Here is a 144,179-nt window from a genome sequence, read left to right as displayed (position 1 = left end):
GCAGACGAACTAGCAACACGAAGCTCGCGCGCCGGCGAGCGCGTTGGCGGACGCACGTCATGGTTTTGTGCGGTCACGTGTCCAGCTGTGTTTACTTTTATTCTTTGGCCCATCTCATTGCTCTCTCAAACCGAAACTTGGACTGGTCGCTACAAACAAGGCTGAAAATAATTACCTGTCACGCTCTAAAGCCAAGGATGTTTCGTGCCGTAATTAGTGAGTCATTTGCTACTTATTACAGGAGAAAAAAAAACAAGATCGAAAATTTTTGCGTCTGTATTCCTTTAACTAATAGTGCGCTGAGGGACCGAGGCTCAATGCAGCCATCTCGCATGTAGTTCAATCGAGTTAAAGTGTTAGCTATTCGGCAGCATGGCAACAGCATCCAGCAGCGGCCAGCTGCCACGGTCAGGTCTGGCAAAAAAATAAAATAAAAGCTTCGTTTTATTAATGCTTATTTTCAGTATAGTTGGATTTAGGATCTCGTCTTTCTTACCGATTTTTGTTGTAATGTTGGCGTCTGCTTCGCTTGCCAGAGTTATCCCACCTTAAGCTGCGCTTTATAATTGACGATTATATCATATAGTGCAGATAACAACTTGCGAGTCGGCGACTTTGCAAGCTTGCGCTGTCTTTTTTTCTAGGCTTTAGCCCTAGTAGGGTTAAATTAAAACGAAGCTTCAGCTCAGGCCCAACTCCGACGCAAATACCTGTAAAACGCAAAAACGCTTTTCTGAGATAAGCGCAGGACTGATTTTAATGAAATGTGTTGCATTTGAGAAATGAAGGTAAATTCTAGTGACTGTTAAAAAGCGCATTTTCGATTTAGGGCCTCAATTTTGCAAAAAGAATTTTCAAAAATTTGAAAGTTCGAAAAAGATAGAAGCACAAAGTTTACAAATTCATAGCTCTGCATCAAGAACGGATATCACGCTTCTGTAAATGGCATCTATTATATCATTAAGGGAGGATGACTTCAATATGTCAGTTTATATCTGACTTTGTTGCGTTGTGTACCAGGGTTCTGCAGAAGCTGCATTTCCATATTACTGACTTTAAAAAAAATTATGTCTAACATATAAATTTTGTCCGCTTTAGATGTGCTATCAGATGCAATCAACAAAATTGTGACATCATTTTTCCTTGCTGATTTACGAAGTTGTAAACTTGATAGTTTCGTATTCTTAAATTTTTTATATTTGCCAAGCTTTAATAAACAAATTACGACCTAAATAAAATAAAGTAAATGAACAGTGATTAGATTTTAAGCTTTTCTTTCAAATGCAACAAACCGCGTCGAATTTGGTGGAGTGGTTGCCGAGCAAAATGAATTTTCTTTTTACATGCATTTAGATAGGAGCACCCGAGCTAAGGTTTCCTGTTAAAGAGACGCTGATTTCCATCTACACTCGCACAAAACAGCTGCTGTCTGGACCTCATAAATTTCGACACTGCTTTAAACGCACGGATTCATCTACCAGATAACGGCGATTCTTATGCGTGAGCACCATCCCAAATTGCGAAATGTGAAAACCGCTGCAGTTAATAGCTATTTACCATGCATAGATAACGCGCAATTGTAAACGAGCCCTTCGAGGCAACTTAAAAGCAGGCACGTTGCAAACAATTTCTCCCGTGGGGATACGCAATGACCACGACCAGTCGATTTGTACATTGCATATTTATAGTGAACGTACGCAGATAGAAAAAGTAATTCCGGGAGTCACAACTCAAGTTGAGCGCGACCCTACGCGAAGCGTTGTGGCTTGATTATAAGAAGGGTTTTCACGCATCGTACTGACTTACAGTAGCGAAACGGTGACCAAAGATGTAACTTGTATGCTATTAAATGGTGCAATGCAAATTACGCAGTGGTTGTTGGAGATGAATTATATTGTTACATTCAAGTATACTCCGTTTGGGAAGCGTAGCGTTCACGTTGGGCGATCCGTTTTCGTTCCAGTTTATATCCTTCGTGAATATTTTGCGTTGTGTACCAGGGTTGTACGTAGGACAGCGCGGGACTCGGGCGCTGAGCCGCATAACGAGGACGAGCGTCCTCAGCGCGCTTACACTTACACTCTTTGAACTCGCGTAGGGTGAGAAGTATCTCGGGTCAAGGCATTTTGGCAGGAAACGGTCCTGCAGAGTGACGAGGAGACTGCCCAGAGCCCAGGGCACACTGAAGCATGGAAGGAGCAAGCCTTTGTTGTATAGAGAGACTTGACATCACTAAGCCGCGTCTAGGGTGCCCAGTGTCACTCGCCATTTAGGTTTCTAGACGTCTCAAAGAAAGTAGATAGGTTAACTAGATTAGCGTCTGACGCTACACTTGTGGAAAGGGAGAATAAAAAGGGAAAAGAGGGAGAAACTGAACGCTTTCTCCGACATGCACGTCAACAGAAATGTAATTATTGATAGATAATGGCTCTTTTTCTTTGACGGCAACACTTACCAACAAAACAAACACACAAACAAGAAACTAACCGAATGAACGGTTGACTGAACGAACGAACGAACGAACGAACGAGCGAAGAAACAAAGAAAGAAAGAAAGAAACATACATACAACAAATAAACAACCAAACAAACAAACCGTTTCTGGCAGTTTGTGGTGGTTGAAACCATCACCAGGTGCCAGTGCGGCAGAGAGAGAGAGAGAGAGAGAGAGAGAATCAACTTTTATTGAGCCTTTAGTAAAGGTTGGTGCGCGCTGGCACCAGACGGGGTGGAACCTTCTTCTCAGGTCCCATATGCGTCCAGCAGTTCCTGGCCCCTAGCCGCCAGCGCGAGCTGGGTCGGTAGGTCTGCAGGGCTGGACAACAAGGTCTCGTGTCGCTCGGGGGGGGGGGGGGGGTTGGGGCCGGGGAGGGGGGGGATGATGGGGGGTTCTTGAGCTTAGTGCACTCTGCAAGGATGTGTGCTAGAGTGCCTTTTGATCGTCTGCAAAATGGGCATGAAGTGTCATGCTCTGTTGGGAACATCTTGTGCAAGAGCACAGGATGCGCCAGCGACCCCGCTTGCGTGCGTCGCACCATCGTTTGCTGCATTCGGCTGAGTTGCGGATGCGGGCAGGGAAGCCTACATCTGCCGCTTCTGTGCATTTCGGTCATTTCTTTGTAACTTGTCGCGGGGTGCGGTAGCTCTGGCTTGTCTTCGGCCTGGATTGAAAGTTCTCGGGCATAGTGGTCGGCGATTGCGTTGCCTTCCACATGCGAGTGAGCCGGGATCCACAGCCCGCCCCGGTGATTTGCATTTGGTGAGGATCGCTAGTGACGCGGGAGAGATGTTCCCCTTGCGGTAGCTTGCGTAGGCGGTCTTGGAGTCTGTGATCACGGTCCTCACTATCGGTTGTGCGAGTGTGAGGGCCACGGCCATTTCTTCTGCTTCGGCTGTATTCGTCGTCCGTATCGACGCGCCTGTGACCTGTTTATCGATGGTGGTGCTCTGGTGCCATGCTTGGGAAGCGAGGCGTCCGCGTAGAGAACCTCGGGTTCCTCGTCCAGCTGTCGAGCCAGTGCTGCCCGCCCAGAGCGTCTCTCGTCGTTCCTCCCCGGCTGCATGTTCCGGGGGAAGGGGCTTGGTCCTAATAATGTCTCTCCACGTTGTGGGAAGCGGCTCCGTTTTCGGTTGCTGTTCAGTTTGCCATCTTATCTTGCGTAGGACGGCCCGACCGTGCTTTCTCCGGCTCAGCCTTGCTCTCTCGTGGGATAGGTGTGCTTCCACCAGCCTTTCCACCATGTTGTGGGCACCCATTTCCAGCAGCTCCTGCGCTGACGAGTAGCCTGGGATGCCCATGGCGAGTTTGACTGCTCTCCTTATCGTCGTGTTCAGCGTCTCGCGGTTCACCTTCGCAACGGGGAGGTACGGGGCGGAGTACGTTACGCGTGACACGACGAATGCCTGCACCAGGCGCAGTGCGTCTTCTTCTTTGATCCCTCTGTTCCAGTTCGTGACTTTCCGGATCATGCTCAGGACTTGCTCTGATGTGGTCTTGATTTTGTTGATGGCTGCGTGCGCCTTGCCACCGCTGCGCAACAGCAGGCTCAGTATCCGGATCGGCTGCGTTGGCTTGATCTCTGTGCCGTCGATGGTGATAATTATGTTCGGCAGCGGCTCTTTCTTTGTTCTTCCGGGCTGTACCATGAGCAGCTCCCATTTTTGTGGAGCGCAGCTCAGGCCGCAGGTCGTGGCATAGTCGTGGACGGTCATTGCCGCTCTCTGCAGGGCTTCCTCCGCCCAGGCATCGCGCGGTTTGTCCACGCCGTTATATCGTCGGCATAGAACGCGTGGTTGACGCCTTCGATCTGATTTAGTAGTTCGGGCAGGGGCAGGAGGGCCAGGTTGAAAAGCAGAGGCGACAGGACCGACCCCTGTGGGGTACCCCTGTCTCTGAGCTCCAAAGGCTCTGACCGTTCCTTTTCTATCCGGATAGTTGCCGTTCCGTTGGTTAGGAAATCTTTAATAAAGCCGTAGGTCTTGCGGCCACAGCGCAGAGAACTGAACGCGCGATCATGTGCTCAACAGAGAAATTACGCAGCCACTCGGCCACTGCGGCGGTAGAACCGCCAAGCAGCCGAGCAATGGGGTCTCAAGACGCAGACGTCAACAAAATGTTCACTGTGCAGTATGACGATTTATTATCAGGCACTAACTTCTCACATAATCAAGGTCGCACCGATAGTACACGAACGCTGATCGTGCTCACAGCCACAGACGCAAGAACGTTTTCTACGCCCTCTTCTTCACTACAACTGTATTGTGGTAGTCACTGTTGTAGTATATTGTGGTGTATTGTGGCACGTTGACGTCAACGTTGGTTCTCCTTGTTTGAATAACGTTCGGCTTGATTTTAACCATGCTATAGCATTAATCGAAAACGCGTTACACGAGCCACCACAACACCAATGTTTCCTCAGTGGTGCCCTGAAATAGGGGCGTCGACCCTGAGCAGATGGGGAATAAGACCGTGAGGACGGCTGACCGCTTCTGCCACCGCTAATTTCTAATCAATTAGAGCAAATAAAGTTTTTCCTCCTCCTCCTCCTCCTCCTCCGGATTTCACCCGCGTAAGAACGCAGTCCCCATGAGGAGGAATCCACAGTGATCTGAAACACTAATGTGACTGTGCTCGTCAGCTGTGTATACCGGCACGTATGATATTGACAAGTGTTTTTGTTTATCTTTCTCAGTGCACCCGTTTTCATCAGCTAACAAATGTTCAACGTTATTGTTCCGCGCAGGACGCGCTTCCATGCATCAGAAGTTCCTCGAATGTTATTGATGCTGCTAATCGTTGTCTGTCGTCATTGAACCTCGTGCAATCTGATTTATGCGCCACGCAAATTGTGTAGTATTTTCTGGAAGACACGCGGTACCAGCGATCACGCTTGAACCTTTGACGACTCATGTATAAAAGCCTACACGCATGACCGGCCCGTAAGAATCCGACGATCACCGACTGTATTCGCCGCTATCGTTGTGCTTTGAGCATAACTTACTTTTGTGGGCACAGGTTCGCCCAATGACGAGTTAGTTATTCACAGTTTTGCTGCTGTGTTCTTCCCCGTCACTACTACGAGACAATATCCTTGCCCGTGACATAACTACAACTTCAATGACAAGAGCGACGAAAATGACTCCACAGGTCGTCGCCACCTCGGGTGCTCTGCTCCGGCATGGAATGTTGCTTGCCTCCGCATTTCTTTATTTGGGGTGTTCCGTGTTGCGATAACCTATAAAAAGATGCTTAATCGCTCCAATACGTATTGCAACGCATAAAAATGGGCTAAGCCAGGTGGCATTCGCCCTTCAAGTAAGCCTGGACTGGGCCAATAATCTTGTTGGTCTTTTTATTTGATTTCATTTATTCCTCTTTAGGAGTACACATGGCGTTGCCGTGGTTTCAGCCGAAATGGGGTAAATAACTACATCATGTGGTCCGGCTCGCACTTAGCCTTATAGTAGTAGCGCTTATTTCAGAAAACCATGTTCTGAAGCAACTTGATGTGATAGTTCTGTCGCAGAGTAAATCCAAGGTATGCAACAGCCATCAATGCTAAGAGGAACCTGACGCACTTTCAATAAACATAGTTTTCACACAATGTACAGGCAATGCAACAAAAAGAGCAAAAAGGAGACGAAAGGCAACAAGCCCAACTGTGTGAGAGACTGTAGCGTACTTGGGTAGTCACAACCAAACTGGATTGTTTACCTGACAGAATTATGTCAAATCTTATCACGTGATCGTCAACATCAGCAGCCAATTCTTATGTCCACTCCAGGCCGAAGGCCTTTCCCTGCGACCTCCAATTCCCTCTGTCTTGCGCTAGCTGACTCCAACCTTGCGCCTGCGAATTTCCTAATTTCATCCTCCCATCTAGTTTTCTGCCGTCATCGGATGCGCTTCTCCTCTCTGGGTTCCAATTCTGTAACTGCAGTGATCTTCCCGCCATCTACCCTACGCATTACATGGCTTGCTCAGCTCTATTTGTTTCTCTAATTGTCTACTAGAATATCGGCTATCCCCGTTTGCGCTCTGCTCCACACCTCTCTCCTCCTCTCTTAACGTTACACCTACCATTTTTTTTCTGTCGTTCCTTGCGCGGTCATTAGCTTATTCTCGAGCTTCGTTGTTAATCGCGAAGTTTATGCCCCATATGTTAGCCCCCGCTGAATGAAATCATTGTATACTTTTCTTTTCAATGACAGTGTAAAGCTGCCAGTCAGGATTTCGCAATACCTGCCGTATGCACGCCAACCCATTTTTATTCTGAAGTCTTGCTTCCTGGCCAGGCTATTAAACGTTATCTTTGTCTCCTGCATATTAATCTTCAACCCCATTCTTACACGTAACACGTTGAACGTTTTCATGTACAGGTGTTTAATATAAATGGGACCCTCTTTTCCAAGAATCAGGTAAAGTATGCGGAATTTAGAGCAGAGAAAAACCGATGAGTATGCAATATTCCTTTTCTTGCGGTAGCCGCATGATTTACTTCGGTATCAACACATTCATTACGCATTGAATAATACTTGTGCTACGTCCAATTCGTTGCTTACTTTTCAGCATTTATTTGATCATTTGATTTCTCAACCTCGGCTTCCTCCCACGTTCTCGTAGTGGATTTCCACCATTGTTTAATGAGAAAGCCGAGCAGGCACGGAAGCAAGCCAGTTCCTTTTTAAGTTTTCTTTTACTCCCTGTACAGTTTCATATCACTTCAACTGTTTTGTCCTCCAAATACTTTGCTAGAGTGGCTTTTTATCTGGCATTCTTTCACGCCTCTCTGACAATCACACCTCTCTGTGTGCGGCGTGATTGGGTGGCACTGAGCCACGTAGTGCACGTCGGCGAATTTTGCTCCGCCGTGCGAACACCCCGTTAAAGGACTTCCTTTCAAAAGAATACTGAAGCGAGCAAGTTGGATGCGCGCATCGTATTATAACCAGAGCGCAAACAAACGAGAACGACTCTTAAACACAGGCCAGCGGCCGTCCTGTGTCCTTAAAGAATAGTCTTTGTAATTTAGCGCGCTGCGTATAATGCACTGTTTAATTGGAAAAGATATTCTGATATGCTTCTGGTAATTGATCATAAGGTAATTGACAATTCGGAAACCGAAGCGGTTCCTTGGTCATTATGCAAAGGAGACAAGATCGTGGCCAGTTTAGCTTAACTCAGTTTAGTTGACGACGACCTTGTGTGTACATGGTTATCAACAAGGCACACGCACATGCTCCGAAACCTCAATTAAGTTTCGACTTTGCCACTGACCAGGAGCCTTCGTGTGTGTGTGTTTTTTTTTTTCAACATATGGTACCTAACCAGAAATTTTGTCGAACTCTCGGTTACGAGCGCTTACTACTCCGACGTCCCCTCCTGCCACCCGTCTGGGTATGCCCAGAGTGGGTGCGTGCCATAGTAGGGGGTTATCATCATCAGTCTCTCTGGCGTGCGTCGGAAGCCCTTGACATCGGCCGCCGCCCCGAGTGTGAGCAGGTGGAGCCCTGGCGTCGCAGCAGGAAATACGTATGCGGCGCGCCATGCACCGGCGGCAGAGCCAGGGCATGGTGATCCGGCCGCCGACCCTGCGCGAGACGTCGGAGCCGCCGCTGCCCGAGGTGGACGAGAACTTCGATCTGCACCCGAGCCGCTTTGAGGTGTTCCGCTGGCGGCTCAACGAGTTCCTCAACCAGGGTCACATGATGCTGCTCGTGCTGAGGACGCACGTGCACGACTGCAACCCGCACTACGCGACCGAGTTCGAGCACGCCGTGCTCTACTACTCCATGATCAAGGTGAGTCGCATTCTCTCACTCTGGCGCAACGGCCCCGAAGGAATGTCGAGGTCTACGCAGCCAGCTGGCCCGCGTGTGCCGTGGCAGACTGGCTGCGGGCAAGACCAGCGTGAAGTTGGCCTCTTCATTTTCCCTTCGTTTTTTGGCTAGCAAATCACGAGTGCCCCCGGGTAGGGAAGCACTCCTGTGTGACAGCAAACCTTTTGATAGGTCTTGGACTACGTAGGACAGTGAGTCTGGTCGTTCGGGCACGCACGCCTATGGTTGGAAGCCTGAGAGAAGTTCCACGACCGCGTGCTTGCCTTGGTGGCCTTGTCGAAGAAAACATAGCCTACAGAACCCGAAGCTTTATCTGTTACGACTGGATCAAAATCTGGGCCCGTGCCTGTGCTTACGACAAAGAAAACAATGTAACACTTTCTTACATACTACACTAAGTTGTGTGACGTAAGGGCTAGCTTGTAGAGTAACGCTAAATATGTAGCCATTTGTACTTATTAAAAAAAAAAGGTCATCCACATTTTCTGTAAAAGTTTATGGATTGCCGCAATTTCACGAGAAATGGCGTTCCATTTTCACACTTCACGTGGAAAAAGCCGAATTGACTGCAATTATACATGGATAAACGTAGTGGAGTTCTTGTCTCGCGTTATTAAGTAAGTTTGCTGGTGGTAAGATGTCGGGTTCGAAAAAAATAATAAAGAAACTTGCGATAGAAAGACATCGTGTTAATGCAGTAACGATGACAATGACTTGATAAACGAATTTCACCTGTAATAACGATAGGCTAATGCAGCGTTAAACAAAAAAAAGAAAGAAACGCAATAGCTCGAATGAATGAACAAGGAAAAGACAAAAAGTGACGCGGCAATCGCCCGAATATAAAGCTTATTGCACCCTTCGTGGGCAATTTCGGTTCCACCTCACTTGTAGCAACAACGTGAGTCATTTTATTTATTATATTTCACTTGTTGCCTTACTTTAGAAGTCCAAGCGTAAGCAATTTATTTGTTGAATAATGCGTTGCCTCATTGTATGGCCATTCAATGCATGTAATTCCCTTTTGTTGATGTGTCACCCATAACGTCTCTTTACGCCGTTACAAAAGAAGAACGGGTAACTGTATGTACATTGAACTTTCAAAATGGGTCACGAGGGAGGATAAAACTAGTAAATACATAGAGTGATGCAACTAGGACATCTGCGTGTATTGGAAAAATGATAAAATTAATTAAATAGGTGTCAACTACTCGCAGCTCGTTCAGTTCTATATGAGGGCTTTTGTAGTTGATGAACGACGATGAGGGATCATGTTGAATTCTTTAGGGCGTACCGAAAACATGGTTCAGAACACTTTCACGATGAAGCTGTTTATGACTAGTTATCGTGTCCGTCAGCAAATCTGTGTTAGCAACAACTATCATCATCAGCATTGGATCGTGCCACTATTCGCGCATTCTTCGTCGTCTTCTACCACAGCTGACTCGTTGGCGCCCCTCGGCTATAGTGACTGTGTTCCAATACTAGCCATAGGCGGCAAAGTAGACGGCCAAGCGGACAGCGGCCATCTTAATTATCGTTCCAATTCTCCCGAAGAAGTCAAAGTAGACAGCTTCGCGAAGGCAGCATCATAGTCAAAAACAATGCCGGCCACTTTCCTGTCCAAACAAGATGTCGGCTGAGAAATACGCTTGAAAAGGGAAGATTGCCTGCGCACAAGGAAAGGTTGACACGCTATCCTATGGCCTTAATGTAAGCTACATCGTGTTTTGGCAGGTGCCAAAATTTAAAATACAGAAATAATGTGTGCTTTTCTCAACGTTTTCTTGTAGCCGCGAGGTGGCGGCACGTCGCAGAAGCGTCTTTCGTACGCCTTCCAGGCGGGTAGAAAGGCGCTCCATTACATGACCTGGAAGCTGTCTCGGCTGTCTACTTAGCTGTCTACGTAAGCTCTCTCTAATTCTGGCCAGAATTGGAACACACCCAGCGTACTATATAGACTACGTCGAGGCATAACCGTGCGAACGAGCTCATTTCACTGCTTGCGCGTTCGTCGTCATCGTCGTCTTCTTCCACAGCTGGTTCCGTTGGCGCTCGTTATGCTAGCGTTCCCATAGTGCTCCTCCCTCTGCGAAAGCGCTGACGACACTGAGCCACTGCCAGTCGGTGCGGTGATTTCGGTGTGAAATTCTTTGCCTCAGTATATCACTCGCGCCTTCGTCATAAACCCGGTATGTATAGGCTGCCTCTAGGCAACAATGTCGGTAAGGATATAGAAATTATTATGCGTACGGTGGCCGACTTGCCTCATATAAGGCGTCGAGGCTGAGAGTGTCGGTAAAGGCTTTGTCGCGCAATGCGTACATGACAGTGAAATTTCAACATCGAGATAACTGGCATAGACCGGCATTCGCCAAATGTTTTGCCCGTGCTCTCCTGCGGAACCTACAGAGCCACGCTTCAAACGAGTTTATGAGCCCATTGCGCCTTTCCCAGTCGCAAATAATACCCAAAACTTGAAGCTCGAAGTAAAAACAGGAACGACCGAATGGACATAGCAAAGCGCTAACTTTCGACGGTTTTATTCTGAAAATGCAGAAATATACTCTCAAATAAAAACACACAAACACAAAACAACTAAAAAATAGACCTGTCATCGCTGATTCTCCTTTGCGCTTCTAGTTGACTAGTGGTGTAAGACCAACTAACCAGCTCTAATGTCTCGCAAATGATAGACACAGAACAAACCATGGGGGCATCGAGTTTCAGGAAGAGATGTCAAGGCGCCACCGCGCACCTACTGTGCATCAGGAAAGTTTCGCGAGGCTGGCGTAATCCGATGACCAAGATGAAACCATGAAAACTTTCAGTGGATGCGCGCTTATGTTGACTTTCCGTGTTTAGATTTCCCACATCGTTCGCAGAGTGGCATGCTAATGGAACAGGATGGCTAGCGAGGAAGGAAATATGATGTTTGTGAGAGGGAAGGAGTCGTTAGGAATCTCGAAAAAACGCCCTGCTGTGGGCACCGTAAGTATCTCTGGGGAGGCGGAATAACCTCAACTATTCCTCTAGAGGGAAAAAGAAAAAGTCATCAGCATTCGGCATTGCCAGGTGGCCTGCTTCCGAAGACTGACTGAGCCTAATGCTGCTTAGCTACGCTTGTCTACGTTACCACTATGCTTCTTTTTTTTTGAACAATAACAAATAGACGCCGAGTGTCGCCGAGGTGCCAAACTAAAGCGGTAATTTTCTTTTTTTTTTTTGCCTGGAAGTAGTCGACGCTTCTGTCTTTCTTACTCCATGGTATACTCTGCTTGCAGTTTGAAAACGCCGGTATGTTAAGAAGCGTGTATGTATATGTAAACTCAAAACGTATTAGACTAGTCAAAGAGCCTATGGCCGTCATCAGTTTTACACATTAAATTGTATGTTGTATACAGGTTGTCTGTGATTTATACAGGGGCGCTATAACGTAAAACTATTCCAAACTTTTCTATTCCAATCCTGCTATCAGCCCTCCGCGATTGGTCAAAAACTTTTTTCGACCCCCCCCCCCCCCCCCACTTCACCAGTCTGTCACGCGACGTCACGAAAACCGCGATGCCTCCCCATCTGATATGATGTGTACACACTGATTATGCATGATTTGACGGAAAAAAGAAAAACAGTTATTTTTGATTCGACCCCTTTTCGCCATTAGCCCTCGGCTATTGGTAAAAAGTTTTCGGGCTGGACCCACTTCACCTGCCTGTCACGCGACGTCACAAAACCGCACAAACTCACCGCGTCAAAGTGACGTGTACGCGATAAAGATGGATTAATATGCCGAACAAAACTGAATTTTTTTCGGAATAGCCGCAGGCTGCCGCGTTCAGAAAGGAATAAAAGATGGCTGCCGCCGATCGCTGAGACGCTGGCTACTCGCACCTGTCGGAGAGCATGGGTGTATTTGCGTATAATAAAACTCCTTGCGTGGCCGTGTAACGCTTTCAAGCACTTTCGACACGTTTACTACCTCATTCTGCCAACTCTTCTTTGCTGAGGGTCAGTTTTAGCGTCATTCTTAAGCTTCCGTTACATGCCGCCGCGATTTTCGACCAGCCACCACAAGCTAAGTAAGGGAAAGCCGACCAATCGCAGACGCCGGTACCACCCTCTTCATCCGGTTATCAATTTTCAGTGCACTGGCTCTGCACGGTGAAGCCCTCTCCACTTGAGCGTTCTCGTCGCCTCTTGTCAGCCAATTAGATACGCCAAGCCGCTCAGTGTAGGCAATGTTATTCGTTTTTCAAGCAAACACAAGTGACCTCCTATGAACGAGGAGAGCGTTTGATTGGTCTGTTCAGACAACCCTGCGGGTGACCGCCCGGTGCTTGCGTCGGTGGTTACGCAAATTTGACGTCAGGAAATTGGAATAGAAACATATTGGAATAGTCTTACGTTATAGGGCCCCTGAACGACGCAAAGAAGACCGACAAGCAAGCAAGTAGCCCATAAGGCGTTTGTCTACACGTAGTCTGCAGATTGTGCTAACGTCTTCTTGTGAAAGCAACAACCTAGCCAGATCCGAGGAGGACACCGCGAAATTCGCATGCCCTATGCAGACAACGCACGGCAAAGTGCGTACGAGCTTGATCAATGCCGGTCAAGTTTCACGTGCCCGATCTCTTTCGCAGATCGAACTGGACGACTACTTCGACACCGTGGTGCGCTACAGTATGAAGGCCTTCAACCAGCGCGACATCAAGTGGTGGCCGGACACGCTCTTCAAGCGCGTCGCCATCGTCATCTTCGCCGTGCTCGACAAGGTGGAGGTGCAGACGCTCGACTACTACGTCAACAAGGACAACCTCAAGGAGCTGTTCCGGCACCTGCAGTGGGAGAACTACCTCTTCAACTGGAAGATCGCCCTCGACCCGTCGCCCTCGCCTAGCACCACCTTTGTCCCGTAGGGACTGAGCGCGCCTCCTTTCCCCCGAGCCTTCGAAGTAAACATGCGCAAACGACGAGACTCCGCTGAAATAGCGCAATGTCGCAGTCTGCCGCTGTTGGGAAAACCTGTTAGCTACATTCACTTAGCGAGACGGCAAGCGACGCATCAAGTTTAGACACCAATTTTTTTTTTCTTGCACTACAGTGACGTGTAACGAAGCAAGGAAAATGACAGTTCTGATTTGTTCTTTGTAAAAGAAAGCAGGTAATAGTTGCCAGAAGATTCAGACTTATATATAACAGTGACGGAGCATTTATACTGGAAGCCTACTGGGACACTGGATAGAAAAATGATCGTTCCTATATTAAAAAATTAGCCTTCTACAACGCCAAAAAAAAAAAAGCCTTACCGTAAGAAGAGGCTTGGAAAACCGCAAAAGGTGCGAGGACAAGAGTGGGTGGCGCCGCCATCTTCAAGTTCCTGCACGATCTCGCTGTGACGTCATAGATATTGACTATGATTGCTGGGGCCTAGTTTACCTATCGATAAAGATGTTCTAAATTTCATTCTAAAAGAACCAAAGGCTATAAACTAAGTTTCAAGAACTGCTACTAAGCCACAACGGGAAGAATTCGAGAATTAAAATAATTTGACAACCACGATGTCACATTGTCGCACTGGCAGTTGGGTCCCAGGGAGAAATTAGAAAGACACATTACCTTTCACCTGCATTTTCTCTTGTATTGGCACACCCGTAACAGCAAAATTACCGAACTAGAGTTCTAACAATATACTTCATCAATCTTGGCTGATTTAATGTTCCACGCTATTGTCTCTCTAAACCTTGCATCTACGTCAGTAGCACTCTTTCCTTATCCTGACGTGTGCTGGAGCGATGTGCCTGATTTCGGGTGTCTGTACGAGACACCTACACTCTCAGACAAAGGTACACCCTTTGCGGTGCATATCTGCCACACAACAATAATCGTCATCTGCCTTGATTGCGTTTCCTTACTTGAAAACGCCGTGCCCACTACTTTCCTGTCGGGAATGTTATGTCATGCTGATAACGCGCAGGCCGTTCGTTACTGGGAAGTACTGGGCTCACAGCGTTAAAGAAAGGAAATGCGGACAAGATAAATAACGTTTATTGTTGTGTGGCAAGATACAACCAAAAGGGTGTAATTTTGTTTTAGAGCGTATAGCAAACGTAACCCAGCTCTCCGGTTATACTTTCTGAGTCATTCGTTCGTGGGAACAGTTAGCGAGTAAGCCGTCTGCTTACGTCATCATATAATTTATTATAGTGTTACTACTGGTCAGCAGAATATTTTACAACGGCTACTGCGTGCGACTGGCTTTTCTTATTCACAGCCTTGTTAGGCTTTTTTACGAGCCTCTGGGCAATCACTAACTGTGATTATTTCTTGTTCAGCTGAGAACTTTACAGCCAGATACTAAAACAAGGTGGGAAGAGGACCCAGAGAAATTCAGGGAGAATGTGGGTGGGCATTGGCGGTCAGCGTGGGAGGCTCAGAAACGAAGGTTGAACGGAGCTTTCGCCGAGATTGAAGTCCACTGCCTGCTTTTGCTAGAATCGCAGATAATTGCGCATTGACAGACCTTTTGCGAAGTTAAAGCGGGGCTGCGGACTATCAGAGCCTTGTAAAGGCCTACGCATCCGGCAGCCGCAGCGATCACGGCAACGAAGGGCGTGCCGATGCAGCTTGTCTTCGTGATGCACAGCCTTCAGTTTTACAGAAATGTGCACAAAATTAAAACACACACACACCAGCGAAGAAGAGTGATTGCGGTAAAGAGCAAGCCGTTATGTACGTTAAACGTCTTTTATGTACTCATTCTTACTGTAGTAGGGTTTTTGATACTTGACACAATACCAGCACAGACTAAGCTAGCTTCTCTTGTATACCGTGCCTTGGTAACACAGCGCGGTTTTGTAGACGGGAAGAACTCGCTGTACTTTGTTGTTTTGGGGGCCCGGGTACACGTGTCAGGCCACCGTAATGTAACAAGACGAAAGCACAATCCTGTTACTTTAAAAGGTAATTTAATCTCTGCCGCAAGCATCTCGCACGGGAAAGGCTCACGCTTAGCAAGCGTGAAGATTTCGAAACTTTTATGCCACGTTTAACTTTAATTCAATACTAAATGTTTCTCGAAATGCTGTCCTCGGCATCACTGATATTGTCGTGAGGCCATCACCCAGGCTCGGATTCGCTCCACTCCTATAGCAATGAGGCTGGGTACAAGCGCGTAGCTCATTTTTCATCTGAAGAGTACTGCGCGAGTTATTCTATAGTTGCGTTCGCATCCTGCAGCCGCAGCGATCACGGCAACGAAGGCCGTGCCGATGCAGCTTGTCTTCGTGATGCACAGACCCCCTGGAAGGACAAAACCGAAAGTGGTCAGTGGGAACGAGCGTTACAGTAAATATTTTAGCAGATGTGGTATTCGCTACTATATTTTTTTGCAGTTTGGAGGCTTTAAAACTCTGCTCAGCGTCAGAACTAACCGTTCAAGAATGTAACGCACGAAAGTAAAAGAGGTATGCTAATATCATGAAAATTATGTAAACATTGAAAGCCTTGACTTTGGGACTCCTTGGCCAGACATGGACACTGGCTTGAGTAATGCTATAGCAAGGACCAACACATGACACAACACGGGGCTCCAAGTTTCAAGAAGTCGCAGAAGGGCACTGCTGGAATACGGGAAAACCATAAGAAGAAGCACACGGGCCTCATTGTATCCTGTATTCTAAAGTTGAATTTCTGTAATCACGAACCATCTAGCGCACCAGTATATTCTCGTTAGTTTCGAGAAACTGGCAAACGAAAAAAAAGAAACTGTGCCCACTTAGCCGAGGACAAAGAGAGGCGGACACTTGTAATACTTATCCCAGAGGATTAAGCATAAAGCTGTTTACATGGAACAGTTGCACACGCGGTATGTACAGTGCGGTACACTATTAAAAGAAACAGACGAGTGTGATCAGCACAGGTGATGTTTCCCTTCTAGCAAGTGTATGCAATTGGCTGATTTTGCAGGAGATGACAGTAGCTTCTGGCACTGGAACATTTCTGTGAACCTGTGGAGTGTGCTGACTAGGGAACAGTCATAACTTACAGATAGGGTGCTATGCAAAGTGAAAGCCGAAATGTGGTGGTTACATTATGGTGCAACATATGAAGGTGTTCCCTTTAATAATGGACCGCACTTTATATTGACAGCAGTCATGTGTCATTAGATATGGTAGGCACCCCGCATGTCCAATCCCTATTATGACGTTGCAATGACGGTGAGAAACCAGTTTTCTCCCTCAAGAAGAGACGCACCGACCAGACGCGCGCCCACATAATCACTTAAAAAAGAAGAAAGAAAAAAGAACGAAACAGAACTTCATTGCCGATGGGTAGACGCACTGAAAACGGAGCTTTGAACTATTCCTTCTTTAGGTCATTAGTTCTGTTTACTTCTTTAGTGTCTCGATAAAATAAATATTCTTAGAAAAAATAATGCAGATGGAACGCACAGTGAGAATCTACGTAAAGCTAAGCCTTATTAAAGCGGGTATTTAAAAGCTACAGAACTAACGGGCACGCATACAATTTCGTTTAATTTCATTATCTGGAAAGGGTAGTCCCATGAGATGTTTATGGTTATCCACCGTAATGGCCAAAACTTTATTGCCGCACAATTTTATGTCTGTGCACTATACCTCTCACACGCTATGCCGATATAGTAGGCTCCAGGCTATTTTGAGAAGAGTAAATTTTTTCTTTTTTGACGGGCGCCTGACTCTAAGTGCAGGAACGGGTTTACGCTTCGCCTCAGCCAAATATGGCCGCACTACCGGCGGGAACCGGACCATTGAGCTCAGGGTCTGTAGGCAAACAGCCATAACTCTTGGGTCAACAAGGTGGGTTTTGTGGACTCGCGGACAAGGCTTACGCCGGGGCGTGGTTGTGGATGCGCGGCTTCGAAGCCCGCGAAGTGCGAGTTAAAAACAGTGAAAAGCAAAGGAAATGAGCGAAAGCCCATTGAAGGCGTGTGAAAGCAGTTGAAAAGAGAAAAAGGCAGTTTTAATAGATGTACGATGTGAAATAGCAAAGCAGGCGTGATATTATTGTTAAAAAACTGGAAAATTGTGAGACGCAAGTCGAAAGATATGAATGGCCCGTGGAAGAATGTCGGATGCATTCAAACCCCACAATGCTGATGAAATACGTCGGAAGAAAAAGTAAATTGTTGGCGTCTTGTCTCTTCGTTCTACCGCTCATTAAATTTAAAGCATTCGTAGATTCTTCTTGTGCGTGTTGTGCTTGTTAAGGCAAATACAATTTCTTTCCTCAAGTTTCCTAATTACCCAATGGCCACATAAAGCAAGTGCGTTAACTGGAGGCTGCGCAATATTTTCAAGGTTACTGTAAACGCGCGAGCCCGCTCGAAGACAGTCGTGTAATTGCTTAAAGCCATGTGACTTAAAGCACATGGTGGTGACACCACGGAGATCTCGGTCCGGGATGAATTTTTTTAACACGAAGAGCGACCCACTAAACGGAACCGTACTTGAAGCAACACGGTTGCTAGCCTGCAATCAATAAAAATAACGTTTCCCCTGGGATTCCGAGCACATTGTTCCACCCTTTCCAAAGAGGCCATAGCACCTAGTCATGGCCGATGTTACTAGGAATGGTGTTCAAGGAGTAAAATTTTTTTTACAACGCCTGGTGACCTGCTCTGTAATGAAAATGGATTCGCGTCACAGCATATGTATCCCACTGAGACACCCTGCATAATATATTGTGCACTGCGTTGTATCCTCATCAAAAGCAATTATGAAGAATTTATGTAACCGAATATTAACTCCGCATTTAATGTCAGATGAATGCGGACCTGCATGAAGTGGTTTATTCATATTCCTGCCTCGAACTTTCCGGAAAAATGGGCACTAATTTGGTATAGGACGCTGTGTTGTAACAGACGACGAAAGGAACAATGAAACCCATTTCGAATAGCGCTATACACAGAATACGAATACCTCTCCTCCACCCCACACACGCTCATGCAAAAACACACACATACAAACATACACCAACACACACAAATATACAACGGAAGCACGCACACACTGCAGACACACCTCTACGACGTGATTGGGTTTCCACACCTCCCTCACATATGCTTCCACTTTAACATTCCTAACGCTAACTCATTAAAGAGCATTATTTGCCATATGTAGCTAAGAGATGATACACAAGGAAATGCTGCTGATGGCATCTAACAGAAGCATGCGAGTAATGAATGTGGTTTTTTCTTTGGGCAACATGCCAATCAGTAATAGCACCGATTGGGCAAGCCGTTACTTCCCCGAGCTACCATAGGGTCTCAGGGTAAGGATTGCTGCTCGTTGAGCTAGACATCCAGATACCGCACGCGGCACGTAATACGGCACCACTCATGCGTATGCCAAGGCAGGGAGCGCTTTTTAACACGACCGTGTTCTCTGCCGGGCTACATCGAAAACCTGTGCCATGTTACTATGTCACGCGATCAGAAACACGCAAATCCGCTAGATGGCGCCACTGCCTTTTTGTGCCTACCTAGCGGACAGGAAAGCAAGCATAGAAGTTGGAAATGCTTGCTTTGTAATGAAATTGTATTCTTGGTGACATATATTTGTTGCCGTGAGGATATTTATATATGATTTGTTTTATCAGCGAGTAGTAATGTAGGCAACGTGACAGGCACCAAGTCAGCTTCCACCGGTGACGGCGTTCCTGGCTTTCTTCCTGGCGGCTTTTGAAAGGTAATTTCCGGTAGCAGGTGATAAATGTGATTTATTGTCATCCGCCTTGAAACGGGCCGGTAACAAATAGTTTCTAACTTACTAGAGCTAATGAGTGATATTATACATACTTTCCAGTCTAGCGTTTCGCCCCCCCCCCCCATAAATCCCCTTAATCATTCATCTGTTGCTTAAAACTTACATATTTACCTTGTACAGTAAAGGATGCTTTCCTATCAATGCCTTCCCTGCATCACGTCCCCCCCCCCCCTCCCCGATGTTATAAACTTATCTTTCTTACCTCCACTGCTGACAGGTTAATGCTTCCATCCTCTATATATCCCAGTGCTTCAGGAAGGTGGACGTTACCTACTGGTCTCGCTGGGTGAATACCTTCCCGTTAAATTAGGATGTGCTGAGTGGTCTCCGGATTTTCGCTGCAGCAGACACATGCCTGATCCTGTTGCGAATAATTGTTCCGGTATGTTGTTGCCTTTATGCAACCATCTCGGGACTGAAGTTGCAAGGCGCTACCCATTAAGTAGCACAGATTTTTCGTTGTAATTTATTTCTTTCCATTCTTGTAAATCTTCATGGTCTTAATAGTTTGCCCTCTTTCCGTCCAATTCAATATCTCTGTTTCTCTCAATTTGTTTTTGATGACTTCTGATTGGCCATTTACACTTTCAATTACCCTGTACTTTGTTGCTAACTTTCTTGACCTCTTTCATCATAGTGTGTCCATGGTCTTGAGGTACAGATATTTCTGCGGTTTAGCCCATTTATTTTCTTTCGTACTCTCAACTCTTTCTTCAAAACTAATTTTGCTCTGCGCTTCTCTAAGTTCAATAGAGGCACAATCCATGTCCCTCTGCACTGCCTCATTTGTGGTTTTTACCATGGCCACCAACGCCATCCGGCCTACCGACTTTTGGTTAGCTCCCAACTCCGACGAGATGTCTAGTTTCGAGTAGCCGTCAACCGAGCCACACTGTCCGATGACCTGGATAACGCCAGAGACCGATTGGTAAAATATCGCGAGATCACCCTCCACTACCGCGAAATGCGGTTGGGATATCCTCCCCCAGACAAATCCTTAACGAAATTCGAACAAAGTACCTGGCGCCAGCTTCAGGCACAAACCTTCCTTTCTCCAGCTTCTCTCGCCCTGGTTCATCCAGGCCTATATCGGCAGGAATGTGCGCTCTGCGGCGCGCCTATAGCCAACTTCCATCACATGATGTTCTTATGCCCTGAGCTCCAGCCACGCTCTGAGTGGCAACTCACTGACGTCGAGGGATGGGAGACTGCGCTGTCTAGCTCCAATCCAGCCGACCAAATACGGCTGGTGGACTGGGCTCCAAGGGTCGCCGAGGGCCACAAACTCCCTGACACCCTACACGCTACTGAGCCCCTTCACAAGTAATGTTGTAAAAAGGCTCAAGTAATAAATGTTTACCACCACCAACTTTAAGTACACAATAGCATTTGCGAATTTTAGCGCTTGCACGATTATTCCTTTCCAGATTTCACGCACCACCTAAAATTTATTATTGTGTGGCTACAACGTGCTTATGTTTCATCATTGCTGCATTACACTTCCCCTTTATATTCAGATTGTCTTGGTGGGTGCATGATTATCTTAGGCATTTACTTCGTTTTTATGTATACGCCGAGGTATTTATATTGCTGAACTATTGGTACAGCTTGCTGTTGAGTTGAAACCCTGCCGCTACTTGTTCTTTAGCTAATTATCATAATTCCCGAATTCGCTGCGCTAAACTTAAGGCCTAGATTTTTTGCTGCATAGCCACACATATACGCAAGTATATGTAGGTCTCTCGCTTTGTCCGCTAGCAGCAACATGTCATCAACATGCGTGGGTTCAGGGACCATCTGTTTCACCATTACGGCTGCGACATGAATCAACATCTAATTCACTGTTTTTTCAGCGTTCTTTTATTCCCTTAACGTAAAGCGTGAACAATAATGGAGACAGAGGACAGAGGGAAGGCTGTCTCGCTAATTTTGCTTCGCACGTACGGGAACAGACCATATTGCCAAAAGTACGAATGGTTCAACTGCGCATGCGCACCCGGATGGTAAATGCGCAGACAGACGGGGCGCACACTGTTTTATTACACTACTTCTAATTTGCCCTATAGCGTGAATGAAACCTTAATATTAAGCCTTCTGCCATGGGACTTTGTTTCCGCTTGCTTGATATGTGTGCACCGGTTTCTCTGCACAGCTACGTAGCGCTGAACGGCTGGCCTTCCCTCGGGACGCTGAGGCAATGGTCGAGCAGGCTTTGAAGGACTTTGCGCGCACTACCAGTTAATTAAATTCTCGCCAGTGAACACAATTTGACTCGGCCGGAAAAAGTGCAGCCTAGTTTTAGCGCAGGTGAAAGTTACAACAGATTTTCGGGTTTCGGCAAAGCTGGCGCCGAGATGGAAAGTTTAACTCTCAGAGACAAAAAGAAGCAAATAAACTAAACATAAGATAGCCACGATATTACGCCTCCTCTAGGTTTAGCATGGAAACGGTATGCACGTCCGTGCAAGCGAATGCAGACCGACACTTCAGGCAATCTCCGGTGCATTCGAAACATCCAGAACTTTCTCACTGAAGTTTTCTCAGTGACGAGACAAGCGTGACGTTCAAAACATAGTACAGTTTAGAGGGGCTCAGGTGAATGAACCGCAAAGCTCTAGCTATAGTCTAGGTCCAATCTATCTGCGCTGCATGAAACCTCGACTACAGCCATAGCTGACAGCGCCATAGAAAACAGGGCTCCACCCTCAGCTTAATCCCTCAATACTGAGTTGTCGACACTAAAGCCTCCTTTAGAAGGCATATCCAGGAAGTACGTGGTGAGTGAAGGCAATGCTGGAAATCCGGTGCGTTTTAATTAATTTAGGCAGATGACAAGAGACGATGCACGCGAGCCGCGCGAGGCCTCCAATACGCGCTGCTTACCATAATGCAGACTCGTCCAAGGCTACACCTTACCGCGGATTAGCAGCATGTTACTTTAAGGTGCTGTTGCGAAGCAATTTTGGTAACCAGCGTCAGCGCAACGCAGCTGCTATGAGGAGTGTGATAATACGTTCGAGTTTGCCGAAGCACTCGTGGCCAACGAACGCTAGCTGACGACACGAGGGGCGATCAAAATGTTTTGCAACTTGAATATCAGGAAAACTGGCAGACCTTGGGAAAAATTATTTTTCAACATAATCTCCCCTCACATTAATGCAGTTGTCCCATTTTCCCGGAAGGCTTTTGATACGTTGTAAAAAAAAAAAAACATTCGTGCAGGTTGCCAAGCTACACCTCTGCGGCCGTTTGAAGCGAGTTCAAGTAATCAAACCTCGTTCATTTGAGGTGTTTTTTCGAATTCGGAAACAAACAAAAGTAACTTGGCGCCAGGTCGGGACTGTAGGGTGAGTGATCCAGCTGTTTGAAACCACTAGCAGCCTGGGCAACACAAGACCTGTGAACCGGGGCATTGTCGTGCAGGAGGAGGACACCTCTTGTCACTAATCCACGGCGTTCTTCCACGATAGCTTTGCGCAGTTTTCGAAGAACGTTGGCATAGTATTCGCTTCGAACTGTCCCACTGCTTTCAGAAGAAGCCAACAAACACCGTGGCCAAGGACGACATAGGGGAGATTACTTGCGCTTAATAAATGAAATAAGGAAACGATAAATTAATGGAAATGAAAGTGGATCAAAAGCAACTTGCCGCAGGTGGGGACTGAACACACAACCTTCAGGTTCCGTCCCCACCTGCGGCAAGTTGTTTTTTCATCCACTTCCATTTCCATTAATTTATCGGTTGTTTATTTCATTTATTATGCACAAGTAATTTCCCCTAGGTTGTCCTTGGTGACAATGTTTGTTGGCTTGTTATGATATGTCTAATAAAAAAAATCGGGCACCTCGGTTAATCCCCTTCCTTCTTGTTTACTACTGTTTTCAAGATACTCAATGAGTAGAATTTTTTTTGCATCCCAAAAAGCGTCGCCATCACTTTCCTCACTGAGAGTTGGATCTTGAACTTTTTTCTGGGGAGGAGACCCCGAACGCCTCCACTGCATAGACTGCTGTTTTGTTTCTGGGTCACACTGATGCAGCCACCTCTCAGGCCCAGTCACACGGCGGGAGAGAAAATCTCCTGGGTCACTTGAATAGAGATGAAAAAGTTCCCTTGGTGAATGCTCGCAGTGGTGTCTATCTTGCGCTGAGACGTTCCGCGGTACCCATCGTGCCGAGACCATCGAGATACCCAAAACATCGTCGATGATAGTGAAATCACTGCCATAAAAAATGTTCAATTCTCCGGCAACTTGGCACACCTTGATTCGGCGATACACGACAAGGCCCTCTCCTGAGGCTGAAATGTCCAAATCGGTTGAAGTGGTCGGCCGCCCTGACCTCGAGTCGTCTTCCACGTGCACACGACACCTTTAAACTCATTGAACCACCGAGTCACTGTAAAATATGAAGTACATTCACTGCCATACGCATTCTCGATCCTACTGTGAATTTCATTGGCGGAACTTCCTTCTTTGCGCAAAAAAATTGATAAAGCTCCGGTACTCTAGCTTGAAATCGTGGGAGGACGCCATGTTTGATTGACCGATGCAGACAAAGTAACTAACTGCAAGGCTTGATATTCAGACCTCGCTAGGCTGCAGAAATGACCTAAACAAAACGTAGAGAGAGATCACTGTCAGACATTTGGTTATAGCCAAGTTGCAAACGTTTTTTATCTCCCCTCATAGATTGGGCAGGTGAGAAACACGTTGTGGTTACTAATCCAAATATGTGATTTAGAGAGGGCTTAACCAGATGGCGCATGGTTGACTCAGAATTTCTCTGAGCACTGTCTTGGAATGAAATAAGATGTATGCCAAAAACGTCGATGGTAGTCATTTGTTGCGCATACAAAAAAGTGCTACAGGTCGCGAAGTGCTCAATTGGGAGCTTAACTAAATGAAAAGGAAAGACGTTTCTGATAGTGTCAAGCATTTCCTTTATGACACTGAAAGTAAAGAATACGAGTGCGTTTTACATTGTTATGGCGCAATCCATGGCAGTTGCCATTGAACGTATACGACACGTTCTGTCGATGCCGGGCTGAAAGTATAGATAACCTGCACGCTCTTCGTCAAGACGGTGCAGCCATGACGTGCGACCAACGTGATCTGGTCCGAGAGGCGGGAGCTGGACGTCAGCGTCTCTCATTGCTGTTGGGGTGGGGGGTTAAGGGTTAGAATAGAGGGCAGAGGAGGCAAGACTGGATTTTGTTTGCAATCTATGACAATGTGCCGGCGGGTTCCTGGCTATTCGGAACATTTACATTGCTCTTCATAATGAGCGTGGCACACGAGATGAAGCCTCCTTGGGTGTGGGAACATGTTGGTTTGCAACGATCTGAGTGTTGTCTCTTGCGTCTTCGTGAACTGTGGATGGATGAGTTCTGCGGTCGAGTATGTAGTGTTGAGTGATTTCTTGGTACGTTGTCAGTATATTGAGCTCTCCAGTGTCCTCCGGGGACTGGTTGATAAGCTGTCGGGACTGGGAGTGGGCGAAGTCGTTCCGTCTACGTGGTTCTCCCGTGTCGCCTACCTTCGTCCGTTGTTTTATTTGGCGCCTGCGTTGTAATAAAGTATAACCAACTCGCCCACCAGCACGTGCTCAGTGCCTCCGGGGAGGCGTGAGTGGGTGTCCGCACAATTTTAACATTTCTTCATTTCTTTCTGGCAGCTTGGACGTTAATACGCGTTGAGTCGTTTGTGCCACCCAGCCCAACATGAAGCTCCTGCACACTTGGGAATCAGTTATAATGCCTGTTGCTGTAATCTTTGTGAGGGATAATGCCAAGGCTAGATGAGGCAACAAAGTGAACGTTCTGCTATTTCCCAAGTACCTTTGTCGAAAAGTTAGCTCCTGAGGCCTCCCTTGTTCAATTACTGTTTATCAGTCGTTTTTCGATGTATTGAGCCCCCTCAACTCATCCAATGACTGCAACTGCAGTGCCCTTAAAAGAGTTTTGGTCTGGTGCATTTCCACCACGCACGAGCGTTCTCGGGTGACAGCGTTCACTTGTTTATTTCAGACACTCTGGACATATTCGCCAGGGGAATACCTAAAGGCAGTTAACCCAGCATTAACAGCGTCGAGTACTAGAAAAGTGTTTTTATCTGCGGCTGTCAATTACCTCCTGTCCAATACGCAGTGGCCGTTGGTGCTTGCTTAGTGGGCAGGCTTCCTTTTGTACACCAACTTTGTGCTCTTTAACGCTAAAACAAGCTGGCTGACGAAACTATAACTTCATTATCTAGACAGTTTCTGAACTCGTTAATGAGTTCGCTTGCGTCCGTATAACTGCGCTTGTTTACGAAACACCTCAAGTTTGGGGCGTGAGCCGAAGCGTGATCAACAGGCGATATCTTGTGGCTCTGAGTTCAACCGCAGTACGCGTTACTATTATTGCAGTTAGCAATTATGTTCTAAAAACCACAAGGGGGCATCGCTTCGGTCACCCTATAACATTTGCGACTTGTGTTGTATTTATTTTCATTCGCAAGGATCCTGAAGCAAAAAACAATATTTTAACGCACTGTCGTAATGTACATGGCCGTACAGCACGTGCTCAGTACAGTACAGCACGTACAGTACAGCACGTCGCCACAGCCGCTGCTGATCCCGCCTATGTCTTCGCCATTCTGGCTCACCATTAACGGCACTTCGTACACGAACAAGCTATTACTCTTTATTTGGCCGTTTATCTTGATACCGGTTACCGTTTAGCTTCGAAGCGAACGATACACAGGAAGAAAACAAATATACGAGTCAGTTGAGTGAGTTCTTCAGTTCTTTTAAAAGACTTCAGACGAATCGGTAATTTAATTTCATTTGTGTAGGGTACGCAGCTCTAAAGTAAAAGAACTGCTTCATCGAAAGCCTTGACTGGCTCTCTTTCTTAGAAATGGAGAAATGTGAAAGAGTCTACCTGCGATTTTAGCTAAGTAAAACGGCAATGCAATGTTTAGCGGAATATTATTCGAGCAGAGATAATATAATTAGATTAGGTTGTATTATGTATTAAGGGGAGCTAATATTTTGGAGCCCACATTGTGAATATTTTGCCCGTAGGGGCGTCGCAAATTCTGGTTGAAATGATCTTATTCGGGCACAAGAATTCATGCGCTAGTGATAGCATCATGAGTTCGTTACGGCAGCATGTGTTTATTCAGACACAAGATTTTCTACACTAGCGATTTACATCACAAATTCAACTTGCAAGCATCGCATGCAAGCGAGGCTCGAGCATTTGGCATAGTTAGTAGGAGAGCAGTAGTTAGTGGGAAGTGGCGAGGTTGCGTAGACCGGCGATAAGATGAAATTAGGAAGAGAGAGTCTAAGACGCAAGCATTTTAGCCTCTGCAGCGCTTGATAGTGTAAGTGAGAAAGTGTGAAAGTATGATGCACCTGGATAACTTCAAAGCCCTGCCGCTACGGAGTACCCGGGATCTGTACACACAACGCTGCCTATGTCCCTGGAGCTTTGGGCCGCGTGCTCAACAATTAGAACATGAGATGCGCAGCAATATAACGTGATGGTAGACATTTCACCACACGACAAATGTGGAAGACATCGCGTCCATTACACCACGAAATAAAAATACCGAATGGAGCTGCAACGATGAGTTTGCGGTTAGGCGCTTCAGCATAGCCTGATACTCGACCCGCTGCAGGGATCTGTGCTCGCGGGGCAAGATTTGCCCGTGTACAGTAAGCGAACTGAGCAAGCAGGTCGATCGTCATGCTGCATCGTTAAATAGATACTAAAAAAAGTTTACTGAGCTGCGGCAACATATTCCCCTTCTGCGACACTGGGAAGCTCACTGTTACTGTTAGACGAGGTTTGATAAGCAAGAAAACGCGCAAAAACGAAACACGGGAGGCCATTGCGGCTCTTGAAGTGCTCGCACCAGCCTTGCAGTCATGTCATTAATTTTTAGGGCACCTGCACAAGGAGGCAAATTCTTACACTACAAGTGGACTATATTGCATCCTGACGGACTGGAAAAGCTGAACATATAAATTGTCGAGAACTTACACTGTGCCCAACAAGCCCAAATACAAAAAAAAGAAAAAAAGTAAAAGAAACCCTCAGATTCATGATGTCATAGTGACCCACTGGCTAAGCAGCATCGATGGGAAATTACAAAAAAAAATAGCCCAGCTTTCATTTCCATGACACCTTTTGTAATCAACCTCTTACCCTGGACTCTACGAGAATATAATCTTAAAAGAGCATGTTATCAGTCAAAACAGATTTGGTATCTTATTGAGAAAAACAGTGCACCGTCTGGCCACAATGGGCAAGACAGAAGAAAAGCGCACAAGGGCACTTCGTTGAGTATCTCTCTTGTGCGCTGTGTCGCCCCATCGTGCATTTCATGAAGTTCTCATCTATCCAGCACACAGGCGGGAGCTTAACTCTCAAGCAATTTTTTTACGTTTAAGCACTGCACCGCCCACAAGCTGTGCCAAAATGCAAGCAGAAAATCAGGCGGATCCACAGTGTGACACGTGTACGCAGTAATGTCACCAGGATGAAGGTGGTGTATGATCCTTGTAGAAGAAAGAATGGTGATGGCAGGTGTATGGGGGCAGAGGGAAGTACGACGCATACCTAGCTACATTTTAAGGAATATGTATCTCTTGTGCAGCTGTGGCACGTAAACATTCTGCAGGACTGGCCAAGAATGGGCACACACCCAGTGAGACATAGAGAATGGAAATAAAAGAAAATCAAGGGAATGTGAAGAATGCGTTGAACACAATGCATTTATTATGCGCAGGTGGTTGTGCTCAACGTTACTAGACTAGCTAGTCTAGTAACGTTGGGCTGTGCTGTACAGATACTTTCCTATATGTTCAGGCTCATAAGGAGTTTCTTATTTTTTTATGACGAAGAACAGAAGTGCACTTACTGGCACTATTTTGTCGACCAGAGTACTGGGCAGCATGCTGGGAATTTTATTGAGCACACCTATAAGATTCGCATATATTCAAAATATATGCGCCGAAATACCAACCGATCCAGCAGAAGCAGAAGATAAGCAAGTAAAAGCAAGCAAGCAAGCATACAAAGCAACGCCAAGCCAAGCCAAGCAAAACAAAACAATGCAAAGCAAAGAAAAGGAAGCAACGCAAGCAATCAAGCATAGAGTTTCATACAATAATACTAGAGGGAACTGTGGCACTGTGATCATTCAGCCACCGTGAGAATAATGGCAAGTACATGTATTTGTCTAATCTTCTTACTTGTGGATTCAGACGTTCTTTTGACTGTGTTTATTATGCTTTATCTGTCTTCAGTGTCTTAAACTGGAAAGCGATCTATGCTTTTCTAAGTGCGGAATACTCACACGCAGAATCGTTACAAATCGCAGTTGCTCAACCTGTCGAGGTGTCCAAATTGAGACGCCCCAAGCGTATAAACGAAGGAGGTTTAAAAAAACATTACCACTTTAAAGCTCTTTGGTTTGAACACCTGACTTGCCAGCGATCAATACATAAGGGCGTTTTATGTCGGTTGTCGATGTATGCTTCCGTGGCGTAATTGTTTAAATATCTAGCTAGAGTGCTATGGGCTATGTGTTCGAATCCTGCCATCGGACAACTTTAATAACGTTTCCTTAATTAGTTATTCCGCATTACTTCCCTGAAAATGACAAATTCACGAAGTCGTGGAGCCGTTCGACGCCAGAAGGCCGCAGTTTAGGGAAATCCGCATACTTCCCTAATTCTTATGCTGCATGTACCGCCCCGATTGCGGCTCCTGTAGACACCAGCGCCAAAGTTTCCTCTAGTGCTTATTATTGTACGAAACCTTATGCAGGCAAGCAAGTAAGCCAGCAAGCCCGCCTGCAGCAGCAGCAGTAGCCGCAACATTTATGAAGGCTCCCTACTGCGCCATAGTTATTTTAAAGGGAAACGTTCTTTGCCTCCCATATCGCTTTCCGGGATGCCGCTGCCTGGGTGCAGCCACCGCCGACCCACCAACCTCGAAAGGGCAGGCAAATAACACTTCCCTTTCAAGGTATTATTGGGTCATGGGCAGCTTACATGAAACCTCCTTATTGGGCAGCTTATCGGCACAACATCTATCGGCTAGCAATTTGAGCTCACCTGACTACGGCGAGCGCAACACCTCTTGATTCCTCAGCTCCGTGGCGGGAACAACAGAGAATGTCCCGCGCGGACACATCAGTCCTACTGCTGTGGGCGGTTGTAAATAAACTCGTAGACAACGACGAGGGCGCACAGCACCATGACCGCGTAGGTGACCCCGATGACGAGCAGGAAGAGCTTCTTGTTGGGCAAGTCGGACTGCTCGCCCTCCGGCTCCTGGGTGACGTGCTTGTCTGAGCGGCACGGGTCGACCCAGTGACCGAGGAGTCCCATCTGCTCACCGGCCTCCATTGTTGTGCACTCACACTTGCTGCTGTTATTGTCCTCCAGGATATTCGTGGCGCATACCCACAGTAGGGGATCGGCCGCGAATCGGGTGGTTTCGCAGAAACGGAAAAGCATGGCGTGGAATAACGACTTCAGAGATGTCGATTAAAGATAAAAAGCAAGCATGCTGAAAAACATCTGAAAGGGAAGTAATACCAACACGCAGACCGAATTCAAGAAAATATTCATTGGCCATTTACCGCTAAAGGCGAGAGAAATGCGTTACCATTACGTCGCATGGACCTTTTTGATGACCCGAATCGATGATTTAAACCCCGTTCAACACATTGCAAGGTGTTGTTCAGGAGCTAATACGCCCTGCCTAAGAGCCAAGTGCAAATGAATGCCATTCGGAGCAAACCGCCGTCAGTTGCACTTTATATACATGTCATAAGAAGCCAACAAACAAATACACGAAGGACCACATAGGGGATGTGAGTTGTACTTACTAATTGAATTAAAGAAAATTATGAATTAATAGAAATGAAAATTGAAAAAAGAAAACTGGCCGTAGGTGGGGAACGACCACACGTACTCACGGCGCCGTTTTCCCATCTACTTTCTGGTGTATTTATGTTTTTGCTACTAGGACTAACATGACGGTACCCGCCATGGTTGCTTAGTGGCTATGGCTGCTAAGCACGAGGTCGCGGGATGGCATCCCGGCCACAGTGGCTGCATTTAGATGGGGGCGAAATGCGGAAACAACCCGTGCACCTAGATTTAGGTGCACGTTAAAGAACCCCAGGTGGTCCAAATTTCTGGAGTTCCCCCTACGGCGTGCATCATAATCGGTTCGTTGTTTTGTCACGTAAAATCCCATTGCTTAATTCAATTTCAACCCTGGGAGGGTTAACCGCGTTTCAGAGAGCCGTCACGAGTACGCTCGTGACAGCAGCGCTGTATATATATATATATATATATATATATATATATATATATATATATATATATATATATATATATATATATATATATATATATATATATATCAGTGAAGCCTAAAATCGCAGGATCCGGCATAGTTCAAAAAAATAGAAAAATGTAGGAAAAGTAACAGTATTTTATTGACATACATACAAACATACATACATACATACATACATACATACATACATACATACATATATGCCGATGAGTACATCGACTGAAAATTTATTGGCGCTAGGGTTGCTCAACACCATCAGCTAACTGACAAAAGCCCTTTACGTCTCGCAACAACAGAGACTTGCGTGGAATCCCACGGGCCGGCAGGTCCTACAAACTTTGGGCTTCCCAGCTATAACACCAACCCAAGACACCTGCTTGATACCTCGTGACGTCCAGGGCAGGTTTCACGTTGACCCGGTACCACGCAACATGGACCCTAACCTACTCTCCGGCAGAAGTAGAGCAAGGGCCCAGTACATGGAGAAAGCATTTAGGTTCAAATCCACGGCCCATTTTACAGGACGCCGCCATGTAGGGACGAACAAGGGCGCAGTGGCAGTGGTATGCGACCACCGAGGCCACGTTATCGCCACTGCATCGACCCGCCCCTGCACGATGACGGAAGCCGAAGAGCTGGTCATCGCGTTAGCCATGAGCGAGGGCCAACACGCAAACCAACCACTGACGATCCTCACGGATTCCCAGCAGGCCTGCTGCATCTTCCTACAAGGAAGAATTGAAAGACTTGCTGCACAAGTCCTAGCCCAAATACTCAAGGAGGACCCTGAGGACTTCGCCACCCAAGCCATCGTTTGGATACCTGGCCGCACTCGCATCATGGGCAACCTGCAGACCGATAGAGCAGCTCAAGGATTCGTACATAACCGAGCACTCATCACGCCGGCTGCAGAAGACCCGAACCCTGTCGATCTCGAGTATTCAGCCATCGTGAACTACCAGAGAGGGCATCGCTTGCGATATTCACCACCCCATCGATATCTAAAGACAGATGATGCCGCTGCCTGGCGTAGGCTCCAGACAGGCACTTACACTTACACGAACCTACACATATTACATCGCATACAACCCACAGCCTACAGGGACGAATGCCCGTGGTGTAGGGCCACACCAACCCTGTACCACATTACGGGAGAGTGCACAGTACACAACATAGAACAGCCCGATACGAACACCACGCGGGAGCAATGGGAGGCGCTGCTGTCCAGCTCGGCCCTCGACGACCAGCTGAAGTTGATATAAAGAGCTGAGAAGATGGCAACAGCCAGCGGAGCCCTGGACTAGGGGCCCCGACCATTAGCGGTTTTTCTGAATATTCTATTAGTAAAGTTTATCTATCTATCTATCTATCTATCTATCTATCTATCTATCTATCTATCTATCTATCTATCTATCTATCTATCTATCTATCTATCTATCTATCTATCTATCTATCTATCTATCTATCTATCTATCTATCTATCTATCTATCTATCTATCTATCTATCTATCTATCTATCTATCTATCTATCTATCTATCTATCTATCTACATACATACATACATACATACATACATACATACATACATACATACATACATACATACATACATACATACATACATACATACATACATACATACATACACGCTTTTACAAGCTCTCTCATCCCCTCTCAGCCTCTAACACGTGACCAGCCTTCCGCATTTCACGTTCTTGCACTTTGACTGTCCTCATGCTAACGAATTAAAAAAAAGGTGGACGAAGAATAATTCCGGCTTTTTCCACTCACAGCGACCATCAGCCTATAGATTTCCTGGAAGTAACCATCGCCACTACTGTGGGAAGTCATCAGGACCACGAAGAGATCAACATCTCGGCAAGTGCTTCCATATCCATCCATAAAACGCCACATTTCGTGCCCGGTTCGCCGGCCGCCGCATTAACCCTAACGCCGGTTCGGCAGCCCGGCATCTCTACCAACTCATCAGGCAACTATGGAAATAGAAGTGGAGGGGACTGAAATCGCCCCGGAAGAACTAAACGAGGCAGGATGGCTCGCCGCCCATAAGACCCTACAGCGAAGCAAACCAAGCCTTAACGAATCCAAAGCCATACCGCGTACAAGAACTAATTCGGTAGCGCAGACGCCGTCATCCCGTCCGCGTCGGCAAGTGCCGAAGCCCCCACCGCTGCCGGAAGACGACTTCAAAGCGGTTCTCCGACCGCGTGACGGATTCAATACAGCCGGCTGGAGCTCCGCGCTCATCACCGACAACATCATGAGAACGGCCGCTCTGGAAGCGGCAACGCAGCTAGAAGACACGATCCGAATCAACACCAGCCAAAATATCATTATTGTCAGCACACCAAGAGAAGACAACGCCGTCAAATACAGCCAAATCAAGGAGCTCAAATTACAAGAGAAGAGATTCAGCATGACTAAGTACATTACGGCGCCCGAAAACTCGGCCAAAGGAATCATCCATGGGATTCCGGACTACGACACACAAGAAGGCATTATTAGAAGTTTGGCGCGTAATACCCCCCGGGTCCTGCACGCCAGGCGCATGGGCAAGACGTCCTCAGTTATCATCGTTTTTCAAGGTGAAGAAGTACCACACTACGTCAACTACCGAAATACTACGTACCGATGCCTTCTATACAAGAAGAAGATCGAAGTGTGCGGAATCTGCCGAAAAGTCGGCCACCGGGACGATGTGTGCCCCACCCCGAACGAACAATGTTGTATCCGGTGCGGCAAGCAAAAACGCCAACAGACCATGACTGCGAACTAGTATGCGCTATCTGCAACGGCAACCATCTCTCCGGCTCAAAGCAATGCAGGAAACGTTTCCAAATCCCCTACATCATCCGACAACGACAGTGGCAGAAACTCTCGGTGGAAGTACAGAACCACCCTAACGAGCGCAGGCAAAGTAGATCGCGAGAACGCCGATCGACGCAGAACAGCCAAGAAACCAGTGCAAGCTTTTTTCCCGGAGGATCGAGCAGTAGGAGCCGATCTCGGTCTTACCCGAGACTAAGCTCAACTCCGAGTGCCACCGACTCCGACGGGACGTCGCGGAACCGGTCGAGTACCGGGAGACGAACGACCCCGACTAACAGCGGTCCACAGGTGAGCTGGGCTAACACGGTCTCTTCTCCCAATGCTCAGTATCCTAAGATGCAGGCTCTCCAGGCAGAACTCCAACAAATGAGGCAGTTAATAGAACAACAGAGAACCGAAATCACTAAGCAGCGTGCAGAAATCACCCGATTACAACAAAAACAACAGGAGCGCAGTCAAACGCCGCGCCCAACCCCACCATCTAATCCCTCACTCAACACCACAGCACCACCACATAAACGTAAGGCAGAAGATCATATAGACAACTCTTCAGACATGTCCCCAAGATTCGAGAAACTAGAACATATGATTACTGAACTTGCCAACCAGATGCTTCAGCAACATCAGGAGAATGGTGCCCACTTGCAACAAATAAGCGCACGTCTAGACGCTCTGGAAACCAGAACCACCAACCTAGAATCTCGGGTAGCCGCGACCGAAGCCAAAGTACTTCGCTGGGAGTCGAGATTTACATTCACGGCCTCCGGCTCCCTTAAGGGCGTGGCATCCAAACCCTATGACCGTCCACCCCTATCCGAAATCTCCAAACCGATCGCTGAACCCTCGCCACCTCAAAATGGCTCACACTCCTAACTACAATATCTGGCAGTGGAACTGCCGTGGGTTTCACCGCAAACGGGGAAACCTTCAGCAGTTCCTTCGGGGTAAGGCGGCCCCTGATATCATTGCCCTTCAGGAGACGGGAGGCCACGCAAAATTGGCAGGGTACAAATCCTATAATGCTTCTGGGTCGGATTCCACCACCGCTATTCTAGTTCACAGAAATCTAACAGTCATTAAACATGATATTGAAGAAGTCGACATAGACCACGTCTTTATTGAACTCATTCCTAAACGTAAGGAGGATGAAAGCATATTCATTCTTAATGTCTATAGCAGCCCAAAGTGCCGACGTCACAAGTTCGGATCTCTATTCAGGAAGGTTCTCAGAATCTCCTAACAAAATGCCATATTATTAATAGGTGACTTTAACGCTCCCCACACTGCATGGGGATACCGCACAGAGGTAGTCAAAGGTCGTAATCTTTGGCTAGAAACCCAACAACAGGGACTGACTCTCATCACAGACCCCCAGACACCCACCCGTATCGGGAATAGTGTCAGTGTTGACACCACTCCAGACCTAACTTTCATCAAAAACATAGGCAACTATGATTGGACTAATACCGGGGAAAGCCTCGGTAGCGATCATTATATCATAGAAATCCACATTCAGGCGGGTCCACCCCGCAAGAAGGGCAAACGAGTTTCGCTCACGGAATGGGACCGCTTCCGCCAGATTCGGGAGACAACCGCCACCGAGCATGTAAACAATCTCGAGGCCTGGATCGGGGATCTCAGAGATTGCGTGAAACGCGCCACGAGGGAAATCCCTGAAGACGATGGTCTGGTAGAGGTGGATAGCCGCCTTCTGCACTTGTGGGAAGCCAAAAATAGCATGCAAACCCGCTGGAAAAAGAATAAACTAAACCGTACACTCCGCTTGCGCATCGCGCAAATTATCATAGAAATCGAGGAATACGCTAACCAATTAACCAAAAACCAATGGGAAAAGGTATGCGACAGCATGCAGGGACAACTCGGTCTAGCCAAAACGTGGAATCTCCTCCGATACCTTATGGACCCGGATAAGAGTAAATCCGAGCAGAGGAAATGCCTCAATAAGATCACTCACCAATACCAGGGCACGAACGACGAGCTCCTAACAGAGCTCAAAACCCGGTACATAGGCACAAATGCACAAATCCCCCAGAAACCATACACTGGTCCGGAGAATCTTAACCTAGACGCACCCATCCTAGAGACTGAAGTACGAGCCGTCTTGCTGAAACTCCGAACTAAATCTGCACCAGGCCCCGATGGAATAACGAATAAGTCCCTCCGAAATCTAGACGACGTATCTATCACTGCCCTAACAGAGTACTTCAACCGCTGTTGGGAAACAGGTTCTATCCCCTCGCAGTGGAAGCATGCACAAATAATATTCATACCTAAACATGGTAAGCGACTACAGCTCGAGAACTTACGCCCGATCTCTCTGACCTCATGCGTAGGAAAACTCATGGAGCACGTTAAACTTAACCGCCTCCACAATTTTGCGGAGGACAACAACTTATTGCCGAACTCCATAATTGGCTTTCGTCCAAAACTTTCCACGCAAGACATCATGCTTCAGCTTAAACACCAAGTTCTGGACCACATACCCAAAAATGGTACCCGGGCTGTCCTGGGCCTTGATCTTATAAAGGCCTTTGACAACATAACGCATCAGGCTAGACTAGAGAATCTGCAGTACCTAGGTGTGGGCCAGAGGACCTACAACTACATCAAAGATTTCCTCAACCACCGCACAGCGGAACTAAGAATAGGAGAACTACAATCGGACAAGATCCCTCTTGGAAGTCGTGGCACACCGCAGGGATCAGTCTTATCCCCGTTCCTCTTTAATTTAGCGATGATCAGATTACCGGAACAACTCAATCAGATTCCAGGTCTACACCACAGTCTGTATGCCGACGACATTACCCTGTAAGTGGTTAAAGGTAGCGATGGAGATATAGAAACCACGCTGCAACAAGCTGTAGACACGGTTGAAAAGTACGTTACCGACAAAGGCCTCGCCTGCTCCCCGCAAAAATCAGAACTCTTCCTACTCAGAGCCCCTACAAACCGCAAATCCGACACTGCGCCATCCCCAGAAATCACTGTGCGAGCCGGAGGAGGCGCGATCCCGGTGGTGACCACCATCCGTGTACTAGGCCTCTTCATGCAAGCTCACGGGCGCAACGGCAACACAATTCATAAACTAGAAGCATGCGTTCAGCAGACGATGCGACTCATTTCAAGAATTGCCAACCAACATTCTGGCATGAAAGAAGCCAACCTCATAAGGTTGGTACAAGCCTTCGTTCTCAGCCGCATCACCTACATCACCCCGTACCTCTGCCTCAAAGCGGCTGAGAGAGAGAAAATAGAGGGGATTATCCGGAGGGCCTATAAACAGGCTCTTGGGCTACCTATACGAACGGCCAACGCTAAATTGCTAGCCCTAGGTGTGCACAACACCCTCGATGAACTAGTAGAAGCGCACCTTATATCTCAATACGAAAAGCTAGCTGAGAGTGCCGCCGGGCGAAACATCCTCCAGAATCTCGGCATCAACTACGAGTCGATGCAAAGCATTAAAGTAGACATTTCTCACGATCAGAGGCGCCATCTCAAAATTAATCCACTCCCTAAAAACATGCACCCCGAATTCCACACGGAAAGGAGGGCCGAGCGGTCCAAAGCCCTACATCAGAAATTCCACTCCTTCAAAGACGTAGTCTATGTCGACGCAGCAGAATACATAGAACGCAACTGTATGTCCCTTGCAGTGGTGGACTCCTCAGGTCAAATACGCGCTGGTGGTTCAATTCGCACCGGAAGCTCCGAAACAGCGGAAGAGGCGGCTATCGCTCTGGCAATAGCCTCCACACATTGTCATTACATTATTAGCGATTCCAGAGCAGCAGTACGCAATTTTGCGAAAGGTCGGGTCTCGGCTCCCGTAAAACACATAATAGACACAAACCAACACCCACGACCAATCCAGATCATTTGGGCACCAGCACACTTCTCCCTACCCGGCAACGATGCCGCCCACACCGCCGCTCGAGGACTCGCCAACCGAGCACCCGGACGGCTCACGCTAGGGTCAGGGAGGGATCGCATGGTCAGTTACCAGGAAATAACTCAGCACTACAGGTTAGCCAGGGCAGTGTACCCGCCAGCACACAAATCGCTTAACAAGCGACAAGAAGTAGCTTGGAGACGACTTCAGACGAACACCTACCCCAACCCCGTAGCCTATCACTACTACTACCCGGACCAATACCCTAATACATGTAAGCATTGTAAGCAAAAATCGGATCTATTCCATATTATGTGGTCGTGCCCAGCCGAAAATCACACAAATCACGAAATAAGTAGTACTGAGCAGTGGGAGGCCGTGTTGCTCAGCTCCGACCCTGACCTGCAGGCCAAGGTCATCGAGAGAGCTGAAGAAGCCGCCCGGGCCCAGGGGCTCGTGGCTGCCTAACAACAAGGTCATCCGTCAACACCTTGTTTTCAAATAAAGTCTTTACTCACTCACTCACTCCCTTCCAAGCCGTGAGGGTGACATCCCCAAGGGCTTTGAGACCGTCGAACGGAAAAAACCACTTGCCTATATACCGCTGGAGGAACTTTAGTCCGATTTGGAGAGCGAAGTGTACGTAGAGCGGGACGACGGAATGGCTCTGCGATCGCGGTTAAGGAGCGCCATCAAAAAACTTGAAAGCTCCAATTCGAAGACAGTGTGCCATCAGTTCAGCGCCCTCCTTGGTCCAAAAATTCTGTTCAAGGTGTGGATATGTCAGCACCTCATGACGGGACTGAAAGCTCGAGCGCTGCTGGTCTGCTTGGCCCGAGTGGCGGCGGGAAGAGAGACACGTGTTTGTCTTTAGCGATACAGGGAAGTCCCTTTACTGCCGACATGGCAGTCAGCAGCTTGTCGCACTGGCTGATGTCATACAGACCCTTGTCTCGTTTATCGGCATTTAACAGGATACATAACACGGCGATACAGAACAGGATCACTGAACATATTGAAAACAAGGAGCTCTTTAGACGCAACCTAATCGGCTTTAGACAGGCGTTGTCCACACAGGACGCTATGCTTTTGCTTAAGGAAGCAATCGCTGATAATCCTACTCGCGACGTGAGAGGGATCCTCGCAGTCGACCTCTCCAAGGCCTTTGACAGAGTCCCGCATAAGCACATTCTGACGGAGATTTCGTCTCTCAACTTGGGCCAGCGGTTTCATGATTACACCAGATCTTTCCTCGCGGATCGCAAGGCACGCCTTCGACTAGGCATGGTCACGAGAGGACCACACGAACTAGGCACTTGCGGCACCCCGCAGGGCTCGGTCCTCTCCCCACTCTTATTTAATACAGCCATGCACAAACTCTCCCCTCGCCTTGCTGCAATCCCGAACGTGGGTCACGCCATTTATGTGGACGATATTACGATCTGGGTGCCGGGCGGATCGCTAGCCATGCTCCAACAGTCGTTACAAAGCGCGTTGGAGGCTACCGAAGATTTTCTTTCAAACACGGGCCTTGCACTCCCCCCGCTAAATCAGAGCTACTGTTATACCTCCAGTCCAGACAGGGGGTCCGTAATCTTGCGCCTCTGGAAACTCTGCCGATAGAGATTCGAGCTAAAAATGGTCATCCCATACCGAGGAAGGACTCGGTCAGGATAATAGGTCTCCTCATTGATGTCAAGGGGTGTAACTCGACGGCCCTCAACAGGCTCACTGGACAGGCTAGTAATGTCCTAAGACTTGTAGCCCACGTCTCAAATCGAAGAGGCGGTCTCAAAGAGGATAATTTGCTCAGAGCTTATCAGGCATTCTTCCTGAGTCATGTCACCTACATCACGCCGCACCTTAATTGGGCTAAAGCGGAAAAGGCCAAGCTCGACTCCCTAATCAGAACCGGCCTCAAGCGCGTGCTCGGCCTTCCGCAGTCCACAAGCATTGAGAAGCTGCTGGAGCTAGGACTCCATAACACCATCGATGAACTAATAGAAGCTGACACAGCGGTTCAGATAATGAGACTTTCATCCACTAAGCCAGAAATTAAGATTTTAGAAGAAGCGGGAATCCAACCTAGACATGAACCGGCGACCAAAGTTAGCTTGACCTGGGAAACCAGAGCTCGCATCACGGTTGACCCCGTCCCGCGAAACATCCACCCAGTGCATAACGAGGGTAGAAGATTCGCGAGAGCCAAGTCCATCCTTAAAAAGATCAATCGGCAGAAACTAGATGCCCCCTTTGTCGATGCTGCCAGATATGACAGTGGGGATAAGTTCGCTGTCTCGGTGGTAGACGCGGGGGGGCAACCTCGTCAATGCAGCCTCTGTTTATACGAAGTTTACCCCTGTGTCGGAGGAAGCGGCGATCGCTCTGGCTTTTCACAGCTCAAAGTTCCCGCTATCGTCTTCTCGGACTCGCCCACAGCGGTGAGATCCTTCTCGTCCGCTCTCATGTCTGAACAGGTGAACAGTATTGTGATTAGAGCACTTCAAAGGACTAGGGAGAGCAGCGAAGGAGGATACCAAATCTCGTGATTCCTAGCCCATCTAGATAGCTCAATTAACCCGCTTGGATGTAATCCTAACCAGCAGACCCACCGGAGAGCGCGCACCGCGCTGTCGCGGGTAGCCAGGCTTGGAACGAGGTCAACATCCACAAAGATTCATTATGTACTTTCCACGAAATCGTTTCCCTTTATCGACTAGCCAGGAGGACATTTCCACCCCTAATCCCACACTGAACAAACCTCAGGCTCTTGCAAACCCGTTCATATCCCACTCCTCGGTCCCTTAACAAGATAGATCCTGAACACTCACAGTCGTGCCCCAAATGTGGTCATGACTCATGCTCCTTTGACCACATGCTCTGGCTGTGCCCAGCCCTTAACGCCTCTCCATCCATCACGAAAGAACAATGGCAGGAATATCTCAAGAGCAGCAATCTACACATTCAACTCCAGGCTGTCCAGAGGGCCCACGACATTGCGGTGGGACTTGATCTCCCGGCTCCATCGTGGGCGAAGCCACCGACTTGATCTTCGGGAGCCTTCGGTTTTGTCTCCCCGAGATCTCAGTCCCTCAGGATTCAAATAAAGTTTTGTCGTGTCATGTCATACACCGCCGACCAAAACAAACCCCGGCGCCGGAAATCATTCTGGATTTTGTCTAGAATGTCAATTTCACGCTCGAAAAGACTTGTCAGTGTGAACATTGCGAACTCGGAAATTGCTACGAAATCCAGCCCATGCGCCGGGAGCACGGAGTAAGACATTTAGGAGGGGAAACTCAAGTCAGCGCGAACGAGCGCGGGCGACCAGATAAGGTCACAATTGTTGTATGCGCCGACGGGGCCATATACAGTGGCGGCGCCATGCGGCGCTCGGAGAAGCCGCAGCGAAAAAAAGAATGCAGCGCCCGGGCAGGCCGCTCCGGCGCGCTCTCAACGGCGGTAATTTTTTTCCAGGCCGCCAGGCGCCGCCAGCGCGATAACGGCTCCGCGGGCTTGTGACTTTTTCTGGTCGCCGCAAACAGCGGAGTTTCCACTCCTAAATGTTTCTTGCTCCGTGACGGGGAGCCACATAACACAAGGAGCCGCATCCGAGCACAAAGTTTCAATGGCGTTTTAACGGCGAACGGGCTTGTCTCGGCATCTGGCGGTGGCCACGGAATCTTCCGAGCACACGGATTTCAATTCCGAAATTTCATGGGTATAAAGTTTTCACAAACTCTTGATGCGAAAGGTGCACTGAAATTTCCAAAATCGTGCTTTGAACTTTCGATTCCGGAACTTTGTGGGTTTAATGTTATAAATATTTGACGCCGAATTTGCATTGACTTTTCTAAAGTCGTACATCGCACCATACAAGGAGACAAACCAAATTAACACACCATCAGACAAGCTGACAAAGCACGCAGCGAGGTCCGATGAGGCAAAACGTTGTGATGGTTCATTAGTGCCGTCATGCCACAGAAAAGAATACCAACATTTTTATCATCTGCGCGAAGGCATCCATATCAAGACCCTAAAGTCAACAATTCAATTCAATTCAGTCTTTATTTTTCTCTTCGATAGAAAAGAGACAGGACTAAGAGCTAGTAAGCTTGACAGAGGTCCTGCCCGCTTTGCCAACTTGGCAATACAGTCGACAGGGAGACATTTTCAATTTTCGAAATAAACACTGAAACAAAATAACAAAACACTTTGTAAAAAGCAGCGCTATGCATTGCAGCACAAAGAGCGCAAACAAAGGTAACTACGTTCTCAGCTATTTTTCTGCTTCGACTTTTATTCACGAGGACACGTTGAGCTCATTCAATTTTCTTGTTCTTGACGGGCTGCCAGAGCCAGGCAGAGCTCATGCGTTTTTCTCGTGTTGCCCCGACCACGGTGCGCGTTCCTTTTTTTCTGGCCTAGTAGTTTTGTGCCTTAGAGAGTTTTGGACGCTTGCTGGCTAGCAGACGACTGAAAAAAGAATGGTCTCTCGCCGCCATCATTGTGGGCACTCGACGGATTGGAACGCGTTCGCTTGAGCACAACTTCTCCGGAAAGTCTTCTCTCGCCTGTGTAGGATGCCGAGCACTATGCGTATGGTTCTCTGTGGACAACCAGGGTCTCACATTTTCTTCGATATACCTTCAGTAGCCACAGTAGGTGCCCAAAGAAGACATTCCGTTGGGGCCAATATGCTTTCCTTTGCGTTTTCTTTTCATTTCGGTGCTCTCGCCCCACAAAAGAAAAGGAAGTCATTGTTGCGGCGCAGGGAATTGTCGCATGATGAAAGTTCGATTTTGTTACTTCTTCTTTTGCGGAAAATAATGGGCCCCTGGATACTTCAGTTGCTGGATAGTCTTACTATATTATTTTGATACGAAATATATGGACACTCCAGACGCATTCCTACCTTCGCCATTGCCGTCATGTTCCATATAAAGCCCAGGGGCGATAACATCATGACAGCACGCCGCGTGCTGTATATTAGAGTGAAAGCGTAGGGAGTGGGATGGCATGGGTGATCCGACAACGGTGGCTCAGTCTTGTATGCGCAAGTGAGAAAAGCGGGGAGGAAGCGCGTCGCCTTCCGTCGCGCGCGATTCATCAGGGGAAGTGGAGGGAGGGGGAAGCGGACATTATGATTATGTGATCTGTGAATCTGTGATTGCGCAACAAGTTTATTTGCGTTCATTGACGCATTATATGCAGTGAGGTTTTCTTACATCAATCATCATCATCATCATAATCATCATCATCACCAGCCTATTTTAGGCCCACTGCAGGACGAAGGCCTGTCCCTGCGATCTCCAATTACCACTGTCATGCGCCAACCGATTCCCACTGGTGCCCGGGAATTTCCGAATTCATCACCCCACCTAGTCTTCTGCCGTCCTCGACAGCGCTTCCCTTCTCTGGGCACTCATTCTGTAACCCTAATGTCCCACCGTTTATGTATTCTACGCATTATATGACCTGTCCAGCTCCATTTTTTTTCGCTTAATGGCAATTAGGATATCGGCGATACCCGTTTGCTCTGTTATCTAAATCGCTCTCTTTCTGCCTCTTAACGTTATGCCTAGCATGCTTCATTCCATCACTCTTTGCGTGGTCTTTAACTTTTTCTTAAGCTTCTTTGTCAGTCTCAAAGTTTCTGCCTCATAAGTCAGCAGCAGTGAAATTCATTGATTGTACACCTTTCTTTTAAATGATAATGGTAAGCTTTCAGCCAAGAGCTGTAAATGTCTGCCGTATTGGCTCCAACCCATTTTTGTTCTTCTGTAAATTTCCTTGTCATGATCAGAGTTCCCTGTGAGTAACTGACTGAGGTAAACGTACTTCTCCACAGACTCTAGAGGCTGACTGGAGATCCTGAACTCTTGTTCTCTTGCCTGGCTATTTATCATTACCTTTGTCTTTCGCATGATATTCTTCAACCCCACTCTTACACTCTCTCTGTTAAGGTCCTCAATCATTTGTTGTAACTCGTCTCCAGTGTTACTGAATAGGACAATGTCATCTGCAAACCGAAGGTTGCTGAGATTCGTGGTTGATCCTTACTCCTAAGTTTGCCTAGCTTAATAGCTTGAATAATTCTTCCAAGCACGCAGTGAATGGCATTGGAGAGATTGTGTCTCCTTGTCTGACCCCATTCTTTATAGGTATCTTCATACTTTCTATTGTGGAGAATTAAGGTAGCTGTGGAATCTCTGTAGATATTTTCTAAGGTATTTACGTAAGCGGCTTGAGCTCCTTCATTACGTAATGCATATATGACAGCTGGTATTTCTTATAATTCAAATGCATCTTCGTAATCTATGAAAGCCATACGGAGAGGCTGATTGTACCCTGCGGATTTCTAGATTATCTGAATAATTACATGGATGTGATCCATTGTAGGAATCCCTTCCTGAAGCCAGCTTGTTGCCTTGGTTGACTAGAGTCCAGTGTTGTCCTTGCTCTATCGGAAATTATCTTGGTGAATATTTTATATAATACTCGGACTAAGCGAATGGGCCTATAATTTTTCAATTCTTTAACGTCTCCTTTACTGTGGATTAGTATAATATCTACATTCTTCCAGTTCTCTAGGACCCTCGAAGTTGATAGACACTTAGACACTTCGTATATGGAGCCGCCAATTTTTCAAACAATATGTCTCCTACATCTTTGAATAAATAGACTGTTATTCCATTTTCTCCTGCCAATTACCCCCGTTTCATGTCTTGCAAGACCCTTCTAACCTCATCATTACTTATAGGAGGAGTCTCTGCCACCTGTTTATTACTGCTTCGAATAGTGGTATCGTGGCTCCTCTGGGTACTGTACAGGTCAGCATAGAATTATTCCGCTACTTTTTGTGTACGTTCAATATTGCTGATGATATTACCATGCTTGTCTTTAAGTGCATACATTTTGGTTTGTCCTCTGCCAAGTTTCCTTCTCACTGATTTCATGCTGCGTCCATTTTTTACGGCTTCATCAGTCTTTCTCACGTTATAATTTGGAATATTTCTTATTTTCTCCTTGTTGATCAGTTTTCCCACTTTCTCGAATTCTATCTGATCTCTTGGGTTAGACACTTTCATTTTTTGCCGTTCCTTTATTAGGTTTTGATAGTCTTTAATAGGTCCTTTGTTACTTGGGAGAGCTTACCTACTGGTTGTATTCGTGCCTTACCTTCCACTTTAGTTGCTGCCTCTGAAACCAGCCTAGTTACAGTTCCATTCATTACTTCGAAGTCAACATCTCGCTGTTCTAAGGCTCTGCTATGACTGCACTTGACCCTACCTATCACTTCTACATCCTGCACAATGCTGCGATCGGCAGAAAATATGAAATCAATTTCATTTCTTGTTTCACCATTACGGCTTTTCAGGCCCTTTTTCTGTTGATACGCTTTCTGAAAAAGGTGTTCAGTATTCGCAGCTCATTACTTTCCGCGAATTCTACCAGCATCTCTCCTCTAACGTTCATAGAATCGACGCCGTAGTGGCCTGTTGCTTAGATACATAGATTTGATGGAGACTTATACGTTTCATTTGTCGATTGGGTGGATGTTTCATTTTCCCTTAATAATTAATTCTTTCTACCTGGCAGGTTTTCTCAGAACCATTACGCCAAACTTATACGCATATTTAAATATCTTGTTACAAGGTTTTGTGTATGCGTGCAGTGAACTTTGTTTCCAGTGGCACTTTGTTCCATTTATCAAGTTGCACCTTCGCATTTGTATATTCCATTGTATCTTCGCATTTCTAAAGTACGAGGGCGAGTGAAAGTGAGCAAACCCACACCGTGCAATAACGGTTCGGTTCATTATCTGCGAGGCACGCGGGTAGCACACAGGCATCTCTCATTTACGGTGAACATTACATTTCATTGGCCAATGGGAAGCGCTGGAGCAAACGGTTCAAAGAAGGACGTGAAAGTTTCAGAGGTGATTCAAGACAGAGTCAAAGCCACCATGCAATTACTCCCAACACAATTGCAGAGGTCGATGAGCTGATTAGACAAAAACGGAACATAAGCATCAATGAACTGGCAAAGCATGCGAACAGCTGTAAGAGTCCGGTTGAGACCATAATTCATGAACATCTCGGTTATCGGCTCTTGTGTGCGCAATGGATGCTCATGATTTTGAACGACCGCCAGATGACAGAGAGGTTCGGCACTGCCTTGACTCATCTGATTCGGTATCACAATGAAGGTGACGACTTCATGTCTACAATTTTGACCGGGAACAAATCATGGTGCCATTACTACAAGTATGAAACACGACGGGAAAGTTTAGAGTGGAAACGTTCGAATTCTCCACCCCCAAAGAAATCAAAGGTCGTCATTCCCATCGGAAAGGTGTTGTTGACTCTTTTTTACCGTCAGGGGCCATTACTGATCGGACTTGCTAAACCTGGAGATACTATCAATCGTTTCCGATATTGTGAAGCGCCGGATTGGCGGCGTGTCGCAATCAATAACAAACGACGTGAAAAATTGACAAATGGAGTCATCTTTCTATACGACAATGCCCGTCCCCACGTCTCTGATGTGGTTGACACAAAACGGGCAACGTTCAAGTGGGAAACGCAGCAACATCCACCATGCAGCCCGTACTTGTTGACTTGCGACATACCCATTTTGGGGCCATTGAAAAAATAGCTCAAGAGAACTAGATTCTTGTTCAACGATGGCGTGAAAGAATTACAGACTTACAGAACCCAAGGAGTTTATGAGACAGAAATCACGCGACTCGTTAGCCAGTGGGACAAATGTCTGAATGCTCATGAAGGCTACTTTTAAATAAAGTACCCCGTTAGCAATATATTCGCATTGGCTCACTTTCATTTGACTCACCCTCGTATATTTTGCAGAACTCTTGCTTTTCAAATGTGCTATCTGTTGCGACTATAATTCTTGTGCAATTACCCACAATACACGAACGATGGCAGCTGCTTCTGCGCAATACATTGGGACAAAAGCCCGGGCATTGAGGTTTGCACAAAAACGTAAACAAGGTTCTTGAATGACAAATTTTCATTATTATATTTGTCTTCAACTTGCTCATTCATGACCTCCACATTTTTCATATCAGCGGCATGCGCTGCTTTGCTGGTTTCGAACTGGTAGAGTTCTATAGTTCCTGTGATATTTTCTTTACTTATTAATTAGACACAAAACATGGAAGCATTGATATCACTTATTTGTCGCACAATTTTTGGGATTTACGAGTATATTCTTACATGAAAAAATGCATATTTTACATGTCTTGACAGTGCGTAGCGTTCAAGACTGCGTTTGCAGCATCTTTGGCAATGGCAATGCAGCTATTATTCGTGTATTTGATTCCTTGACAAATTCCATAACGCCGAGGCCGACCTGCAACATGAGCTGGTCCCAGGGTACGCCCGTCGATTTCACAGGCGAGTCCGTTCGCACACATGGGTACCTGGTACTTCAATGCATGGAATCTTTGGTGGCCGGAAGAGTAGACGCGCTGATTATCGAGCCGCCGGCATATATATCGGGGAGTGACATCTATAAACACCAAGCAGTTATTTAGTGGAGCCCCTTCGGAATAAACTGTTTGAATGAAATCGTAAGGTAATGCCAGATCCGCGTTGCAAATGTTCAATACGTAGCAAAGGACATTTAGTTTTCATTTGTAATAAAGAAATATGAAGCGAGAAAGTCTAGCACGTCGTTAAACTTACATTGCTCATGTCCCGCATATCCGCCGGTGCGAGCTTACGGTGGCAGAATAGATCGTCGAAAAAAAATACCAATTTTTTTTTCAATAAGGGAAATCATCTTGTTCGACACAACTGATACGACGCTGTAGTAGGCCAGACAACGCAAGCACAAACGCAGGGCTTTCTGGGCAGACAATCTCCCTCCTTGAGCGCTTGTCACGCAGTCTGGCATTTTCAACGATTTCACGAGAACAGAGAAGTCTGCCTTTTCAGATCCGAATTGGCGAAGAAACATGTGGTCCTGGATGGCATCTATGTTGAGGAGCCCATTCGACCTGGCTGCATACAACCTGGGTCGTGGTTTGCTCTCGCGCACCGTAATAGCTTCAATGTGGTTTCAGCTTAGAGAAGCCAAGCAAAACGGGTCGCAAAGGCACTTGAGCGTGCCATGAGTTTGTGTAAGGAACTAGAACGTGTGACAGAGAACCTGACGCTGAATCGCTTTCCCACACACACAAAAACGGATTGTCCACTTCCCCAGTTACATGTCACTCATTTGTAGGTAAGGTAGGAATCAACTGCGTATTTAGACAAGAGATGGCGCTACGTCTGCTTACGTTTAATATTACGTTTACTTTCTCGAACGTTAAACTCTTAATCCTCAAGAGACGCACACCCTAACGTGCCGTAAAGTGTTCGCGTTTAATGTACGTAAAACAAGAAACGCTAATCTAAAAGTGCTGTAAAATCTATACGTAGCTAGTAATTGTCACATGGCTATAGCACCTCAGCCAATGTTCTTCCTGTCTCTTACTCCGATGTTTCATTCTGTTTTTCACGCTTGCACTTTGATTAACCAAATGAACGGCCACTTGAAGTTTCAAAACCACCAATGAAAAATTTGCGAAGCGCTGCTCAGTCGGAGTTGTAAACGCTGCTTTAAGAAATATATTGTCGAGCCATATTTATACAATTTTGCACATGAGAACAACCGAAAGCGTAATTTGAAGGTACCGTCAGATGTATACGAAATTAAAGGGAACAAACTGAACCACTATGCAACGCATGCGATGTGCGCACAGACCTAGAAGCTTTAGCGCTGTTTTGCCAGCCGCCGGCGCCGCCGTCGCCGGCCAGTAAAACTCAAGCAGACAACATCCGCCCGTTGTGATCCATGACTGAGCACACAAAATTCATGCTATTTCCTCGTTCACTCAGTTTACCGCCGTACGTTTGCTCAGTAATGCGCCATTGCAGCATTCCACAATGCTCGTCTAGTCAGACCCTGGCGTGTCTTTCCGTGAGATACACTCCGACAGCAGTTTGCGCAACCAGTGGCTAAGGCAATTTCTAGTAAGAATTAAGCGCGACCAAGTTACCCTCTCATTAAACTTACATTGCTCAGGCCCCACAAATACGCCGGTGTGAGCCAACGGTGGCAGAATAGATCGTCGAGCAAAAATCCCAATTTTCTTTCAATGCGTAAAATCATTTTGTTCGACACAACTGATAGTAGGCTGTAGTAGGCCAGACGACGTAGTGTGAAGTGAGCACTTACAAAAAATGTACTTCAGGAAAGACCTAGCGAGCGGCTGCTGAACGGCGTCCACAGCTTGCCGACGAGATTCGGAAACACGGGAGAGCCCATGGGAACTAAAGCCAGCCGGCACACGATAGGCATGGCTTTGGTTACAGAGTGGAAAAAAACACACCTTCATTTCTTAGTCGGTATGCGTACTGTTTTCATAATACACCCTTGGTCAACTTCCGCCAGGACGTTCGTTGCCAAGCATGATAATCTTCGAGCACGTTTGAACGGAATGAGTTTAATGTGCGTGCACGAAGAAGTAGTTAACTTCATCCATTCGCAATAATTGGCCGACTCGGAATACGCACCTTTATTTCATATGCCAGTTTGAGCATGAGCGCCGAATTAGGAGTTCGTTGCCGTGCGCTCACTGGGAACAGAACCTTCCGAACATACAGGGGATGGCATCAACTCCTTTCTGCTTATGCTGGCAATACAAAGCGGACGCTTCTCCGCTTTCGCAGCGGCGGAGTCCACGAAGTCGCCTCGGATGAAGACGCACTTCACGCTTGCTTCCGAAAGTTATTTTTGTAGCTGAATACAGCTCAGCGTTACCTCGTCGACCTTGAATTATCTGACATCGCAGAAATCTCAGACAGAACAGGTTAGAATCGCACTAATTCGCTATTAAACCGCTACCTTTCCAAGCTGATGCTTGGGATAAAACGGAATCCGCACACACCAGTGCGAAGAGGAGAGCGGTGCGGTGCGCTGGTTCGAGCCTACGTTCCCCCTCGCCGATAAAACTGTCCATATAATGTCCCCGACCTTCTAAGCTCTTCCATGAATAAGCTCTTGCAAGCTCTCCCACCCCTTCTCTATCTTTATAACGTGACCGGTTTCAGCAACTTCAGACACGTGCACTTTTTTCCACTTTGACACTCCTAATGCAAACACATTACTAATAACGAAGCAATCAGTGTGAACCTACTCACCGGGGGTCCTTCGCCAACTGTCAAAAGCGTTTCTACAGTTCAGAAGCGCAATGACAATTTTGTGGCCTCGCGCATGCAAGTTACCGCTATTCCCACTAATGTAACGTTCACTAGGCTTAATGATTCGTGTTCCTCGGCTACACTACATGCAACAAGTCTAAATTTAGGCAACAGATGAAAGATGCACGCAGAAAAGATTGGCGCCACTTCGAACATACCATCGCAGAAGCAATAAGAGATGCCTACTGCTCCCTTACTTTGACAGCGAACCGCACATATTTAGACGTACAATTGGAGGGGCAACGCGCACTTCGATGACGAGTGGAAGGGAGATACAGGCGCACGAAGGTAGCTTGTCGCCTAAGAACGACATTGTGCACGCGGAAGAAAATTGTGTGAGCGAGTGAGTGAGTGAGTGAGTGAGTGAGTGAGTGAGTGAGTGAGTGAGTGAGTGAGTGAGTGAGTGAGTGAGTGAAAAACTTTATCAGCTCTAGGTTCGCTGGTCTTCTGAGGTCTTCAGATGGCTTCCTCTATCTTCTAGCACAACGGTCGGTTGCCCTTAGTCCAGGGCTCCGCTGGATGCTGCTGTCAGTTGTGCTCGCCGAATCAGACCTTCTTGGTCGACCTGGCGATCGCTGGAGAGCACTCCCTCCCATTGCTCCGCACTCGGGTTTGGTATAACGGGTACCACGTCTATCTTCTGGCATGCCCACGTTATGTGATACAGCGTGGGTGTTTCGTGGCACCAGGGGCATTTGTCATTGTACTGTGTGGGATAAATTTTGCCGAGTACGTTTAGGTTCGGGTACGAGCCCGTTTGTAGCTGCCTCCACGCGACAGAGTCCTCTCTGCTAAGAGAGTTGTGCGGTGGTGGATACCGCTTTCTGCAGCCCTTGTAGTAATTTAGTATCGCCGAATAGTCTTGGGGTACAGGTTCAGTCCCCTCGAGGTCGCCTACGTGGGGCGCTCGGTAATAAGTGTACCCTCGAGCTATCCTGTCCGCCTCTTGGTTCCCTGCCACTCCCGTGTGTCCCGGCGGCCATACTATCGTATGCCTAATTGGTTCTTTTTTTGTTTGTCGTTGTGTTATGGTGGTCTCCGGAGCGGAGTATGCGGAGCGCTCCGTGCAGCAAACGGCGTGCTCACAAACGGCTCACAAACGGCGTGCCGCAACAGCGTTGGAAATTCTTCTGTGAGTCACTGGATAATTCTAAACCATTGTCGCGTATCTGACGGACTAAACATCGCCTGCACTCTTCCCCGCATCCTTCCACAGCACTGCCGGGCACAACATGAAGTGGCGGATGATTTCTGCAGGTGAGTCTAAGGTGTTCCGGTCATCTCCAGCGGCGAAGGTGCGAGAGTCTTCCCGTTGTTTTGTCTCGCAGAAATGTACATTGCATTCACTATGAAAGCGCTTGCACGCATCTGCGGTAGCTTCTCGACGCTCATCCGCACCAGTGCCCGATGCCATCACTTAGCTGCTCTATGGTAAGCATGCAATGAGGCGGTGGCGCCGCTTCATGGGGCGGTGAGAAGGTAAGTATGTATGTTGTTGCAGCCGACGCATAGCGAAGCAGTGCGTGCGCTTAACTTACAGCTTCGAAATGTCTCGCACGAGCTTTTGCGTTGTTGGATGCTCGTACAATTATTTTTCCTGTCTACTGAGAACCATCTTTTTTTTCATTTCTCGACGTGATCATGCCTCCGCGGCCAGCGATAGTGGTGGATATGCAGTTTGCGCCACCTGAAGCGAGTGTTTGCTGACCATCGTAGTGCCTGTATACGCGCACTTCTAAACGTGTTTACTACTTGTTTCATTGCATTTAAGCCCTCGCTGAAATGAATGGAGCCCCACGACGTGCTTGAAAATTAATAGCGTCACTTCGTTGGGCGGTGAGACGTGAAAGAACACTGAGTTTTTGTCATTTGATTCAAACTGCTTGTTTGAAGGCGCCTTACGATCAAATCACTGCCTTGTTCGGCAGTGATTTTTACGTTCTAGACTCTTAAGTCTACATGTGCAACTAGTGATGCTGCACGTTTTCACTTTATAGAGATGGAACATTCGCTCTTGCAGTGTGCTCTTGAGATGCACCTCACATGATATAGCTGCGCAATAAAGATGTCATAAACGGAAACGTTAAAGAAAATACCACATCGAAAACAAAAAGAAACTTTATTCATGTTGAGTAAGTGTAAAATAGAGTGAGAGCTGCAGACAACACTGGCCTAATCTGATTTCCTAAAAGGGACCAGAGCAACGCCAGAAATTTATCCTGCTCATGTCACGACCGTAGCGTGCTCATAGTGAAATGCTGTTGCTTGCCATTAGTTTAAGCTTACGGTAATCACGAAAAGGGATTTCCATTCAATTTCTAACAGTCTAAACTACTACCGTTGCAAGCTTGCCTGGCGTACATTTTGAAAGAAAAAAGAAAAACTAACCAATAGCTAAGTGCGGGCCCATATGCAACATAAACAATTTCGTGAAGCTGTACATATTTCTTTTTAAAATTCGGATATCTTCTCAGGTAGCCAGCTGGTGCGCTTTCTATTTAGGCGTGCAATGCCACTTCTCGTGTACGTTCAGAAGCTTATGCGCGTCGCATAATCGCTCAGAGGGGGGGCAGAACCGTGAGAGGCACAACAGCTGTGCGCCTCGTGCGCTTGCGCACATTCCGTTTATCGATGAATTTGTGGAAACATTAATACAAATAGCATTGAGAAACGAGCACTCTTCCAAGTTCACGTACAAGTATACATAGAAATGGGTGTTTACGAACTTATACCGTGACAGCACCCGCTTCCAGGTCGACATTCGTGTGTGTGGAGGGCGCCTCCCATTGCAGGACACGCGACCCTCCGACTTTCACAACGTGGCCGCTCAGTCGCAATTTCCTCCTTTCTCAACACTTACTACCCCCCTCCCCCCGCCCCCTAAAAAAATCTATTCGTTGCACGCATGGCGAAATGTGGCTAATTTTAAGATCCCTAGCGTGCGCAAGCACATGTAAACGTAAGCGGCGAGCTGGTATCGGCTGCTGACGGCTGCACATTCACAAACGCCGGCGTGTCCGTTCGTGGATCGGCCTTGAGGCTACCGCCACGATTCGTACCGCCGGCTTTAGGTACCGCGCGCTTCCCCTAGCCCCCCTTCGACATGATGTTAGAAGGTAGCTGTTCAATTACTACCACCGCTCAAGGTGTAATTAAATTTTACTGCAGCACTGCTAAAAAAGTCGGATGCTAAATTTACTTAAATGAGGAAAGTCAACCTTTGACCTTGCATCATGTCGTCGTATTGCCTTGGCAAGTTGCACGGGAAAAATTATTGGTAAATATTATTCTCACATGGCTATATAGGTATTTTGAGTGTCATAAGGTTGTGTACTCTGACTCCATGGCAGGCTCATGGCCGGGGCGGGACATCAAATAACAACATCATTGATCTTAAAATGCCTAACGCTCATACAAGAGGTGCTGCTTCTTCACGTAAAAGACGCATAGTATAATGTCGCGTTTGAAGCGATCCTCGAGCCGTTGGAGACTGTTGTTATTTGTGGCCGAAAGTTTCAGTGGATTCGTTGCTATTTGAGGAGGCGATGCTTCTTTGTACAAACCGAAGACGATCGCTCTGACATCTACGTTAGTGATGATGGTGTCCCTCAGGGTGGAGTGTTGAGCCCTACTTTGTTTAACCTTACCATGGTCGGCCTTACTAAAATTGTGACAATTTATTAATATACGCTGCTGATTTTTTATTTTACTTCTATGGGAACCCGTCTTTAATCCCTCGCAAGTATTCATCAGGCGGCGCCCTAACTTGAACAGGGCTCTTGGACCGCCACCGAAAAGTGCGCATTAATAGCACTTACGCGCAACCCCATGACACCCAACCCTGTTTCTCTCAACGAGCAGCCTGTTTCATTCCAGACGCCTCACCGCGTCATAGGTGTCAGTGACATTGACTTTTTGTATATCCCACTGCCTCTACCTGAAGGTGACACTAACTTCCAATGCTCACGTACTAACGTTCTTGCGTAGACAATAAAATAGGGCAAGTCGGTGCGGTCCATGGTACAGCACTACAGAGATCTGTTTCTTTGCGCTACACATTGCCGGTTTCGCATCCTCGAAAGTTTGGAACGCCAGGCACTGTGCACGTGTCTTTGATTACCACGGCGTACCTCAACTCGTGCGGAAATTATTATCGCTTGAGGCCATACGAATCCGACATGCCTCACAGTTCACCGTCACAGTTGTCGAGTCCCCAAACCGCAGCGGTAGTGCAGTGTCTGGCGTTTCGCCCCTGAGCTCGGGTTTGAAGATTCAAGTCTAGCCTCGATGAACTCGTTCCGATGGGAGTGGAATGTAAAAACACTCGTGTGGCACGCAGAGCACGCACTAAAAAACCCGGGTGGTCAAAATTATTCCGAAAGCCTCCACTACGGGTTTCCTCATAATCAGATCGTGGTTTTAGTACATAAAACAGTAATGTAATAATAATAAATTTTATTGAACAAGCGAGCAAGCGAGAGTCTTCGCCCTAGGTGTGTGGTGTCCTGAATCCAGGAAGCCGTGGGCCCTGATCGTTCACCTCGCCCTGTCCACCACCATCATCCACCAACACAAGCTGGTCCTCAAGGTCGGGGTTGGTCAGCTGACCTCCCACGACGCTCGGTAGGTTCATGCGCGGTTGGCACCTCGGTGGCGTCGCACTCCCTTACCATGTGGCACAGGGTGCTTGGCACCTTCCAGAGCTTGCAGTTGAGTTCGTAGCGCGTAGGGTACGTCCTCTTTAGCAGGATGGCGTTGATCAAAAAGTTGGTCTGTACTTGGCTGTAGATAAGTGCTTCCTCACCGCTCAGGCTGGCGTGAGGGGGAGAACATACTTTCCTATTCACTTTCAGGCGCTGTAAGACGTCCACGCACTTCTTGAGGACGGCGTTCCCTTCCACGGCGTGCTCGGCATGCATGTCCGGATAGCCTCTCTCCGACGCGGCATTCCTCGCCAGGGTCTCCTGCATAGGGGTTCACACGACGTACATGTCTCGAGGGTTCTCGATGCATTTCAAGATGTTTAGAGTGTAGGCCGAGATACAACCTTCCTGAAGATATCTGCTGGCTGCCTGGAAATAACGGAAGTAGGACGTCCCGTTTCTTGTAGGTGGACGCGGTTTATTCCGCCGAATCCGGGTCGTTATTGGCAACCGAATCCGCCACCAGCTCGAGTCCTTTGCATTTCACGACAGTGATCGCGATCGCTTTCCTTCACGAGTACTTAGTTGCGTCTGCGAATGCAAGAACTATATTTTCTGCCTAGTCCCGAAAATCGATAATGCTGCATTACCGACGCAGAAACGTTAAGCCACAATTTCAGAAACTCGATAGAAGTTCAAAGGAAGTTGTAAACTTTAAACGATTAGTAGCAGTTGAACAAGGAATGGCGCTTTAAGCCAGCGTTTTGACAAGGGAATCCGCTTGTCGAAACGATGGCTTCAACCGACATTCCTCGTTCAGCTACTGCTCATCATATTCAAAACTGGTAATACATCAATGCTGCCTTTCATAGGGCTTTACGCCAGCAATAATGACTCTGTCGTCCTTACGACGCCTACGACAACCGCAAGCATGCCTCGCGATTCCAGGATTTACGAAAAGGACCTGTCACTGAAGAGTAACCGGACGAGAGATGGCGCTGCTAATAATAAACTCAAATTTCCACTGAGGGTCAGTCTCTACCACGGGCCTCAAAGAAACTGCGGTCATTTTTGCCTTATTAGTTCGAATCAAGTTTAAGATATCTCATTAGACGTCGTCTACGGCAACAGAACTTTTCCTTCTAGGTGCTACTATGAATTACATCTTAGAAGCTCAACCTCGAAAATTGGTAGTATGCTGCAACTCTAAGGCAGTCCTTCAGAGTTTGTTGTCAGTAATACGACACAGAACTGGTGAGCAGTTGAATCTGAGGGACATGGCATCGTGTCCTGAATGGCTGCGAAGTCACTGCGGCATTGTCGGTAACGACCTCGCTGATGCTGCTGCCCGGTGACTTTATAAGGAAGCCCAGGTAGTTCCCATACTCTAGTCCGAAACAGATGGGGCAACGGGTTTTCGTTTGGACGCAAACATTGTGCGACACCCAGAGTATTTTGAGCTTTCGCCTACACAGACCCTTCATTAAGGCTGCACGTGCCGTAACACTTTTCCATCAGTTATGCAACTTTACTGTGCCGCATCGTGTTAGGGCGGACCTTTAGTAAGTCCTTCTCGTTTCTTATTAAAATCGCCGATTCTGCTATGTGTGACTTGTGCAATTCTGAAGGGGGCGCTCATTCGGCATGGTTCCTCTGCAGAAGCTCCCTCCTACCTCGGCGTGATAGATAAAGGAAGACTGAAAAATATGCCTGCAATGCGAAAAGAAGAAAAGTTATGCAAGAAAATTTCCACACCGTCAGTGAATACGTGTAACTACTTCACATGGGTGGAACAAGTGGAATCATAGATAGCTATGTACAGATGGAGGTGCGCGTTGATCACGCAGAGAGCAACGAGAGCATTACTACAACATTTTAAGTCAACTGGTCTCTGCGGCAGCTTGTGAGCTTGGTGCTAGCATTGATGTATGCGCGCAACCACTGCTCCTTCTCACCTCTTCCCTCTCGCTTTGCTTCCCTGTATCCCCTTTTCCCAGTGCAAGGTAGCAAAGGGGAGGTGTGTATTGTTAGCCTCGATGCATTTTCTCTCCTTCTATCTCTTTCTCTTTTATTTGTTTACTTCGATTGTTTGTTTCGTTGTTTATTTGTACATAATGCAGCCCTACTATAGTGCTACAGCAAAGTGGGAAAAAGTGGGGAAGAGCAAGTGACCATAAACATGGAAAACACGAGCAAATAATTGAAGAAGTTGGATAGGCGAACTCTTAACATAAAAGAGCTTGTTTTCAACCCCCTACAAGTACAAAAAGCTATCTGCATGGTGGCTAAGAATGTGTACATTTGTCTTTAGGGATTCTCAAAGTTTGGCTTTAACAATAGTGCGTAGACAACAGATTAACAAAGCCACGACATTTCAACATAGACACCTTGCAAATACGTACCTGCCTTTCTTGAGCAGACACAAATACTACGGTCCTGCGTCACGGAGGGAACGTTAAGTACAAGTGCATCATCAATAAAGCCAGATCAACCGACGTTCATTTTCTTTCGCGAACCCCTGCAGCTATTCGGCAACTCTTTCGCCTCTACGCATGGTTACCGCACATATTCCTTAGAAGGAATAAGCGTGAGAGCAGCGCCATTGTTATACAAAACAAAAATGTATCAACGCAGGAACTCGGCACAGCCACTACTGTCTACGCGATGTGCGAAAAGCCAAGACGTAAAAAAAGTTGTCGGATGATAATAAATGACTTCGTGCGTCAAGGCAGCGGAAAATAACGACGGAACTCAAAAGCCGAACGGCGAGCGCACTAGTTTCACGCCGCGACGCCGACAGAGTGGCCAAACTTTCTCGCCACGCCGGCACTTTTCCGATGAAAACGACAGTCAGCGCAACAGCGCAACCGGCGCGCGAGACACGTCCAGAGGAATGATACTGAAATGCGGTAAAGGGAGCGGTTCCGCTGGCTTGAGGCGCGTGGCGGAAACTCAATCAGGAAAAGGGAACGCTGTGGAAGCGCAGTGCAGCCTCACGTTTCGAAAACACCGCGCCCAGACACGCACACACGCACACAAACGCACACACAAACACACACGCACACACAGACACGCACGCAGGCATGTAGCCCGGCGCTTGGAGATAGAATTCGAATTCGGTGATACCGCGGCAAGGAAAGAGAAATCAGAACATTGATAGCCCGGTTCTTTTCGATCGGGCTCGCACTGCCTGTTTGTTGCGCCCCCAAACTACCAACAATTGCTCTTGATAGGGCACTCACAACTTTCGAGATGTGCTTTGGCCTGTTCCGCATTTACTGGAATTTCCCGGCGACTCGGTCTTCTATATATTTTTTGTACACGTTTATTGCCGCTCTTACAGTCCCCAGAACACCTCCGGCATGTTTACCGAGGCATGAGCTTCCTCTGCTCCTTGTTACGTTAAGTGTCGGGATATACTATCGTATCGATGCACGGATCTATCGTAAAAACTGTGCAATTGCCACTGCCGCGCTCTTCCTGCATCTTCCACCCATTCCCCCCCTCCTCCACCTTTATTTTCTGTCGAATGATACGTTCGGTGAATTTTCAGGTGCAGCACGATCGCTTTTTTACCAATATCGATTAAACATAACCAAAATCTGGTTCTGGGCAACCACACCTAAAGCAGAGGGAATATAAAGGTGTATTTCAACTACAACTCATCTACTAAAACTAAATAATTAAATCATACAGCCGTAAACTAAAAAGCAACTTAAATCAGACCAAGCACTAAGTCCAAACCGAGTGCATAAGAAAAAGCTTTAAGGGACGTTGAAGCGAGAAATTGGTGTTATCCTTACCAGCAGAGGCTTCTCCTGGGCTGTGTTTTGAGCTGTGTAGATGATTACCATAGTAACTACGAGATCACAGCAACAAGCTATACCAAGGAGGTGCGAAATAAGTTGTTCCAAATGTCAAGCAAAGGAACGGCTAGCGCTTGTAAGGGAGGCAGGAAGGCCCTGCTTCCGTGGGTCCTTTTTCATTTTCTTTCTCTTCTATACGCGAGAGGAGATCGTTGCTGCCAGAATGCACATTCAGGTAGTTGATCTAGGCAACCACTATCACAAGACCACACTTATGAGTGATACTTAAAAAAGAAATGTTGGACAATTTTGTTCCTTTAGGTTTTGTAATAGGTGGCAGGTAAAAGGCAGGCGTAACAAGCAACTTAGGACAAGTTGTTGTAATTGTAGAATACAAAGCTAGGATAGGACTATTGACATGCTAAACCTTTCCGGCCCTGTTGGTGTAAACTAACGAAACTGCAGGAAACTGCTCACGCAATTCAATAAACGAAGTATAACAAAAAAGTTAAGCTTTCCATGCGAAATCATCATGGTCTTTAGGTAACTGCCAGAACTGTAGGTCAAATGGGTCAAGACAAACATTGTTGTGCGAAAAAAAAAACCGACAGTAAAGCAGCAACATCCTTCGTTCCACTTTAGGACGCCGTCAGTGCCAAAAGAAACAAGGTATGTGGCTTGACAATTTTGTGATAATAGCGGGTAAACAAAATAAATTAGGCTTGATAATTTTGCGATAATAGCTGCTAAACAAAATAAATGAGCAAGGTCGTTTTAGTGGGTCATATAACAGCTTGTATGGTGGCGTGAAAATTTGACGTCACCAAGGCTCAGTTTAGTTTGGTTTGGTTTGGTTTGGTGCCTGCGGATATGGCTCAACCCACCACGGGGGATCGGCCATGAATTGGATTGTGGTGGCTTAAAAGGGACGAACACTTAAATACAATTTTGTAATTTAGAAAGGACATTAAATGAATACTAATCGTTATTATCAATTTTCAGGCTGTATTTAAAATTTGAAGTTAACATTTTTGTGTACATATTCAGGAAAGTAAGACAATGAAATTAACGTGACAGTCTCTTTGTTTCACTTACGAAATTAAATATGGCATCAAATATGTTCCTAATCCAGTGCCCTAGTGCTGACGCCGCAAGAGACAGTATCACAGGGAGCGTAATGCTCAATCCAAGTTGGCGAAGCGGACCTTCTAGAAGTCGCTTTCTGTGCACGTCGAACCTGCGGCACGCTCTGAAGAGATGTTCCATAGTTTCAGGTTCGTCGCAATAAAAATAATGGGGGGAAGGTGCCAAAGCAGACCTGTGTGAATGAAAATTAAGCATTGGCATTAGGCAACGCATTCTCGTGAATAAAACGTCAACCTTTCTTGTTGAACACCACCTGCTATGCTAAGTGAATATAAGGTGCTGAAAATCGATGTTATTTAATACGCATGATTTATCATGTTCTTCTTGAACACAATATGTTCTAAATCTTGCCGCCGTGATGTATGCCGAAGGTTTAATGATCCTCAGTACCGGGCCTCTAAGAGATACCGCCGCTAGTGCGTCTGCTGACTCATTTAAAGTGCAGGGCTCATTGGTTGTAAGATAGTGACATGGAGTAGTCACTTCATTTTCTTCCTTCTCTTTCCCTAACTGTTTTCTACAAACATAATGCGCTTTTTTGTAGTTTTAAAGCACATTTACTCGTTCGGAACTACTATTTAGCTGAATATGTGATATAACCCCATACGACATTCAGGCGCATGAAGACTATTGATCGATAAAAACAAGGACTCATTGAGCTCGTGTACGCAACCTGTTCACTAGATGAAGAAGAGGAAAATCGCTTCAAGGAGCTTGGCCTACGAATATAAAGTCAATTGGAAATTTTGATTGCAAAGTAAATTAGGAAAATTGATCCCTTTCTAATGGCATGTCGTCGATTTAGAAATCAGGGGAAGAAAGTAGAATTTTCATTCCGAACATTGGGTACTTCTTTAAGTACTCAAAATATCCTCTCCTTCGGGGCTTCTTCGTGGGGCTTTCGCCACAGGAACATCTCCGTGACCATTTGTGACTATCTCTGTAACACTAGAAGGCTACCATGTTAATTCTCGAACTTAATAATTGGATAGATGATCAGATCGCTGATTGTGTCTTGGAAATTCGAATATTCTAATTGCCGAACTCTGTTGAGTGAGCCTAGCTTAGCGGGTATCTTTGAGGAACTATCAGACATTGTTTGGGATATCATGGGCCTTAGTGAGATTAGAACTGGTGAGGCTTATATTTGCTGAATAACAGACATGGTCCTCTGCTATAGAGGTCTCCCAGCTAAGAAGCAATACGGGGTAGGAGTCTTAATCCATAAGGACATAGTGGGTAACATCGACGAATTCTACAGCGTTAATGAGAGGGTAGCTGTAGTCGTAATCAAACTTAATAAGAGGTATATATTATAGCTAGTACAAGCCTAAGCTCCAACTTACAGTCACGACGATGAAGTAGATCAGTTTTATGAACATTTGAATTAGCGATAACAAAAGTGCAAACTCAACATAGTATAGTAATGGGCGACTTCAATGCAAAAGTGGGGAGAGAGAGAAGTGGTTCTTGTAGGGAAAGAGGAAAGGCTGGCACTATCTTCTGCAACCCTTGCGGGAGCACGGCTCAGCGACAGCAGGGGGAGGGATATGGGAGTGAAGGAGATAGATGGAGGGAGAAAGGTAGAGAGTCGCATGGCAACAGCGTCGCAGTCCGGCCTGGAAGGCCCAGTGGCTTCGACCGCAGGAGTGGATTGGTGATAGACCATAGGAGGTGGCACAGCAAAAGCGGAGTTGAGGTGGATCAGGAGGCCCGAGGTGGTCAATAGCCGTTAGGCTGTTCGTCTTTGAATAAATTTCCTAGAGTCAAAAAGCAAGCTGGTGAACAAGCAATTGGCAACTACGACGTTGACTTTAGGAACGCTAGAGAAGAGATGCTGGTAGAATTCTCAGAAAGGAATAAGCTTCGAATAATGAACACCTTTTTCAGGAAGTGTAGCAACGGAAAGTGGACCTGGAAGAGCCGTAATGGTGAAACAAGAAATGAAATTGATTTCATACTTTCTGCTTATCCCAGCATAGTGCAGGATGTAGAAGTTATAGGTAGGGTAAAGTGCAGTGATCATAGGTTAGTGAGGGCTAGGATTCACCTCAGTTTGAAGAGAGATAGTGTAAAATTGGTCTAGAAGAAGTAGGTCAACCTAGAAACAGTAAGGGTAAAAGCAGACAAATTCAAGCTGATACTTGCAAACAATTATGCACTTTTAGAACAGAGAGATGATCACATAGAGGTAATGAATGAAACCGTAACTAGGCTGGCTTCAGAGGCAGCCATTGAAGCGGGAGGCAGGGCTCCAAGACAAACAGTACGCAAGCTCTCCCAAGTAACAAAGGACCTATTAAAGTAACGACAAAGAATGAGAGTGGCCAACTCAAGACAGAAGATAGAATTCGCGGAACTCTCAAAACTGATCAAAAAAGGCCGAAAGAAATGATATTCTAAACTATAACGCGAGAAAGATTGAAGAAGCCATAAAATATGGACGCAGCCTGAAATCAATGAGAAAAAGCTTGGCATAGGAAAAACCAAGATGTATGCACTGAAAGATAAGCAGGATAACATCATCAGCAATCTCGAAGATACAGTAAAAGCAGCGGAAGAATTCTATACTGACCTGTAGAGTACCCAGAGGAGTCAGGATACCTCAACTAGAAACCGTAACGAACAGGATACAGAAAGTCCTCCCATAACTAGCGATGAGGTCAGAAGGGCCTTGCAAGACATGAAACGAGGAAGGCGGCATGAGAAGATGGAATAACACTCGACTTAATCCAAGATGAAGGAGACATAATGCTTGGAAAACTGGCGGCTATTTATACGAAGTATCCCAGAAAAACGGAAGAATGTAAACATTATACTGATCCACAAAAAGGGAGAAGTCAAAGGATTGAAAAATTATAGGCTTACCAGCTTACTCCCAGTATCATATAAAATATTTACCTAAATAATCTCCAACAGAATAAGGCCCACATAGGAATTTAGTCAACCAAGGGAACAAGATGGTTTCACGTAGGGGTACTCTACAATGGACCATATCCATGTCATTAACCAGGTTATCGAGAAATCCGCAGACTACAATAAGCCTCTCTATATGGCTTTCATAGATAACGAAAAAGCATTTGATTCAGTAGAGATACCAGCAGTCATAGATGCATTACGTAATCAAGGAGTACAGAACGCTTACGTAAATACCTTGGAAAATATCTGCAGAGGTTCCACAGCTACCTTAATTCTACACAAGAAAAGCAGGAGGATACCTATAAAGAAAGGGATCAGACAGGGAGACACAATCTATCCAGTCTTATTCACTGCGTGCTTGGAAGAATTATTCAAGCTATTAGACTGGGAAGGCTTAGGAGTAACGATCGACGATGAATATCTCAGCAGCCTTCGATTTGTCGATGACATTGTTCTATTCAGCAAGAATGGAGACGAGTTACAACAAATGATTGAGGGCCTAAACAGATAGAGCCTAAGAGTGAGCTTGAAGATTAATATGCAGAAGACAAAGATAATGATGAATAGCCGGGCTAGGGAACAAGAGTTCCGAATAGCCAGTCAGCCTTTACAGTCTGCGAAGTAGTACGTTTACCTATGTCAACTAATCACAGGGAACCCTGATCGTGAGCAGGAAATTCATAGAAGAATAAAAAAAGGTTGGATCGCATATATGGCAGACATTGTCAGCTCCTCACTGGAAGCTTACCATTATCACCAAAGAGGAAGGTGCACAATCAGTGCATTTTACCAGTGCTGACATATTGGGCAGAGACTTGGAGACTGACAAAGAAGCTTGAGAAGAAGCTAAGGACCTCGCAAAGAGCGATGGAATGAAGACTGCTAGGCATAACCTTGAGAGACAAAGAGAGCGGTTTGGATCAGAGAGGAAACGGGTATAGACGATATCCTGATTGACATCAAAAGAAAAACATGAAAGTGGGCAGGTCATGTACTCCACCGGTTAGATAACCGTGGGACCATTAGGGTTAAAGAATGGGTTCCAAGAGAGGGGAAACGCAGTCGAGGACGGCAGAAGACTAGGTGGAGCGATGCAATTAGGAAATTCGCGGGTGCTAGTTGGAATCGGTTGGCACAGGACAGGGGTAATTGGACATCACAGGGAGAGGCCTTCGTCCTGCAGTGGACATAAAACAGGCTGATGATGATGCCGATGATGAATACCAGCCATAAAAGAACAACATTTGCTGCTTATATATGATAAGAAATAATTGTTTTATTTCGGTATCAGCCGCGTAAATATATTTCATAATGAACATGAACGTCATACTTCACCCTGATCTCCTTTTCCGTTTAGGTTTTCCTCTCTCCCCTTCGCTTTGACCTTTAACCGTCGGCTTCTTCGTCAACCTCCGTGGTGGGTAAGTGCCACAAGTGAGGAGCAAGCAAGCTACGAAGTCCGCTATGTGGGTACAAACCAAGGTTTGAGGCAACAGCAATAACAACATCATCGAGCTCTCATTGCGGACGGCGGTTTAGAACAGCAGGTCTCGGCACCTGTCAAGACTCCTTTTTTTTGTACAGTTTTAATTACTTATTTGAACATTGCAACACCCAAAAACGCTTGGAGGAAATTAAATGCCCACTTTTTGAACGCTTGTAACTTATATAAAAAAGCTATACTTTATTTAAGGAATACTGCCTGTATTAATTTACACCCTTTGAGCCCTGGCGTCATCATTTGGCATCATATACATAACTTTGCTCAAAATTGATAATTTTCAATATTTTTGTACGATGCTTCTAAAGGCTTTTTCATACTAACAAGGTCAAGAAGAAATTCATGGGACTGCATTATTCATACGGGGACGGATTACGAGCGAATCTGTTTAGGCTGCATAAATGGGCTGCATACATTATGAATTCAAGTGTTCTTTTTTTAATACGACACCACTCTACGCCGACACATGCACCACCGCGGTCACCGCACCTTCCATGCATCTGCCGCAACCGCTGCTGCAGCCGCGCCGGCAAGTCTGACGCGCGTGACGTCACAACCACAGAAGCGCAGGCCCAATGCACAATCGCCGTCGTTACGTACAACCGCTGCTGCAGTTGTGGTGACGGCGCATGTATCCGCAATGTATCCACAAACTGTAACTGCATTGAATAAACAATTCAAGGACACTGTGATAGCCGTACGAGGAGAGAAATCAACGAAACGGCAAAAACAATGAGTATGAGCGCAAGGAATGGTGTGAGGGATAAGAAAGAAGAAATGAAAGTACCTGACTGCAGGGAAACTTCAGTTCTCTAGAGGCAGTACTTTAGAGACAAGAAATGCCTTCCGAGTAAAGATACTCAGGGGCTTCATTCCCATAGGTGTTCGTTCGTAAGAACACTTTACCTCTGGCCAGCCACCTTCGCGAATCAGGATGCCCAGCTACCCGATTCGCTTGAATTCGCTCTTGCGAACACTTCTAGCTTAGGAGTTGGTTTGCGAATACGGGCCGGGGCTGCTAAATAAAGAACGGCGTGATCTGACGTATAGCCAAGTGCCCATCCGGTTAATTGTGTAGCAGTTCCCCGGGAAGCCCATGTTGGCGCCTCACTTTTCGCCGTTCTTGTAATCCGACATGCTCCTCGACTATTTCTAACTCAGACAGCTGTCGTGACACTAATATGCATGCTCCTTGGGGAGCATACTCTGTGGCAGCAACCTGCTTTCTGACTCTGACGAGTCTGGTACTAGCACCTGTGAAATTTACGCTCTCACAAGAGCCGACGCTTGCTATGTAGCTGCAGTTGACACACATCTTTGGAACCAACTGTAGTCGCCGCTTCCACGACGCATCGACGTCCTGTCACGCCGTCATCGCCGCGGAACTCCTGACTACAAGCGATTCCCATTTTGAATTAGGCATTTTGTCCTATGCTGGATGTTCGTGTGGCTGCGATGCCGAGAACGTAGCCACCTACTTTACGACTGTCCCAAGCACATCGCACATAGTCAGCGCCAGGAATAGAAACACGCGTCGCGGCATAGCTTAGTTTAGCTTAGTTGTAGCTAAGCTCGATGTCACTGTTTCGATGCCGGTTGTGGCGGCGGCCGCGTTTAGACGGAGGCAACTTGCAATATATATATATATATATATATATATATATATATATATATATATATATATATATATATATATATATATTTCGAACACGAACTCCGCTTACTTGACTCCTGTCGCCCTTCTTCACTCGCCAAGGCGTTGGGCCCACGGCCATCGAAAGCGGGGCATCACTTCAACGATCTGGAAATGCTGGCGCGCGGGACGAACACGTACTGCCCTGGTCTGTGTCTGATTGCGAGAGGTTCATTCTTGCGCCTGCATGAAACACGTTAGTACATTCTTGGATTGTAGCGCGAAATTACACACACACGCCGACTACAAGCAGACAGGACGAGCGCTATCCTTTTGCATGTTCGTATACATTAAACATCTGCGGATTTTGTTTTAATTCAAACTTTTCTTAGGAGAAGTTGCACCCTTAGTGTCGCTGCATTTTCTTCCATTTTATTTAAATAACACATAGTGCCAAAACTTAGAATTTTTGTTTAACACTTATCTTTTCATAATAACAAAAGAAAAGGTACCGTCGCCTGCAAACAGCCGCCAAAACTCATCTCATTACTTCCAACAAAGCCGCAATCAGTATCACCGGCCCCTGTGCAATAACGCGCACCGTCAGGCGTATGCGTACATACGTGTGTGCACTGAGTGTTCAACGTAACAGTAACCGTCATCAAAGTTGGTTGATCGTCGCTATTACCTCACTTACTGTTCCACCATTTCTTGGTTTGTGCCTCGTATATTGCTTCGAAGTTAATTCCGTTTTGAACCTGCAGTAGAAAGTTGGAGTAACGATGATGTAGACGAATCCTTCTTTTTTAAAGCTAAATGCTCTTCTTAAGATTTTTGCGCCTCAGTGTTCGCCACGTTCTCTCGGTAGTATGACAGGTTCACGGGGCCTGTCAACAATGCCTGAAACGGGGCTCCATGACGGAGCTGCAAATACGCAAGGAGAGGTGCACTCTGCACCGGAACCGCTATTTCCGTGAAAGCCCGCGGCCCGTGGATACTCTGTGTGCGCGCTCGCCTTAAAATTTTTGTTATCTTGTTCTCTACTTGCTCGTAACGTGTCCTCGAGTGAAAAACAGGGCTTCATGCTGTATTCCTGTCGTGGGCGCAGCACGTCTAATCATCGTAATGGTTCCCTGACAGATTTGAAATTTTTCCCGTCAGCAAAAACAAAGGCTCTCTGTGTTACCAAGGTCCTTTGAATTTGCCCATTTAGTAGATTGCTGCCTGTGCGTGGAAATTTCTAGTTTTTCTTTTTATATGTGTCAGTATACGCCTCTGTGAAGACTCCTTTCCACGCCGCACCTCTATTGTGTATCAGTGCACTGATTCGACGCTCCTTCGTCGAATTCATTCGCGAACTGATAGCATTTTGCCCGTTTAACAGAAAACTGCACGGCAACAGAAAAAAAGATCTCAGTTCGTAGAACAAAGCCAAAGGCAATGACACTGACGCATACTTTCACTCTGCATATGCGAGTGGCTCTGCGCCAGATATTCCTTCTTTGCCCGCCGTGGTGGCTTAGTGGCTATGGCATTTCGCTTCTAAGTACGAGATCACGAGATCAAGTACCGGCCGTGGAGGCCACATTTATATGGGCGCGAAATGTAAAATCGCCCACGTGCTGCTCATTTTGTGCACGTGAAAGTTCCCCAGATGGTCAGAATTAATCCGGACTTCACCCCACCACGGCGTGTTTGCTAATGAAATCGTGAAATTAGCCCTTGAAACGTCAGATATTTTTAACACAATATTCTTTCTTATATTCAAAAGGTCACTTCCACTTCCTCTGTTCCTAAAACTAATGTTTCTCGTACTTTTATTGCTAATGTGAATTTTCTTCATTTTCCCTGCCTCAGTCATTTTTCCGAACTTTCTATTTTGCTCTAAAATAAGGAGGAGGAGGAGGAAAGAGAAAAGAAGAAGGCAGGGAGGTTAACCAGAATAACGTCCGGTTGGCTACTCTACACCGGGGGAATGGGAAAGGGGAAAGCAAAGGTCACAGGGAGAGAGAGGAGGGAAGGAAAGAATGAAATTGTGGCAAGTTCGCTGACGCGTGCGGTTTTACAGAAATTGCCGTAATAGTCACAGGTGGTCGCACAAACCCGTCGTCCTTAAGAAACACAAAAGTGCCTTCACCGCTTTATGGGCCGACGGGCGATGGGGGCGGTGTTCCAGCAGCACCTGCACAGGAAGCGGCCGATTGTCCAGTTTTTGGAAAGCTTTGGCAAGTTCTTGTCGCTCTAGGGCATATCTTGGACAGTGGCACAGCAGGTGGTCGATGTTTTCTTCGGTGCCACAGACCTCGCATGCTGCACTGTCAGTCACCCCAATTAATGTAGAGTATGCCTTTGTGAAGGCCACTCCTAACCAAAGGCGACAGAGAAGCGTAGCTTCACGTCGAGGAAGTCCGGGTGGAGGTCTGAGCTGCAGGGAGGGGTTTAGTCGATGTAGTCGTGTAAGTCGTAAGTATTGCGAGTTCCACTCGGTCACTGTGAGGCTACGTGCCAGGTGTCGAAGCTGCCTTGCAGCGTCAGTCCTCGAAAGCGGAATCGGAATGCTGTGCTCTTCTTGATGAGCTGTGCGAGCAGCGTTATCGGCGGACTCATTGCCACTGATTCCACAGTGGCCAGGCCACTGAAAAACGACTTCGTGGCCTTTTTGTTGGACATCGTGGTGAAGTTTCACGACTTCGTATGTCAATTTGTCATGACATCCGTGTCGGAGAACTGACTGCGTGCACTGTAATGCCGGTTTTGAATCACAGAACACAGCCCATTTTCTGGGTCTTTCCAAAATAAAGTGTTTAATTACGGTCTTGGGCCAGTATTCCTCAGAGGCTCTCACGTTGGAATTGTTCTTGGAAGAAAATTCCAGTGAATCTCGATGCTGGACACATTCTTAGCAAAGGTGGCCAAAAAAATTGCAAGTGAGCGCTTACGAACACCAGAGCGCAGTAAATTCAGCTTCTGACATATGACAACACAAGCATAGAAGGAACAGAAAAGCTCTTGTCAAAGTATAATATAGACGGAGTAAGACCGAGCAAATTCGGGACAATTCCCGAAACAAAGAATGCCTTAAAAAGAAGTGCTGGCTTGGTTCTATTCATGCGTGATATTTGAAAGAATCGAAACAAAGAAAAACAGTAAAGAGGGAGCGGATGCTGAGGACGCTTTCAAGCAAATAGGACCCTTGCTAATTCAGATTGAAGGCGTATAATTCAGTTCCGTGTTTGCCTTTATACCATTCTTGCTTTTCGCCCTGATTTGCTACGTCGAATATACCATGTAAGTGCCTCAATGATTTATATATCCCGGCGACGTTTTGAACCGAGAACAGATGGATGAGGAAAAAAATGGTAGTAATATCAGGCATGGCGGCTTAGTGTGCGTATAAAGAATCAAGAGTGCACCGGCAATATGTGGGGCCACTGCTACTAGGCCTACAGACGTAATGGTTCTATTTTCTTGTGTTTTTCTTTCCTTAGGTCCTTGATAGAGCGTTACTTGCTCATTTTAGGGGGGGGGGGACATTCCGAAAATAAGTTTTGTCATTCTTTTTTAAAGAGAAGATGGCACACCAGGTGAAACAAACAATCGTCATAAGAATCCACGCCCGTTGCTGGCTCAAGGACGGAAGGAGCGTCAGCGGAGGAGGAATGACGCATGCGCGGAGCGCTGGAGAAGAGAGAGTAGTAGTAGACCGGCTTTCCTGATGTTATTCGAGTACAAAAGACGATGGCAAACAGACGTGTGCTGACAACGTTGTCGCAGTGTAAGTGCGTGCTGTTATCCAGTACGACTGGGTCACCTGTTCCCTGCACTTAAAGCCGCACTCTTGGGACGTCATTTCCAAAACAATGCTGAGGTGAAGCAGGCTGTGCGAAAATTTCCCGCATAGTGGGACACTGAGTTTTAGCAGAGTGGTTTCTTCAAACTGACTTCACGCTACGACAAATGCCTCAATGTCGGTGGCGACAATGTGGGAAAATAGTGCAATGTGTATAGTTTATGATGCCAGGGTGTATTTTTCTGTAATAAGCCTCCATGTAGGAATAAATGACGAAACTTACTTTCGGAACGTTCCCCGTATGTATGTCCTATTGTGCACAATATACCTCGCTTCCTTTTCCTTCACGCCCAAAGTTTCTAAAATTTAAACATGAGAGCTACTGCTGACAAACTAAACGCAACACAAACCGTCTTGCCACTACAACAAGCACTTAGCCCCCCTTTACATCTCTTCCACTAAAGAAATCATCCACGCTCTGGCCAGCGTGAGCGGCCAGCTAACATAGTTTGCAATGCTTTCCTTCAGCGCCATTGTGTGGGGTACACGGATGTGGTGGTTGTTTAGCGAGGAAAACAGATCTCCTACCCAAGTCATACCAGAATCAAATATCGTCTTCGTCATATTCCTCATTATCACTTTTTTATGTTCTCTGGACACATGGACCTATAGCAGTGATCTATAAATACCCGTGGTACGTTAGCCGACTCAATGCAACAGTGTCCAAATTTCTTAATCTCACCATGTTACTTGATTGTGCACCATCATCGACGGCGTCTCTCTTACCACAGCACCTATATGGTTACTGAAATAGGCCACCTCTTATCAGCTCTACGGATTAAATCAGCTGTTGTGTCTTCGTGACTAACGCTGTTAATAATGTCTCATCCCCTGCCCCTTCCAGAGTGTCACGCAGGGGGCCTTACACACGCCAGGAGTATTCTCTGGCTTTCAGTGAGAAGCTTTCGCTCTCTCTCTCTCTTTCACCGTTACTATTAGGTACTTTTCACTTTTCTTCTGAGCATTTAGTGACTTTGCAGCATCCTCGATCTCATTCGGGTCGGGTCTTGCTCATGATTAAGGAACCACGTCTTAGTCATGCCCGATAGGTGGGGAAGGCTATTGAGAATTTTTTGCAGATTGTCTCACCTCTTGAAGGCACTCATGCGCACATTGGTTATGAGCCAGTACTCCACGTCACCCTCCTGGAGTCAGGAAAAGACTACCGGGTGGCGCTTCTGACTGCTTGTGACCCATGTGAGCGCAGGCGGTCGCACAGATACGTGGGTCGTCATTTCATGCAGGTCGATTTGATTGGGACGTGACGGAAGATGTCATAGTTAAGAGGAAGCTTTAGCTCGAGTGCTCCTATCTAAATACATGTAAAAGGAGAACTCGTTTTTCTCGGCAACCACTGCACCAAATTTGACGAGGTTTGTTGCATTTAAAAGAAAAACTTAAAATTTAGTGACTCTTGGTTTCGAATTTTTGAGTTAGGTTGTCAATCTTTTATTAAAAATTGGCGAAAATCAAAAATTTTCAAAAAACGAAACTATCAAGTTTACAACTCTGTAACTCAACCACAAAAAATTATAATACAATTCTGTGAATTGCATCTAAAAGTACATCCATAGCGGACAAAATTGATATGTTATACATGAATATAAAAAAATTTAATCATAGGGAAATACAACTTTTGTAAAACCGTTGTTTGTAGATTTGTAGCTGTCTTCAAAACTTCCATATGGTTCATTTACTGGAGCTAATGTGTTAGTGCATACGTGAAGTTTCGTGACCTTTGGGGGTCTATGACAGACCCGCAGGCATCATGTCTGGCTTGTAGCTCAAGTAACAATAATTCCAACAATTTGGTGATATTGGCACGTGTATATATTTTTAGCACTGTTCAAACTTCTCTTATTCTGCACGTATCATCACCATTGGTCGCGTCGTCCTTTTCTTTCTGAAAGGTTTGAAAGAAAAGGTTGCCTCACAAGTTATACAACCTGTACCACGACCTCCCACCGTTACTAGCTGGAACACCACTCGGGTCGCCGCTTAAGAGGAAGCTTTAGCTCGGGCCCAACTCCGACGCGGCCTATCCAAATACATGTAAAACGCAAAAACGTTTTTATGAGATAACCCCTGGACCGATTTTGATGAAATTTGCTGCATTTGAAAGAGAAAGTTAAATTCTAGTGACTGTTGGAAGCGGAATTTCGATTTAGAACTTGAATTTTCTTAGAACGATTTTCAAATATATGACCGTTTGAAAAAAATAGAAGCACGAAGTTTACAAATTCATAGCTCTGCATCAAAAACAGATATCGCGGTTCTGTAAACGGCATCCACTAGATCATTCAAAGCGGACAAATTCAATATAATATTTTACATCTTACGTGAATTTGTTACGTTGATTACAATGGTTTTGCAAAAGTTGTATTTCCCTATGAATAAATTTTTTTATATTCATGTGTAACATATCAATTTTGTCCGCTTTAAACGTACTATTAGATCAATTCACAGAATTGTATTATCATTCTTAGTGGTTGAGACACACAGTTGTAAACTTGATAGTTTCGTGTTTTGAAAATTTACGATATTTGCCAATTTTTAATAAAAAATTGACGACCTAACTCAAAAATTCGAAACCAACAGTCACTAGATTTTAGGTTTGTCTCTTAAATGCAACAAACCTCGTCAAACTTGGTGTAGTGGTTGCCGAGAAAAACGAATTCTCCTTTTACATGTATTTAAATAGGAGCACTCGAGCTAAAGCTTCCTCTTAAGCGGCGACCCGAGTGGTGTTCCAGCTAGTAACGGTGGGAGGTCGTGGTACAGGTTGTATAACTTGTGAGGCAACCTTTTCTTTCAAACCTTTCAGAAAGAAAAGGACGACGCGACCAATGGTGATGATACGTGCAGAATAAGAGAAGTTTGAACAGTGCTAAAGATATATACACGTGCCAATATCACCAAATTGTTGGAATTATTGTTACTTGAGCTACAAGCCAGACATGATGCCTGCGGGTCTGTCATAGACCCCCAAAGGTCACGAAACTTCACGTATGCACTAACACATTAGCTCCAGTAAATGAACCATATGGAAGTTTTGAAGACAGCTACAAATCTTCCACCAAATCCAACGCTAGTCGTCTCACCTCGGCGCTGTAGTACACATTTTTTTTACAGAAGGTAACGCTCGAAGTCTCATCAGCTATTTGGAAGGAATGGTGCAAACATGGCATCTGTCCCTGTTGTCTAGTCTCTTTGCCTGTCTTCTTTTCTTGTGGCAGGACTTCAAAAATACGCACCTGCACAAACAAAGTTAGCAGCAGTTCCTACTCTAATCCAGCAGTTGACTCACAAATGTCTCACTCATCATACGCATCTGAAATGCCTCTAACCTCATTTGTGTCTCACCTTGTAGCTTGAGAAACTGATTTATTATTGTGAAATTGGAAACACTGGCAAATACGGTGTTCATCTACGCTCCAAATACATTCTGTGACGGAACAGATGCACCCGTGTGCTACGGTGTCTGTTTCTTTCCCCGAATTTCACCGTAGGAAAAGGGGAAATTTATCTTCAAAGACTTCGGCTTGAGGTGACCATGACAGCGCCTGGCCCTTAAGCGTATATGAATGGAAAGCTGAAGACCCTTGAACGTGTCACAAATGCGCAGCTCCTGCGCTATGGTGAATAATCATCACCGGCTTTGGCTGCGCCCTTTGACTGGGAACACGAGGCACAAGATATTAAGGGAAAATACCCCCCCCCCAACCATAACCCAATGATACCACAGAATAATAAGTCCATTGGCCAACAAATAAGAAGAACTAAATATACCTGTAAGCGCAATTCTGGCTTGTATATTCCTCTAATGCGCACGGACTCCTTAATGAAATAGCGCGTAATTTACAACGGCCTTCTGCGATTTCTGTTACTTCTTATTTTGGCCACTGAGTATATTCGATTATTCCTGACCAATTTCACGATGTCTCGTTTGCGTTTATTTACTCCGAATGTACAGATGCGAGTACCACCTGGGTTACCGCGACTTGAACAGACCATGCTGTACCGTCTTTGTCTTGGCGTTGCATTTACAAACTCATATGCCTTCTGTTGCGGCTTAAGGTAGCGCTGGAGAATCCACCAAGCCCATCGACTGCAAGGTCAGGTTGTAAAAATGAAGGAAAAGGGTTTATTGGCTTAGTTACACGGCTCCAGTACGGAAGCTTACTTCATGAACGACCAGGTTAAACGTTCAAGTTCACGTCAGGATCCTCTGTCCTCACTCTCGAAAAGTCTCCGCCTTTAATCCCGTCGCCTTCCCTAGGCGAGTCCACTAGGGAATCTCAAGACTGTCTAGAAGCAAATTATACTCCTCGACTCCGGTGCGATACCACGCCCATGATAGCAACAGCCCGCTGTAACCCCACCTCCCAAGAGTCTGGTTTGGAATATGTGACAAGAAAGCCGCCTGCGACTCCTAGGGGGGCGACCGTTGTTCTCGTCCTTTTCACCCTTCGCTCAGGCTGCCAGTTAATGGTGGGGTGAGGGCCTTTTGTAGAACCCGTCAAGAGTTGGTGTCCACGCTGCATTAACGTCTGGATAGGCGCTGATGGATTGGCAGTGGTTTGATTCGTGGTAAATGTCCAATTAACGCCTTTGTGGTGTTGACACGTAACAAATAACTCCGTCGCCAAGGGATTCGGCCTGAGGGTGACCAGATCTCAGGTTGCCCGAAGCGTCGATGTTCGGTCGCAGCCTCGGGGATCGTCCTAGTTGGGATGGCTGATGTCACACGGCAGGTTGAGGGCCCCGCCCTCGCTTCACACACACACACACACACACACACACACACACACACACACACACGCACACGCACACGCACACGCACACGCACACGCACACGCACACACGCACACACACACACACACACACACACACACACACACACACACACACACACACGTCGGCGTGCCCGAGCGACACGCCTACCGGACGCTATGATCTCCGTATCGCTTTACACTATTTTACCCCTCTCTCTGTCTCTCTTTTTTCTTGTTGTGGTCAGCTGTCGACAAGACAGAAACAGGTTGCCTAACTCAATAACATCACTAGCGATACGTACAAAACGGGTTTCTCAGAATTTTACTGTGAGTTCGTTGCTTAAAATCCCCGGCTCAAGCCGTCTGCATTCCTTTAATATACTTGACATCGAAGTTGTATTCCTGCAAGATGAGACTCCATCTCAGTAATCTACCGTTTATTTCTGACATTTGCCTCAGCCATGCAACAGGGCCATGGTCGCTCTCAACTGTGAATTTAGTGCCTTGAATATGGCATACTACTTTTTGAATGGCCCATACTATGCACAAACAGTCTTTCTCCGAATGTTAAACGCCTCTTCTCTAGGTGTCAGCTTTTGACTGAGGTACAGCATAGGATGCGCTTCACCACTTTCGTCAATTTTGGCAAGGACCACGGTTGGGCAACCGTGGGCAAATTGGGCAACCTTGACCTCGGTTGATGGAGTAACTCCGGAGAATGCATTCTGTGCAGAATACTGGCGAGAAAAGTACAGGCCGTGAAGACAAAGCTTCCTTCTCGAGCAATCCACATTTTCCGAATAAGCTCCACTAATCTTCCACTTTCATGCGACTCACGCACTAATACTTTCTTTCTCTTGTCCACAAAGGACGAACACTTAATAAAAGAACCAAATATGTTGCGCCACTTACGCACTGAAAATGACACGAAGATTCGAGTTTAATTATAATTTCTAACACGCATGCTCTAAGCGACTCTCAAAAGCTGTGGTCTTGTGAATACCCATGCGAGACATGAACTAACCCGTTACTTCTATGTGTCCAAGCGAGACACACCTTAAAGGGACAGTACTAACATTTTCTAAATTGTGCGGTTAAACAACGTCTCACCTAAAATACTAGTCTTTCTTCCAAGAAAGAAAAATATCTCAGGACCACTTCCGAAAAGCGAACTGATACTTAAGCGCGCCACTACAGGTTTCAAACGACTAACCTAGACTTGGCGGTGCAAGCGTATCTAAAAAAATGAAGCCTGCCTGGTAAAAAGAAAACGACATATCGAAAAACAAAGTTTCCAAACTTTACGCGTGCGAAAACCATCTCCTTAAACCGTACTCGAGGTGGGCGCTGTCTGAAAGCTGCTGTCAAACTTCTCAATACGGGAACACAAAGCATAAGGAAGGCATTCTCATGGCTGCAGAGCCCCAATACCTTTCATACTGTCCACTTGCCTTTCTGGAATTGCCCTCAGAATGCGCTGCCTGGTATGACTACGTCGTGTCGCTTGACCGCCGCGTTGTCCCGTGTCAGACAGGCTACACCTCGAAAAGAACTAAACGAGGGGTAACCTAATTGCGCCCTGGCTTTTGTCCTCCTCCGCGCCGACCCCCGCTTTCTTTTCATCCTCGTCTGACGACTCGGACGCGCTCTGACTAAAAAAATTCCAACCTACAATCGTGCCTTTCTAAATCTTTTTCTGCACTCCCCACAGGGTTTAGTGGCTGTAGATTTACTCGGCTGCGTTGTCTTCTCTGCCGAAGTTCTGAATTTGCGAAGCCTCTTTCTCTTGGCGCTGTTTCTGATGCTCCGTTACGAGTGCCTTTCTTTTCTTTCCGTTGGCGGCTTCTCGGTCTGACCAGCTTCCTGAATTTCTGTCGGGGAAAGCAGAAAGATTTCCTCCTCCGGCTTAACTATGCCTCGCGAGCTAGCTGTTTCATCCTCTTTTTCGTACTGAGTTCTTCATCGCAATTTAGCGTGCGACTCTCTTTCTGAGTTTCTGTCGGGAAAATAGGAAAGATTCCCTCCTCCGGCTTAACTACGTCTCCCGAGTTCGCAGTTTCATCCTCTTTCTTTGCCCTGTGTTACTCGTCGTAACACACTGCCCGACCTTCTTCCTGAATTTCGGTCAAGGAAATCGGTTCCTCCCGAAATTCCTCTGCGGAGAGCTTGTATTTTGTGAGCAAACTTGCCTTCACTAAACGGTACATGCCTGCCTCAGTGGCGCTCAATCGGGCTACTACCTGCGCGACTGCTCCTGGCATCAACTGAGACAACCGCTGTGGCGATGTGTCCTGGTGAAATGACCGCCTCTCACAAGTCTGTTCAAAATCAATAAGGTAGAGACCGATGTCATCGCCTGTTTCGTACGGCAGAAGCAAACTCGTCACTTCCGCGCTTTGCGCATGGGGCGGTGCCGTATCCGCTCTGCGCGTTAATCTCGCTATCTCTTGTCTTATTTTCGCAAGCTCAATTTCATGCTGCCTCTTCTTCTCTTGCTCTTCACGCACCTTTTCTTCCACTCTTTCTTTCCTCTCGCGCGCCATTATCTCGCGCATCTGCTCTTCAGCTCTTTCTATCCTCTCGCACCCCTTAACTTCCTCCCTCTCTTTCCTCAAGCGCTCCTTTTCTTCTTTTCGGGACATATCTTTTCCCAGGCTTCTCTGAGCTCGTCCTCAGGGAAACCCACTTCGTTCAATCGCGTATAAATTTCGGGCTTCGTGATCCTATGTTTAACTCCATACCGAGCTCTCTTGCTAAGAGCAACAGCTCTTCTTCCTTTAACACTGTAATATCCGTGCTTTTTGATAGCTCACTACAACTTCCCCTGTATTGCCCGCACACACAGTAGCGATGAATTACAGCTCATTGTCCGATAGAACTCTATCCTTATCGTCCTGAAAAACGTAGTTGCTCAAGCACTCACCCAACGTTGAGCTTGCGAAGGTCGTGCCTCCCAGAGCAACGTTCCCAGGTCCGCCAATTCCAGATGGTGGAACTGCCTTCTGCTGCTCTTCCTTCAAGTTTCATGCAGGCACACTAGGCTTCACGCCGTTACTGCGACGGTTGTGCCTCCCTGAGCCACGAAGAGGAGATTTACTGATCCCAGATCCGCAAAGGTCGCTCTTCCGTCCGTAGTTTCCAAGGATACTCGAAGTCCCTGTCTCCCTGAGCCACATACACAGGTCCCGTGAGGACTGCCATATTGATCTCTTCCTTCCAGATTCCTCGAATCCTCCAAAACACCAGGCCTTTACTGCGACGGTTGTGCCTCCCTTCTTGATCTAACGGCTGTCAACCAGTTTGTTGCTGCTTAGGGTGGCGCTAGGGCAGGGAATCCTCCAAGTCCATGATGGCAGCCCCACGTTACTGCGCAGCCGGATCTACAGTAGTTGTTTAGACCTAGCTTTTATTTCGCGATGCCACACTTGCTGCGTCTATTGGTCCGCAGCTATAGAAACCTACGGAAGCGACCGCATTGCTACCTACCGGAGAATAAAAGGCCAAACCAAATCCGTTCCATCAAATTTTCAACAAACAATAGATTAGCCCGTGTTTAAATCACTTATAGACGACGCATGCCATGAAGGCTTTTCGTCCACAGTAGAATTTGAGATCGTCAAGGCTATGAAGGATGTTATGCGTACATTTCGGCCATTGGATAAATATACAGATTTTGATGCGGAAATACAGAGCTTCCGTGCAATCAGCTAGCGAGTGGAGCGACGCTACAGAAGGACTAAACCTGTCTACGACGTTAGAGAGGCCAGACGCATTCAGAAGAAACTTCAGCGTTGCCTTGCTGTACTGCAACATCAACGCTGCAAATCCTTTTGTGAGTCTCTCGATCCGCGTTAACCTCTGTCGGTTGTCTGGAGAACAATCCGCGGACTTCGAACAGCTCATCAACAGCGCCGTCCATTTAAATCTCCAGCCCTCCATCAATGACGCTGAGAAGTCGAAGTGGCCGAAGATTACTGCGCAAGGATCACGGGTCCTGCATTCACGTATTCACCTCGCGCACCTATTCCTATTGTACCTCCTTGCTCCTGAGATCCTGGTATGGACGCTCCTTCCTCCATTGAATAACTGGAGGCCAGAATTGCTGGGTGCAGGCGATTGTCGTCACCAGGACCCGACGGCATCACATACTCTGCGCTTGCAAACCTCGGTCAAGATGCCAGAAATGCACTTCTGGCCCTATACAACACATCATGGCGTGACGACCTGCTCCCTAGCACGTGGAAATCCTGTCAGCTTGTTCCACTCCTCAAGGCTGGCAAATGCCCATTAAAAATGTCATCTTGCCGCCCAATAGCACGGTCTAGTTGTGTCGGCAAAGTAATGGAGAGAATGATCCTTACACGGTTACAAAGGTACGTTGAGTTTTACAACATCTATCCAGAGGTAATGGCTGGTTTTCGACGTGGGCGCTCGTCAATAGGTAGCGTTATCGACCTTGTCACATACATACAATACCAGAAACATCTGAAACAAATCACCGCGGCCCTATTCCTTGATGTTCAAGATGCGTACGACAATGTAGATCATCATGCAACTCTGGACGCCTTAGAAGCTGTAGGGATTGGTGGACACACCTTTCGCTGGATACGCAACTATTTGAATTTAAATTTTTTCTTTATTTTCACTAAAGATGGACCAACGCCATCTAGCTAAACTACTGGTGGTGCACCGCAAGGCGGAGTACTCAGCCCTACCTTTTTCAACCTGGTGCTCGTTGGTCTCGCTGATTCGTTACCGCAAACCGTTCAGCTCTCCAGATATGCAGACGACATATGCATATGGGCCTCAGGCGTGACACATGTACAAGTCCGTGCAGGACTTCAGAAAGCTTCAACGGCTGGGTCAACATACCTAAGAAAGCAAGACCTGGAACTTTCAGCTGAGAAATGTGCACTAGCTGCTTTTACTCGCAAAGCGTTGGCCCTGTATGCTTTGCGGATTAATGACCAAACTATACGGTATAGACCAAAGCACCGATTCCTTGGCGACATCATTAAGAGAATACTTCTCTTGAAGCCCTCACATCTTGTACATGACAAAGCGTTTGGCCGCCATTGTTGACCTTCTTGTGTTTCTCTGCGGGAAGTCCTAGGGCGCAACACTACCACCAATATTGCAGCTATATAAAGCACTGTTCTTGGACTTCCTGTGGTACAGCTTACCTGTACTAGGAAATTTATTTATTTATTTATTTAGTACATACTGCAGACCACATTGTGGTCCTTGCAGGACGGGCAGACATCGAGTACAATACATATACAAGATACGTTCGTACACATTCATAAAATATATAGACTTTGCAATGATATATTGCTCACAAACATTTAGTCAAAAGGATCAAAACACAATACGTAAATCAATTAATGGTGCAAACAGAACGATGAAAAAAAAGGCAAGGGAAATTGCACATCAAAGGCAAGGGAGTTTGAGAGCCGAGGACCTGCCCCGCTCATTCAACAGGAAGAACACATTCTATACAGAAAAAAAAGACAACAAAAACTTACATAAAACACCGTCACATATTGTAAGGGGCGGGCAGCGAATTCCATTCAGAAATCGTTCGGGGAAAGAAGGAGAACTTATAGATGTCTGTCCTAGCATAGATAGGTGTCAGTGTATCCGGACGATGGTGTCGTGTATACCTAGTGGAGAGATGACTTACATATAGTGAAGGGTCCAAAGCCAATTTGTGATTAATTAGATTATGTAAAAAGTCTAGCCTGTGTTTTTGTCTTCTTTGTTCAAGCGAAGGAATATCGTTAGCCAACATCAGCTCTGACGGGGAATCCGAACTTTTGAACTTAGAATAAATAAAACGGACAGATTTCCTCTGTATGCTCTCAAGTTTGTTAACATTGACGTTAGTATAGGGATCCCATGCAACGCAAGCATATTCAAGTTTTGGCCGGATATAAGTTAGGTAAGTGAGTAGCTTAACGTTTGAAGGGGCATTTCTTAGTTTGTGTCGCAGATAGGTTAGCTTCCGAAAGGCGGAAGAACATGTGTTGTCAATGTGAAGGTTCCAAGAAATGCTTGCAGTACAAATATCCGCAAGCTCCAGAGTATGCAAGCACAAGCAGTCAGAACTTGTCTAGGTCTCCCAAAAACTACATTACCGACTGCCACTGTGGTCATTGCCAGAGACGCTCCTTTGACAGTCTACATCGACACAGATGTCCTGAGAGCACGCATCCGACACATGACTCGGATTCCCTCCCACCATCTTGCTTGCCTGTCAGCAAAAAGGTCACATTCAACTTTTGCCAAAAGTATTGTAAGACATCAGTCCTACTTGCCATCACAATTTACGCCTGCTACACGATTATCAGACCCACTGCGGGGTCTGCACCGGCCGCAAGTGCAGTTGACGATTCCAGGCATCAGAAACAAAGCTGGAGCTCCGTTGCAAGCTTTGAAACAAGCAACTTTGGAACACATTCACACGGTTCACATATTCAGGCAACATGTCTACACCAATGGTTCGGTAAAACTCAACAGCTCTGCTGTTGCAGTCATCCTCCCGGCAAAATCTGAAGAAATCAAATCAAAACTTCATGTGTTACCACATCGACGGGTGCAGAACTTGCGGCACTCCGTGCTGCGCTTGATTTCATTAAGCAGGAACCACTGCAACAATGGACAGTCTTTAGTGACTCCAACGCAGCCCTTCAGGGCATACAAAACCCAATGCGCAAAGAACCCAATGAACAACTGGCCTCAGAAATTTGATACATATATCATCACAACCATGACAAGCGACACAAGATAATCGCTCAATGGCTTCCAGGACATTGTAACATCAGCGGGAATGACCACTCCGACGAAGCCGCCCGATCTATGCATGAAAATGGTCAGCGAGACTTCTTTCCGCTTTCGCGAACAGACGCTGCGGCTGGGCTGCGACTGATGTCCCGTGAATATACTTTGCCTCTGTAGGACTCGAATGTTTTCACCATGAGTCGTTTGCGTCCGACATACAGATGCGCCTCCTGCCTGGGTTACCACGAAGTGAACAGACCATGCTGTACCGTCTGTGGCTAGGCGTTGCCTTTACGAACTCATATGCTTTCCTTTTTTGAATGGCCAACAGCCCTACGTGCGATACATGCAACATCGATGAGATGCTCGCACATATTATCTGTGTCTGCCCGCGATATTGTGCCCAGAGACAAGGGATGTGCAGAGTATCGGACCAGTTGGACAATCGTCCACTATCAGAACTCAAAGCTTTAGGTCAGTGCTCCGAAAGAAGATCCGCATTGAAGGCCTTACTTGCGTTATTAAGGTTCCTGTGGTCTACGGGGCTTCACGATAGACTTTAAAAATGCCGGCCCCTACCGCGTTATAGTGTACACGCTTTGTTCGTGCTCGTCTATCTTTCTCTCTCTTTCTGCAGACCAGCACGTATCCGTGTTTGTCCGTTCTCCACGAGGCTTACCCGGACGTGTATCGCGATAACGCCTGCCCCTCCTGCGGGCAGACCTCCGCTCTAGCGCACATGCTCTGGGAGTGCGGGTCGACATACCCCAAGTTCATCAAGGAGGAGTGGGACTCGCTTCTGCGTAGCCCCACTCTAGAAAAGCAAATCCTGGCTCTCCGGCGTGCCCGCGACCGGGCCGGTGGGCTAGACCTGCCGGTCCTGACGTGGGACTAGCCGGGTGCGCGACGAGTTCGCGTCCTCGCCGGACCTGCAATAAAGTTTCTTCACTCACTCACTCACTCACTCACTCACTCACTCACTCACTCACTCACTCACTCACTCACTCACTCACTCACTCACTCACTCACTCACTCACTCACTCACTCACTCACTCACTCACTCACTCACTCACTCACTCACTCACTCACTCACTCACTCACTCTTCGTTGCACTATTTTTTTCTATTTATCCCCCTTAACTCTTCCCCCCGAGCAAGCTAGTCAACCGGAACTACCTCTGGTTAACCTCGCGGCCTTTATCTGTATTCTTTTCTCTCTCTCTCCAAGCCCATCGACTGCTATGTCAGTTTGTAGAAAATGAAAGAAAAGGGTATAATGGTTTATTTACACGGCTCCAGTACGGAAGCCCACTTCATGAAGGAGCAAGTTAAACGTCCAAGTTCACATCATGACACTTTGTCCTCATTCTCTAAAAGCGTCCGCATTTAACCCCGTCGTCTTCCCTAGGCGAGTCGTCTAGGGAATCTCAAGACTGTGCAGCAGCAAATCACACAAGTCGACTCCATTCCAATACCACCCCACGATCGCAACAACCCGCAGTAAATCCGCCTCCGAAGAGACTAGCTTGGAATATGTGGCGAGAAAGCCACCTGCGACACCCAGATGGCCGCTTTCATCCTTCGCTCAGGCTGCCAGGTAATGTTGGGGTCAGGACCTTTTGTGGGACTCGTCAATTGCCGGTGTCCATACTGCATTGACCTCTGGATAGGCGTTGATGGATTGGTGGTGGTTTGACTCGAGGTAAACGTCTACTTAGAACCTTTGGCGTGTTGAGACGTAACACTTCTTTACTGGAATTGCCAATAGCCCGACGTGCGACACATGCAGGTGCGATGATACGCTCGCACACGTTATCTGTGTCTGTACGCGATATAGTGCCCAGAAACAAGTGATATACAGAATGCTGGACCAATCGGACAATCGCCCACTCTCAGAACAATAAACTCTAGGCCACTGCTCACAAAAAAAAAAAAAAAACCGCACAGGAAACTTTATTCAGGCTACTAAGATTCTTGCGGTTCACGGGCCTTCAGATAGACTTGGGAACGCCGCCCCCGACCACTCTGTAATGTTTTCTTTGTGCTCGTGTCTCTTTCTATGTATCTCCTTTCCGCTCTCTTTGCCTTTTTATCCTCCTACTTCTATCCTCCCTTGCAGGGTAGCCAACCGCAACTATCTCTGGTTAACCTCCCTGTCTTTCTGAACATTCTTTACCTGCTCCTTTCTCCCCTCCTGGCCAATACCCCGCAAAGTGTCTGCGCCATTGTGACACAAGTGGTGTAGAAGCCTTAAATATGCGTTGTCATAGTTTTCTCTGCATACAGCACTCGAAAGTTCTTCGACAATTGCTGCGTCGACGTCTCACAGCAAGCACCTGCATGAACTTCGTATTTCGGCTTAGCTTGGGAAGGGTGAAGTGCATGAGCGTAAGCATTGCGACACACTAGAGATGTGGCCTGTGTTGTTCAGAAAGCAAACTTTGCATAACGCTACATTTTGTTTAGGTCCTAAGGAAGAAATTGTACCTACCGCACTTAGTTTTATAAGTTTTAAATAACCGCATCCGAAAGCTTGGCTTCGCATAGATTCCGACATGTGGCTTGTGCCTTCGTAATTTTATATGTTGAAGTGAAGGCCTTAGATGGCTCATGCGAAGAGAATTCCGATGTGCGCCGTGAGAGAAAAGAATAGAAAGAAGTAATGCATTAGAATTAAAATGTCGAGTAATGTAAGGAGTGTCTCGTAAGTGGGCTGGCTTTCGCGTTCAACCTCTTTAGTGTATGCTAAAGTGACTCTCAACTTTTGGTAATGATTAATGATGCCTGACATAAACAACGTCAAACCCTACAAAAAGAGTGCGGCGGAATCCATCTCACGATGAGGGTGGATGGCGGTGCGTTAGCTCATAATCGATATAGCGACTCAAGGATTTTCCACTGTCGAAACGAGTTATCTATAGGGCGTGTACTGCAGCGGGACTCCTCTTTCGAGGTTCCCTAAAAATACGCAGCGCCATCTGGCGGCGCCGCCGCAAATCATGCGCATGGCCTCCGAATTGCATGACACGACGGTGCATACTAATGCTTAAAAACGCGTCATGCGGCAACAGGACTCCTTTTTCATTCTTCTTTCTGGACACATTGCGTTATCCAGCAGCGCTATCGAGAAGTGAGCGCGTGGTCTCCAAAACGAGAAGCATGGGGAGTCGCTGCCTGTGAACGTTGAGAATTGTGCCCTCGCTTGCTGCACACCCAATGGCCCGTACTCAGCGACCCAAGTTGGCGAAATGTTCATTAAAGAGTGGTACATACCCAGTGAATTCATGGAGCAGCTCACTAAAGCGTTGGTCTTAAGAGGAAGCTTTAGCTCGGGCCCAACTCCGACGCGGCCTATTCAAATACATGTAAAACGGAAAAACGTTTTTCTGAGATAACCCCTGGACCGATTTAAATGAAATTTGCTGCATTTGAGAGAGAAACTTAAATTCTGGTGACTGTTGGAAGCGGAATTTCGCTTTAGGTCCTGAATTTTGTTAAAAAGATATTCAAACATTCGACCGTCTGAAAAAAATAGGAGCACGAAGTTAAAAAAGTCACAGCTCTGCATGAAGAACAGATATCGCGGTTCTGTAAATGACATCCATTAGATCATTAAAAGCGAACAAATTCTATATGTCATTTCACATTTTACGTGAATTTGTTACGTTGGTTACAATGGTTCTGCAAAAGCTGTATTTAAATATTACTACATTTCTTTATATTCATGTGTAACATATCAATTTTGTCCGCTTTAGATGTACTATTAGATAAAATTCACAGAATTGTATTATATTTTTTCGTTGTTGAGTTACAGGGTTGTAAATCGAGTTTCATGTTTTTATATCTTCAATTTTTGCCAACTTTTAATAAAAAAATTCACAACCTAACTCAAAAATTCGAAACCAACAGTCACTAGATTTTCAGTTTTTCTTTTAAATGCAACATACCTCGTCAAATTTCTTGCTGTGGTGGCCGAGAAAAACTAATTCTCCTTTTACATGTATTTAGATAGGAGCACCCGAGCTAAAGCTTCCTCTTAAAGGCATTTATTTGAAAGCAGCACATTACCACACTCTTAGGCAAAGTTACACCCTTTCGCTTGCCCCTTCTGCCACACAACGATAATCGTTATCTGCCTTGATGCGTTTCCTTTCTTTAACGCTGCGAGCCCGGAACTTTCCAGTGACGAACGGCGCGCGCGTTATCAGAAGGGGCACTCCAAAGGGTGTAAACTGTTCTAAGCTGACAGACAGACAGACAGACAGACAGACAGACAGACAGACAGACAGACAGACAGACAGACAGACAGACAGACCCTGGAAAGTGCCGTAAGTACACTAAGAATGCTAACACATGAAACGAGAGAAACATTTAACAGTATTTCCCCATTAATAAATTATAAGCGCAAGCGTAAGCGCCTCCTACAAGTTGCTATCGTCGCTGTGATTGTCTTGTTATCGCGCCGGTATAGCTGGAATGAGTGAGGAATGTCCTCGTTCCTACAAATCGCAAAACAAATACACATAAGGTAGCTTCTACCCGCCGTAATGGCGCTGTGGCTTTGGCGTTGCGCTGCTAAGCCTAAGGGCGAGGGATCAAACCGCGACCGCTGCGACCGCGTTTCGATGGGGGCGAAATGCAAAAACAAAAAAAGACGGATATATATACCGTGCATTGTGCGTATGTTAAGGAACCCAAGGCTGTCGTAACTAATCCGGAGTCCCCCACTACGGCGTTCCTCATAATGATATTTTTGTTTTAAAGCGCAAGACCCCAGAATTCAAGTTAAATAGTTAGAAGCAGCTTTTGAATGCAGACTTTGTTCATAAAGAAAGAGGTGTCAACATTTATTTTTCGGCGCTCTGTATGACAGCATTACTATAGAATGCAAAAGAGAGAGAGAGAAGGCAAGCTAACTGAAATGTGTAGATAGCGTTGGAGAATTTCGTATAGGGTACAATTGGTGGTGTTAGAGGTACAAAAAAGCGCGAGGCTAATTGTCCAATAAATTATCGTGCAAACCAAGTCCCAATGAAGCAACTAAAATGAAATCACCGCTCACTTCTGGCTGCCGCCCTGAACACTGAAATAAGCGGAGAGACATCTCATATCAGTGTTTGATCTCCTTACGCGCACACTGTAACACGCGCCGCATAAGAAATGAAGTTGCTTGCTAAGAAAATGTTGCGGACTGCTGCACTTCCGAAAATGAATACACCTTTAAACATCCTTCCTAGCGTTCCTGTCACGCGGTGAAACTAAAATATTTAAATTATATTCCTGCGTTAGGTGCATTAATGTACCCACAAAAGAAAATGCATGTCTGCGAGTTATAGAACATGGGTCCACCAGACTACCTGTGTTTCTATAAATATAAGTAAATCGCCTCATTCCCAATGTTCCCTTGCCTTTTACGTATGCGCTTGCTTTCTCTCGGTTGATTGCAAAGTTGATTTCATGGCGTTCCCAAATTGTTTTCTTTGTTTTCGCAAGCAATATTCCGCTTTGGCCTCTTCTGGAGATCAATCTCTCTGTGCTGGTCTATTTGCGCAGTGCCAACACAGTAATGTTGATTGGTTTGCGAGCTTCCCCATTTTCCCATCCAGATCACTCGCGACGGATGCCGAGTACCAATCGCGATATTCTGTTGGTTGCTCTCTTCGTTGTCTGCCGCTCTATTATTTCGTTGGTTTGTGTCATTTGTTGCGCTACCGATAAAGGTCCCGCGTTGATTGGTTCTGTCAGCCTCTCGGAATACACCCGCCCCCTAAGAATACGCCATGTTCTCCCAGTCCGGCTGACGCAATGCGCTTACTAAACATGTCTGCACCGACAACGTGCCACAAGCCAGGTATATTCGCGGATGAACGTTGCAAGCAATCGAATTCGGCATGCGGCGCTGTCCCGCATGTTTCATCTGAGTGACACGCCCCCGCATGTTCCTCATTGCGTGCAGGATTGAAGTTGTCGTAAGCCAATCGTCGTGGGTGCTCTCACACTCACGCAATTCGATTTATCTCTTAGTTTTTTATTTTCTCAGGCAGTCGATTGCTGTATTCCTTTTGATCCGAAACCGACTGATGAAGGGCAAGTGAGACGTGTGGGTCGGTGCGAGCGGCTTGCTTTCGTGTAACCTAGAAGCGAGAAAATTTGAGTGGCACATTACTTTTGCAAGTCAATGCTCACTACTGAATTGCACGTGCTAATGCGGGAAAATATTTCGTTCATTAAAAAAAAAGTTCCGCGTTCAAAATGCTGTCAAGCGTTTGCCCAAGTGTTTGATGAACGACGCCGCCTTCACCCATATCATCACTAGATAAGCGTTCACGTTGACGCATAACTCCTGAACTCCGGAGTGTATAATGTATAGTAAGCATTGCCATGCTCCCACGCTGATCCAATGCGCAATTTTCGATTCCAGCCTTCACTGGCTGCTTCCCTCGCCAGTGGGATCAATAGGATAGTCTCGCACATATTGGTGTCATTTTCAAAGAAAACACAATGGCGAGAAAGCTTTGTTTAGCATTTTGTACGGCTGCACACGTGTCGCGGGATAACTTAAAGCGCGTTTCTTTATTTTTTTAAGCATGCCAAGTACTGAAATGATTACCCGCTGCTCCACGATGCTTTCTTCATCATGAGAGGTCAAGACCACAACTTTGCAGCGACGCTTCTTTTTCGATGCTATAATTTCTTGTCACGCTGTTCGCTTTTTCTCATTGATAAGAAGTCAATCAATGAGATCAGCCGGCCGTTTAACGGTGGATGATAACACTGGCATAGAATCGAGTGGAAGTCATCAATATGAAATCGCGGCCCATGATGAGGGCGGGAAACCATGGCGTCCTTCGTTGTGGCAAAGGTGTTCGTATGGGGACTCTCTAAATCTTTGCCGAACGTCGCAACCAGTCGCAACATCAAAGAGCCATGAACGATTATTAAGCAAGAGAAATAAATTTAAGTGTAAAGTACATATTCCAGTATTAAAAAACATAGCTGAATGCCAACTAATGTAGTGACACCGTTATGACCGCTCTTTGGAAACACTTTGTAACACTCTGAGCCAATGATTGCCGTCTGTTTGCGCAGTTTTACATCACAGTCGCCAAACGCATGCGGAAAAGCAAGCACCGCGTTTGCACGCTGCCCTGAACCGTCAGTTGCGCAGCTGCGTACAGCTTGCTTTAATGTGTTTTGTATGCTGTTTTACAAAAGTACACAAGAAAACAAATATAGAACACCCTGTATATCGTCGAAGATGCAGTTTCTTTCACATAAAGCACCGCGGGAGGAAGAGAGATGTTTATCACGCATGCAGCTGCTCGGCCTCTCCACCTAATGCACGCAACATTTCAAAAGAAAACCGCAAACTCCAGGAACTTAACACTGCACGCTATACCTAGGGGTCGTAACGAACGCGTGCGCTTCGTAAGCGGCTTCATCAGTGCAAAGCATGTCACAGCTATAGGAACGCGGTAGAGAAAATGCGCATCTCAGGGAAACCGTTTGGGCGTGCCGCCGTTCCACTGATGGCTGCAGGGAGCGGCTGATCAGGCGCCTGGTCATCGCAATAAACAGCCAAGTCAGCGCCCAAAAAAGAGGCAACTTTACGAGACGCCGCGTATACACCGCATTTCCCCGGCAATTTACTGAAACGGCGCCTGGGAATCGAGAGAACGACGAAAGCGACGCCTGATCAGGTATGCGGCCGCGTATCGCTCCCACGCCGTTGATGCGCGGTTTCTTTTCTCCTCAATTTTGCGACTTCCTCTATATAACATCGTCGCTGCTCGCAAGTGCTTCGCATGAGGCAGCGCTTTCCTGTCTCAGACGCCCCCGGCCGATATGACCGGCCACCCTCCTTTACATACGGCTGGCCCGTGCCTCCCAATCTCTGTTCATTGCCTCCGCGTCTCTAGCGTTCCTGGGGATGACACCTGTCCCAACGGCCGGCAGTGCGGCGGTGCTTTCGCAACCTGGCGTGCCTTGGGAACGGGAGAGGGCGGAGGAGGGAGCAGTGTCTTTCTTGCTGGTCGCCGAAAACCGCGCTGACAACTGTGTCCCGACGTGTCGCGGTCGCGTGGCGAAACACGCACCGAGGCAGTGGTGCAGAGGGTGCGGGGGTCAGTATCGCCAGCGCCTTCGTCGCCGCGCCACAAGTCAGCCGCGGCTGCCCGTGTCCTATGGGCGTGATGTGGCGCGCGCTGTGACCGGTCGAGGAGCCGTCTGTCACCTCGCCAGCTTTGACAAACGAGCACGGGCACGCCGACCCGCTTCCCTCCCGAAGGTCTTCGCGCCAAGGGGAAGAAAGGAGAGGCGTCTGGCTTCCCCTTCTTTGTATACCATGCCTCGACTCTCGTCTTGGCTCGCTTTTTTTTTATTATCTTTTTCCCGTTTTTGTTGATGACCCAAAGGGCAGAGAGAGCGTTGTCGGGTGCGTGGTGCAAGGCGGCACCACGTCATCGGCCAATGCCGGAGGTCAAAATCCGCCGACGCCGGACGTCACTGGCTCGTCGTTTTTCATTCGGCCGGTCGATACGGGACACTTTCTCTCGCCAATTAAGCTGAAGCAACGGAAACAAAGGGGAAAAAGTGGGGAGAAAGTGGCGCCGCGGTGGCAACGGCATAAATTATAGCGAGAGAGGAGGAAAACGAGGCAGGATCAGAAGACGTCGAAGAAATCACGCACACAGCCGGATATATAGGGAAGAAAAGCAGCAAGCCCGACCATTGGTGTCCGTATGCTTTCTACATCTCCCCCAACCGCTACCTGCAACCTCCCCCCCCCTTTTTTTTTCTTTTTCTTTCTCCTTCCTTTTTTTTTGTTCACACCGTGTTTCACAGCGCCGCTGATGCGTGACTAAACCACCGACCCCTTCTGTCACACAGAAGAGCAGACGAAGAAGAATGGTTGGACCACAAATCGCGTCCGTATCGCCTCCTCGGAGTCGCACGGGGATTCATCATATTCAAACCTCACAGCGGGAGGTGCAACATCCGTGGTGTCGTCGCAAACTTGGGTACTTTATCTCTCGCCGCACCTCGGGGCTCGTTAGGAGGCATAGTGATACCGGTGGTCCCCTATACGTATTCTCTTACAGCGATCACTCAAAGCAGTGACGGTCCTTCTCTAAGGCGCAAATTTATTGCGACGTACCAGCTGAGACTCGACTATCTCTCTCTCTCTCTCTCTCTCTCTCTCTCTCTCTCTCTCTATATATATATATATATATATATATATATATATATATATATATATATATATATATATATATATATATATATATATATATATATATGATTTGTCCGAAATGTAATGTCGGTGAGTATACTGTGAGGCGACTTGGGATGGGCGGAAGGGAAAGTTAGTTTATGCACGCGAGGTCGCTCAGTCGTCCGCGGCCATCATCTGGAGAGCAAAGACGGGCTTTTTCGTGAAACTCATTTTCATTTCCCGTGCAAGTCGTAATGCAGCGCTCGTTGGAACAAAGGATTACCATCAAGCGCTGTTTGAAACATGGCGATTCCGCAGAGGAAAATTTTCTCGTAATAAAGATGGCATTTGATAATAACTGTTTGTTGCAACGTCAAGACTTATGCTGGCACAGCGTCGTCTTAGGAGGTCGTGAAGAGGTCAGCAACGAAGCCCGTGCTGGGCGACCATCAAAGACCATTACTGACAAAAATACGAAAATGTGACGCGTGTGAGAGATCTCTCGTAATTAGGCCGTCTTTTGAGTGTCCATTTAATCGCACAGACGCTGGGAATTCCAAAAAGTACCATTCACGAGATTTTGACGAATAATTTATAGATACGAAAAGTTCGCGCGAAGATTGGGCCCAAAGTGTTAACGGAAGACCAAAAATCGCACCAGAGTTGAAATTTTATGTGGAAGTGCTAAGAGACTCAAACTAAGAGTTCATCGCGCCCGGTCCGACATTGGGGGTGGCTAAGAACTTAAGCATGACAATGCGCCAGCCCATACCGCCTTCCTCGTGACCCCATTCCTGGTCACTTCAAAGGTGCCAACGGTTCTCCAGCCACCCTACTGTGCTGACGTGACTCTCCAAGGCTTATTCTTGTTCCCGCGCTTGAAAATTCCCATGAGAGGAGATCATTTCAGAAAAGTTGACAAAGCCAAAGAGGCTTGCACGAAGTCTCTAAAGGACGTTACGTAAGAGGCCTACCGTGATGCTTTTCATGACTGGAAATCTCACTCGAAACGATGTATCCATGCAAGAGGAGCCTGTTTTGAAATTTGTTAATGTTTCAAAACTTAAATGTTAATGTTAATGTGTACCGATCTGACGAATAATTGTTTTTAATAGAGTCATTGTCATAACTTTTCGAACATACCTTATATATATTGTCACGTGGAGTGACGTATGAAGAACACAGTAGCAATACTGCCAAAGATGAAACTAACTTTTATTGAGCGAACCTGTGTCCACAAAAACAGGCTACACTTAAAGAACGGCGACCATTAACGACTAACACAGTCGGCGATCGTCAAAATATGATCAGCGCGTCAAGCGCGACGGCTCTTATAGATCAGTCGTCGAATGTTCCAGAATAACCGCTGGGACCCGCGTGCCTTCCCCAAAGTTCTACACCATTCGCGTCACGCGTAAATGCAATCAGATTACGCAAGGTTCGGCGACAACAGACAGCGGATAGAAGCATCGGTAACATTCTAGAAACACACACACACACACACACACACACACACACACACACACACACACACACACACACACACACACACACACACACACACACACACACACACATATATATATATATATATATATATATATATATATATATATATATATATATATATATAGGCCTGCTGTGATCTACTATCGCCTGCTGTCACCTGTAGAAAGCAGCGTTTCAGTTACAGGGACGTCTTCAGCTGGGGCGTGTTGCCCGCTGCTATAGAACAGGCGACTTCCCTCCCTGAAACGCTGCTTTCCGTAGACGACGAGAGGTGGCTACACCAGTTTATGCTTGCGCCGTCGCGGCAACAGCTCGAATCCCCATGAGCGCAGGCAAATTTCCACTTTTATTTTTTTTAACCAGGCAACCAGACAGGCCGCCATTGGAATATGAACCTGGCAACGTTTAACGCTAGAACGTTATGTAGTGCGGCGAGTCAAGCAGTGCTATTGGAGGAATTACAGGGCAATAAATGGGATATAATAGGGCTCAGTGAAGTTAGGAGGCCAAAAGAAGCATATACAGTGCTAAATAGCGGGCACGTCGTGTGCTACCGGAGCTTAGCGGAGAGACGAGAACTAGGAGTCGGGATTCCTGATTAATAAGAATATAGCTGGTAACTTACAGGAATTCTATAGCATTAACGAGAGGGTGGCAGGTCTTGCGGTCAAACTTAATAAGAGGTACAAAATGAAGGTTGTACAGGTCTACGCCCCTAGATCCAGTCATGATGACCAAGAAGTCAAAAGCTTCTATGAAGACGTGGGATCGGCGATGGGTAGAGTGAAAACAAAATACACTATACTGATTGGCGACTTCAATGCCAAGGTACCCAAGAAGCAGGCTGGAGACAAGGCAGTGGGGGAATATGGCATAGGCAATAGGAATAGCAGGGGAGAGTAATTAGTAGAGTTTCCGGAACAGAATAATATGAGGATAATGAATACCATCTTCCGCAAGCGGGATAGCCGAAAGTGGACGTGGAGGAGCCCGAACGGCGAAACTAGAAATGAAATACAGTTCATACTCTGCGCTAGCCCTGGCATCATACAAGATGTGGACGTGCTCAGCAAGGTGCGCTGCAGTGACCATAGGTTGGTAAGAACTCTAATTAGCCTAGACCTGAGGAGGGAACGGAAGAAACTGGCACATAAGAAGCCGATCAATGAGTTAGCGGTAAGAGGGAAAATAGAGGAGTCCCAGATAATGCTACAGAACAGGTATTCGGCTTTAACTCAGGAAGAGGGCCTTAGTGTTGAAGCAATGAACGACAATCTTGTGAGCATCATTAAGGAGTGTGCAATGGAAGTCGGTGGTAACTCTGTTAGGCAGGATACCAGTAAACTATCGCAGCAGACGACAGATCTGATCAAGAAACACCAATGTATGAAAGCCTCTAACCCTACAACTAGAATAGAACTGGCAGAACTTTCAAAGTTAATCAACAAGCGTAAGACAGCTGACATAAGTAAGTATAATATGGATAGAATTGAACATGCTCTCAGGAACGGAGAAAGCCTCAAAGCAGTGAAGAAGAAACGAGGAATTCGCAAGAATCAGATGTATGCGTTAAGAGACAAAGCCGGCGATATCATTATTAATATGGATGAGATAGTTCAAGTGGCTGAGGAGTTCTATAGAGATTTATACAGTACCAGTGGCGCCCACGACGATAACAAAAGAGAAAATAGTCTAGAGCAATTCGAAATCCCACAGGTAACGCCGGAAGAAGAAAAGAAAGCCTTGGGAGATATGCAAAAGGGGAACGGAGCTGGGGAGTATCAGGTAACAGCAGATTTGTTGATGGATGGTTGGCAGATTGTTCTACAGAAACTGGCCACCCTGTAAACGCAATGCCTCATGACCTCGAGCGTACCGGAATCTTGGAAGAACGCTAACATATTCCTAATCCATAAGAAAGGGGCCGCCAAAGACTTGAAAAATTATAGACTGATCAGCTTACTGTCAGTTGCCTACAAACTATTTACTAAGCTAATCGCAAATAGGATCAGGAACACCTTAGACTTCTGTCAATCAAAGGACCAGGCAGGATTCCGTAAAGGCTAATCTACAATAGACCATATTCACACTATCAATCAGGTGACAGAGAAATGTGCGGAATATAACCAACCCTTATATAAAGCTTTCATTGATTACGAGAAAGCGTTTGATTGTGTCGAAACCTCAGCAGACATGGAGGCGTTACGCAATCAGGGTGTAGACGAGCCGTATGTAAAAATAGTAAAAGATATCTATAGCGGCTCTACAGCCACCGTAGTCCTACATAAGGAAAGCAACAAAATCACAATAAGGAAAGGCGTGAGGCAGGGAGATACGATCTCTCCAATGCTATTCACAGCGTGTTTACAGGAGGCATTCAGGGACATGGATTGGGAAGAATTGGGGATAAACTTAATGGAGAATACCTTAGTAGCTTGCGATTCGCTGATAATATTGCCTTGCATATTAACTCAGGGGACGAATTGCAATGCATGCTCACTGACCCGGAGAGGCAAAGCAGAAGAGCGGGTCTAAAAATTAATCTGCAGAAAACTAAAGTAATGTTTAACAGTCTCGGAAGAGAACAGCAATTTACAATAGATAGCGAGGCACTGGAAGTGGTAAGGGAATACATCTACTTAGGGCAGGTAGTGACGGCGGATCCGGATCATGAGACGGAAATAATCAGAAGAATAAGAATGGGCTGGGGCGCGTTTGGCAGGCAATCTCAGATCATGAACAGCAGGTTGCCATTATCCCTCAAGAGAAAAGTGTATAATAGCTGTGTTTTACCAGTACTCACCTACGGGGCAGAAACCTGGAGGCTTACGAAAAGGCTTCTACTCAAATTGAGGACGACGCAACGAGCTATGGAAAGAAGAATGATGGGTGAATGTTAAGGGATAAGAAAAGAGCAGATTGGGTGAGGGAACAAACGCGAGTTAATGGCATCTTAGTTGAAATCAAGAAAAAGAAGTGGGGCCTATGGGCAGGACATTTAATGAGGAGGGAAGATAACCGATGGTCATTAAGGGTTACGGACTGGATTCCAAGGGAAGAGAAGCGTAGCAGGGGGCGGCAGAAAGTTAGGTGAGCGGATTAGATTAAGAAGTTTGGAGGGACGGCATGGCCACAATTAGTACATGACCGGGGTTGTTGGAGAAGTATGGGAGAGGCCTTTGCCCTGCAGTGGGCGTAACCAGGCTGATGATGATGATAATGATGAATTAACTGCGCCAAGTTTTATCCTATACAAAGCCTACGCCAAGATGCGATAGTTCTGCAAAATTTGAGCAACAGCAGTGTAGCGGTGAGCGAACGCGCGGCCAAATATTCAGAACTAATATATATATATATATATATATATATATATATATATATATATATACGGTGCGGCGGCACACGTAAAGATGATAGCTGTTTGCTGGCTTCTCATGGTATGACTAATAAAAATCGGGCCCCTCGGTTCACGCCCTTTCTTCTCGTTTATTACATAACGAGGGTCTCGATTCTGGCAACATTGATGCCTTCAGGTAGCATGTGTGGGTTTATTGACCAGTTGCCTTCACCCAAAAAGATCACGTTCTCGTGACGCCTGCGGCAAGAAGGACGTTCCACGTCCGCCGCCAAGGTCTGTGAGTGGTGGCGCTGGCTAACACTCCCAGGGTTCTACTAGTACACATGAATACCCAAGGAAGTGGATGAGGAAAGAGCGCCGGGTAGCTCAATTGGTAGAGCATCGCACGCGAAATGAGACGGTTATGGGTTCGGTTGCAACCTGCGGCAAGTTGTTTTTTCATCCACTTCAATTTTCCTTTAATTTATCGTTTCTTCATTCTACTTATTAAGCACAAGTAATTTCCCCTATGTTGTCCTTGGTGTCAGTGTTTCTTGGCTTCTCGTGATATATATATATACAGTACTGTAACATAGGGAGCAGTGGGACTGTGTCTTGGAGAGAGACAACGACGACAAGAAAGAAAAAACTTGTTTCGGTGCTCGATCGGCTATAATACCTCTCGCTGCTCTATCGGTCTAGCCGCGAACGCTTACCGCCCAAAGAGATTCGCGACATTTGGTGGAAGGTGCTGGACCTTTTGCAAACCTGGAACTCCGAAGCCGGATTATCCCTGTCACATCTTCCATGCCTGAGGAGACTAGTCTTACCGAGCCACCCATGGCACCGCCTCCGGTCGTCTGTCCAGGTGCGCCACGCCAACGGGATCCTCCCATATTGAATGGCACTGACGATCATGACGTAGAGGACTGCCTGTCATTGTACAACCGAGTGAGCGCCCACAACAAATGGTCTGAAGCTTACAAACTTGGCTACGTACCATTCTACCTTTCCGGAGTCGCTCATCTTTGGTTCCGCAACCATGAGACTGAATTTTCCACTTGGACAGCATTCCGAACGACACTTCAAGAAGTCTTCGGTCGGCCTGTTGTGCGCAAACTTCGGACAGAACAACAGCTTCGGTGTCGTGCCCAACAAAAGGGCGAAACGTTTACGAGCTTCACTGAAGATGTAGTTGACATTTTCCGGCGTATCAACCCAGATATGACCGAAGGTGACAAGGTCAAGAACATCTTTAAAGGCATAAAAGATGAGGCCTTCCAAATGATCTTGGCAAAGAATCTTCAGACGGTCAACGACCTCATAAAGCTTTGCCAGAGCTATGAGGAGCTGCGCAAACAACGGCACTCTACGCGCCGAGCTCTCGCTTCGGACGTCGCACTTTCAGCTCTGAGTCAGTTCAGCAATTTTCGGCCAAATCAAGCAATTCGTACGAGAAGTCGCACGCGAACTCTCTCTTCTTCCAGTCAGTCCAGCCTTAGGGTCGCCCTTGTCTTCTGATCTGCGTCAGGTGACACAAGAACAATTCGCTAACGCAGTACCCTTTGCTCATCAACCGCCTCCTAACCCTGTTGCACTTACGTACGCTGCCGTTGTCGCGTATCCAAGGCCTCCGTCTGCAGGTATTCAATCCAGACTTACCATGCAGCACCTTTCCCTCACCACCGCAAGCAGCTATAACATATGCGCCTCCTCCCTTCTTTTACGATGTGCCTGACTCATTTATTTCCTACGAACGTCCTTGACGTTTATCCAGAAGACACTGCCGTGTCTCATTTTCCTCCGGCTTCTCCTCCGGTTGATGGTCTGGGCCTTCTACTTTCTCCTCCCACGCCGCCGTGTGACGCAACATTTTCCCAGTGTATTGATCCCAACCTCACTCCTGCGCAGCACGCCCAGATCGTTGATCTCCTAGACCGCTCTCGCACGTCATTCGACCTACAACAATCTCGCTTAGGCCGTACTTCCACTGTTGTCCATCACATCGACACCGGCAACCATGCGCCTTTACGTCACAGGCCGTATCGTGTATCCGCCACGGAGCGTAGCGTCATCGCTACGCAAGTTGGGGGCATGCTCCAACGCGGCGTCATACAACCTTCGCTTAGTCCCGGGGCTTCTCCTGTAGTGCTGGAAAAAAGAAAGATGGCATAATTCGCTTTTACGTGGACTACCGGCGACTCAATAAGATCACCCTCAAGGACGTTTATCCCCTGCCCCCTATCGAAGACGCGCTAGACTGCCTCCAAGGCGCCGAATTCTACTCATCTTTAGACCTACGATCCGGGTACTGGCAAGTGCCAGTGGCTGAGTCAGACCGTCCGAACACGGCATTCATCACACCTGACGGTTTCTTTGAATTCACCGTGATGGCATTTGGCCTGTGTAACGCGCCTGCCACATTTGAAAGAATGATGGACAACATCTTGCGCGGCCTCAAATGGCAGATATGCCTGTGTTATCTGGACGACATCATTATCGTTTCACCGGACTTTCCTTCCCACTTTGACTTGAACGCGTACTCAAGTGCATCGCCGATGCTGGCCTCCATCTTAACTTGAAAAAGTGCCGCTTCGCTGCCCAGCAGCTGGTCATCCTCGGCCGTGTCGTGTCGAAAGGAGGTGTACTCCCTGATCAGGCGAAACTACAAGCTGTGGCCCAGTTTCCGCGGCGACCAACGACCTTCAAAAAACTGCGCAGCTTCATTGGGTTAGCGTCATACTTCCGCCGTTTCATCCGCAATTTTGCCACCATAATAGAACCTCTAACGCAGCTTCTTCGTGATGGCCACAACCTTTCGACCTGGTCACCGCATTGCGATGCCGTATCCACAAAGCTGCGTCGTGTCCTGACGTGACCACCAATCCTGCGCCATTTCGACCCAAGTGCTCCAACTGAAATACACAAGGAGGCCAGTAGTGTTGGCCTTGTTGCCGTTCTCGCTCAGACAAAGGCTGGCTTCGATGAGTACGTCGTTGCCTTCGCCAGTCGTGCACTCACTAAACCTGAATCGAACTATATTGTGACAGAAAAAGAATGCCTGGCTATAATTTGGGCCATAACCAAATTCCCTCCGTATCTCTATGGCCACGCATTTGACGTGATAGCTGATCACCATTCACTGTGCTGGCTGTCGTCCTTAAAGGAACCATCCGGTCGCCTTGCTCGATGGGCCCTTCGACCGCAGGAGTATAATCTTCGAGTGCTGTACCATTCTGGCCGTAAACACTCCGATGCGGATACCTTGTTTCGTTCGCCACTAACAGACGAGGTTAGCTCCCCGAAGGGCTCACTGTCCGAGTCTTCCCTTGCTGCCACGGACATTCTTCTGAAGCAGAAGAAGGATCCATGGATTGTGTCCATGCTGCGTTTCTTGTCCACCCCATCGACACCCACTACCAATCGAGCATTACGTCGCCAAGCACATCACTTCTCCATTCGCGACGGGCTCTTATACCGTCGTAACTGCCTCCCGGACGGCCGCAAATGGTTGCTTGTCATCCCTCGGCATCTGCGTTCGGATATTTGTGCAGCATTTCACGACTATCCCCAGTGCACGCATGCAGTGTACTGAAGACATACGCACGTCTACGCCTTCGTTACTATTTGCGGGGGATGTAACGGTTCATCCGTCCTTATGTCCGCTCCTGTCTCGTTTGCCGACGCCGTAAGGATCCCCCTCGTCATTCAACCGCCCCATTGCAGCCTTCGCTTTGCCCAGCACGTGCTTTTGATCGAGTAGGCATCCACATTTATGGACCTCTGCCAACCACATCAGACGGCAATCGCTGGGTAATCGTGGCCATCGACCATCTTACGCGCTATGCGGAAACTTTCGCTTTGTCCAGCGCTTCTGCACGTGACGTCGCCTGGTTTCTCCTGCACCACATCATACTTCGCCACGGAGCTCCCAGAGAATTACTCAGTGACAGAGGGCGGTTCTTCCTCTCCGACGTCATTGAGGCTCTCCTCAAAGAATGCCGCATCATTCATCGCACCACTACTGCGTATCATTCGCAGACTAATGGCATGACCAAGCGCTTTAATCACACTCTTGGTGACATGCTGGACATGTACGTTGCATCCAACCAAACCCAATGGGACCTTGTTCTACCTTTTCTGACCTACGTTGACAACACCGCTACGCAGACTTGCACGAGATTTTCGCCCTTCTTTCTCCTGTACGGACGCGAACCTTTTTCCACAATGGATACTATCCTTCCGTACCGCCCTGACACCACGGAAACCACTACCTTATCCAAAGCTGCTGCACACGCAGAAGAGTGTCGCAAGCTTTCCCGTATATTTATGTCAGAGGACCAGAAAGCCAGAAGCACCATCGAAAAACTTCCTATGCTCCTGGCTCGCTAGTGTTGCTTTGAGTTCCAGCCCCTACCCCTGGACTGACACCGAAACTCGCGTCGAAGTACCAGGCCTAATACCGTGTGATCAACCAAACGTCTCGAGTCAACAATATCGTAGAACCCCTCGAGCTACCTTTGGATCATCGCTGTCGAGGACGCGAAATTGCGCATGTCCAACATCTCTAGCGCTACTATGATCCGCCTGTGTTGTCGTACCCGTAGGTTGCCGGGACGGCTTCCTTTTCCGTGGGGGAGACAACTGTACTGTAAAATAAGGAGCAGTGGGGCTGTGGCTAGGAGAGAGACAACAACGACAAGAGAGAGAAACCTTGTTTCGGTGCTCGATCAGCTATACTAACTCTCGCTGCTCTATCATTCTAGTCGCGAACGCTTACTGCCCAAAGAGCTTCGCGACTATATATGTATATATATATATATATATATATGAGCGAAGGGCGGCCGCGCGACTGACCGCTCGAGGCACTTTGCGCGTATCTGCTGGCTTCTTCCACGCTGGGAAAAACTACTTTTTGTAACCCGCATTCAGCAACAGAAAGCTCTGCCGGAAGTTTTTCTTGTTGCCCTACGATTTTCTCGTTGACACATTTTGTCGAAATATAATATTTGAGAACTCAATCAATAATTAAGACTAATTATGTAATAAGGCGCAATAAAAAAATCATCTGAGTGTCTCCAAGGCACGCCAAACAACATAACCTTGGTTTTGTACAGCTAGGTGGCATTCGCATATATTTAAGCTGGCTAAAGTTAGCTGGGACGCCCTGTATGACATCTAATTAATCGCTTCACTGAAGCTTCGCTTCGTATAGAGTGCAACATGCGCTTTCAAAGTGGGTAATTTTTTTTATTACAAGTTTCGCCAAGTGAAGAAGTGCAGCCGGCGCCAGCACACGTCCCCCTCCCCCCTCCACTTCCCATGAAGAGCCCCATATTTATTTTCATCTCAATAAAAAGACGACAACAACATCGCGGACAAGGGGAGCAGGAATGAGGCCATTGTGCCACCACGGACGGGAACAGCAGCAAACACCACCCGCCCGCCGGCGCTGCCCTCGAGAGTCGTATGCCCTCGTCGCGCTTTCAACGACGCCACGTGCAGGACCGAGGCCAAACTCTAGAAATAACAGCTTCGTATATAGGGCTCGCGCGCGAAAGGGAGTTTGTTCACTACCGCCATCGTTCACTCCGGCGAAGTCCTTCCGTTACCCGCGCATCGAATAGCCGTGGCGCATGGCGATAGAACAAGAGCTCCTCCGCAGCGAGCTAGCGCTCTTCGCCCACACGCGCTCGACTCGCTATGCGCGCTCATGTGCCTACGGAGAGCTCGCTACATAACCTTGACGCTGGCGTGCCAGTTCGCCCCCCCCCCCCGCTTGTTCCCCTTGTATCGCCGCCATTCGCTTCAAGAGCACGCGTCGCCGCCTTTATTCCCTGAGGAAACGAAGGAGGAGATGCGGGAACAAGGGAACAGACGACGACAGTCTCCCTTCATCGCGAGGGAGGCACTGCATCGTCCCCTAGAGCATCTGCAGCGTGTTCGACGACGGCACACTGTACTGCGCGCGATTATTCGTGTTTGTTTCGGAGCTCAAGACGCAAAGAAAAATGCAGAAGAAAAACAAGGAATACAATGAACTCCTAAGTCGTATATCAACCCAACGCGCCTCCCGTCCTCTCCTCCCCCTCTACCTCCGCACGTACACGATGATCACATGCGGAGGCTCAGCTTTTAGGCCCGAGCCGCATGCATTTCGCAGCATGGCGATACTGCGCGAAGGGACGGGGACAGCACGAGGCGAAGGAAAAAAAATAAAAGACCAATACAAGTACCTCAACATTCAAGGTTCCGAGCGTGGCGTTTGAGGCCCTTATACAGCGACATGATTTGCATATTGGGAAAACAGCGATATCAGGACGCAGCTGTCTTTCGTATATAGCTCGCGACGGGGACGGCGGCTGGCTGCTGCACTCTTGCTCGGCCTGCCTCTTGGGGATGGCGCCTTAGTCGCGCCTAGCTATGCGAATCTGCAGTGTTGCTGCTGCTGCTGCTTTTTGTCTACATTTGGTGCACGTAGTTGTCCTGCGTTTCTTTTTTTGCTTTTTTTTTGTTTTTTGCTTTGGTTTGCTGCAGCTTTCGGTCTTCACTCCCGCCGGTCGTTCACGGCGCTATGTGTGTGTGTATGAGAGGCAGAGAATAAACACGGCGCTCCGGCAGATACGCGCTCATGTATGTTGAGAGTTAAATACAAAAGCCCAAGAAAAGAGCTAGGAGAGATATGAAGAAATAAACGAAATAATAACAAGTTTTCCGGTTCCACTATGTGAGAGTGGCGAAGATAAAACAATATAGAGAGCCACTCCATGGTGCAGAAATTTCGCCGCCATGCATGCTTACATCTGAGCTAAAATGCAGGTGAGAAGTGGAGAGAAAGAAGAGAGCGAAAGAGAGAGTGTCATTACAGACGCGACGGTGCTCTTAAGGGTGAAGTCGCCCATTTTCCGCGCGAGACGACATCCAAGAAGCGACAAAAGCGAATGAATTTTTTTTTTCTCCCCATTGTCTCGCCATTGCGCGCGCGGGAGAGCGCGCGGTAAGAAGCGAGCGTTCCGGTTATACCTCAAGCAGCTTTTGTTAACTTATCTTTCTCTCTTTCTCTCTCTCTGCTTTCCTGCATACGTAATGTTTACTTAGAGGGAGTTTCAAGGACTCCTGCCTCCACGGCAAAAAAAAAAAGAAAAGAAGAATGAGGAATAAAAGAAGACAAAAAGAAATATGGGAATAGACAAAAGGATGGCGAAGGTGCTCGACCATATAGAGCGCCAAGTTCGTATAAGTAATGTGACCGTGTGAGCAAAACGCGAAGTCAGGCTCATCCGTCCATAGCTGGCGCAGCACGGCAGCAACTTTTGTGCCATTCTCCTTGACGCAGTCGCTGCACTTTTCACTATTCTAAATGAGATAAAAACTTCTGCATTCTATCGCTTTTATCTCGGGCAGCCAAGCGCTTTCAACCCCGTTACAGGTGCTGAAACGTACTTAGTCCCTGTTTAAAGATCGAAGAATCCACTCTCATCGGAAGTCAGCGCCTGACGTTGACATTGTTTCATTTCGTCCAAAGCAAAACAAGTGTGGTGCACCGGATTTGCCTTGGTGTCGCGTTCGCCATGCGTCGTACGCACATCGCAAGTTGCAGTCACGCTGGTTGATATTGTCAACAATGTCAGAGGCACGTGCGTTTTACATTTGTCCCGCGCACGCGCGAGAAGCGCAGAAACCGATCATTTCTGTTGCAAACGCACATACCGTGTTTTTGGTCCTCCTCCTGACTCAAACAGCGGAGCCGTGGTTATAAGAACCGTTATAGTCTTTCTACGACTCTCTCGACTAGGCACACGACTTTACAGACGCCACAACGTTGTGAACTTGTACATGTGCATCTGTTTCTCGTATCATCATCGTCGTCATTCCTTTTCTTCCTCGCTTATGGCGTGATTTTGGCAGCGGGAGCACAGACGGGCGGAGAGGAAAGAAAAGGAAGTGAACGAAAGGTTAGCGAGAGACAGACGAACACGAGCGTTTACTGCCAACTGGATTTATTGATCAAGAAAACATAAATACATGCACAATGTCATAGAGGTATCGAAAACTCTATCAGAGACATCAGTCACATCAATAGGTCGATGAACAAGAAGTGAAAAATTGTAACAACTCTGTGATGTGTGGTGCGCGACACGGTGCGGGGCTCGGGACGGTCGAGAGCAGACGACGCTGAGTGCACGCGCGCCGAGCTGGAAGGAGGAAAAACGACGACGCCGAAGAGCGCCCGGCACGTGAACGCGCGGCGCAGGAAAAACAACAAAAGAAAAAGCTACCAATGAGAAAAAACCACGGGGCGTCGGGCAGCCAATCAGTAAATGCCAAATCGGCCAGACCACGACAAAAAGCGTGGTGCGCTGGCAGAACGGGGGCGACACGCAAGAGGACACGCAGGGAGACGCCGGGGAGACGCCAGGATCGTCCCAGGAAACGACGGCAGGAGGAGGTCAACCACCGGAGCGGGCGTTGAAGACGGGCCGTCGGGTTCCGGTCCCGAGCCCACCAGGACTTCACCCGCCCGGGGCCTCCTGCCAACCTGTTCCTGTGCGTCGCCCGTCTACCTGAGCGTGCCGTCGGCTCCTCAAGGCCGGTGAGCTTCTGCGCCAGTGGGCAGGACGAGAACAGTCGGGCTACGGGCCCGAGTTCTACGCCAGCTGCCCGGCCAGAACGCCGCCCAGTCTGCCGTGCCGCCTGCTGCCCGAGGCCGGCGTTCGAGCTTCCGTGCCCGTGGGCGAGAGGGGAGCAGTCGGGTTACGGGCCCGAGCTCTCTGCCCGGCCAGAACGCCGCCGCCGTCCACTCCTGCCACCCAGCCGCCAGCGTTACCTCGCCTCACCAGAGCTGGCGCGCTCCCGGTACCCGGTCGGTCAACCTACGCCGCAACCTTTGGTGAGACCGGCGCCACTCCTTCTGCCAGCTTGACGCCGCGTTGCCGCGTCGAGACTGCGACGCGTCCCCGCCCTCGTGGCAAGCCCGAACTCGCACCCTCGTTAACCTCGTGCAAGCCCTATAAGAGCGTTCCTTACCGCAATGTTTTTTTGAGTGTGTATTTCAAGCATGTTTTCTGTTTCTTTTTATTTGCTTTATGCTTCTTTTGTGTGTGATTAAAAGTCTTTGTGTGTGTGTCCAAACCAACGGCTTCGTCCTCAATTGGGTTCTCGGAGGCTCGGCCTAAGAGAACCGCTAAAACATTGAGAACACGAACCTTTGCCCATAAGTGGGTCATCACAAACTCATATACGGCAAAATTTTTTTGAAAATTAGAAATCACACAAGGTTAGGGTCGACACAGGTTCCAAAGCGCCAACTGCTTATCATGTAAAGCCACTCGTGGTTAACTGACGCACATGAGACCATATTTCTAAACATAATAAGCTTCAGAAATTTCCCGCGTTTACCGATCGTCATTGCGATCCAGCACATTTGCGTCTGCAAACTGAGGCTCACAGGCGCAGCCGTTGCAGTGCCACATGTTAGGTCTAAACTAGCGTTGCATTTAATCTATATAAAGAAACCATAAACTCGACCTCATTCCTCGTTCTCTTCCCCGTCCCTGTTTGCTAGTGCGGAGTAGGAGGATAGAGCGAGCGGTAGATCGGGCCGAACTTTCTGCCTTTTTGAAAATAAATTTCTCTTTCTCATTTCATTTTATGTCATTGATGTTCCTGACAGCAGACGAAGTCTTAAACCAGAAATTATGATAAAACAACCGTTATAATTCAATGGACGGGTTTGCGGAATCGTCCTCCGGATAATTTTCACGGCTGCACCGTGAGCAGCATTCTATCGGTTCAGTTTGTTTCAGTTTTTATTTACACTAAACCGGAGCGGCCGATGGGGGTGATAACGTATTCGCCATGGAATGATGGATGGATGGATGGATGCTGTGAGCGTTCCCTTCAGCACGGGTGGTGGATAGCGCCACCAAGCTGATATTATATATAGCCTGTCCTACCTATGTGAAAAAAAATAAATGAAAAAAAAACTGAATGAATTTCCATAAATAAACTTTCGGAATCCTTATTGGTAAATTTGTTGTTTTACGCCTCCGTTGTTTGTCGCTTCCCTACTTTCCTTCCACCACTCTTCCAATCGCATCTTACTAATCTCTATTGTGGACCTTTTTACTTTCCCCTTGCTCCCGCTGAACCCAAGGCCTTAAAGGAGGCCAGAGGTGCTAAATGGACCGCTGGGCAGATATCTTCAGATTTTAATGAAACATGTTCTATCATTTCCCTACCTTTACCGCAGCAAGCACATGTTTCTTTTTCCTTCTCGTATCTCGCTATATAATTGCGAGTTCTAAAGCATTCTGATCTCGCTTCGAAAAGTAGAGAGATTCCCTTTGAGTTTTCATAAATTATTTTTTTCCTGATTTCGTTTTTTCTTCTTAAGCAGTTACTGATGGCAGGTTTCTTTTCCATTGTCGCCACCCATGAGATTATTTCTGCCTCACTGTCTTTCCGCTTCACGTTCTTTGTTGCCATGTTGCTCACCATACAGGTCATATATTGGCTGGCAAGATTCTTAGTTATTTTATTCCGCTCTGGATCAATGTATTTCCTGTACAAATACCTAAACACTCTCCAAGCCCATTTACTTTCTTCCATATTCTTTAGTCGTTCTTCGTAATAAATTTTGCTCTGAGCCTCCTTCCCTACAAAACTTGTCCAGCCTCTATAACCATTCACAGTTTCATCTGCAGTCTTCCCTTGAGCACCCAATGCGAGGCATCCCACTGACCTTTGGTTGCCATCGAGTCGAGATTGTACCCTTGATTTTAAGCAAGCAACCGCATTTCCAAATGTAATAGGTCCTGGAACTATTATACCTTTCCATATACTCCGGAGCACTTCGCACCTATTGTATCCCAATGCGCTCTGCGGGTCATTATGGCTGCATTTCTCTGGCCCTTTACTGATTTTTTCCCTGTGTTTCTGTATATGTAGTGCATTCGTTTATACTCATACCAAGGTCTTTATATTCTTTCATGCGAGGAATTTCCTGGCCCTGTATTGACTCTGCCGGTTCACTGTTTTCATTGAATATCATAACACCTTGTTTTTTAACCCTAAATTTCAGACCTAGATTTTCTCTTCCTGTCCACAGATATTAGCCAGACGTTGCATATCACTTTGCTTGTTAGTGAGCAGCACAATGTCTATCCGCATAAAACAAACCTGGAAACTGCTGCTCTACTACTGTACCCACCTGTATGTATGAGAGATTAAACCCAATATTACTTTCCTCTAGCACCCTTTCCATCCTTACCGTGTGCATCATAAAAAGCAGTGGGAAAAAGGGCACCCATGCCTCAGTACCTTGTTGATATGAACTTTCTCCTCGCTCCTCATCCCTTCCCATTCAACGCAAACGGTATTTTCTAGGTAAATCTCTCTCAAAAGCTGTATACAATCGTCACCTAAGCCTTCGCCTTCCACAATATCCCACAGAATAGTGCGGTCTACGTTGTCATACACTCCTGTATTGTTTAAATGACCACATATAACGGTCTCCTTTCTACTCTGATATTACAATACATTGAGTAAGGACAAATAAGTTATCATCCAGACGCTTACCTTTTCTGAAGCCATTCTGATGTTCTCCCAAAATGGCTTTGTTCTCTGCCAATGTTTGCCGCTTTAATTGCCTGCATTGCTAACCGGCATTCGTGTGCTACCTAGCGGCCACGCCGAAAAACAGCCTATCCGGGGTCAGGCTTGAAGCAAAAGAAGGTCTTCTATCACGGCAAGTACTGGCAGTTTCGTAGTTCTCAAATATTAGTGATGCCATCGCGCAGAAGCCCGAAAATAAAGACTGATGTCAAAATGGCATTTGTTGCGTACGATCATGCGTGCCACCACGGTGGAAAAGCAGGAATGTATGATTTCCTCGTCTCCCGAGAGAAGGAGACGATGTGCAACGGAGGTCGACATGGATAAAAGCTAGCACATATGGAAGAGGTGCTGACACTATGCTGATTTGTTCGAAACACTTCTCCCGGGACGACTTCTTTCTTTCCGGCGAGTAGACTATTGCTTTATTTTTATATATCTTAAACATCTTGCTGGTGCTCCAAATCATGAAGCGTACATTGTTTAGGCAGGTGCTTTAATAGGTTTTAATGAAGTACGCTTACAAACTTCCTTTGGTTTGGTTAGTTTACCTTTCTTCCCCATCGTTACTAATAATAATGCTTGAAGCAGCAGCAAAACGCTCGCTAATCTATTTTTGTCCACAGGCCCGTTAGCAGAAACGATAACAAGCTTGGAAGGTCTGAAGTTGATTTTGACATGTTGGCCAACATGTCCTTTTGATATGCTTTAGTTTAGTGGTGTAAGCACAAGATTCTGTTTTATCATTCAACGCAGCGAGTCGTAAGTTTATCAGCGCGCATGAAATTTAGAAGCAACTGCAAACAGCGCCCGCTGTTGTGACATAGTGGCTTCAGTGTAGCGCTGCCAAGACCGAGGGCGCGGAATCGGATCCCGGAGGCGGCGGCGAAATTTTCATGACAGCGAAATGCAAAAACGCCCGTGCACCATGCGTTCGGTGCACGTTAAAGAGCCTAAGAGGCAGGCGCGGCTTACTACTTGGTGCGACCAATCACGTGGGGCGAAACTGAACGCAAACTGAAAGCGCGTTTTGAACAACAATCTGCGATCGCGCTCCTGGTGGTAAGGATTAATTTTAAATCCCCTACTACGGCGTGCCACATTCTAGTATCCTGTTCTTGGCTCGTAAAACACGAGAATTCATTATAAATGCGAGCAGCGCTCGTCGAAGTTTTGGAGAAGTCGACCGGCGCACAGCACCGTTAGTTTGCTTTCCGACACTGTGCACCCAGCTAAATTTCATGCCAACTGGTTCGATTCGTTTCCAAGTCATGCATTTACAATAACACTCGTGACTTTGCTCAAAAGGAAGCCCTCGCTAAATTTCGGAAATCTCTTGGAAGAAACGCGACTAGTCTGGTTCGCATTGGTTTCTCACGTTTCGATGGGTTTGAGAATTTCTACGGTTTTCCCAGCCCGCGCCCTACCTCGAACACTGCATACTGCGAGTGCGAACAAGCGTCAATGATCGTTTGCCGACGATCTTACCATATGGATCAGTTAACTAAACATAAAGGTGCACCCTGACTCACAAACAAAACTATCACTGGTTTTGATCCCAAGGCACGCTGAGAGGTAAACTTAGTTTTTTAAGCCTTGTTCTGTTGCTTCTCACTATGCGTATTTATCTAATGAAAGAACAACAAACGTTAATGCATATATATCGTGGGATGCTGTGTGATATAGTACAACAAGAGTCAGTGTGGATTCGCTTATGTGAAGGTGGAAAAATAGTCAAGTGTCGTACCTGCAGCAGTGGAGCAACGCCACGAACAATTGAACGCATCTTTCGTGGACGCCTGCTACGCACAAACAGCTGAATTTTTAACCTCCTACTGGCTTGAAAGAATGTTTGCCTTTAAAAAAATCTAATGAGGCTCGCTAGGCAGGCCAGACGTTTGCATGCACAGCGCCACTATTTCCGCGGTTTCTCAATTGAAATTCTTGAGGCCGATCAAAATATGGTTATCGGCAGCAAGGACCCTTTCGTCGTCAACGAACCACTTCAATTCAAAGTCGCAAACGATAAACTTTAGCAAAGCATCACGAAAAAAATCCGAGTGCCCTTCCCCACTGTGAAGAAGGATGACCAGCAAGGCTGTGTATGTGGACCCCTTAATGGCGAACTGCACCGCCACCGCGGGTCGGCCCGGCATTGCACTATCTTCGGGATCGGCCACGTATGGGTAGTGCTTAACGCCTGCTTCACCTCCATCGCGGGTCTGCCCGGCATTGCACTGTTTTCGGGATCGGCCCACGTATGGGGAGTGCTTAACTCCTGCTTCACCTCCGCCATGTGTCGGGCCGGTATTACACTATCTTCGGTATCGGCCCACGTATGGGGAATGCTTAATGCCTTCTTCACCTTCGCCGCTGGTTGTCCCTGCGCTGCACTATCTTCGGTATCGGCCCACTTTTGCGGAGTACTTAACGCCTACTACACCTCCACCGATGGTTGGCCCGGCATTGCACTATCTTCGGGATTGGCCCACGTATGGGGAGTGCGTAACGCCTGCTTCACCTCCGCCACGGGTAGGGCCGGTATTGCACTATCTTCGGGATCGGTCCACGTATTAACATTATGTGTTAAAACGCAGTGTGTACACATTGGCATAAAATCATGCCGCCCGTGTGCGCGTCGATTTCTAGAAAGCCGAGTTTTCTGTGGACCGCCACGAAAGAATCGCCGTTTGGTACAGGTAAACAGCTTCGCTGTAGAAAAGAGCCGCAATGACCCTGCACGCCGTAGCCATTTTTGCTTGTTAACCTGAAACACTATATGTCCCGTGGTGGAGAAAATGCGGCGTGATCAAGCGATGCTACCAAAAAATGGCCGACGGTGCAAAGAGTAAAAATACGTCAAAAAATGCTAGGAATATCGTCAAATTTCTCAGGCAGGTTCCTGCAAACAAAGTAAATTAATGGCTTTCAAAAGAAAATTTTGAATGTTTGGATGTGGGTGTAAAACGAACCCGGGCATCTGGGGTTCGAGTCGAGCACGCTTTCCGGATCCTACGGCGGCTCCGCGATTCTGGATGATTGAGTGTGTGGCTAGTGCGCACGTGATTCGACACGTTATGTCCCAGCCACGTGGCTGCGACGTTATGGTGAATTAAGGTTGTTACCAATTAGAGCAAGGTACATTAAGGTGTATTAAGGTAGAGGTGTGAAGGACCAATCATAATGTATAACGTCCATGCATCATGAACGTAAGCAGTTAATTAGAGAAGTCATGCTGTCGCATTCAAATCCCATAAGATACTTAAAGGACTGAAGAAGAAGAAGAAGAAGAAGAAGAAGAAGAAGTGGAAACATTATTAAAGAATAGTCCGGCACTTCTTGCTGTTGTGGCCTCAGTTGACGGCTCGAAGTCCTCGGACCCGAGCGGCATCTTCGGCTTGCCGGACGGCCCAGAGCTGGTCTGCCAGCTCTGAGCTTTTGACAGCCGCCACCCAGCGGCGGCGACCCATTACGGAGAAGGTCCCCGGCGGCTCCCGCATCCGGGGCGGCGTCGGGAAGAAGCGAGCTCGATCCTTTGCGTACTCTGGCAACGGACGCGATTATGGACGCATCGTGAACGGAGCTGGTTTGATTACCGTTGTTTCCGGCACATTCCCAGAGCATGTGTCGCAGCGTTGCTCTCTGTCCGCATGTTTTACACGAGTCTGTTGGATATAAACGCGGATAACAGTGGTGTAAGATGGCGGGGCTAGGGTAGGTGTGTGTCCGGAGCAAGCGTAACGTTACGGCCTCGTTCCCGTTCAATTTATCGTGCGGTGGCGGGAATGTGCGTCTTTCGAGTCTGAAGTGTTGGATGAGGTCTATGAACGTGATTAGGCGATCGCCCCACGCCCAGTGTGTTCCTTGTTGCTGTGTTTCTGTTGTGGTGTCCCGACCCGGCAGATCCGATGCCCCGCTCTCGGGGGCGGAGGCGGCCACATAATCTGCGGCGGCTCGGCGTGTGAGACCTCGAGCCATGGCGTGGGCCGCCTCGTTGCCCGCGAGCGGAACATCGGCGTGTGCCGGGGTCCAGAGGAGGAAGACCGTAGAATGTTGGGGTTGCGAGGGGGATGACGAGTCGCCGTCGTCGGAAACTTGGAGTACGCGGGCCGCTTCCCGCGAGACACGACCGCGCACGAAGCAGCGGATTGCCACCTGCGAGTCGCTGATCACGATCGCAGCGTTCGGCACCGCGACGAGTGCTCGGGCTATCGCGGCTTCTTCGGCCGCCTCCGTGTGTCCCATGGTCACCGTGGCGCTCGCGAGGCACTTACCCGTGCGGTCTACAACCGCTATCGCGTGTGCGCTTCTCCCTCCTCCATATCGCGCCGAGTCTATACGTACACCGCCTCGTTGCTGTTACCAAACTTCTTCTGAAGGTCGCTTGCTCGTTTGTTGCGTCTCCCGGCGTAGTGCGTCGGGTGCATGTTCTTGGGAAGCGGCGGGATGATCAGGCGGCCGCGAACAGAGGCGGGAACCGCCGTGATTTCTCCATGCTGTGTGTGGTACGCGATGCCGAGCGACTCGAGGATGTATCGACCTGCCTTTGACCTCGATAATCGTTCGTATTGCGCAACGTCGTGCGTCTCGATTAACTCGTTAAGTGAGTTGTGAACTCCGAGCTGTAGAAACTTGTCGGTGCTCGCGTTGAGTGGAACGCCGGGGCACAGTGCTGCCATGACACGTAATAGATTATGTAGTTGCGAATACCTGGGCGCAACTCGGGCCAACGGCGAACTGTGAAAGCAATTAAAACTACTTCATCCTTCTTGCGCTATAGCGGCCCTGAAAGCAAAAAGAGTGCCTTGTTCAATTGCAATTTTCACGGGGTACAATGATCTATAACGGTGTCGTGCACCGCTAATAATTATTTGCGCCTGTGACGAAGAGGCATGTGAACAAGAATATGAATTGTAGGGTGCCATATCCGCAATTTAGGACTTATATGTGCTGGTGCTTAAAGCAAATAGCTTCTTTTGGTTGACGTATTGCCTAGTTGGCCACCAGTAGCAGGGTATCTTGCGCAAAGAAAGAGCAGTGCGTCAGGTCGGAAAGGGAGAGAGCGCTCGCTGATCGGTCGTCGTCGCAATCGCCAATTGGCCCGCGCCGTCACCTTCGTCGTGGTGTCACTCTCTGAAAAGCGATCTCGGGAGACGTTAGCGACGAAGAGGAACAGGGTGTGGTGCACGTTCGAAACGCCAACTAGCTCTGAACCGCGCTCCCTTGTAGGCTGGCGAATATAGCGCCGACGTTTCCTTTCTCATGAAGAGCCACTTCTCCCTTTCGCACGTGATCTCGTGCGAGAGCTATGTGGTGTCTTAGGTAGGGTACTATGTGTGGCGAGTTGATGCTTACCTAATAAATGCAACGTAGTGCGATGTAAAGTACCATACGGAGGGAAAAAAAGGAGACGACAAGAAAAGCGCGAAACTTTCGACTAAATTCATTTGGGGACACGCGCTTGGGGACACGCCAAACAGCGGTGCTCAGCTGCACCAAGCGCAGTGGCAAGACACGTGTGAAACCCACACCATTCTTAATTGATAACACGTGCCCCTTTAAGTGGTCGTTAAAACACCGGCCAGTTTGGCCTATGCAGATTTTGCCGCAGCTCAATGGAATTTCACAGATAACACTCACGGTGCAGCGCACATCTGGCCAGGCGTGCTTTTTCTCGCACGAAAGATTAGAATTTCGGGATAACATTCGAACACAAAGCTTTGACAGTTTATTCGGTGCCAAAAAAAAATCACATGAACATCGTGCCTTTTTGCAACATTTCTTTCAAATTGAGGGCAATTCTGTGCATGTATGGCACTGCTGGTGGTTTCTTCTGCGACACGTCAGGCTTTCTACTAATGGAGCAAGGTCTCCGACGCGATGATTAGAAGCACAGAAGGGAACCCAGTTGCACTAATCCCCCAAATATGTAACTGGAATCTGCTATTGGCAGTGTGCTCAGACGACTTCAGTAGAGCAGGCCAGGGACACAGCGTGCCTATAGCCCTTCTCACTGTTTTCCAGTGAGCGCAGTCATATTGAAGCAAGCCCTTAAGGGCATGGAGGCTATACATCCAGCATGAATGGGGAACGTTTAGTAACAAGCTATTGTCTCAAAACTGGAAATGATTATCATGAGAGGGCTCATGAGGGAAACTTATGCATTCAATAAACTATGTAAACACTTGGAAAACTAAGTTCGCATGGTGAGGAAGTGTCAAGACATTATAACTTTTTAAAAACTTCAGAAAATCGTCCACACATCTAAATATTCTAGAAACTATGTCCAAGTCAAAGAATCGAGCTAGAACCTTACCAATACATAAAAGAAAGATATTACATAAGACGGGAGTTACACATGACCTAATACAGATGCCCTTACGCTGGACAAATACCTTGTCACTAAAATATAGGAAAGCGCTGTTCAAGGTCATAAAATTGTCAATAGACAGACCACAAAAATAACGCAACGTAAATGTTGATTACGTGTTACAAAATAGAAGAAAGCTTCGACATCAATTAAAGGCATAGCCACTTCCGCTGCTAAGAGAATCTGTGACTGTGGCTTAGTTTCTTTCGGACGAACGGATCATCACAATAAAGCTTATTTAAATGCTTCCGTAAGGAGCTACTAACCTGAAGCTGCTAATTAATATGCTCAGTCACAAATGACCTAAAAGGCTTTTTCGGTTTATGCGTCTTAACAGTGAAAAATTGTTAAGACGGATAAGTTAAGACCCATAAACCGGAAAAGCCTTCTAGGTCAATTGTGACTGAACGTGGTATACTTGGCAGCTTCAGGTTAGTCGCTTGCTCAAGCATGTCAATAACCTTTTTTGTGACGATCCGTTCGCAACAAAAAATATTTAGCCACAGCTTTCGGATTTACTGAGTAGCGGAAGTGGTTTTGGCTATGCCTTTTCAATTGCGTCCGAATTCTGTGAATTTTCGGTTCGTACAATTGCCCGCAACTTGAGAAAAGTTGCAAACAGGCACAATGTTACTCTGTTTTCTTTTTTTTTTCCCGCGCCGAATACGCTGTCGAAGCTTCATGCCCCAATTCCGTCCCAAAATTTTAAGCTTTCGTGCGAAAAGAAGAACGACAGGCTAATTATGCACTGTACCGTGAATGTTATCTACGAAATTCCCTCGAGCTGCGTCCCAGTCTACATAGGCCAAACCGGCTGCTGCGTCAATGGCCGATTAAGGGAGCACGTGTTACCGATTAAGAATAGTGAGGTCTCCCGCAGCCTTCCCAGAGTGCTTCGTGCGGCTACGCACCGCTGTTTGATTACCCGCCGTGGTTGCTCAGTGGCTATGGTGTTAGGCTGCTGAGCACGAGGTCGCGGGATCGAATCCCGGCCACGGCAGCCGCATCTCGACGGGGGCGAAACGCGAAAACACCCGTGTACTTAGAGTTAGGTGCACGCTAAAGAACCTCAGGCGGTCGAAATTTCAGGAGTCCTCCACTATGGCATGCCTTATAATCAGAAAGGCGTTTTGGCACGTAAAACCCCATAATTAAATCGCTGTTTGATTACACGTTAGGAGGGAGCAAGGAGGCGTTGATGCGAGAGGTGCTCGAAGACTATCAAATTGCAAAGAAACGGGATGGCTCTACCAGTCTTCCTTCCATTTCTCTTTACGAAATTGAATGTGAATTTTTTTCGGTGCTGCGCAATCGTCGTGTGCGCGTCTTTGGCGAGCATGTATATTTGTGTGTTGTACATGCAATAAAATTAGCGGGAACTCTGGAGCTCTTTCTGCCGTCTACTTTTTCTTCCCGTATATCATTTTACATTGCGCCACATTGCCTTCATTAGCTATGTAGCGGCTGAAGATCGAGATGCTATAGTCGATGGTGGAACTGTGTCGCGCTTCTCCACCACCTGGGCCGATGGTTGCGGTTGGGCGGCTATAGACTGTTGGCCGGGCCCTTTCGTCGCCGTTGTCAGCGGCGCATCTCCTGTCAAGCCATTTCCTCTAACGCTACGCTAAAGTGAATATATAATATATATAACCTCTTAAGTTTTACGTGCCGAAACCGTGATATGATCACGAGGCACGTCATAGTGTGGGACTCCGGATAATTTTGACCAATTGGGGTTCTTCAACGGGCAAGCCAATGCACGCTGTCCACAACAGTTTTTTTCATTTCGCCTCCATTGAAATGCGACCGCGGCGGCCGGGATTTGATTCCGCGACTTCTTGCTTAGCAGCGCATTTCCAAAGCCACTAAGCAAGCCCGGCGGGTCGCGAAGGAGAATACCAAAGAAAGGCAGCATTGTATGTGGTAGATGAGTGTGGTGAACGCCTGTCGACGGCAAGCCGGGCATAAATATTCGTCTTCGACCATTTCTGCACAGTTGTTTTGTTTAGGTAGAGCCCCTCTAGACAAAACACATGCGCAGGTCGAACTATGATCTTCTTTAGTTACTGTAACGTTTTCTTCGCATCTTCGCGAAGGAAAATATTATCAACTATAAAGAAATTGAGAGAATAGAAGCTAGTTGTAATATTACGCTTACCATATCATGGAGAAAGGCCTTTATATTTCTCATCTCGTGACAACAGCGGGTCTCAAACCAACCTAGAAGGTGTGCCAATATTCCAGTTAGCTCGCGATAACAATATTCAACGCGAAAATGTAGATAAATACCAGCCTGTAAAACAAGGTGCCGATTTACTGCCGTGACTGAGCGGCTATGCCGGCTGTTGATCGACGACGCGTACTGGCAAAACTAATCCGTAAGCGCGTTTTCTGACTGACAGGAGTCCGGCCACCCCCCACTTATGCTAATTATATCAATCAGCGAACGAGTGGTAGCTGCGGCGATGGCAAACAACGTACGGCATTAAGGTTTGCAAGTGAGGAATAATGAATACCTCCCCCCCCCCACCCTACACACACATCTTTTTTAGCTAGGTGAATAAGTGGAATAAAGACTGGTGGTTAAATACCCACTCAGGTGATGGAGTGCTTGTCTTTTAATGCAAAGCACTCTTTTTCTCTTGCCAGGTACTGTTCGATAGGTAGGTTTCTGTCAAGTCTTGTTTTGGGCATCTTCAATAAAAGAGCTACATCATCGATGATGGACTTAAACAGCGTGTCCGAGTGCAAGGGCATAAATCTTTTATCATTTTGCCACAGATGCGTATGCGACAGAAGGGAAAAGTCACCTCAACTAACCCGTTCAAACATGTCAGCTAGCCATTTGAGATGGTAGGCACGTGCAAAGCGTCACATACCCGCAATTTTCTTCCCTCGTGCGAGAGTGCGCCAGTCTACGCCACAACGTGCCCTCGCGGCCGCTAGCTAGTGCTTTGTGTGATATGTGACAATGCACCTTCTTCGGATTCGGCCCAGTTTACTCAAGACACTATTTTTGGGATCGGCCCTTGTCGTAGAAGAACAGATTGTAAAGTTTGCTTGCTTAAATACCATGCACAAGTCGTCAGCAAGCCATCGTCGTCATTGCCGTCGTAATTAAGCAATCGTCGTAGTCATCGTGTCCTCCCTTTGCCGCTGTCGTCACACAAACACTCGCTTCCCGCGCACAATTGCTAGTCTAAACTAGGGTGCCTTAATGATTCTTCCCTCGCCGCCGCTCCGCGGTGGGTGGGAACATACTTTTAAGGGGTACTCGCCACCACGACCGATTCTTCCCGATGGCCGCTGCCAAAGCAGATCCCACTCCTCAAGGCGACAGGAGTGAGGAAGGAGCTGCGGCTGCTTGGTCGCTCCATTTTTCAGTGAAATGACTGACTTCTACGTGCCCATGTGCATCAATAATTCAAGAAATGATTGGACGCTTCACCGTTTCTCGACAGAGCCCAAGAGAAAACTGCAGTGGATTGTGAAGAATAAGCGGGACAAGTAGCAGCCTACGAACTCGTCGTGCGTACGCAGTGTGAGCATAACGGCATATGTTCTGTTCCCGTCGAATACCTTTTGTCGCGACTGACGGAAGGACAACGCAATGGTGGACCGAAAACAATACGGCTTTATTTAGCCATCAACTTAACAATGGTGGGCGAACTGCCCGGTTCTATGTTACAGGAATGAAAGCGCGCCAGCTTGAATGCTGGCGCTTTTAAGCACAACCACAGAGTGATAATGTTTGCACTGCTACCATGGCGCATGCCTAGTTGTGACGGCTTGTCGCCTAGGCGCGCGACATATCACCTTTTACGTGTTGATAAGGTGTGCACGTAACTCCTCGACGTCAGTTCCTCGGTGCCGTAAACGCTTCGCTTCTAAGCATTTTCTCGCGATCGCTAAGCACGTGGTGCCGCAGAACACGGCCGTTAGAAGGTCAGAGCATTTCTGGATATTATTTTTATTCACCACATCGTCACAGCCTACCAAGTCGTCGTCCGTATGCAGTGTGAGTATCGTGAGACATGTTCTTTTCCGGTCGAATGCTTTTTACGCATTCTTATAGGTATGTAAAACAGGTATGCTTTCAGGTAGGAGGTCTCGATACGAGTTGGAAACAAGTCGTCGCCTGCCACTTCACCGGAAATAATGTAGAGGGTCGTGTCCTCAAGGACCACGCTGACATTTCTCTCAGAATCCACGTCGTAACTTCTGAGATGGGGTCTTCGAATCGGGCTATGTGGCGCGAGCTCGGATTCTCCAGCCACAGCAATTCTAGTACCGTGGGCTCAGTTACTCCCCTTCCTAGAATGCAAAGAACTCTTTCTCACCGCAGATGCTGCACACGTGCTAAAGAATATCAAGTCACAGTTACTCACACAAGAAGTTTTCATTATCAGTGATGAAACTGTCTGCCTGCACAACCTCCCATCATAAGAAGCGAAAGTGGACCACGTGCGCGCTGTGATACAGCACGATGCCGATCAAGAGTTGAAAGTTGTCCCAAAGCTCCCAGAGTTGCACATTGCGCGAGGCCACTTCACCAAAATGGAAGCGGGAGTTGCTGTCCGCTTCTTTAGAAAAGCTCCTGTCACTATTCGGTACCTCATCAAGGAAAAAGCTATACAGCTGGAAGAAGAGATAACAGCATGGTTTTGGAGTTGGTATTCAGCTGGTGCACCCTGATGTTTTCGCGCAACCCATTAGTTGCTCTCCGCCTTCGAGGCATCAAGACATATTACGAAGCAATCGAGTTGCTGAACTTAGCATTTGAAACCTGTCAAGGAATGAACATGGGAAGCATGGCGCAGTGGAAGCTTTCACAGACAGGTGTTCTGATAGGAACAATAATTGTTCTTCGTCTGCAGGACATTCCCTTGCGCAGTGAAGGATATGACTTTTTCCTCACAAGCACAATTTTACGAAACTGTTTCGAAAATTTGTTTTCAGTGGTGCACATCATGCAGGAAGACTGTTCCGCACGCTTATAATTTGAAGTGCGTCCTGAAGCTTGTGTGCGTCATCCAGTTTCTTCACACACCAGGAACAAATAACTACGAAGTCGATGACACGCAATACCTCCCCAACAATGCTGTCCGAAAGCAACAAGAGCGCGGAGAAGTGGAGGTCAATGTCATCGATGAGTTTGAAATTTTATTCGTTGAAGAGCTTGAAAGAAATGAATGCAGCAATGCACTCAACTTCGGTGGTTTTCTTTTAATAAGGATGCTGCCAGTTGTTGCAGGATGCCCACAGTGCAACACCGCCTTGTTAGACTCAGGGGACAGCGAGCACGCGCATTTGACTCTTAAAGAATACAGACGTGAAGGTGGCAACCTTACATATCGAAGTGAGAATCTTTTGCTGATACCGAAATCACGCGAAGAGAATTTCAGGGGCATCATAAGTTGAATTGAGAGCTTGCTTCACTTGAGGTCCCCTTTGAAGGCTGTGACTGAGTATGTGAGGAAAATGGTGCTCCCTTGCGTGAAGACCTGCACGAGCACAGCGAGTCTGTTGAGAAGCTCCTGATCTCCAGTTATGCCAGGCTGAGGCTTCGCATACATTTGCACCCCGTTTGTGCGGTCGGCGTCAAGGAACATGGAAGCAAAACGTGTGCCGGAGTGAGCCTCCAGTGACTGAGAAAACTAGACTGGTTTTTTATTGTGTGCATTGGTAGTTTTTTTTTCTTTTAGTACGTTTGATAGTTTTATTACATAATTTTGTGCTCATAGAGATCGCCCTTATTCATGCTAGAATATCACACGCACAAATAAGAGAAGCCTTCTGATCTTTGAGCTGATTAAAAGCTCTGATTTCCGCAAGGAGGAGATTGTAGGAGCGATACAAAACACAGCGTCGCTGAGGCGGAGTGCGTCAGTGATTGTTCACTGCTGATTCGATCGGGTGCTTTTATATATAAGGGAAGTTTAAAAATGCAGGAGGTCTATCAGAGTAGCCACGTGGTTATTACTTTATTTCCCCCTCTACCCTTCTAAAGATCCGTAAGAATTTTTTTTTGTTCTCAATGGTCGCACAAAAACAAAACAAAAAGACCCCTCAAGATTCGCTTATGCGAACACAGTTTTACACTTTCCATCAGTTTAAAGCGAAAAAGAGCGATCTCAAACCTTGACACTCCCTCCGTCCAGATTTGTCAGAACTACGAGGGTACGTGTCATTGGCGGTGAAACAGAGTATGTTTAAATCGTTTAAGATGGGTGACAGGCGCACAATGATAAAAACTAGCTAAACGGAGCGGCTGACAGGCCGTGCGGCCACCGAGGTGTGTGATAAGTTGAAGTGACAGGAGACATCCTGCGACAGCTAATTTAATGTAGTTTGAGCCTGAAAACAGTCTATGAGCCAAGACATCTGTATTCTCACCAGTCTCTTTTGGGCGGAATGCCTTTGGTTGCAAAAAAACAAAACAAAAACATGCTATACGCGCGCGCCGACAGTGATCTCCGTAGGGAATGATACACGCAATGGCGGACGCAGAAGCTGACGACGCGGTTGTCCCCACCCTTTATGTAGCGGTGGCGAGGGAAAAACCATTCAGGCACCCTTGTCAACAGAAAAGTCTACACTAATATGTAGCGCCATCCGGTAACACTTTGCGGAACCTCAAACGATGTTAGATAGCCGGCCACTTGCAAAGTGCTTCGCATGAAATTGATGCCCACGAGGCGTGGGGTCTATTATACCAGGTGTCCCAGTTAACTTGGAACAAGACGTTAATATAAACCAAGATCTCTAGAGAAATCGAGCCGAATGCATGTTAGGCGCTGTCGTGTGTAATTACAGCCAGTACTTTCTTCATCACGAAGTATTCATTAATTGATTTTAATGAGTGAACATATTAATTATTCTACGAATCGCAAACATATAAGTTGCAGGGCACCTCGAGTACCCTCAGACTCGAGCATTTGTTTCGTGCTCAGCTTTGTCTCGTTAATCTTTCTGAGAAAAAGCAAAATCGCGCGAAACATCCAAAGTACGAAATAGATACGTGCTCGCGCGCCCCTACTCAAACGCTCCCAAGCGACTAGACACAGATACACGGCTATACTAGCGGCGGCAGCTCGATACAGAGCTTCACGCTATGTGATGGCCGCGCATCGTGGCAACACGCCGCTGACGCATTGATAAGCGTAGCGGAGCCGTAGGGGTGGTGGGGGGATGGTGCCAGGAAACTGTAACAGCGCACTTGGGACTGAATTTTGCGCCCTCATCTTGTTCTGTAAGTAGGTGCGCCCGGAACTCACGTTCATTTTGTTGCCTTTATCAACAGAAACAAACCTTACGCAGGCTATGTGCATCTAATGCGTTTTGGCGTACCTGTGCAGCCAGCATATGCTGTTGTCGATTACGTAAATTATTTTGGCTTGACGCGTCAGTGCGCAGATAATAACTGGAGATCTCAACGGCACAGCGACAGTGACCTTATCTTCGAGAAGACAGTCGAGACATTCACGAATGTTCAAAAGGCTAAAATGATCTTGGATCTGGGGGCGGCGCACGGCGACAAGAGGAAGGCATCCAAGCTATTCCGGATGTGGCATTGTGGAGGACGCCCTAGTCCGTCAACAATACTTATGACCTATGAAACCCTTTGCGAGGCGGGTAGCTTCACAAGAAAGCGACACAGGACTGCGACGGTAGCTCAAGAAGCGAAAACCGATATTTTGACATTCTTTGCTGCTAACCCTAACGGTTGTGTGCGCGACGCCAATGCGGAGGCGCTACGCCCAGTGCTCAATACGTGCTACATAAAAGTGTTTTTCCGAACGCGAAAGAAGTCCGCAAATACACGCGAAATTGCCGCACGACGGGCCGTTCGAGACGCTCTGCTTGGAAGAACACTGTTATGTACCATGTATTGAGAAACAGAATCTTGATTGGAAGTTTTGCACGTTGCCCTACAATTCGCTCATTGACACTTTTCATCTATATACAATATTTGAGAAGTTGATCAATTATTTGGGACTAATGGTGTATTAAGGCGGAATGCAAAAAAAAAGTTGTTTTTGTATCTACAAGTGACGGCGAACAATATCCCTTTGGTTCTCTACAGCTAAGTGGCAAATGAATATCCTTAAGGTATGACTCAAGTTACATGGGACAATCGGTATGTAGGTTAGGTTTTTCTTTGTGCACTAGCAAGAGTTTATAGGCTCCAAATGTCGCGAAGCTTTGAATACTAGCGCAGCGTGCAAAGTTGACCCGGAGCTGTAATAAAAAGAACTCTCGTACGCATGTGCTATTCTTCATACAAGCAAGCTGCTTTCAACAATATTTATTTCCGCTCTGTAAATCTGTAGAGTAAAGTTTCGTTCGTTCTCTGTCCTCGCTTCACCGTTGGAACTTGAAGCTTCTCGGACGATGATCGGCAGTTGTTGATCAAACGCAGACAGGAAGCGATGCAGATCAGATGTACAAGAAATATTTATACGTAAACTTTTCTATATACATGGCAGGTAAAACAAATACATTACAAACTTGAACAACTGAGAAACAAAGTCTCACTCTTCGACTGTCTCAATGACTGTTAGAGCCCAGACTCGTTTTAACGTACATAGTACGGAGGCTCACTGGTCTGTCAGCAATCCTGATTTCAGCCAAGTCTAACGTACATGGTACGGAGCCTCACTGATCTATCAGTAATCCTGATTTCAGCCAAGTCTGAGGGACAGCATGTCGTCCCGATTTTTATAGCCCAATTACACAAAGAAAAAAAAAGGCGGTAGGGCCGTTGGCCCGTCCCACAGGTTCAGTTGCCAATCAGAGTCAACCGTTTGTTAAGCCACAACCCACAGGGATGGGCTTACTCTTCAAAATAAACATATTGGAAAACAAAGCAATTTTCCTTCTTCCCTAAAACTCCGATGCCCTCTCATTTCTCCGTAGTTAGTGACGGGGTCAGCAAAACACGCCAGGCCCGAACAAGTTATCGCTAGACCGTTTCAAATCCCAACGGCGTCTAGGCCGCAAATGTCTCGGAAGCAGGGGCATCGATACCACGTAGTGCGGCCGTACTCAAAGTTTGTCCGCGTGGGAGACTGATGGCCCTCCTTGTCCTTCAAACTTATTGTCTACAAGACAAAGTTCTCCGAGTGCGCGTTTCCAAGACGCCGTCGTCCGAATGCACTCTTTACGTGTGCACCGCATTCCTACAGCGTGCACTGTAAGCTGGCCTTCGACACCACACCGGCAGCCGCACCCAACAACAAGGCTGGCGATTGCGTTCCGGACGCGTAGAAGATTAGGTCCCTGCTCACTGCATGCGGAACGGGGTCAGCGTTGCTAAGCCCTTCTTAACCTCGGCGGCGCCTCCAATTAGTCAGGCACTCGGGAGCCACAGCCACAATACCTTGTACAGCGGTCCCTTTCAAGGCTGGTCTGTGTGGACTCGTGTGACCGTCGGCGGACTGCCAACACCGTGCGCACAATGCCGACTTCCCGGAATCGGCACTCGCCCACCTGACACCTGCCGCGACGCGTCACCCAACACCGCGCGGTGCCAGTGACCCCACATAACACAGCAACTGTCGCCCGGTTGACACGGGGGCAAGTGAACCCCCTCTCTATGCACAAAGCACGTGGCTGATTCGTGACACTTAAGAACCCGAACAATCAGAGCGACCTTACACGTCCCTCCTAAAGAGTATACTGGGCTCACAATGTGCCCAGCTATACTACAAGAGCCAAAGGGCGCTGTATCGTAAAATTTAGGCTCTGAAGGTTCCGTCAAAGAAAATTGACATACGCTGCCCAACACGGGTGCTGCGGAGCCCGTAAGGAACAGGAAAATGAACTAAAAGGACCACGAAAAAAAAAACAATTTTCTCACAGCGATAAAAGAAAAGGGCGAAAGCTCAACACATTCATGACAGTGAGCATGCAAAAGAAACACTCATGTATGTACAGGAACACTCCAACGCACTGCACGGCACAACAGCAGCAAAGTAACATATGCAGGTTATATACATAGTATGTCCACAGTCTTATAACCCTCACACACAGGGACGACGACAACCACCGAAAGTTCCATCAAGGCTGAACTGTCCCACGCACACGTCCTTCGGGTGAAGGGGAACATTCACGCCTGTCGTAGCTGGCATGGCTGTTTCTGTCTATCCTTTCTTTTCTGCTCTTTACTCGGTTGGCTCCCATGAACGATTCGAGAGCCTTGACAATGCATCAGCGTTGGCGTTACTTGTTCCTTTCCGGTGACGCACCGTTACATTGTAGCGCTGTAGTGAAAGCGCCCATCTTGCTAACTTGGCCCCCTGCGGGGTGCTGGTTGTCAAATATGACAATGGGTTATGGTCAGAGACAACATTCACCACTGCTCCGAAAAGCCAGTAGTCAAATTTCTTGAGTGCCCAAATAATAGCAAAGGCTTCTCTTTCTATAGTCGACCAGCGCGCCTGTGTCGGGTTAAAGCGATGGCTAGCAAAAGCGATCGGCTTTTCTTTTCCGTCCGCTGACATTTGAGCTAAACAGGCACCGGCCGCCGTCGCCGACGCATCAGTGAATAGCCAGTACGGCTGATGAGGCTCAGGAGTGTTCATGGCGACAGCCTGACAGAGAGCTAATTTCAGACTTTCGAACGCGCACTGCGCTTCTTCCGACCACGGAATTGAATTAGGAACCCCTCGCCTTGTCAAAGCTGTAAGCGGGCTAGCCACGTCGGCGTAGTTTGAGACATAGTCCCGATAATATCCGCAAAGCCCCAACAGACTTCGCAACTCCTTCTTTGTGTGAGGTGGCACAAGGCCTTCTATGGCAGCTATCTTCTCAGGGTCTGGCGCATGAGTTCCAGAGCCAACTATGTGTCCCAAATAGCGGATATGAGTTTGCGCTACCTGGCATTTTTCAGAGCTGGCTTTCAGCCCAGCATCACTTAGGAGTTTAAGCACTATGTCTACATGCTGCAGGTGTTCTTTCCAGGTATTTGAAAAGATTGCAATGTCATCTAGGTATGCTGACGCATAAGCTTGGTGTGCAGCCAGCAATGAATTAACCATCCGTTGAAAGGTAGCCGCAGAGTTTTTCAGCCCAAATGGCATTACCTTCCATGCGTAGTGCCCATCATGTGTCACGAATGCCGTGAGATGTTCGCTTTGGGGTTCCATCGGTACCTGCCAGTATCCTCTCCTCAGATCAACGACTGTTATAAAATTCGAGTGACCAACTCTGAAGATCAGCTCCCGTGGATTGGTCATTGGAAAGGCATCTACTCTGGTCACGGCATTAAGCGTTCTATAATCGACGCACATGCGCACTGACCCGTCCTTCTTACCAACACACACAACCGGGTGTGCAAATTCGCTCTCCACCGGATATATCAGGCCCAACTCAAGAAGCTCTTTCACTTGCCTACTAACCTCTTTCTTTAATAGTTCAGGGACTCTGTAAGGAAACGTCCTCTTTGGTTTACATCCTTCCTCCAGTTCGATGCGATGCCGCCCTACTTGTGCCCTCCCAGGCTTTCCGTCAAAGACGCAGCGATGTTTCTCAAATACCGCCTCGATTTCCATGCGTGCATCTGAACCCAAATGAGCTAGCTTGTCTTCAGTTATTGGGTGCTCGCTCACTGAAGTGCATAGAGCTTGCGGCGCGTATTCCACCTCACCAAATTCTCCGTCTTCCTCGAACACTACCCCCACATGACTCACTCTAGCGTAGTACGGCCTGAGTCGGTTAGCGTGCACTACCGAAGTCTTTCTGTCATTTGTTTGCAAGCGATACGAGTGTTCTCTCTCTCTCCCAATAACTGTGAAAGGACCCAACCACCTGGCAGCCATCTTGGTTGCCCGATCTGTGTCAAAGAGGAGTACTTGGTCCCCGACCTTAAATTCTTTAGTCCGTGCCCTCCTATTGTAAACTTCAGCATATTTGCTCTGGCGCTCGGTGCTTGTCAATTCAGCTACACTCGCGGCTAGTTCTAGTTGCTCCCGCAGCTGCTGTAAATACTTGGCAGGTTTCTCTCTCAGAGTTGAGGGCACCGCGATCTCACCCGTCCAAGTTTGCTGCAATATTGATAGGGGCCCATTTGGGTTTCTACCGTACAATAGCCTGAACGGCGCCACCCCGGTAGTATCATGCGGCACTTCGCGATAAGCCCACAGAACAAATGGGATGAGCTTGTCCCAGTTTCTTCGGTCCCGCTCCATTACATGATACAACATATTTTTGAGGACTCTGTTCCATCTCTCAACCACTCCATTGCTCTCAGGGTGTTCAGCAGTGGAGAACCTGGGTGAGCAACCCAGTTTTTCCAACATTAGCTGTGTCAGTTGAGCTTTAAAGTTCGTGCCTTGGTCTGAACAGATAGTTTCCGGCACTCCAGTACGGCTGAAAATCTCCAGTAAAGCCTCGCATGTGGCCCTTGCTGTCAGGGATCGGAGCGGCACTACCTCAGGCCATCTCGTGCAAAGATCGACAAGACACAAAGCATATTTGTGGCCCCTCGCAGATGGCACCTCAATAGGCCCAATGATGTTCACATTGACCACCTGAAATGGATGCTCCGGTCGCGTAAGCGGCGTGATGGGGACTTTATCGCTCTGACGGCTATCTGAACGTGTTTGACACTGGTGGCACGTCTGACAATGCCCAGCGATTTCCTTCTCCATTCCTGGCCAGAAGAAACTGTACTTTATCCGGAGCTTTGTCTTTTTCGGCCCTAAGTGTCCACCCCACAATGACTCATGCGCGAGCTGCAATACCTCATTGCGCTTTTCTTCTGGTAGGACCAGTTGTCTGACCTTGACCCCCGCTAAGGAATCCCAATGGTACAAAAGTCCATCTGACACGAACATGCCAGCTTTACCGTTTCTCGCATCATTCCAGGCCTTTTTCAGGCTTTCATCGGCAAGCTGAGCAGCTCGAAATTTCTCCCGCTGACTGGGCATCCCAGTGACATCTTGAATGAAACTATTCTCTTGCAATACAGGGATGTTGTCTGTCGTTTCTTCACAACTTAGGCCGCAGTCTGGCTCAGGGCTATCAACTATTTCGACTGATCGAACTCCAACGGAATTGGCTACCCGCGGAATACTTTCTCGTCCAAACTCGTCTTTTTCCTGCGCCTGTAGTAGTTCCCAATCTTCCTTTGACAACAGGCAGTCAACCCCCTTTGCAAGTTCGTCTGTAACCGCGCACACCAGATCGATCCTCTGCGGTTGTATCACAGCGCCCGGGCGATGCATGCCTACGGGCAGCGTAGCTAGGTTAGCTCGAATGGTCTTTCCGAATGCCGACTCGAGCCTTACTGTTCCCGATGGCTCCTGTAAAACGACGGGCAACATGCTTTTACGGACGACCGTTATCTCACTACCTGTGTCCAATACAGCTTCCGTTGCTATATCCCCGCACATGATAGGGATTAGGTCCAGCTTTGACCTCCCTGAGCTAGCATGTTGAGCTAAGATTTCTACTCTAGCGCTAAGCACCCTTTCTTGCTCTGGTAGAGGTTCTTCACTTACAACAGCAACCTTCTGTACCCTTTGTTTTTGCACAGTCGGTGCCTTCCCCTGTTGTTCTTTATTTGAAGCTTTTGGGCAGTCTCTGGCTAGGTGTCCCTGTACATGACACACGTGGCATTTTAAATTTGTCCTCTGCGGGCTAGCTAGTTTTGCTTGCTGCGTCAATGAGGCTGTTGCGGCTGGCTTAGTTGCTCGTCCTTTCCCTTTAGCTTGCTCGAAAGTCTCCAGCACTTTCGCCACCTCCACTGGCTTAAACCACTCTTCGCCCTCCCGCAAAAGAACATATTCAAGGGCTTCTGAGCTTAGACTGGCTTTCATACGGTCAGCGACCATAAGCTCCGTCATAGCTTCTTTTGTGTTTGCATGGCGAGATTGAAGGTAATAGGCCAAATAAGTTCTAGCTCGGGACGCGAACTGAGCCCAAGTTTCCTCCTTTCGTTTAGATGCCTTTTCAAACCTCCCCAAGTATTCAGCTGGCGTGAGCTTAAGTTCATCTAGTACCGCCTTCTTTACAGTCTCGTAATCCGTACATTCCTCATCATTCAGGCTACGCAACAGATAACGAACCCGCTCAGTCAGCGCAGGCATGATCAAATGTACACGGCTATGTGCTGGTACTTGAAAAGATGCAAACAACTTTTCGACCTCATCAAACCATATCGGAACGTCAGCGTCACACGGCAACCGGTATGCCTTAAGCACTTTAGCACATTGTGCTATTCCATCCGTGATGGCACCGCGCCGATCGCTTCCTTCCGACACCGAAGGCGGCCTGCCCGACTGCTCAAGCTCCACTCTCCGTAGAGCAATGCGCTCGCACTCTAGCTGTAGGCGCGCCTTTTCCAGCTCCAGCTCCAGGCGTCTCACCGCCATGGCTTCTGGATCCGTCGTGCTCGGAGCCTGCGCAGCGCCTTGCGCCTCACTATCCATTTCAGTATCCGACGTCTCAGACTCGGTCTCTCCGACGCGTTGCAGCTCCTGCCGTCTCTGACCCTCTATTTGTTCAGATGCAGTATCAATGTTTATGTTAGCCTCAATCGCATTTGCTGTTCTGCGCGTGAACACCATTAACCTCACTGAACAACAGCCATGCCAACCTCGACAAAACGCAAGGAATCCCGCTCACCCGTTGCTGCTGGGGGCGCCGCCTGACGTCCTCGTCCAGATGAAGTGCAACCCTTGCGGAATTCGCTGGTGGCCCTCTGATGCCTTGCGCCTGGCTCGCTGCTCGTTGCTCGTTGTGGGGCTTGCCGATCCTGTCGGCTGCGCCAGTAAAGTTTCGTTCGTTCTCTGTCCTCGCTTCACCGTTGGAACTTGAAGCTTCTCGGACGATGATCGGCAGTTGTTGATCAAACGCAGACAGGAAGCGATGCAGATCAGATGTACAAGAAATATTTATACGTAAACTTTTCTATATACATGGCAGGTAAAACAAATACATTACAAACTTGAACAACTGAGAAACAAAGTCTCACTCTTCGACTGTCTCAATGACTGTTAGAGCCCAGACTCGTTTTAACGTACATAGTACGGAGGCTCACTGGTCTGTCAGCAATCCTGATTTCAGCCAAGTCTAACGTACATGGTACGGAGCCTCACTGATCTATCAGTAATCCTGATTTCAGCCAAGTCTGAGGGACAGCATGTCGTCCCGATTTTTATAGCCCAATTACACAAAGAAAAAAAAAGGCGGTAGGGCCGTTGGCCCGTCCCACAGGTTCAGTTGCCAATCAGAGTCAACCGTTTGTTAAGCCACAACCCACAGGGATGGGCTTACTCTTCAAAATAAACATATTGGAAAACAAAGCTATTTTCCTTCTTCCCTAAAACTCCGATGCCCTCTCATTTCTCCGTAGTTAGTGACGGGGTCAGCAAAACACGCCAGGCCCGAACAAGTTATCGCTAGACCGTTTCAAATCCCAACGGCGTCTAGGCCGCAAATGTCTCGGAAGCAGGGGCATCGATACCACGTAGTGCGGCCGTACTCAAAGTTTGTCCGCGTGGGAGACTGATGGCCCTCCTTGTCCTTCAAACTTATCGTCTACAAGACAAAGTTCTCCGAGTGCGCGTTTCCAAGACGCCGTCGTCCGAATGCACTCTTTACGTGTGCACCGCATTCCTACAGCGTGCACTGTAAGCTGGCCTTCGACACCACACCGGCAGCCGCACCCAACAACAAGGCTGGCGATTGCGTTCCGGACGCGTAGAAGATTAGGTCCCTGCTCACTGCATGCGGAACGGGGTCAGCGTTGCTAAGCCCTTCTTAACCTCGGCGGCGCCTCCAATTAGTCAGGCACTCGGGAGCCACAGCCACAATACCTTGTACAGCGGTCCCTTTCAAGGCTGGTCTGTGTGGACTCGTGTGACCGTCGGCGGACTGCCAACACCGTGCGCACAATGCCGACTTCCCGGAATCGGCACTCGCCCACCTGACACCTGCCGCGACGCGTCACCCAACACCGCGCGGTGCCAGTGACCCCACATAACACAGCAACTGTCGCCCGGTTGACACGGGGGCAAGTGAACCCCCTCTCTATGCACAAAGCACGTGGCTGATTCGTGACACTTAAGAACCCGAACAATCAGAGCGACCTTACATGTAGTATGTCAAGATGGCGACAAAATTGGTGGATATGTCCCTGTAGACAAGCATACGAAATTCAGACTTTTCAAGCCTCAAGATGATCAAAACATTTTTTTTTCGCCTTGGCTGTCTGACCCGTTTTGTGGAAATTGGGCCCTCACAAATAGCCGCTACATTCTCGTTATGCGGTCAACTTGTTGGTTTTCGAACCACCGTCATCGCTGTGCGGAGCTGCGCCATAGGCCTCATACAGGAGGCTAACGGGGACGTAGCTCTATGTTTTCAAGTCTACTAGACTTGAAGTGCTTGAGAGCGATGCCGGTTGCAGAAGGACATATTTCATAATGACTGATGCTTAGGACCTTCGTGGTTGCATTGGATTGGCCGTACACGAGTACACTTATGCTTTAGTTTCCTCGTCAAGCTCTCAGATAGTGAGAAATTTTTCCAGTTCACGCTGGCTGTTCACCGTTGACGCTGCTCTTAGTCGAGTGGAAACCAATGCACCAAGGCTGATGAGGGAAGTCGCATGTTTGCGTGGGCAAAAGAAATTTCCGCATACCTCCATTTGCTGCTTGACCGAAAGGCCGCACAGTGGTTCCCCGACTACCTTGCGTGAACGGACATCACGTAAACTTCTCGGAGATTGAACTAAAACATCTCAAAATCGTTCCGCAGGAACCTACGGCAAGACATTATAGCAGTGCCGCGCCCGGTCGCACAAGTCAGAGAGAAAGAATTGCTCGCGGTCGGCCCTCTACCTTCTCGCCAGTATAAAAAAGTGTATGGTTGCCTATGTGTGTAGTCATGGTCTTCAGTGCCGTAGCTATACGGGAGTCCAGACTTCCAAGAGCTCAACATAGTTTCAAGCGTGGCCGTGTACTTATACTCTTTCTCAGTATAATTTCCGAGCTTTGTGCATTTCCTGTTTTCCTTCACTACTATATCTACTACAAGGAACCGCCGAAATGAAAGCAAGAAAAGCGAGGCGGAGCCTATTTCTGCAAAGGTGTCATTATCTGCGCATGACCTTATATATTTATATGGTTGTGTGTGCGCGTTTCACTGAAGGCATTATTATGAGAAACTATATATAAGTGATAAACATTGGTGCAATAAGGATACACAAGAGGAAAAAAAAAACATTAGTGACCCAACTTTATGTGAAAAGTATTTTGCACTTAACAGACAATGAAACATTAAAGATGTCAGGTCAAAATTTAGCAGTACAAAGCCAATAGGTCATTATTTATATCGTCCTTTCTTTTATTGCGATAACAACTATGTGGACACACCAGGTACATGTTGGCTCTCGGCGTCGCCGCGATCTTCCGTACAAAGTCTAAGGGCGATGACACCGTCGCCGCGCGCCGCATGCTGTATCTGCGAGCACGCGAGGGAAGCCGGCGATCTTGGCTCAATTTAGCGCGCTTGAGGGAGGATGGCGGAGAGCAAGCCGTATTCCATCGCGCGAAAGGCCGCAAGGGGGGGGGGGGAGGGTTTGGGACAGAGTGGAGGTGGGGCGCGGTTGGACTCTGGCAGCAACTACGGATTTCGCAATCGGGTGCAAGGGAAACTGACAATAGCGGCTCAATCTCGCGCGTGAAGCGGAGGAAAGTGGGGAGGCAGCGCGGGAGGGAAGGGGGGAGCGGCTGCTACTCCGCCAGCAACTGCGTATTTTGGGTGCGCCCTATCCTGGAAGCGATCTGCAGCCGGCTCATACCTTTGCGCGTGCTGTTTTCTCGCCGCTGTCTGCGTTGAGGCGATGCATAGCACGAAGGTCCCTCGCTCGCTGATCACGCCAGCGTTTTGACAGCGAGTGTCCACGGTCATCGAGTGTGATGTGGTCATGTTTGCTTGCGCGCGCTGACACAATGCTTGCTTATTCGGTTAGCAAGTGAACGTTTCGAATTTTATACGACCGATAAAGCTAGCATCCGCACTTCGTATAACTGTCTACTAATTTGCCATTGGAATCGATGCTTCGCCTTATGGGAGAAGCTGCGACTTGTTTATTTTATAACTTATCGAAAATAATCAACAAAATTGGCCACTTATCGAGAACACCCATCATGAGCCAACCAACATTTGCTGGCTTCATTAAAAAAGAAAAAAGGAAAATGCTAATAATTAGAAAGTCATGCGAATCATAAGTTCGCTTACGTATCCAAACGCGCGTCTCACACAAACGCCTCCACTATCCAAAGTCTGAGCCAAATTAGCGAAAGATAATTGCCGCTTTATAATTGAGCCCGTTTTACAGAAGTTCAAGAACCAACGCGCGTAATCTGGTTCTCATTGCTCTTCGACGCTAACATCTCACGTGTACTGCTCACTCGCTGACGCTTTTTTTTTCTCCTCATCTCTACATCAGGTGGAACATTTGGCCTGGATAGGCTCCTGTTCAAGGAAGCAGTAAGTGGGAACGACACCGTAAATGGAAATGATTATTGCTCTCGAGATGGGCACTTTTTGTAACCCCCTTCTCGTCTCCTGCGTCCATTATCACCTTCGCAATGCTTATTCTTAGTGCTTCGCTGTGAAAGATTTAACGGCACCGTGTTCACCCTCATCCTCTCAAATGTAATTTTCCTCTCCAAGTCCTAACGAGGATCTAAAGAATGTTCTTTTTTTTTAATGCTTCGCGCATAAAGTTTGCCTCTCCTACCAAAACTGAACCCCCCCCCCCCCCCAGAAGGTCGTCGTCTTGAAAAAAAATATGAAGAACATGTGAGGATAAGTGACCACGTCGGCGTAACGACTCGTCATTTGGTTAGTTGGAATTTATTAGGCCTCCTTTGCAGTGCAATAAAGATTCTCCTTTTGAAGTGGAAGAGCATGTGAGCTGGAGTTTCTGTGTTTTTCTTGTGATGACCTTTGTGCCATTTAACACATATTCTACGCCACTGTATTTCGCTCGTTTGCCATAAAAAGTGATATTCTATATGGTAACATATGTGCATATGCCTTGTGAAACTTTGTAATCTGCATAGATTTTTTTTTTCAGCGTCGCGTTTATGGCAGACTTCATCCCCTTGCGCAATATTTGCTGCAATCGAAAAAAAAAAGAAACATTGGTACCTAAAGTCATAATATACGTACGCCAACTATAGGAGGTAGGAGTCGCTTCCATTTAGGGACTTTAGGTCACGAATCATTAGGAATATTTATGTGCGAATCATGCCTCGACAAGTGGTAACGTTATCGAAAGACGTACGTCTCGAACGTATTCAGCTGACGCTTGTGAAACACTCCCTTTATTAGCGTAAAGTATATTTTTTCTGATATTAGGTTATCCTTCTTACAGTGGAGGACTAGCTTTGGGACACTGCTCTTGCTCACAAAGCACCACGCCGAATTTATCGATACGCTCAGCGAGGCCCAAGCCAGCACACTTTGTGCCCCGTGTCCCCAACGTCACATCTATACACTGACTGCTCAGTTATATCGACTGCCACAAGAGCAGCGTTCATCATTTTGCAGCTACACTTCTTTTAGTTACCACATGGAGGTTCAAGCTGGACATTAGTTCTACGTCAGCTGCTGTCGAACTAAGTTGGCACAATGGAGGCAGTGAGATTCGTTAGCGACCAAGTGCATCGTGCGCGCGCAGTGCGTTGCCGCTAAGCCTGCGTCTCAAAACCTTTCGTGCACTCTGAGAAATGGCCCTTATTACATTTTGGTCCGCCATATAGCAGAACTTATGGGCCTTCCAGGACAAAAGCGCCACGAAATGAAATTCCCGTGCTCACTTTGGCACTGTAGCCTGGAAGGCAATGAACTCGCAGACACCAAACAAAGAGCCGTATTGCATGATGGCACAGTGGTGCGCAATGCATTTCTTGCGAGAGGACTCACACATGACGTTTGAGGCGCATTCACGTCGACGCCGCCGCATTCGCCACCGTCGTCGTGGGGTCCTGCGGGCTGCGCATGCGTGGCTCACGCGCGAAGGCTCTGCAGAGACGCGAAGCGCGCTTGGCTGCCGAAACGGTGAAACGACGTGGATGCAAGGTCCATCTAAAAAGGTCGCGAAGCTTGGAACGAAAGGCGTGCCAAAACCAATCGCCAACGATATCAGTTAGTGGTGCACGATTCAAGCGCAACTATGTGAGGGCGGGACAAACACTGGAACCAGAAAATCTATGCAAGAAAAAAAAAGAACATTCAAAAATTTTGAATCAGAATGCTGTCGTACGAGTAAATATTCCGTTTCAAGTATTTTGCTGTGCTAAAACAAAAAAGATGTTAATTTGTTTCTATTTCTCAGTTTATTAGTTAATTCTTGGTGACCCCTACCAACCAGTGAATCTGGCGCAAGACAGCAAACCAGCTACTAGGTCACGCGGAATAGCGTTGAACACTTCAACGCGGTGGTTTCAACCGAGTTTTTTTATTTCCTTGCGTGTTCAAAGTGTGTGGCGCGCGCTCCAATTCCAGTTTTGCTTGACCTAGCGCACGGCATTCATTGGCGAAATGCGTGAGTGCTGGTTTTTCTTGTTATCGTGCAAGTTCCCGCTGCGGTATCCTACGCGCTTGTCTCGTCGTGACGATAAATGCGGAACGCTCCGCGAAGAAGCGTCGCGCTATGTTCGGTTACTCTCCGTGACACAGGCTCTGAGGATGGGCAGCAGAATTAGCAAGTGGAGTGTTTCCTAAATGATAATGTGAGGCAATCTTGTCTTGTATTATAACTGTTGCATACGAATAGATGGTGTCGCAAGGAATTACGAATGATCCTGTGAAAAGGACCCACATATGTTGCTATACATTACGACTGTCTGCTGGCCATAGTACTTTTCATACATTCAAACATGTTTGTTTGGTCTATTATATTGGTTGCATTATTCTAGACGAATAAAAGTGAAGTTTCCATTTAAACCTCTGTGCCAGTGTCATTTGTCCTATTCGCTCACTTTCCTAAGTGAGCTACTGGAGCATTTGCCCTCAATAACAGCCTAATTATGTTCACATTAAGACATACGTCACTCCTTTAGTTAAAGGACACACTAACGTTTCAGCTGAGGCGGGTCGCAAGCTCTCCTCAGCCTCAAAAGAAAAATAACTTTAGCGTAGCGGCCGAAATACCGGACGCTAAAGACCTTCAAACATTCGCGACAAGCAGCATAAGATCGTGACGTCACTTCCATTTCCAGTTGTGGGGTGACATTTTTATTTGTTATTTTTTGCTTGCTGTTAGTTGTCCCCACGATACGTAGATGGCGACGGTTGCAATGAGCCGCAGTTTTCTTGACATGTGGGTTTCTATGGAAGCTTCGCTACAGTTTACATATACCTTGGTAGACGCACCGTCAATGCTACGCTCGATCGTCCACGGTGGTGGACAAAGGCAAGTGTTCTACCTTATCACCACGCGTAAGCACTTACGTCATTTGTGGCCAAGCACGCGTAAACGCGCGAAATTTTTTTCCAGGTTTTTCGATCGATCTTTTCTCGAGGTTTTCCGCAGACTTCTTTTCCACTGAAACTATAGGTCATCGTGAGACATGGCTCAAGCAACAACTCGTAGAACCATCTTTATGGTCTGGGCCCAAAGTTTCCCTGTCACTTCCGGCCGGCCGATCCTTGCTGGACGCCGCCTGATGGCCAACAGTAAATACGATCACGCTTCGCGTGTGCGTGTGCCTGTTTTGGGAATCATCGAGCATCGCTTCTCCGCTGGCAGATGGACTCTGCCTGATGTGAAAAATTGAAGGTGGGCATGCCTAACAAGTGTTTCATGCCAGGTTGTAGTGGTAATTGTCTGACTGAGAAAAAAGTGCAAATGTCTGCATTCCCGAAAGATGAGAGCACAGGAAACCAATGGATTCGAGCCATTCCCGGGAAAGATATTGTACCGACATCGGACACCAAAGTAAAACTCTCTTGCTGTTCATTACAGGAAATTTTCGCCAGTCACGTTTTTCCTTTTTTGCTTCGGTGTTTAGAGTAATCATCGCTATGATTGTTCACGAAAAAGAAAACATCGGCAGAGACATTTAAGACTGCTTACGTGTGGGAATGCGAAAGCATTATAGTTCCGTTGGTGAAATGGTTTTATTTTATACGCTCATTTTATACACTCAAGACGTGGCGCCTCCTCCTCCTCGTTGGCTGGACTGTCACCCTCCCAATGACGCACGAACTAGGCCACACCTTCAGTCAGCCAGGACCGTAGAGCCACCGTGGCGTGTGGCTCTACAGTTATAAATAATAGGAGAGGTTGGCGCCTTTATGGCGGCACCGACTACTCCTTGTCACTTGGCAAAGGAAATATATTTGTTTGAAAAGGAAAAATAGTGACTCAAAATGTGACACTCAGTAGAACACCAGACGAATAAAAACTATACGTCTAACAGTACATGAAACACAAAGTTTTGTGCATGAGTTCAGTACAAATACGCATATATAAGGTCAGATATTTTGAACAGCTAAAACACACGACACATGTAATTGCGCTGCAAGTACAGAACATAGTTATTAATATTGCGTAAAGATTACGATCACCACATAAATCAATTTTCAATCCAGAACCACATTTGTGTTACTCATTTAGCATATTAGGATCACCTGGAACTTAATATTTCCTCAAAGTGTTCGTGCCCGCTAAAACTTTTTCAAAGGAAGAAGTGTTCTTTTCTGAAGGCGCGCCGATGGCTATGGACCAGGTATCTTTTTTAGAGTGAATGGTCTTCTGTCTGAAAGCAACAAGTTTGCTTGCAGTACCCATCTTTGTGGATCGTATTTAGTGCACTCGAGGAGGAAATGATGCACATCTTGGTCTGTATAGCCACAAGTACACTGCGGACTAGATGCACGTTTTATCCTGTACAAGAAGTCTCTCGTAAATGCAGTACCAAGACGCAGGCGGTGTACCAATGTCTCAAACTTTCTATTGTCTCTTTGATTTTCCGCAATTGATAAGTTTATACATGGGTCTATAAAGTATAACACCGAGTTCTTAGTTTGCTTATCAAACCAGGTAGTTTTGCTGAGGCGACAGGAAATCTGTCTCAGGGTCAGACGGACTTCCCTACGCAGTAGGGGAAGATTGGTTGTCTCTGCGTTATTGTGCGCCCGATTCGCAGCTGCATCCGCTGCAGCATTACCAGGAATATTGCAGTGCCCAGGTATCCACTGAAATGCAGTTACGCGGATCAATACGCTTGGTTTTGTAAGTTCTTTGAGCGTCTCATACAAAAGCAAAGTGTTAAAAGAATTTTTCTTATTGCTCTGTAGTAATGTGAGAGCGGCTCGCGAATCGCTAAAGATCACCCATTTTTGCGAATGCTTTTCTGGTGTTATGAAACGCCAAGCACACAGGATTGCAAACAGTTCTGCCACGGCGGAAGATGTCTCTCGGGATAATTTAAATGTTTGATCTAGCGCTAAATGTTCAATGACGAATGCTGAAGTCGAGGAATTTTTATGACACGAACCATCTGTATACACGTTGATGTACCGGGGATATAATGAGTAAATTTGGAAGTGCCAGTTGCTGTGTGGATACCATGAACATGCCTCTCTTAGATATAATCCCGTCGACTGAAATTCTATCTTAGGGCTTGTTAACAATCAAAGAGGGTAACTAACATCCACTTTGCGCAATTCAAATCTTGGTAATAGTGCTTTATGTTCTTGAACAACATCGTGAATATTGCTTTTGTTTCGTTCGGTAAGCGCGAGGTTCAATGTATGCTTCTCGTGTTGGGTTAAGATGCGATAAATTTGTCGGCATGTTGGAAATTGTGGGTGACGAGCTGCAGCAATTACTATAGAACTCGAGGCAGCCTGCGGAACCCTAAGACACACCCGCAGCCCCCTTGCCAGTAAACGTTGAAGACGTTCCTCAGAAGTTTACGATAAACGATGGAGAATAGGTGCCGAATAAGCAATCGTTTGTTTTATGAGTGGGTAATAACTTGTAATAGTGAAGAAGCTGATACCCCCCCCCCCTCCACCCACGTTGTGCCAGCGAATCGCTGAAGTACGTTTATTACAGTATTGGTCTGGTTTTCAATTACGCGGATGTGTGATGCCCATGTCAGGTGGCGGTCAAGAATAACTCCAAGAAATTGATGTTCTTTCACGGACATCAAAGTTTGCCCAATAAGCGTAAGTTGGAAATTATTCAGCTGTCGTCTAGTGAAAGGAAGTGCGGCTGTCTTTGCGTATAACAGACTAATGGCTCTTTCTTTTAAAAAGGTGCTATTAAGACCCTCTTGCAGCGTTGTTTGAATGTGTTGTATGTGAAATTCAGAGGCCCATATGCAGATGTCACCTCCGTACAGAGAATACTGTAGACCAGACGGTAGTGCTTGTGGTAAGGCTGGCATGACACAGTTGAATAAAAACGGACAGAAAACACTGCCCTGTGGAACTGCCTGCATGATGATGTGATAATTCCTCTCTCCTTCAATTGATTCCATAAATATTTTTCTTTCTTTTAAGAAATTTGATACCCATCGCAGTGTTCGACGGTGTAGGCCGAGCTCTAACATACCAGGAACGACGTGCATGTGACTTACAGTGTCGAATGCTCTTTGAATGTCTAAGAGTACTGAATTTCCACGCATTCGTTCAAGTTCCACGAATGTGACAATGTCTTATACTGCATCCATTGTACACCGATTTTGTCGAAAAATGGTCATGTAGTCGGAAAACACATTTGTGTGTTCACACTTCCATTGCAGTCGACTGTCTACCATCTTCTCCATTAGTCAGGAAAAAGAACTTGTGAGACTGACGGGTCGTTAGGATTCAAGACAAAAGGGAGTCCTTCCTGGTTTCCGTACTGGAATTACCCTAGCTAATTTCCATGAATCCGGAAGAGTCTCTCTTATCCAGATATCATTAAATATCTCCAAAAGAGTCATTCTTCCTACTGGACCTAGGTTCTTTAACATCACATACGTGACACCATCTGGGCCTCCGGTTGTCTTTGTATGGCATGACGAAAGATCACATTTCAATTCATCTAAACTCACTGTCAAGTTGAGGCTGTTGTGTCATAAAGCACGCACGAACCTTCTGTTCTGCTAGTGTTGTGGAACTTGTCAATTGTAGGCAAGTAAACGGAATTCCTGGTCTGGGTATAAGTTGACAGAATTCGTCAGCAACAGATGTTTCCAGAGTGCTCCGAGCTACGGCAAGGGCTCCGAAAGGATGGCTCTTGGTGACTGGACCACTAAAAGATCGGACAACTGACCATATTCTGGGAGCTGGAGTAAACGGAGACAACGACGCGCAGTATTGTCGCCATCTTCTCGCGCCTAATTTTTGTAAGCGTGTCCACGAAGTTGACTGAACTTTCTGTGCCATCTTCTAGTCATTCAGTTTTGCAGTGCAGCGGTAAGCACGTTCTGCGCGTCTTCTAATTGTTCTTAGACATTCATATTCTCCGTCAATTGCAGCGTATTCATTTGGAACAATGACTTGCTTTGTGCAGAACTTGTAAGGCTAACACAATCTATTTGTAAAACTTTGAAAGTTCGAATGTTCGCCCAATCAGTTACTTAAATAGTGACGGAAAATTTGCCAGTTAGTATATTTTGAGCCGCGCCGGGTCCCTTCACTCCGTATGAGACGATGTTTTACCAGGGCCGGAAAATGATCACTACTGTGCGTTTCTGTCTCCGTTTACCATTCAACGCCATCAAGAAGGTCTTGTGAGCAGAACGTAACATATATACAGCTTGAGTAACGAAACCCCCGCAAGAACGTTGGAGAGGTGTCATTTAACACGATCAGATTATTTTTTTCTGCGGCGCACTCTATAATGCTTCCTCGAGAATCATTATATTCACAGCCCCAGATGACGTTATGTGCGTTGAAGCCCCTCAAGCCAGCACATTTGAGTTTGCGGTACGAAACACATTCACGAAGCTGTCGACAGATATTTTGCTGGAACATTGTAGACAAAGACTGTTTACTGTGACGCATGTATTTCTGAAAGATATCTTGCATGCTACGGACTCCGGCATATCTAAATCGCTCGGCTGTATTAAACAGGACGGCAGGTCTTTTCTCTCGTATAACATCGCTCTGCTCCTTACAGCAATGCGCGATCGTTTATATATAACATAATTTGAAAGACGAAAGTCATCTCGTACGCCAGCCTCCTGTATAATAAAACAGGAAAGTTATGTTGTACTACTGGTTTACGAAAATCAGCTGACTTATTTCGAAAGCTATTATTAGCATTCCGCTGAAATATGAAAACATTGTTGTAACGGTCATTCATTGTAAGCCTGCCGTGGAGCTGCTGGTGGTTGTGGAAAAGCCAACTATTCAATATGAAGCAGTGCTTGTACCTCTGGTAGGTTTCTTGCGCGTGTAATGACACTGAGAATTGCAAGCAGAGCTGTGAATAGCATGAGATGGATCATCTATGCCATGGATAAAGGTGCGTAATCACCAAAGGTCGCTGACGCTTCATGTGTGATTGAAGCAGGTCGATGAAGAGCTGACTGGGGAGATCGTAAGATGACTGGTGTGATTGAGGCGAATGCTGAGGTAGTCGCTGAGATGTTAGATAAGGTGCTGTGTCAATGGGAGAGGGCGTTGCTTAGAAGGTCGGCGAATTTGACTCGATGCCTGGGCAAGATTAGCAGTATTGTCTGAAGATGGATCGTGTATCTCACTGTCAGAATGTTGTCGACCTGAGTGTTTTAGAGCTGCAGAATAGTTCAAATTTTCTCCTTGCTCTCTTTCTTTGTTGGAAGGTGGAGGCGCACATATTACGGTATCGAGGTTGGGTAGTGGCGCATTACGAGGAGGCAGCCTTCCCTATTTCAACTCTATGTAAATGTGAGGCAGCTCTGCTCTGAGGGCACCTGGAGTAGGAAGCTGTGTGGTTTCCACCACAGATGGCACACTTTCGCTGACACACAGACTTACCCTCTGAATGGTTGTGGTCTTCTGAGCAAATCTTGCAGTGACGTGGACTGCGGCAGTTCTTCGCTAAATGTCCAAATCTCTAGCGGTTGTAGCATCTCAGAGCAGGACCATGGTATTCTTCTACGGGATCACTGGTGAAACCCGAGTGCACTCGTTTCGGCATTAGTTTGCCTTCTCTGAAATGGAGAATGACAGTTATCAGAGGGCGTGAATTTATCGCTCCGTCTTCTTGGCGATTGTAGCTCGCCTGACGACAGGCAGATGTCACGCCAAAATCATTCAGGAAGTCAACCAGTTGTTCTTCCGTACACTCAACTGGGATATGGCGTACCTTGCCAATATTCTTGGTATAAGATGCCGGGATGAATGGTTGGACTCCCAAACCAGCGACATCACTCATCGACAGTAGATGTCTTGCAGATTAGACTGAAGTAACGTTGACAGAGAAACTGCCATCTCTATTCACACGGAATGACTGTACCTTTTCCTTTGCCGCGGAAACGATTTCTGACGCAGCGCGGTTTGGATTCACTTGTCAGAAGTTGCGGCCTTCGTGTGAGAGTGGAAAAACAACTGGAATTCCCTCATGTCGCTTTTTTTTATACATGACCAAGGAGAACGGCATCTCATCGCCGTGTATGTCTTTATCTTCGCTTAGCTCATAAGTAGAAATCCTGGCTTCGTCAACCCCTGGTTTCTTCGCTTCACTTTCGATTGTCTCAACGATATTCACTTAAAGTGCACTGAAAGGTAGTGTAGCGTTGAAAACTAGCGTCGCCGGCTTGATGACATTAGGCGCGTGTTGTGCAGCGCCGATCCTCTGGCATTCATGCGCCTAGGAACGCTCTGTCGGACATACGGCTCGTGCCTGTGTTCTTTACTGCCTACTGCCATGGTAGGCGTAGATGCGCTTCAGGGCGCAGAAAACCCACGCGATATTGTGCGTGATCTTCAGCACATAGGTATCCCACGGGATGTCTGTTCTCTCTGGACAACACCAAAGCCTCAACACAGCACTGATTCTTCGAAGAAAACAGAAAACTATATATCACCGAAGAAGCAGCGGCCGCTCGGTGGGACTTCTTGTTCTTTACAACCACTTCTTTACGCTGTAGTTTACGTGCATTTACCAGGTGCGTACGTAACAAGTGCATACCTAACAATTGGATTTATCAGAAAAACTTTGGGAGGCGCTTCTTCTACCCCCGCTTCGATATTTCGCATAACACGTAGTGTTGACTGCCTCGTTCAAAAACTTACGGGACCTATACAAGAAAGTCTCAGAACATTTAAAGTCAGGCTATAGAATAACATCAAAGGAGCTGCTTCCCACAACTTGGAGCACCAAAATGTGAGACTTGCTTTACATGATTTTAGCCAATACGTGACAGAGGCCCTTGAATCTCCGAAGACTGCAACTTTTCTCTTTTAAAAGAAGCGACATGAAATTTTATCAGGATCATAGTACGGCGGTTGAACGTCGTGGGTGTGAAAACTCCCCGCAAGGGCATAGAACATTGATACGAGGGCCAAATTTTGAGAATAAATCAGACCCAAAAATAAGTTTCTCAGTTCACCAAGTCGATGGACGTTTGGGAACTCTATGGGGAGACACCGGTGTGCTGACAAAGGAAATACTGACTGCTCTACGGCTTTCGCCATACTCTCTCTTAGAGCATTCTTTAAGTGCAACATGACTTAACTTCAGCACAAGCAGGTCCTTCTTCGAAAACTTCAGACGGATTTACTGGAAAGTCGTTTAGGGCAGTACAGGCAGATGGCCGATAGGCAATATCACATTCCTGTGCGCCAGATCTATGAAACTGAGAGTAGAATCGCTCTTCAGAACACTTTACCTGTAATGACTCCCAAAGACACGGCATACATTGACGACACAGGCATCACCAACAAAATAGAGGAGGCAAACGAAAGGATAGATAGATAGAGAGAGAGAGAGAGAGAAAGGAAGAAGGAAAGGCAGGGAGGTTAACCAGACTGAGTCCGGTTTGCTGCCCTACTCATGGGGAGGGGAGTGAAAGAGAGAGAGTAAGCATGAGTCAACAGTCAACATGAGGCAAATGAAAAAAGTTGGCAGTCACATTAGCGTACGCTAAAGAGCATGAAGGCGAAATCGTGCGCGCTCGCGAGACATTCATTAAATTACTTGACATTCCCATTCGAATTCGTTGCTAGTTCCTATTGTTTTCATCTAATGCACTCTAATAATTACCTGTGAATTGATTAACACGAAAGGTCGTGGGCTCGACTGTTACATAAAATGAGGCTTCGACTCCCATCAGTTTTGATGCCATTGAATTTTGGTGCTATAATGCCGGACGGTCACTTTTTCGATAACATCGAACAGTAAATTTTTTGACCCATGCGCCATTTAAGGCTTTCGCCTTATTAGCAGCTGCAGCTGCAAATCTTGATGCGTTGCAGACTTACATGCCTGCGATCGCTTATGTTGGCGTCTATTGTGCCCGTGGTGCTTTGAAAGTGCTGAGATGTGACAGCTGCCGAGAGAGCTTAGTTGGTGGCAGAGCTTAGGCCACGCAACGCGACGAAGCCCACTTCTTAATTGGAAGCTGAGGGCGCGGTGGTTTGGAATTCCCACTATTATTTGTAGACAATGATTTTGTACGCGGAAGCTGTTGTAAGAAAACTCGTAGGCGACAAAAACTGTATACAATTTAAGAAGGGCTCCAACCAAAGGAAACTTGTTAAACAGCAAGCGCGGATGTTCCAGCCAGTCTTTGAAGAAGTCACAACATGTGAATGTAGCCACACATCTGAGTTGCTTGTAAGTTTAGGGAGCGATTGTACAACAAACATTTTACTCTATAGCTTATGCAAGCAGAGAAACGATGTCACTGGTGTTAAGTAAAAGAAAAGTAAAAAGTAAGTAAAAAGTTAAGAAAAGAAAAGTAAAAGAAAAGAGAGGTGACTGTCCCGGCACAAAAGTAACGTCTGGCCATTGTCGTTTTAACATTTAGGTACGTGCATGTCATTGTACTTATGACATGCTGAGCTGGTCTTGCTTCATACAGATAGCGCATCTTGTAAGCCAAAACATCTATGCCAGATGTTTATATTATGTGCCCTGCACATATTCTAAACCTTGGTGGAAATAAACTTTTCCTTTTAATTTCCAGTTTCACTTGCTCTATACAAAGACGCCTTCCTTCCACCCAATTGTCATTTAGGCTGCTCACAGTTGCAATCAACCATTGACCAATGAAGCCGAGAAAATAGGGAGCAGTTTCAGCAGGCTTGGCAAGCTGTAGGATGGGTGCTAGAAATATTTAAAAGCGTCGCATTCCGGTTTTCATGTCTCACAGTTATAGTGACATACAAAGCCCATAACTCACAGTTATAGTGACATACTAAGCCCATAATATAGAACGCAAGAAAACGCCTTAGTACACGTGTGTAATGCTTCGCGTTCATGTTACTGTTTGCAGAGGGCAATAAATGCGCGTGAACGAGAATAGGGGCGCCGGTCGGCCAACGGGCTCTGACGCGGCTGACGTCATGTCAAGCGATGCGCGGCCCTTAAAGACGGTTCTAGGAGGTTTTGGCCTAAGCTGCCCAAAACAGAACAGCCCACATATAACAAGTCGGCGTATAGGGTACCGTAAAGCCATTTCTACTACCACTACGAATGCGTCCGTCACAGGCTCTGTTCTTTGTCGAATTATGCAGCGAAGGAACAAACCTTAACTACCCTCACCGCAACAAATACACGCCGTTAAGTGCATCATTCTTTTAATCAGCTGAATTGATTTCAGTACAATGTCTAACCATCTCAAAGCGAATAGCTTTCTTTGGCTCTTTGACCTGTTTTCTCCTTGAACTTTCTCCCTTGCTCGCACGCAACCGTGATGTGGTGAGCGTTCGTTGCCGGACGCACGTTTTGTGACCTGTGGAGCCCTGAAGGTTTAGATGCTGTGTTCGGAACACTCTGTCGCGTTTGGCCGTCACCTGGATTGGCGGCTGTGGACTGCGTCTGTCGCCAACATGAGATGCGCATCTCAAGACCATACGCCCACGTGTAATATTCCATTAACAATACCAGGGTCCTGCTATAATTTCCTTCTGGTTAAGAAACTCCAGCGCAACGCTATTGCCATAGTGTTGCGCAAGTGCTATAAAACGCTCCCGTTCTCATGAAACTCATGCACCCACCGTGGACGCACCGCTGTACGGGCATCACAGCAGACGCCGGACGAACACCACAGGCGTATTGTGCGCCAGCTTTTGAGCAAAGGTTGACTGCCATTATCTGCGTGTGAACATTGTTGACACAACGTGCAAATTGCCGCCTTACTCCTGTCCAGTGGTCAAACATTTTGAAACAAGTGCAGTAACTTTTGTTTCCAGGTTCGCCAGCATTTGTAACAGTGTCCAAATTACCAATTCAAAAGGTACCTTGAGACTAATACACCGTTAAAAACAGGCTACAGATCAATTGACATCACAATTTTATGTATTTACGTTAAGATGTCTGCGTTGCTGTTTTTACATTGCAGTCGTT

The 144,179-nt window shown here is 47.1% G+C and overlaps 2 protein-coding genes across 2 annotated transcripts; one reads left to right on the top strand and one right to left on the bottom strand.

Moving 5' to 3' along the window:
• The first annotated feature begins 8,063 nt into the window (after positions 1–8,063).
• LOC142570979 (uncharacterized) lies at positions 8,064–13,493 on the top strand. Its single transcript, XM_075679274.1, has 2 exons — positions 8,064–8,300; positions 12,980–13,493. Exons 1-2 carry the CDS (start codon positions 8,070–8,072, stop codon positions 13,253–13,255), a joined length of 507 nt encoding a protein of 168 aa, XP_075535389.1. The 5' UTR covers positions 8,064–8,069; the 3' UTR covers positions 13,256–13,493.
• A 40,552-nt stretch (positions 13,494–54,045) lies between these two features.
• On the bottom strand, positions 54,046–127,689 carry LOC142570446 (uncharacterized). The gene is made up of 3 exons (XM_075678830.1): positions 125,155–127,689; positions 54,227–54,520; positions 54,046–54,159 (listed from the first exon to the last, which is right to left on the bottom strand). The coding sequence occupies exons 1-3, from the start codon at positions 127,225–127,227 to the stop codon at positions 54,046–54,048; spliced, it is 2,481 nt and encodes an 826-aa protein (XP_075534945.1). The 5' UTR covers positions 127,228–127,689.
• Between the last annotated feature and the right edge of the window lie 16,490 nt (positions 127,690–144,179).

The sequence above is a fragment of the Dermacentor variabilis genome, chromosome 2 (genome assembly GCF_050947875.1).
Source record: "Dermacentor variabilis isolate Ectoservices chromosome 2, ASM5094787v1, whole genome shotgun sequence".
NCBI classification, from domain to species: Eukaryota; Metazoa; Arthropoda; class Arachnida; order Ixodida; family Ixodidae; genus Dermacentor; species Dermacentor variabilis.
This window is presented reverse-complemented; position numbering and strand designations above follow the sequence as displayed.

Coding starts and splice junctions, on each gene's coding strand:
- LOC142570979 (XM_075679274.1), top strand. CDS start 8,070: ATGGTGATCCGGCCGCCGACCCTGCGCGAGACGTCGGAGCCGCCGCTG. Junction 8,301..12,979: donor TCTACTACTCCATGATCAAG/GTGAGTCGCATT, acceptor TCTCTTTCGCAG/ATCGAACTGGACGACTACTT.
- LOC142570446 (XM_075678830.1), bottom strand. CDS start 127,227: ATGGTGTTCACGCGCAGAACAGCAAATGCGATTGAGGCTAACATAAAC. Junction 54,521..125,154: donor ACATCATTGGGCCTATTGAG/GTGCCATCTGCG, acceptor ACCCCTATGCAG/GAGACCCTGGCGAGGAATGC. Junction 54,160..54,226: donor CAAGCACCCTGTGCCACATG/GTAAGGGAGTGC, acceptor GTGGGAGGTCAG/CTGACCAACCCCGACCTTGA.